The sequence below is a fragment of the Sardina pilchardus genome, chromosome 3 (genome assembly GCF_963854185.1).
Source record: "Sardina pilchardus chromosome 3, fSarPil1.1, whole genome shotgun sequence".
Classification (NCBI taxonomy): domain Eukaryota; kingdom Metazoa; phylum Chordata; class Actinopteri; order Clupeiformes; family Clupeidae; genus Sardina; species Sardina pilchardus.
Window position 1 is genome coordinate 6,764,038 of NC_084996.1, and position 129,437 is coordinate 6,893,474.

General features: G+C 41.9%; 5 protein-coding genes and 1 long non-coding RNA gene across 7 annotated transcripts in view; 3 read left to right on the top strand and 3 right to left on the bottom strand.

Moving 5' to 3' along the window:
• The window catches only part of il2rb (interleukin 2 receptor, beta), a 10,162-nt gene extending 2,125 nt beyond the window's left edge, over nt 1–8,037 (top strand). The window contains exons 4-10 of the mRNA XM_062531583.1: nt 373–448; nt 631–718; nt 838–971; nt 1,984–2,188; nt 2,617–2,719; nt 3,024–3,114; nt 3,854–8,037. Of these exons, the coding sequence (XP_062387567.1) occupies nt 373–448; nt 631–718; nt 838–971; nt 1,984–2,188; nt 2,617–2,719; nt 3,024–3,114; nt 3,854–4,642 (1,486 nt within the window). The 3' untranslated portion in view covers nt 4,643–8,037. The remainder of the gene's footprint in view (nt 1–372; nt 449–630; nt 719–837; nt 972–1,983; nt 2,189–2,616; nt 2,720–3,023; nt 3,115–3,853) is intronic.
• An 11,301-nt stretch (nt 8,038–19,338) lies between these two features.
• c1qtnf6a (C1q and TNF related 6a) lies at nt 19,339–22,498 on the top strand. The gene is made up of 2 exons (XM_062533352.1): nt 19,339–19,504; nt 20,448–22,498. Exons 1-2 carry the CDS (start codon nt 19,339–19,341, stop codon nt 20,993–20,995), a joined length of 714 nt encoding a protein of 237 aa, XP_062389336.1. The 3' UTR covers nt 20,996–22,498.
• Nucleotides 22,499–25,601: 3,103 nt separating this feature from the next.
• Nucleotides 25,602–50,556, bottom strand: mgat3a (beta-1,4-mannosyl-glycoprotein 4-beta-N-acetylglucosaminyltransferase a). Its single transcript, XM_062531584.1, has 3 exons — nt 50,236–50,556; nt 36,403–36,667; nt 25,602–29,210 (listed from the first exon to the last, which is right to left on the bottom strand). The coding sequence occupies exons 1-3, from the start codon at nt 50,262–50,264 to the stop codon at nt 27,918–27,920; spliced, it is 1,587 nt and encodes a 528-aa protein (XP_062387568.1). The 5' UTR covers nt 50,265–50,556; the 3' UTR covers nt 25,602–27,917.
• Nucleotides 50,557–60,753: 10,197 nt separating this feature from the next.
• Nucleotides 60,754–64,485, top strand: LOC134076501 (uncharacterized). Its single transcript, XR_009938613.1, has 5 exons — nt 60,754–60,954; nt 62,171–62,262; nt 62,491–62,734; nt 62,955–63,062; nt 64,350–64,485. It is a non-coding gene; the product is annotated as an uncharacterized LOC134076501 (long non-coding RNA).
• A 35,757-nt stretch (nt 64,486–100,242) lies between these two features.
• On the bottom strand, nt 100,243–121,361 carry syngr1a (synaptogyrin 1a). 2 transcript variants are annotated; one of them, XM_062531587.1, is made up of 4 exons: nt 120,981–121,361; nt 109,545–109,782; nt 106,612–106,757; nt 100,243–102,956 (listed from the first exon to the last, which is right to left on the bottom strand). In XM_062531587.1, exons 1-4 carry the CDS (start codon nt 121,074–121,076, stop codon nt 102,753–102,755), a joined length of 684 nt encoding a protein of 227 aa, XP_062387571.1. In that variant the 5' UTR covers nt 121,077–121,361; the 3' UTR covers nt 100,243–102,752. The 2 variants fall into 2 exon arrangements, with proteins under 2 accessions (XP_062387571.1, XP_062387572.1); XM_062531588.1 differs by lacking the exon at nt 100,243–102,956 and adding an exon at nt 103,492–105,600.
• A 4,158-nt stretch (nt 121,362–125,519) lies between these two features.
• fam171a2a (family with sequence similarity 171 member A2a) overlaps nt 125,520–129,437 on the bottom strand; it is a 55,059-nt gene continuing 51,141 nt past the window's right edge. The window contains exons 6-9 of the mRNA XM_062531586.1: nt 128,594–128,707; nt 128,142–128,268; nt 127,159–127,472; nt 125,520–126,895 (exon numbers count right to left, since the gene is read on the bottom strand). Coding sequence (XP_062387570.1) covers nt 125,538–126,895; nt 127,159–127,472; nt 128,142–128,268; nt 128,594–128,707 — 1,913 coding nt within the window. The 3' untranslated portion in view covers nt 125,520–125,537. The remainder of the gene's footprint in view (nt 126,896–127,158; nt 127,473–128,141; nt 128,269–128,593; nt 128,708–129,437) is intronic.

Consider the following 129,437-nt stretch of genomic DNA (forward strand, 5'->3'; position numbering starts at 1 on the left):
CCCTCGCTCCTCGATGCCTCGATCCTCACTGATCTACATAAAGAATGATGGGGGGAAACAATGGGATAGTCTATCCAGTGTTAGTTATAGATCAGTGGGAACGCCCCTCGAGGATCGAGCATCGAGGATCGAGGAGGCATGTTGAGAGGCACCCTATGAGTAGTAAACATAACAATGTTGATGCATCTACAACAATGAGTGGCTCCGCTTCTTGGCCTCTGTCAAACATGCTCATATATGGCGACACAACGGATGCTATTTCTTACCTCACCACCACAATAAGGTGTGAAAATTCAAGACACTTGAGTGACTTCAGGGTTGTCTCAAATGTTACTTCATTATTTTATTTATTTATTTATTCATTTATTTCAGAAATGCCTTGTGTGAATTGATGTCTCTGGGTCAAGATCATTGCTACAAAGGATGCCATCTTCAATTCGACAACAAGGCAAGCAAGTCTTCTATTCACACTTTCTGTAGTGTCTTCCAATAAAACTAGCTTTAGTAAAATACTTGAATTCTTGTTTCACTTGATTCACTTTAGTACAATTCTTGATTCACTGTGCAAAAATGATCATTTGTTTGAATAATTATTTTAATTGTTCTTTCTTGTGCATAATTCTGGAACAGAGGTACAGTGTTACACACAAAGCATCCCTTGACGTTAAGTGTAAAGGCGAAGTTGTGGAATCTTCCTTGTACCTTTTTTTTAAGCACAGTAAGTACCCCCCCCCCCCCCCTTCTCTCTCTCTCTGTCACTCTCTCACACACAGACACACACACACACGCACCTTTCAATAATAACAAAAAAATCATCTTACCTTTGTTGTCTTGCAGTCAAGCTGCAGCCTCCTGACATGCCGAGTGTTGCCCAGGGGAACTTATCATGGACAGCTGGTGCCGAAAGACCCATGTTAATATACAAATACATCTATGAGCGACAGTTCAAGAGGGAAGACGAGCCATGGGAGGTGGGTGTGTAAATGTGTTTGTGTGCATGTAACTGTAGTCAGCAAGAACTACTACACCACGGTGTCCCCGTTTTTTGAAGATAAAACTTCAAAAAAAGTTCACAAAAAAAAAAGTCAGATTGATAGTCAAACTGAAAATGTCCCGTTTTTTACACATTTTTGGGATTACGTCCCCATTTTTAGTCTCGGACATCTGGTCACCTTATACTACACACAGTGATTAAATGTCTCTCCAGTTCAAAATTTTAACAAGACACTAGCAAGCATGTGTTTTAGCCTCCTTGCTAGCATACCTGCCTCCCAATTCGAGGTGCAACAGGTTCATGGGTTTGAGTCCAGGTGCAGGGCTTAACTGCACAGTCAGCACCAACACAGGTTACATTGGTCTTGTGACCCAGATGGAAGTGAGGTTTGGAGGCTTGAGTGTAACAGTCCCTAGCGGATAGTGTTGTGCAATGAGTGAACCTCTCTTATGACACCTTATAATAACACAGTGGAGCTGATATCTACATATCATGTGTGTATCACCTTCGGCATACATATTCAGCACAATTTAGTGCTGAGAAGGTACCCATTTAGCCAAAAAACGACTAAAAGCGCCATGATCCTACCCAATGATCAACCTTACTCAGTGCAATATCAAGAATTGTGGACGTGCAAGTCAATTTAACATTAGAATAATGTTATATAAGGTATAAGAATAAGTTATTTTAAGGTGAAAGTACTGCTTCGGATTGCTTGAAAGGCTTGTGTCAGTGACGGACAATTAAAGCAGCCATTGGATTTAGCCTCCTTGGCTTGGCTTGGCCTGGCTTGGCTGGAGAACGCAGAATGCATGTGTATGTTGCTCTCTATTTCTATCTTCTATCTCTATCTCTATCATCTTCATTGTCTTCATCATCGTCATCATCTCTCCCCTGTTGTGTTGCTAAGCTCTTTCTCTCCCTTCTCTTTTTCCTCCTCTTGACTCCTCCTCCTCCTCCTCCTCCTCTTCGTCCCTCCTGTCTCCCAGGCTGCCCGGGTCCGGAACCACACGCAGCCAGAGGAGAAGCTGGGGCCCTTGCTGCTCCTGGGGGTGAGCTACCAGGCCAGGGTGAGGGTGAGGCCCATGGCGACTGCCGAAAAGAACTCCTACCAGAGCACATGGAGTGACTGGGGTCCGGTACTCACCTGGACATCTGACGTGGGAGATCCGCCACCAGCCCCACCTCTCCAACGTATAACAGCCACTACTGCACATTTTTACCAGCACTTAATTTATTACTACTGTAATTTCCTGTGTATTAGCCGTATTGTGTATGAGCCACAGGACAGTGTTTTATGCAAGCTAAAAGAAACAAAACCATATTAGTGCCATATTAACTGTGTATTAACCTCATAGTTGAAGAAATTTGGCAAAATCAAGGTATAAGCCATGGCTCATAGTTGGGAAATTACAGTACTGCTACAATTTATATTGTTATTATTATTATTATTATTATTATTATTATTATTATTATTATTAATGATAATTATTGCTATTAATATTATTTATTTGGTATTAGTGTGTATAACAAGGTGTGCAGGTGCTTGACAGATGCTAATAGTAAAACTTTGTGACACTATTTGGTGTGTTTATGTGTGTGTGTGTGTGTGCCCATCTCAGATCTGCCTATCCCGGTCAAGAAAATTAGCCTACTGTGTGGGGGACTCTGTTTGGTTGTAGCGATGACACTGTGTTGCAGCAAAAAAGTCCGCACGTTGAGCCGGTGAGTCTCTCTCCCTATTATTACCCCCTCCCCCGCTCTTGCCCCAGGACCCTAATCACCAACTCAATTAAATTCAATTTAATTCACTTTATTCATCCCCAGGGGGCAATTAAATAGCACAGAGATCAGTATGTTCCACATACAGTGCTTCATCAATAAATAAATAAGTAAATAACTAGTATAGGGGAGGGGGAGGAGAGATGAGTGCATCAGAACCAAATCCATCAAGCGTATTAAAGCTGACCTTGAGCTGAAGACAGTGCCTTGAATAAAAGGCCATGTCTCCCTGATCTCATTCCCACAGCTGCAACAGGTTCAAGATGAAGAGCCAGCACGTCCCAGACCCGTCCAGATACTTCCAGCCACTCCACGCCGTTCACGGAGGGGACTTCCAGGTAGGCCGGCCGACGCCATCTTCAGCAAGTCGCTTGGCTCTCAGAAGCACCTGGGGCTCTAATTTGTATCAGAGTCACACCTGCACAATGCAATGTGTTAATATCAGTCCAAGAGTAACTAATGGTGTGTGTCATTTCAGTGTGTGTGTGTGTGTGTCTGTGTGTGTGTGTATGTGTGTGTGTGTGTGTGCATGCGTGCGTGCGTACGTGTGTGTGCGTGTGTGTGCGTGTGTGTGCGTGCCTGCATGTGTATTTTGTATTTTACCACAGATAGTACTCTGCTCTTGCTAGGAAATGAAAGCTATGTGGTTTGTCTGTACCGTCCAACTTTACCCGTTTACTGATGCCAACACGCGTGCACACACACACACACACACACACACACACACACACACGCATACACCCGTGACAAGCACCCACAAAAACAAATATACCATTCCAAGAAACTCTTGCGGTTGAGGCTTAGGTGGGTCAGGTGCTTGGCGAGACACACTTACACCTCACACCTCGTTCTCGAGTCCATTTTCGAAACCTCTCATCTTTTTTTCTTCTCCCTCTTTTTCTCTCCTCTCCCTCATCTGTTCATCACTGAAAACCGCCCCCATCCTGCTCTCTCTTTCTTTCTCACTCTCTCTGTCTCTCCATATGATTGTGTCTTATTTCCCCCCTTTCTTCACATATTATCGCGTAGTTGTTTTTTTTTTCATTCAAATTTCTTTTATCATCCTGTATTCCGCAGAGGTGGCTGAGCCCCATGTTTGGCCCCGAGTCTTTTGCTGCCACCCAGCCCGCAGACAGCATCTCCCCTGTGGAGGTGGCACCGATGCTGTACACCGAGCCCTACCTGGCCCCGGGCACCTTTATGCCCATGCAGGGCAAGAGTGGCGAGGCCTGGACAGGCAGTGGTCAGTCCTCTTGCTACTCCAACATGGGTTACTTCTACACCGAGTCCCGGCCCGGCCATAGGCAGATCGAGTCCTGCCCGATCTACTTCACGTACCCGCCCGAGGCTGGCGGGAACGCGCCCAAAGCTGACACGTCCGGGACCTCCGGGACCTCCGGGACATCCGGGACCTCGTACGAGCGACTGCAGCAGATTCCGCAGTTCCGTTTCGCGGGAGCTCCAGACCTCCACAATCCCCAGGGGGAACCGCTGAGTCCAGATTCGGGATTTGGGGTGGAGGTGAGTGAGGGAGGGGGGATGAAGGAGGAGGAGGAGGAGGAGGAAGAGGAGGAGGAGGAGGAGTTGAAGAGGCAGAAAGAGGAGCACAGCTTCGCTGTGCGTCTCCAAAGCTTAGGAATTCCCATTCCCATTGAGGCCTCTTTAAGCTTCCCTATAAGACCCCCTGAGCTGATGTCAACCATCATGGAGTGTGAAGATACTGCTCCTGTAACAACGTGCATTTACACCCCTTCACCACTAGAGGCCAGCCTGGCCAGATCAGCCTCTATGATAATCCAGCCTTGTGGCAGTGGGTATCTGACAGTAAAAGAAATGCAAAATACCTGTAGCAACAAGTCCATCTAGGAGCATTACATCACAGGCTTTGAGCCAGCAATGCCATTACATGCGTCGGAACATTGTCTTTAGCTACTTAGTGCTAAGGAATGCTTCCTTGGAGTAATTGATTTGCATTAACATATTAGACCTCTGAGGTCCGTATAAGGAGATCCGGTATCTTATGATTTTTCCTATGGGATAATAGCGTGGGGATTTTTAATTATTAACGCTGTTAAACTGTTGTTAACGCTGTTAAACGAAGAAGTCTGAAATACTGAAGTTTTGCTCTACACACTTTTTTCCGTTTGTCTTGAAGTGGATGCTAACTTGCTGTGCAACTTGCCATAGGCAATTAGCTTCAATTAACACCCGGATCTCCTTATAGGCAAGGATGAGCTTTGGGTACATTTATGTAAGGGAACTTCAGAGGTCTTAGCTTTGTGTACAGTATGTCTTACGAAACACTTACTGTACATGTATCACTTTTGCCGCTATGTACGTACTGGTCTCCTCATTACATGGCACGTCACAATAGAAAGTTATCATCCATGCATTGACAACATACAGTATACTAAATGTTATCTGTAACATTTGCAGTGTTGGGAAGTAACAGAATACACGTAGCCTATTCCGGATTCCGGATTTAAATGCAGTTACAATTTAAATGGGTGTTACTCTGAAAAGTTACATCGATACATTTAAAAGATTATATTTTAAGTCATAACATGTAGGCCAAGGCTTTTCAAACTCAAAGGGAAAATATTTGTTTAACCACACCATGTAGCCATGTTTATGTCTCAAATTGGCTCCTTTGTCTTTCCCTTTCTGTTTATAGCCTATTGATAGCCTACATGAAAAACCTCTCAGGAAATTAAGAATGTAAAATTAGTTTTGTTTTGTCAGCATAGGCTATTATAGATTTGTTTTTGCGAAAAGGCATAACGCCCCTTGTGCTGTTGAAATTAATTTGAACATGTTTGTTTACTTTGTTTGAGATTTGGTAGCCTTTTAGTCAATGTGCAGACAAGCACCTCTGTCGTAGGTTCTTTGACACAAGAATGTTCACAGTGTTAAATATCCTCATTGTAAATCAGATTGTGAGTTGTTGTTGACATTATGGGCCAACTTCACGTAACCTCACATGACTGTTTCATCCACCACTGCTAACACGATATGATGCACTCTTGACGTAATATATTAAGTATTCAAAATACATTACTCGCTTTAAGTAATCTATTGGAAAACAGTGCAAAATACATTTTAGGGCATGTATTCTGTAGTGCAGTGGTTCTCAAACTTTTTTACAATGAGTACCACCTCAGAGAACAATTGACTCTACAAGTGCCACCATCATGACCAGCATTAGAATATACGGTAGCGTAGGAGTACCACAACAGAGAGTCCGCGCACCACCAGTGGTATCCGTACCACAGTTTGAGAACCACTGCTGTAGTGGAATGCATTTGAAAAGTAACCTTCCCGACACTGAACATTTGCGCACATACAGTATCACCAGCAGAATTGTTCAGTTTAGCACACTCTACAAAGGCCTGTTTACATTTCCAGTCAAACATGGCTTACCTCACTAGATATTTACAATATTTACTATAGGCGATGTCAGTTCTCTTACTATCGCTTTTCGCCTTGACTTTTCCCTATAGCTTGTTCACTGACAGGCTGTCACTGTGACAGCCACATGGCCAAGTCATGGCTCTGTTATGTGGCGCTGTTGCACCTAGAGTGAGTTCTATGATTGAGTGACAACTGGTTTTCCAGCCTCTCTTGAGATTTATGGGTGTTTAGATACTAGCTGCAGTTTGCATGCACATGGTATTGAATTAGCACAATGATTATGCTACTAATTAAATAAACTTAAGCCTTAACCTGCTTGTGCCTTCAGCCTTTAAGTATATTGCCTGTTGTGTAGGTCAGTGGTTCCTTACTGGTCTGGCTTTGGGACCCACAATATCCCATGTTCATTAAGTCACAACCCATATATTAGTTTTTAGCAATCAAAGCAATGGATACTGACTACTCTAGTACCATGGGGGTCCCATAGCACAGCTGAGATGGCTACTTCTGTATGTGTGTGTGTGTGTGTGTGTGTGTGTGTGTGCGTATGTGCTCAAAATCCAGGGCTGTGAGGCTCTCACAGCACAAAAAAGGAAGCAACTTTTTTTTTGATGACTTTTTGGGAAATACCAGGGGGTAAATTCACCTGAGAGTCACTCTCTCCGGCAGAATCGAGTTCCTTATGTAGGGATTGGGAGTTTATAGTCATGTCAACGCACTTGAGAGGTTCTCTCTATTCAGAATTGAGCTCCCTTTCTCCTACTTGTGCTTAATGTGGTCGGTTCATAGAGAAAGTTCAGAGCTACATTGCAGAAGTTGGTCTGCCACGATGGTTAAAGAGGGGTTTAAAGTTCCTTTTACGGAGGTTTGTCTGCCAACAGAGGGAAGTTAAAGGTCCTTCTTACAGATATGTTAGGCAAATATTAAGCTCTATTAACGAATTAGGTACAGTTTACTAATACATTTGTATATATATATACAATGTTCCCTATCCTCACTTGTGTGTTTTACAGAAAATGAAGGGGGAAATGTATGCATATTGATAGAAATGGAATGTTGCTCTCCATATAAATTCTGTTTGATTGGAGAACAATATATGGAGACATTTCTAGCTATCACAGCCACCACTCACAACTGTGAGAGGATCACTTTCAAAACATGAGCATACCCAGCAACAAAGAAAAATATAGCCGCAAGCGGCGATGGCGGGCCCGAGCACCTGCGGTGCGGAGACCTGTGAAATTTCGGAATCTAACAAAGCAACATGTGCGTGGTGGTGGGCATGTGCATGAGCAACACACATGCCCACCAAATTTGGTCAATTTTCCTGAATGTATGTGTCAACCACAACAGACAACACGCTAGGTGGCGTTATAGAGTCCCTGAACCACACCCTAGGCCAGAGCTCTATCTGTGACTATCGATAGCAATAACGCACAAGCCCACCAAATTTGGTTCATTTTCGTGAATGAGTGTGTCAAACACAACAGACAATGCGCTAGGTGGCGCTATACAGTCTCTAAGACACACTTGGCCAAAGTGCTGTCTCTGAATAGCTATAGCAATAACACACATGCCCACCAAATTTGGTTCATTTTCCTGAATGTATGCGTCAACAACAACACACAATCTGCTAGGTGGCGCTATAGTCCCTAAGCCACACTCTAGGCCAGAGCTCTGTTTCTGACTAGCAACAGTAATAACAAACAAGCTCACCAAATTTGATTCATTTTCGTGAATGTATGTCAACCACAACAGGTAACACACTAGGTGGCGCTATAGAGTCCCTAAGCCACACCCTCGGCCAGAGCTCTGTCTCTGAATAGCTATAACAAAACACATGCCCACCAAATTTGATTCATTTTTGTGAATGTTTGTGTCAACCACAACAGACAATGTGCTAGGTGGCGCTATAGAGTCCTTAAGCCACACCCTAGTCCAGAGCTCTGTCTCTAACTAGCAAAAACAATAACACACGAGCCCACCAAATTTGGTTAATTTTCGTGAATGTTTGTGTCAACCACAACAGACAATGCGCTAGGTGGCGCTATAGAGTCCTTAAGCCACACCCTAGGCCAAAGCTCTGTCTCTGACTACCGATAGCAATAACACACAAGTCCACCAAATTTGGTTCATTTTCGTGAATGTATGTGTCAACCACAACAGACAACGCACTAGGTGGCGCTATATAGTCCCTATGCCACACCCTAGGCCAAAGCTCTGTCTCTGACTAGCCATAGCAATAAGACACAAGTCCACCAAATTTGGTTCATTTTTGTGAATGTTTGTGTCAACCACAACAGATAACATGCTGCTAGGTGGCGCTATAGAGTCCCGAAGCCACACCTTAGGCCAGAGCTCTGTCTCTGACTAGCAATAGCAATAACACACAAGCACACCAAATTTGGTTCATTTTCATCAATGTATGTGTCAACCACAACAGACTATGTGCTAGGTGGCGCTATAGAGTTCCTTAGCCACACCCTAGGCCAAAGCTCTGTCTCTGACTAGTAGTAGCAATAACACACAAGTCCACCAAATTTGGTTCATTTTCGTGAATGTTTGTGTCAACCACAACAGATAACATGCTGCTAGGTGGCGCTATAGAGTCCCAAAGCCACACCTTAGGCCAGAGCTCTGTCTCTGACTAGCAGAAGCAATTCCACATGTAGCTGCCAAATTACATCCAATTCCTAACCTTTTTTCTGCCTATAACACCAACTTCCTGTTTCTTAATAAAACGCCATAATTCAAACCTTCGCCATTTCAATATACTTCAAAAATTCAAAAATCTGGTCGCAATTCCTATCGGGCAACCCCTCAAGATCATTTTAGTGCTGATATGACATGATTTCGATAAACCGTCTAGGAGAAGTATTTCAAAATACGTGATGTGCAAAAATCATAATCATAATCATAACTCAAATTCCTCTAAGATTCACTATATAGTTTAAATGTAAAACTTGTTCAGAATGATACAACACACATGTCCACCAAATTTGGTTCATTTCCGTGAATGTATGTGTCAACCACAGTAGACGGCGCGCTAGGTGGCGCTATAGAGTCCCTGAGCCACACCCTAGGCCACAGCTCTGTGTCTGAGTATCAAATGCAATTCTACATATGCCAGCTAAATTGCAAGAGTTTTAGAGCATGCCAAGTTGGTGAAAAATGTTACTGGTAAGATAATTATACTATAATAATAATAATAAGAATAATCTGAGCAAAAACAATAGGGCCTTGCACCTCCGGTGCAGCCACTTTCAGTGGCCGCACCTCGGTGCTCGGGCCCTAACTATCAAATAAATACATGAATAAATAAAAACCCCTGAATAATACAGGGTTTGATGTTTGCTTTTAAGGGTTTTGTATTTTGCATCAAAAAACACACAGTAACATCAATATGATGTTTTGATTGTGTTGTATTGTGTTTTTTCCTTGTAAATATTGACTTTGATTTGTAATGTAATGTCATAGCATTATACCATGAGCTGACTTGTACACAAACATGATATTAATAAAGGCTACTGAACTGTTTAACTTGAAATAGTTAGAAATACCTTCGCTGCTGAATTTAAGCAATTTAAGCATTGCAGTCACTGCACAGGCTCTAAATGAGCTCTGCTCAAAGACTGATAACACTGCGCTGTAATCCAATGCTACAGAAGACAAGCGTTTGAGGGAGGAATACTGTATGTTTGTGTACAGTATGTTACGAGAAACAAGAAATGTGGTAGAACGTATTGCTCAAGGGAAAAATGATCTCTGACTTCCTTTGTTATCTTGATGATATTTACCCTGTTGTCCATATTGAAAGTCTGTATTATATTCATGAAAGTTCAATTGTATAACTTCAGTATGACTGTCTAAGGAGTAATCCCTTTGTAATTGTCATATATTTCTATGCTCAGTAAAGCTTTAAAGTGATAAAAACCTTGTTGTCAATATAGTATGTAATTGCGATGGCCTAATAAAATATTGGTAAGAATTAACATTCTTAATGGTACAGTAGGCTAGAACTAGAAGTTATTTTGCACATATACCTGTAGAAAGACAGGAAGGGATTTGACGTGTGTGTGTGTGTGTGTGTGTGTGTGTGTGTGTGTGTGTGTGTGTGTGTGTGTGTGTGTGTGTGTGTGTGTGTGTGTTACATGTTCTTATGGATGTATTTGTGTATTTGTGTGTGCTTTTGTCGGTTGGTGTTACTGTGTGTGTGTGTGTGTGTGTGTGTGTGTGTGTGTGTGTGTTAATGTGCTCTTGTTGGTGTATCTGTGTGTTTTCATCAGTAGGTGTTATTTTTGTGTGTGTATGTGTGTTTGGGACTGTGTGTGTGTGTGTGTGTGTGTTATGTGTTCTCTTGTGTGTGGGCTTTTGTCGGTGGGTGTTGTTGTTGTGTGTCTATGTGTGTGTGTGTGGTCGGTAACATGGGGGGTGGGGGGGAGGGTGAGAGAGCCTGGACCTCTGTGAGTATGTTAGGTGTATTAATGTGTGGTCTGACCTTTATATGTGAGAGTGCCACTGCCAACCAGCTTCCGTTGTTTTTCTTTGTTACCGAGAGATGCCAGAAGAAAGATGTGATAGAAAGAAAGCAAAAAGAAAAGAAAAAAAGCACAGAGACAGAAAAATATTCACACCAATATGAGGATGCCATAAGTCACATTGAATTAACCCTGTGTTTGAAATGTGCTAGTGAAATGAAATGGCCTTGCTTTGAAAATTATTGAACTTTAATAAACTGAGTTTTTAGTCAATACAGAACAAATTTTTGCTCAAAGCTTGCATACAGTGCTCAGCATAATTGAATAAACCAATGCTAAAGTTGACTAAAAAGAGGAATAGAAAATATCTTTTGGAAATTGATCTTAATGCTTTAATAAAAAATCAGGTTTCTGGATCCATGAAATAACTGGCCTTTGGGCGGGGATCACACTAGCCAGCGGCAAGCGTAACGCAACGCTCAGACCATAATAATAAATCTAAACATTCTATCTCGTTACTAAGTTCAATCTTTGTTGCTACGTCCTTAGATGAATCTGATTGGTCAAAATGCCTAAACATTCTAAAACTGATTGTGACGAGCCGAGCGTTGCGCTTCAAAGTTGAACCAAGTTCACTCTCAGTTTGCTCAACGCTAGCGTTACGCCAGCGTTGTCACTGTTCTGCTGCCGAACCATAGAGAACAATAGGAAACCTGCCGCTTGCCGCTGGCTAGTGTGATCCCCGCCTTAAAGATAAAAAATCTGCCTGCTATGAGAATTTAACATAGGGGTGTACTCCCTTATACCCCCTGTATTTTAAGGAAACACATTTATTTGTTTACGATACATAATGCATTCAAGACATTTGGTGTTTTTTATTAAGGTATTATGATCAATTTCCAAAAGATTATTTTTTTTATTCCTCTTTTCAGTCAACTTTAGCATGGGTTGTATCCACTTATGCTGCGCTGCTGTATGTCACAAAGCCCAAATGCCTCCTTTGTATTTCTGCTGGTTGGGCTGACAAGAGGAGCAGATAGCATCTCTCTCACTTAGTCATTGTCTGTGTGACAACATATTGCAACACTAACTGGAACCATCACTGGAAAAATGACTGAGATGCGGGGGTTAAGAACAGATGTGGAGAAAACAAGCACAAACAGCATCTTTTCTTTAAGCCTATGCCAGCAACATGACTGAATTCTGCTCTTCTTGATGTCACAAAGCAGGGCAGTTAATCTAGTTTCCAGATAGTTCAGGTGCATTCTGCTCAGAAGAATATTTCCGTCTACTGTGACAGTGTATTTCACTTAAATGTACTTTGTGTCAGCACCACTTAACATGGACCCCGCTGTTTCAGCCAGATACACAAGACAACAGTGCCCTTTAAAAAAACACACACACACAACACAAAATACTTTGTTCAAAGTCTGTCACAAAGCTCAAGTGTGCTGACACTTGTGCTTGTGCCTTGTCAACATATCTGGTGGTATGATGTACTAGTCTTGAGGCTCACATGTAGATGAAGTGTGTGTGTGTGTGTGTGTGTGTGTGTGTGTGTGTGTGTGTGTGTGTGTGTGTGTGTGTGTGTGTGTGTGTGTGTGTGTGTGTGTGTGTGCGTGCGTGCGTGCGTGCGTGCGTGCGTGCGTGCGTGCGTGCGTGCGTGCGTGCGTGCGTGCGTGCGTGCGTGCGTGCGTGCGTGCGTGCGTGCGTGCGTGCGTGCGTGCGTGCGTGTGTGCGTGTGCTCGCGTGAGATAAGGTAACATTGCAACACTGAGTGGTGAAAAAAAGGACAGCTGTGCGTGTGTGTGTGTGTCTGTGTGCATAGTGTGTGTGTGTGTGTGTCTGTGTGTCTGTGTGCATAGTCAATGGCTGTGCAATCAAATACCTTCCCACAACTTCCATAATGAACTAGGACACCAACAAAAGTAGAAACAGAAACCAACTGTGGTAAAAGCTGGACACGAACATAAACATGTGAAGTTATTCGGGTGAGTTGTTATAACTGTTCTGTGTACTTCCATTTGCACTATATGGTGGTGGTGGTAATGGTAAAAAAAATCACATTTTTAAAAACATTTAGGCTGTTTTTTGTGGTCTGGTTTTATATCATCCATTTTGATGGCAAATTGTCATGTGAAGAACAGATGCTGTTATCACCCTGACTTTTCATTAGTGTACTCCAGAACAGGAAACCTGCAGAATTGAAGGAATAGTTTTGAAATGGTTCTTATCCCGAATAATGACAAAATACATTGGTTAGTGAGATAAGCTGTCATTGTCAGCTATATTGGTGATGTTTGCAAATAAAGTATGTTAACCTCTTGCTGTAACATACAGTGCTCAGCATAAGTGAATACACCCATGCTAAAGTTGACTTAAAAGAAGAATTCAAAAATTGAGGAAAAATCCAACCTTTAAGGACACCAATTTTCTTTGTGAATGAATAATGTGACGTAAATAAATAAATGTTCTTTCTTGATGGTACTACTGTACAGTAGAAGTTATTTTGTATGTATGTTTGTGTTTGTATGTATGTGGAACGGATTTGACACGTGTGTGCGTGTGTGTGTGTGTGTGTGTGTGTGTGTGTGTGTGTGTGTGTGTGTGTGTGTGTGTGTGTGTGTGTGTGTGTGTGTGTGCCCGCGTGCGTGTGTGTGTGTGTGTGTGTGTGTGTGTGTGTGTGTGTGTGTGTGTGTGTGTGTGTGTTAGGGAGTGTGTGTGTTATGTGCTCTCTTGTGTGTGTATCTGTGTGGGAATTTGTCGGTGGGTGTTGTTGTTGTGTCTGTGTGTGTGGTCAGTTGGGGGGGTGGGGGGGGGGGAGGTGAGAACCTGGACCCCAGTGAGCATGTTGGTGTATTTATGTGTGGTCTGACATTTATACATGGACGTAACCATGTGAAGTTACTCAGATGAGTTGTCATACCTGTTCTGTGTACTTCTATATTTATCTTGTTCTATGTTTTTTTTTTTTTTAAGATGTAAGTCCATTTGTTGTGGTCTGGTTTTATATAATCCGTTTTGATGACAAATTGTCATGTAAACAGATGCTGTTATCGCCCTGACTGTTCTTTATTTAGGATCAGGAAACCTGCAGAAATTAAGGAATAGCAATACAGAACTCCGGTCAAGACAAGAGCTATTAGCCTACTAGTTTTAGACAGGAACTGTAAACGGCAAAATATACAGTTCAATAGTTCAATATGGGACATGTTTGTGTCAAATGTGAAAAAAGTCCAGACCAGTCCCCAAGAGTTAAAGAGAGAAAACATTGCCATGGTTGCATAACACCCTATGGTGTATTAACCAGACACACATTAGGAGTAATGTCTACCAGATGTGTCTGGGGCTGCATGCAAACTCAAGCCTTCTGACCCTTTGAATATGCATAGTCTCATGGTCACTTCATTTCCGTGCATTGCCGTGCCTTCAGATGCATGCTCTGCAGTCAAGGAGCTTCACAAGATGAAGCTTCATCTCACAGAGATGTATGGATAAGACATCAGGGAAGTGATAAGGTTTTTGCTCTGAAGTGTTTTGAGTGGATATGGTGGACTAGAATTAGTACAAACCGAAGATTGCAGGGCACACCAGATTTTGTTTTAATAACGTCAATAATGCAATTGTGATTTTCACCGCATGGTGGTATCTAATTACTTGACCTGCATTTCTGTGCATTCCAATGCTCTTGAAATTAGTCACATTTCTAAGGTGCTCTTGCAGCAGTTGGATGCAAGGCAATGTTTCTCAGCTCATATCAGGACATGTTCATTTGCATCTCCACTCCGCTTTATAGAGGAACGTTCAAAGATACCATGTTGAATGCTCTGAAGTTGCCTTATCTGGAAAGCAAGCCCTAAATGTCTGTTGCACTTAGCTTTCTACCAATGTCAGTGTGTTTATTTTTGTTTCTTTAAATGAGAAGCCAAGACTCTGCTCTGTGCCTTCTCTGAGTGAGTTTCGAGAACAAAGTCATGTTTTGCAGGTTTGAAAAGGGCTTAGGTCCAGGAAAGTGGTTTCTGATGAGACCGGAAGTGCTATTGATGGTGGTAAAGTCAAGACAACTTTCATTTGTGGTCCAGTGACAAGGGACATAAAAAGGAAGTGTGTTTCTGCAGGTGTGTGTCTGTGTGGATCTGTGTCTGTGTATCTACGGTATGTATTTGAAAGTGAGAGACAAAGAAAGAAAGATAGAGAAAGAGAGAGTGAGGATATGTATTAAAAAGTCATGATTGTGTGCCCAGCAAGTGCTTACTCCAACTCAGTGACCTGGCCTAGATAGCAGAGAGCCAGAGGACATTCCTCTGTCGGCGAAGAGCTTTCGGAAGACGTGGTCAGGAATGTCGGCCGCACTCACGCACTCCTGATGCCAAGAGCAGAAAATGTCCTGATGACCAAGATGTGAAAATGACCTCAAATGACCAACTCAGCTTTGAGCAGGGCACAGAGGGATACACAAAAAGTGACAGTCAGACACAGGTTAAGGAGGTAGGTATTATTTATTTGTTTCATAAACCAGCTGGTTGCACTAATACACACAGTGGCATTCTCATGCATAACAAAAGTATTGCATAATTCAATTGCAGCCACAGTAAAAAGAACAAAAGTTTTTTTTTTTCCACTCCACTCCAGGAAGAGATCTATTTACACATGATTTAGTTTCATAGCTTGGTTTTTTTAAGCCATAACTGTCATGTCTTATTTATGAAACAGGCTACAACGAAGTCTGAGACTGATTCATATGTACAGTAAAGGCGCGATCCAAAATACACAAAATGCCAGAGCCTTGGACAGACCTCCTAAAACAGTACTCACATGCACGCTTGGATGGGTTAGGGAGAACAGTCTGATGTCTGATTAATGTTTGCTCCTGTCTTGTACAGTGAAGTCACTTTAGGATGTCTGACATCACCTCCCACTGAGTTTATTCAGACCCATGGGAAGAGCATAAGAGCATTGGTTAATACAATAACACTGCAGACAGGAATTTGGGGGCCATGAAATCGTGGTGTGTGTGTGTGTGTGTGTGTGTGTGTGTGTGTGTGCGTGCGTGCGTGCGTGCGTGCGTGTGTGTGTAGGGGGATTCAATGAAAATAAATGACAAAATATCCTATGTAACTGTTTTGCAACACCACTAACACACAGAGAGAGAGAAAAAAGAGAGAGACAAATTAAACGGTTGTGGAATGTTGGGGATGAAAGACAGAAATAGAGAATACTACCATACCAATGAGAGAGGGGGAAGTGAAGGGGGGGGGGGAGAGAAATTAGGGAGACGATGGGACAGATATTGTGTTTGTGGGAAAGTCAAGAGGGGGCAGGGAACCGAGAAGAGAGAGGGGAGTAGGTCAGAAGGAGGGAGGGGGAGAGAGAGAGAGAGAGAGAGAGATGGAGGGGAGGGAGACTTTAGAAAACTTAGCTCCTCTTCTCCCTCCTCTTCTGACGGTCCAGGCGACTACAAGCGGACGGTGCACGCAGCAGGGACTGAGGTTAGTGTGCCGCCGCCAAGCGTGTCAATGTCTGCCTGCCCAACACCGTGGGAATGTCTGCGCACGTAGGACTCAGTATTCTGTCTAAGCAACGAAAGTGCATGCAGGTTTGATTCAGGACAGACACACACACACACACACACACACACACACACACACACACACACACACACACACACGCATTGTACACACACTCTTACACACACACACACACACCAAAATAACCCCTTCACAGGCTGTGAGATTTTCTATGTGACCTCCAGCATCTATTCCAGTTTTTGCATTTGGGCATAAATGATTGCAGCTTTCTGTGCCCCATGCAAGTTCTACTGTATTTCATCTTTTGAATTTTATGTTAATCCTTTTTTCAGTTTTTTTTTAATTGCTTAAACACAAAGAATGACTTAAGCGCAATTTCTAAAACTATTAACAGTTGTTAGCAATCCTTTCACAGAGTTTACCAAACAAATGTATGCATATTCATCTCTTTACTCACAGTTTATTATTTTGAAGCACAAAACCTTTTGCAAAACTGTGTTTAGAGTGTAGGGTTTTGTGAAAATATCCAACATTTGCAAAAAAAATGAGCGCCTTGTAAATTGCAGTGGAATTCCCCACACAAAAGAAACAGTGCACTTACATGTGTTTATGGTTTGAATGCTATTGGAATTTCCTTTAGGAAAAAAATCCCCACTCCCTGTGGAGGAATAACCTTCTGAACTCTGGGATCCCGTATGAAAATATAAAGGAAAGACTTTCTGCAATGCTTTGCCCAGAGTCCTCTTGCACTGTATATGAACTCGCTGGCTTATTACAGACATTCTACACATGTTTTATAAGAACATGTGTCCAAAAAACAGAGACTTAGTCATAAAATGAAATCCAGTGCTTTATGAGGCCAATATCAGGTTGTGGCTTTTAACCCTTCACCTCAAGGTATTGTGACTATAAAACAAGAAGAAATATTGATTCATTTCTTCATATGAAGTTCAATTAGACCATCACCAAGAGGAAGAACTTGTGCTTTGGGAGAGACTCCTAAAAGACTCCAGGACTACATTCACACACACTGAATAGCTGCCAGGCTTTTAGTGCAGCAGCAACTGAAGTTGGCCAGACAAATAGCTTTAGCATGTCTCTGCTTTCTTTCAAACTCGTTGGCTGGCTTGTGCCCTCAGTGGCCTGGAAACAATCAAATGAAACAATCAACCATCAACCAATGAACTCCAATCACGCAAAAGCCTCACACGCTGCAATGGTTTTTGACTGACTAATACCTTCTTCGAATCTCAAATGAAGTCAATTTAATGGGTAGTCTCTCTTGGTTGACTTTTCATTCCATCTGTATCTAGAGCCCCGGTCACCACCCCTGTTTATCTCCCTCAGGTCTGCTGATGTCACTGTATCCATGGTGCGTGTTCATCACAGTCGGTGGGCAGGTGGAATAAAACGGAGCTTTGTCTTTTCTTGTACTTGTATCTCCCAGATTTATTTCCCAAAGAAAAGTGTTCTGGGAAATACATAAACAAATCTTACTAATCTTAAGGGGGTTTTTTTTACATTTTTTGTTTTATTTACAAACCAGTTGGGGAGTTTACATGAAAGAAATGAATAGTGATGTCTTTTTAGCGGAAGCCTCACTGATTATTGTGGGTATGGGTTATGTGAATCAAACCTCAAGTCACCCAAATACAGAGAGTGCTTGCACTGCTTGGAGCTATAAGGGGGCGCAGATGCAGAGGAAGTTGCTCTGTCCAAGTTCAGAGTTGACCTAAAGGCCAGACAGGCACAGAGCCAAGAAAAGCAGCCGTCCATCAGAGTATGGGGAGAGTTAGGTCAGATTCTCTCCGGACCACGCACGCACGCACGCACGCACGCACGCACGCACGCACGCACGCACACACTCATGCATATACGCACGCACGCACGCGCACAAACTCATATGCATACACGATAAATGTGTTCAGACACTTATTCAGAGACAATTACTGTAACATTTGAATGACAAAGGGTGCTATTTTGATGGTGGAGAAAACAAGGAGAGAGAAACAGTTATTTCAGTTCAGATTAACTCAGAAGTTTTGAAAAAAAGGGAGAAAAAAAACTCTTGAGGGAATGATTTTAAAGCACTAAAGAAGCTTAGCTCTCGGGGTCCCCCTATGGTTGAGAAGCACTATAATAAACAAACTAAATTTGCGGTCTGTAGAGAGAGACCTCTGTATTCCTATATAGCAGCTCTTTTCCATTTCAATTTCGGAGGGGGGGGGGCAGGGCAGTGTTCCTAGGCTGGCCCCGCCCACCTAGATCTTCTCTCAGGGAGATCTGGCAACTCGTAGTTCATGACCGTTTCCCTCAGACAAGAAACATGTCCGTTGGCCAATCAGTGACGAGAGGGGAAGACGAAAATGAAACTTATTGTGGTAGACAGCAGCAGCAAAAAATGCAGTTGGAGAAATGTATTTATAGCAAAGGTAAACCACAAACATTGTTCCCTGACTGTTGATGCTGTTTATTGTCAGATAAAACAAATTAGGCAAAGATTAGGCAAAGTAGGAAGTATCATCAAGAATCTCTGATTGGTGGACCAATGATTTCAGAGCTAGTGTCCGTCGCGAAGCAAGTGTTGCAAACGTTCCCCAATCGAGAGTTCCCAGACTCTATTCACATTGTGAAAGAGTCGGGTGGGGCCAGACTACAGTGTTCCCAACCAAACACTAAACTTCCTATGGCTGTTATACAAGTGACAAGATCTGCTCAGAGTGCAGCAGAAGTGCCATTCGCCTTATTAAGAGTTTATGTACCATCGACATGATTTTAGAAACTTTATTTTAAGATAAAAAAAAAATCTCTTTAGGGGGCCTTTAAGACTATACAAGGCTATTTAAGACTATGTTAAAATATCTCAAAAACATAACCATGAGCAGACTTATTTATGAGGGCAGTCTATAACAGTAATGATGAAAGTATGGCTTTCGGTCACCTGGAAGATACATAAATGTTTTAGATTACATGTATGTACAGTAAGTAAGTAAGGATGAGTGAAATAAGGAGAGTAAATCATGGTGTACATATCAGAAAGTTTCCAGATCAACACACAACATGTGTCTTGGCTCATCTATGCGATAGCGCAAGATCTTGACCTCTTACCTCTGCACTTTGTTGTGTTTATCCATCAGGCGCAGTCATGTTTGAGGCCCTTCTGTCAACCCTGCTCTTCTTGCCGTGGGTGACCCCTGTCCCCCCTACCCCCACACCCTGCCAGCGCTGCTGTGACCATCTGGAGCCACCAGAGGGCGACGTGGTGCACATACCCGAGATTCGCACACACATTGACATGACCATCCTGAAAGGTTGGCGTCTTGGTCTTCGGGATTCACCGCTATACTGACCATGGCCTTTGCTTTGCTTAGAGCCTGTCGTTAGCCATTCCTGTAGGAAATCTGAGATGGAAAGATACAGTAGCTGGTTGTCTTATTTCTTTGCTTTTATTATCACATTTTTTGTATTATAAGCAAAAGCTCCCAACTACAGCTCATAGGAAGTGACAAACAAAACCTGACTGACACAGACAAAACCCGACTGATACAGACTATACAGATATTTAGCAAAAATACAGTAGTAAATCAGTTTAAGTTGGACCTCCAGCACTGTGTTCCAAATACAGCAACTGGCAGTACACTATGGAACCTGCAGGAAGAAGAATCTAGGCATGCAGAATCCCATTGCAATACGTACTGTAGCCTAACACCTGCTTAACAGATTTAGAGTCTGAATTGGACTTTCTAATACACAGTTCCCCGTGTCGCAGGATGGGTAATAAGATGCAAATCTCCTCTCTGACCGCTTGTGTGAGGCAATTTATTCATTGGGCATTTGTGTTGGATAATCCAAGGGCAGTCAAAGCAGTGAATCAACACAGTGTGATTTCTGGCATCCTTCAGGCCAGTGGAGTCTGTGGTCCGAATTTATTTGTGCACTTTGGACAGATTGTCAGATAGCTATTTGGAGAATGCGCTGGAACTGTGTTTTGGAGAAATGGTTGGAGAGGTATTTGGAGAACACACTGATTTGATCTCCATACTTTCCCATGCGCTGTTATGCACATCAAAGGCTGTAATGAGACAGTGAACGCATGGTGTCAGAATGTGTGTATGTGTGCTTTACATTATTGCATTTACGCCATTTTGTTTTACATTCGTGCACATGGAGACATTCTTTCGTCTCTCTCTCTCTATCTTTCTTTCTTTCTATCTCTCTCTCTCTCTTTCTCACTCTCCATCTCTCTCATTCCAGGCGATAAGGGTGATCGTGGGGAGAGAGGGACTCCAGGCATACAGGGAGTGGAGGGCCAATCAGGTAGCGCAGGCCCCGAGGGCCCCAAGGGCTCCAAGGGTGGGTCGGGCCCCCCTGGGGCCCCCTGCCAGCGGCAGCACGCGGCCTTCTCCGTGGGCCGGCGCAAGGCCCTGCACAGCGAGGAGCACTACCAGACGCTGCTCTTCGACGTCACCTTCGTCAACCTGGACGCCGACTTCGACATGTTCTCGGGCCGCTTCCGCTGCCGCGTGCCCGGCGTCTACTTCTTCAACGTGAACGTGCACACGTGGAACTTCAAGGAGACGTACCTGCACGTGATGCAGAACGACACGGCGCGCGCCATCGTGTACGCGCAGCCCAGCGAGCGCTCCATCATGCAGAGCCAGAGCGTCCTGCTGCCGCTGGGCCGCGGCGACCAGGTGTGGCTGCGGCTCTTCAAGCGCGAGAGGGAGAACGCCATCTACAGCGACGACACCGACATCTACGTCACCTTCAACGGCCACCTCATCAAAGCCGACGACGAGTGAATGGGCTTGTGTGTGTGTGTGTGTGTGTGTGTATCATGAATCCAGGTGTCAGGAAGGAGTCACCATATGTGTGTGTGTATGTGTGTGTGTGTGTGTGTGTGTGTGTGTGTGTGTGTGTGTGTATCATGAATCCAGGTGTCAGGAAGGAGTCACCATATGTGTGTGTGTGTGTGTGTGTATGCATTGGTTTGCCCTCATGTTGTGAGGACATTTGACCTGTGTACGTACAGACTATGTGAGAACGTACCTGAGCTGTGGGGACGAGAAGTGTAGGAGCACTCATCAAGATGCAACTTAACCCCTTCTGCCTTGTCTCTGTATGTCTTCATAGTGTTGTTACATCTACAGTTGTGTGTGTGTGTGTGTGTGAGTGTGTGTCAGACTCCATCAAAACAATATCAGGAAAGCGTCAGGGGTGCGTTTTTTTTTGTATCATTCCATGTATCAGTTTCATTTTACATCGGATGTTTAGATTTCATTTGTTTTTAAAAAGATGAGTTGGTGCTATTAGTGGATCATCAAAAGCAGCATGCACAGCATGTCTGCTCAGTACTGTGTCTTTGGTGCTATTGCAAGTTTTTTTGATTGACTCCCTGAAATGTATTTATGATCACAAACAAATCAAAGCTTCGCTCTGTAATCTGCATTCATTAAGCAACTATACAGCTGCACCTGTACCACAGATCTCTCACAATCAGCTTCAGCAACGACAACTAATTTAGTCCATTTCTTTTGTCAATGACTTTCACGCTTGCTGTGAGCCATTCCTGTGCCAGATCCTAGCCAGGTCAGGGCCAGCTCTGGGCCAGCAGAACTGGCTCCGTCACCTCCCGCCTGGTTTGCTACCCTTTTGATTCATATCTGAGTCGAGAGAATACGTCGGCCACATCAGTCGAACCACAGAGCCCCGTTCAAACACGGCTTATTATCACAGGGATTAACCCCGACACCTACACATCACAACTTCATGCTGATACAAAAGCAAGATAGCATCAAACCACGGTAATCTCACTTCTGAAGACTGCTCAGCAAAAGCAGAAACCAACTTAGAAACGTAAGGCGCATCAGTGTGTGCACGTGTGCATACACATGCACGCATACACGTAGACACACACACAGAGCGTCACATATTGTTTTTAAGATCTTCTGTCATTATTTGGCTACTTGTAATGTAAGCATGCAATTAATAGAGTGATTCCAATTAAATCTAACTTTAAGTCTCTCAGGGTTTCTAAAAAGTCTTTGCATATAACAGGATAAATTGAATGAGTTTCCTTGGTATTTTCCTTGTATTTTGAGTTTTGTAAAATTGCACCATTGCACCAAATCTACAAGAGAAAATTATGAGATGGCCTGCAGTGTAATTGCAGCTTCAGCTTAAAAGTGGAATTAAATGTTTAATATGATGTCAATACTTTAACCCTTCATCTTGGATGTCACATAAACATTCACATAGGCATTCAGCATAAAACAAAACAGGTGCACTCTTTTTTCCTGATACAAATCAGTTTCATACAGCCATGTTTCTTGCGTAAATTTGTTATCACGTGTAACCCTCATAGAGTTCATAATGTACAGTATGCACATTTGCATTTAAAGTTGGCTGCCACAGGGCTATCTGAGTCTTGATTATAGCCCTGTAACTTTGCATGAATATCTCCCTGAACACACAAGCAAATTATTAATATATATATATATATATATATATATATATGTAGACGGTGACGCTAAAGATACCAAGTGATGACAACTTCGCTGACTGCTGTGACTTACTAAACTTGTTCTACGTGTCTTTGGCTATGTTTAAATGTGTCTATATCTATGCATGTCTATGAGTGGGTGACAAGTGAGTGTATGATTCTATGTGTGTGTGTATTCATATGTGTGAGTATGTGAAAGCCTGTGAGGGATTTTCACACAGGTAGAGAGCTAGTGTCGAGAAGAAAAAAAGCTGTCTACCACAGCCCCAAGACTTCTGCACAGCATGAAAGAGTTCGGGCCCTAGCCTATACGTGTTTTGCACAGATGCAAACCAGCATGTGAGAGAAACTTGTGGATTTCCTCTTATAGTTGCAACAAGCCCCAGCCACATCACTACACACCCAGACACAGAGCAGAGAATGGAGGACAAAGAGCAGAAACACAGAAAATGCTGAGTAACTAGTTAATACACGATATATAAGCTTATCATGCCCATTACTCCATGTTATGGAACCTTGTATATGATTTTTTTTTTTTTTTAGCTGTCTCCGAACACTTTAGGCAGTTAGTCTATTCTGTTTACCTTGTTGTCTGTTATCTGTCTCCGTCGCTACAGAACCGAAAAAATAAGTCTCACGTCACGTCCCATTGGCTTGACTTTGTGTGGTTGAGGAAAGTTCATCCTTAGCAGCTTTACCTTCACGGGCCTATGTTTACAGTGTTGTCAGGACATTACAAAGATATATTATGCTTAGTTGCCAACAAAGGCCTACAGGTCAGTGTGAGTGCTAATTTCCATAAGTGTTGCATTTCCAGCAGAGGGCGGTATTTAGCTATCAGACAATATGTCAAGTGGTACTGTAATCTGTACCACAGCAGTGCTACAAAACAAATAACCTGTTTTATTGATGCCATTTTCTCTTAAACATCAGGGTGTTACAGTGGGATATAGCATCTCAGTATTCATCCAGGACTTACAGTGTCATACAGAAGTCCGTAAAAGAACAATCTGTTTCTGAGGTGACTGATCTAAATTTCAAACACCATATGGTGCTTGTGGAGAGGAACACTGCAGTGTGGCCTTTTATGACCATGATCTTGAAGGCTTAGCCTAAACACTGATATTCAGAAAATCAAAACATTTAGATAGGATAGGAACCTTCGACCTTCCTAAACAAAAATTACAAAAATGAATTAGTACTGTGGTTCCCAACAGTGCCTTCCATGGCCACTTGCCACAATGGTAAAAAGGGCCTAGAAGAGACACAATGGCAGCTGTGAGAATTGACAAAGGATAGAACTCTTCATGTGATTGCATTAATGTTTGATGAGGGAAAGCAAGTCCCATATTTAATAGACACTGTCAACTGCACAGTACATTATTACCTCTGCCAAGGAGGTTATGTTTTCATCTGGGTTTATTGGTTTGTCTACCTGTCTGTTTGTTTGTTTGTTTGTTCGCAAGATAACTCAAAAAGTTATGGATGGATTTCGACAACATTTTCAGGGAAGGTCTGAAATGACCCAAGGAAGAAACAATAAAATGTTGGGAGTGATCCGTATTACCAGATTATCTGGATCCAGGAAGCGGTTTTCGCTTGGTGGAGGCTTGCGCTCTGGGAGTGCTTTTCTAGTTGCTATTGGTTTATTTATCTGAATCTGCAAAGATTTAAACCACAACAACAACAACAACAACAACTCCTACACATTTCGTTTTTAACACGACTTTGAGTTGATGAGTTTTCATTATCACAATGAAATGACCCAGAAATACTTGGTGATGACAACTGTCTGTTTGAACTCTCTACAGGTTCAGGAAAAAGGTGCTTCAAAATGCTTCCTTTCAAAAGTCCTTTAGCCTAGGGCCCACTGAAACATTGTTTGAAAGGAAAGGTGATAGTGATGGCCACAATTCTTTACTCCAGGTAACAACAACCAGTGAACTTAATACATATCAATAACACCCACCTTCAGTGTAAGTAGAGTTGAATTCTCCTAACCTGTGGTTCAATTTCTAGTCTGGTTTTCACCATAAGCTCAATCTTTCAAGATTGAACATTAGTCTGGGGAAGCTGCACTTTGATTCTACTGCAAAAGAGGCGTGATCAATGTGCATCGTTCAAATGACTCTGTACGAGCGGGGCTAGTTGGTAAATTAAACTTTTAGGCTATCAAAGCCGGTTGGTAGAATCGCAAACACGTCCTTCTGCATATATGAACTGTTCCAGGGCAAGTTTTTGTTCTGTTTTCAAAGAAAACTTGCCTTAACCAAAACAGAAGCGACAGCGGCTGCTCCTTTCGTTTCGTTGCTGCTTAAGTTTCGTTATTGTTACATCACCGGCCAATAGCGTGCCAGGACTAGAGTATGGCCGTTTCTGATTGGAGCCAAAGATTCTGGCAGTGAAATAGAGAATATAGATCTGCTGGTATCCAGCCTGAGCTGCCGGGCAAAATTCAAATTCCCCGGAATTTCAGGCAGGGTTCACCCAGCCTATTCAATTTCCCTAAGTCCTTATGAATTCATCTTCATAACTGTCTTTGACCTTGAAACATTTTATATCGAGGTCAATGGGAAGTGGATAGAAAATCCAAATGCAGCCATGGCCTTCTTAAAACTACCCACACAATTAATTTTTATATAGGCATTGGCTATTGTATCTTACAGAAATATGAACAAATAAATGTATGCTCTAATACACATGAAGGCTAAATTACAAATCAAATAATCTAATTTATTTGTTAAAATATTACCCTGCGGTTACAGTACAAGCCCGAAGCCCTAACTACTGTAGTAGGCCCTGGCTGCCCCACCCAGTAGGCCACGCACGGCTGCCCCAACTATGCCATTGGTGTAATGCCACTATCACTTTCAGACTAAAAAATATGTCACTATATATAGAGTGAAACTTTTCAACACAACATTTTATTGTCTGTCAAACATACACACTCTCATACAATCCCACAAACAGTCTCACAGTCACAATACCAACATACATACTGTATATAAACAGTAGTATACACAACAAAACATTTTAAAACCTTTTAAATAGTAGAGATTTTACTACTAGCCCCCAAGTATTCCTTCACACATCCACATACATTAATGATAAATGGTTTTCATTTTGAAAATTCAAGAAGAGTCCCTGTTATAGTGTTTCTTTAATTACATTCTGTGACCATGGCTTATATTCCTATAGTGCAAGGCATCCATGTTTCAATTGCTGTTCTGTGCATTTTACAGTAAACATTCAATATGACTACAAGTGTAGGAAATAGCATGTTTCTTTATAGGAAAACTGCAACATTTTGGGAAAGTTTACTTGCTTATTACCTCCGCCAAGGAGGTTGTTTTCACCAGGGACCGGCGTCTGTCTGTTTGTCTGTCGTTCTGCCTGTCTGTCTGTCTGTTAGCAAGATAACTCAAAAAGTAATGGCTGGCGTTCATGGTTTTTGCTGGTGTAATGGCATGGTATGGCCAGTGGCGCTCTGAATAGTTTAGGTTAAAATGTATGACAACCAAGGAGGAAGTATTCTAAGCTAATAACAAAACAAAGTTTGTGGCCCACATGGATAAAAACATTTGCACGCTTAAGAATGGCAGAAGCCAAACTAAAGGACTATAAAGAGGTAAAGCAGGCTTTTCATGGACATTATATTGGAGCGCATAACGTTATTTATGAGTTGTATCCTGTTAGCTTACTTAGAGGAACAATACAGGCGGAGGTCTGCGCTCTCTGAGTGCTTTTCTAGTTCACCCAAGAGTTCTTCTAACCATTGTTTGCTGTGGAGCCCTTGTATGAGCATTGTTTGCTGTGGGGCACTTGACAAAAAAAGTAGACAAATGCCCCAAAAAGACAGAGGGCTTGAAAGCTGAACTAAGAGCAACTTACTTCCAGTGGATTATGCTAAGCTAGACATGCTACACCGTTTCAGACAAGGCTATTGCATGTTGACAGGTATGCATCCTCTTAACTCTCCTCAAAATGCTGGTGTGTTCTTTTAAATAGGCAGACAGTGTCCTTTTGGTTTTGATCTATATATTGCTTACTCAAATAGAATGCCCTGCCACTGAATGGCCTCAGGTAAACTATTAAAAACATGCCACACCCCTTTCTATTCATCTGTAACCTGTCTTTGTCCCTACAGTACATCTGTCTATCCCTCTCTGTGCTTTGTAGTGCTATAAAACACAGAAATTATTGCTTTTTCCATCACTTGCTCACCTGTACGCATATGCTCACACATTTGCATATGCATTTATCAGGCCAACCCATCTTCCTTCTTTGTTTGCACAATGACAACTAATGTCAGGGCAACCTCAGCTCCTTAAGTCCAGTATTTCTCGTTACCAGAGAAGGTCAGTCCAGCAGTACTTGGCAATAAGATGCTGTATGGGAAATGGGAATAGGTATGTGAGGTGGGGTGAAGATGGGGCTGGAGGGGTGGGGACAGTGTGTGTGTGTGTGTGTGTGTGTGTGTGTGTGTGTGTGTGTGTGTCTGTGGGTATTCCCTGTGTGTGTGTAGGGGGGGGAGACCCTATTCCCTATAGGCTCCTTCTCCTCACTCACTTAGTCCCTGTATTTCCCTGTTTACAGCTCCTGGCCACTGATTGGGTTTCAAAGCCGCTTCTATGAGACTATCTCTGGTATCATAGCACTACAGGAGCACCGTTGTGCTGGGGATTGAGTCAGGGCCAGCATGGCCCTTTGAGTTTGGCTGCTAGCCATGATTCTCAATTGGCTGGCTGAAAAGGACAAAAAAAAATCGGACACAGCTCACCGGTAGCACAGTGGCTAGAGGTGAAAGACCACACTGGTGGATGGGTGCAGCTCAGAAAGCTGCCAATTGATCTCCAGATGCTGGGCCGATCGGTTACTGAGAAACAGGCCTCGGATTCAGGCCTCTTTGATTCAAGCCTGGGCCTCTTGGCCCCGAAATGGACACAGCGTACGGAACAACCCCTTGCTGTTGTTATAGTGTTCCAGCCTCCATTCTGACTGATTTAGAGTTTAAGCCCTTACACAGAAAAATTGCTAATTACTAAACTACTTTCTGGATATGTGGACCAACCTGAGAATCATTTTCATAACAGCATAGCTTAATCCTTCATTGACTAAGCTGCGAATCAATTTAGCAAAATAAAGAATATTGATACAGGCAGTCAAATCATTCCCCAAATTCCAAAGGCACAGTGCATGATTTTGCCTGTCTGCTCAGTCACTCACTTTTCAGGTTCAGTCTTTGTGTAGAGGTTCCTAAGCAAGTACTCATACTGGTCATAATTGTCCAAAAAGTATTTGGGAGCATACATGTGTTCTTTGGGGTCTGTGGGTGGGTAGTGTCCCACTGACCCATCGAACCAGCCCCCAGTTCTTACCAACTCACGGATGTAGCTGAGCTTGCGTTTCTCCGCAAAGTCGCCCCACCGCGGGAAGTCACCATTTTGCGCCGAGACGAGCTTGTAGTAGATGCCCTCGGGCTTGAAGCACCAGGAACAGTGCCAGCCAGCATAGTGAACCGGACTGCCGATCGACCAGGGTACCAAAATATGGCCAGTGTTGTTTTCGTAGGTGCGGAAACCGGGCATGGAGTAGTACTCACGTCGTCGCAAGTACAGCCCGTTGCCTTTATAAACATCGAAGAGCATCCTGACAGTGCAGCCAAACAACACGTCCAAGGTGCCCAGCTGCTTCCAGAAGAACCCATAGATGGACTTGCGCAGGTGCAGCCCGAACGGTTCCGTCCAGCCGTCGAAGAGCTTGAGGAAGACAATGCCCTCCCACACTGGAATCTCGTCTGCGTCGTTGATGATGAAGACGTCGTCCGGCCGCGCACCACGCACGCGGGACAGGCCATTCTTCGAGAGGTACGTGCGCAGGTAGTCGTCAGCGATCCAACCGTTCTGCTTGCCGCCCTTGGGGAAATGGTCAAGGAAGATGTAGAGTATCTTATGCCGCACGTAGTCAAAGGTTCCGTTCATCAGATGCTCAAAGAACAGCAGATTCCGGGGAGTGCCGTATGCAGTGAAGTTGGACTCACAGACCAGGAAGACGTCCACCACATCAACCAGCTCGCGGAAGCGGGCGTGGAGCAGATCGATCTCGTGGTTGATGTTGATGGCGTTGATGATTCGACGTGGCACTTCTCGTGGCACCAATCTGCTCTTTGTGGGCAGGTTCGAATGCTGAACCACAGTTGGGACTCCACAGTGGTCGCCGTGCCAACCTTGAAGACATCTGCACTTCACTAACCTTTTAACAACAGATGAATTCTGTGCAGGATCAGTAGATTGCACACTGAGAAGAGCTCGCTGGTTTGTATTGATTTCCTTGGGTTGGTTCTCTACTAAACTTTCCTTGGTGGATAGTTTTGTTCCTTTCCGGAAGCACATTCCCCCAGATCTGGTCCTCACAAAGTAACTTGTGGTGTCATCTTGGAGTTGGAAAGTGTGAAGGTGAAGATCACCCATGGGCCCAGGTGGTTTTGGAGGCAATGGTTTATACATCGCCAAATCCTGTTAAACGTAAGAGAGATAAGAGTTAATTCACATGAGACCATTTTCAGCTAAACACAGCAATATGTTTGTAGCCTTGTACCGTGTCCGTGTGTTCTACTTGATATGCACACTACTACATGTTGTTCTTGCTTCAGGCCTGGTGTCTATGTAAGACCTATCTATGTGCCACTATGCACACTAGATGGGGCGAGACAACATCCGCTCCTTTCCCAGTTACCAATGGGGTTAGACAAGGTGAAATATTGTCGCCTGTCCACTTTTTACAGCTACAGTAAAGCTAGATAAGATAAGGGTGGCATACAATGACATACACAATCCCAGTGTCCAAGATGGACGTGTGCTAGCCATTTGTTTGTAATGTCCCCCACATTTCATGCTATGCTAAGGAATTTTATGTACTGATTAATAGAGTCTGTAAATAAAGTTATATATGAAGACTTTAGATGCAGAAGCCACACATAGTATACGTTAATCAAATGATTTAGCTTCAAAACCTAAAATACCAGTTAAATACCACTCTTCTTGGTCTGAAAGATCGATTTGTTGGCAAAAACCTACAAGAGCCTGATGAAAAATGCTTTGTCAGTTGTCAGACTGATTTGGAGGGTTTTGCATCTAAATGAATATACTATATGTACATACTGTGGAAATGGACATCACACAGCAATAAACACAGCTTTTATGATTGCTACCATAAAGTTGGCCTTCCTGGACTGTTGGAAATGGAAATGTAGTCACAAAGATACAGTAAGATTATGGGACCACACAGGTTAACCATTTACATCTAGCGACAATTAAATCACTATGCCGACCACACAGTAACTCCTGTATTTCATTTAAACGAACATGCCACAGTTTTATATATATAAAAAATGTCCCTTAGAGTTAGATAAGTGAGCAAAAACATTTTTGTCTCTGTGCATGCATTGTCTTAGGCCGGCAGGGCCCCCACTAGCTTAGCTTAGTTTAGCATAGTGAATGGAATCACAGATTTGAAGTGGCGAGACTATATTGGGGCAAAGCACAGGTGAAGCACTGTGATTCTGTTGTGGCAAGTGAGACGAGGTACTCATGTGTTGTGTGATATCACTGCCTAGGCCCAATAGAGTCCTACTGTAAGTCAATACCTGCCTAGGAAATCGCCTACTTTCTGATATGACTGGCTGTTGTGCTGAAATGTCAAAAATTTTTCACCAGAATCAAATACCTTTCCTCAACACTGACTGAGACAACTACCCATTGTGGCACATAAACAGTATAAAAAAACATTATAAACACATGAATGTGTATCAAGGCTTTTAACAAAATTCTGTCTCAAATAAGAAATCTTAAAGGCCAGTTCAAACACAAGATCCGCGACGAGACGAGCTGCAACATTCTAAAAACCAGCAACTTTCTGCAACAAGGGTTTCTAAAACTGGGGCGTTTAGACCACTGCAACGACATTAAAACGGCAACAATGATACCATAACAACAGTCTAGGCGTGAGGACAAGATAGAAGTTTTTAGCCAACGTCACAATAGCTCAGCGCAAAAGTGTTCTAAAACTCTGCAACTAAGATTCGACGGCTTAAAACTCCTTGCAACTGCTTGCAACTTTTGATTAACACCGCCGCAACTGCTCTCCGCAACCGTCTCAGACCGTCGCGAATCTTCAGTTTGAACTGGCCTTTAAATGATTGAAAAGGGCATGACCCCAAATCATGGACGATCCAGTAGTCACACTTTTTGGGTCCCCAAAAAGAGGACATATCTGGGGGGAAAAGAGGATGTCTGGTCATCCTGACTTCAAGGTCACCAATGGGCTCTCTATATGTGGTAATGCTGTCAATTGAGTATAGCAGAAGAATGTATCTGTTGTGTCCACAGTTGGACCGTATTTGGTTATCAATCTAAAAATGTTGTGTGCAAGCAGATTGAGACATGGTACTTTTGGTATTGTTTTCACTGTCTTCTGTTTTGTGTTCTTATTTTGGAATTTTTGTTCATTACAACTCAACCACATACTGTATTTTAACACTTTCTGGAACTAACGGACCTAGGTTACACTTTACTTGAAGGTATCTACAAAAGAATGACATGGCACTGTAATGAACGTGCCATCGAGTTTGTGACATTACACTTCTGCCATTAAGTGTCAATCAAGTGTTTCATCAAGTGTCAATTAAATGTTTTTATCATGACAAGTTAGGGTTAGGGTTGGGGTTTGAGAGAAAGTGGAAGCATTGTGTCCAGTATTCCAATATGTGGTTTAATGTTCAGTATTTCTCACTAGTACAGTAGGTTACTTTGACATTAAAAGTATGCTCCTGCGTTGTGACCCTGTATGATATCTGTACTGTTCCTAAACATGGAAGGCGATAGGGTTGATATTGTTTATTGTTTATTGTTTATTGTTATTTGTGGATCCCCATTAGTTGACGCAGAAGCGGCCGACTAGTCTTCCTGGGGTCCAATTAAAATCAGAGCATAAAAATAATAGATTATCAATCACATATTGTACATTCAAATACATCCATAGTCACAGTGACATTAGATCACAAAATAAAAACTCAATTCAATACAGTGAGTGGGAGTCTAGAGTTCATAACTAACATGCATAAAAATATGATTTAATTAGCCAGATTGAATTCTTTCTGTCCAGTTACAACACGAGTTTGCAAAGGGAGTGAATTCCATAAAGACAAGGATCTATAGAAGGCTGTTTTCTTCATTGCATTCGATCTACAGTGAGGAAGTAAAACTTGTCCTGCTATTGCAGATCTAGTCCCATATGAATGAGCATCAGAGCAGAAACCTATTTCATTAGATAGAGTTCTAGGAACACGAGTGGAAATCACATTCTTAATAAATATCAAAGACCTAATGGATAACCTATCAAGAACTTTAGGCCACTTCAGATCAGAGTGCATTCTGTCAACATTAGATCTGTAAGGTCTATCAAGAGCAAGTCTCGCAGCCCTGTTTTGTACAATTTGGAGTTTGTTTAAGTCAATCTTCGAGACAGAGGCCCAGATTATAGAGCAGTAGTCAAGATGACATACAGTAAGACTAATGTTTGAACAACCTGTCTCCGTAGATTAGCTGGTAAATACAGATGGCACATTTCTGGACTGTAGCAATGCTTCTACTCATCTTGGCAGCTATCTGCCTAACGTGATGAGTCCAGTTTAGATTGTTACAAATGGTCAGTCCTAGAAGCTTTAACTTACTCTCCTGCTTGACTGGTTGACCAGAAATCTGCAGATCAAGCCTAGGCTCACTGGCCGTGATCCAAAGACAATGCTCAAGGTTTTTGATAAGTTTAAAACAAGTCTATTTGCTGTGACCCACTTAACTACTGCATTCAGATCCTGTGACAGAACAGATTTAAGTTTACAGCATGTGGATGCAGAATGATACAGTGTAGAATCATCAGCATATAAAACCATTGTGGATTCTTGAATAACAAGAGGTAGGTCATTTGAAAAAATTGAAAATAAAAGCGGACCCAAACAACTTCCTTGAGGCAAGCCACAGTGAGTGGTAATGCTATCGGACATAGTACCATTAAAAAAACCCTGTTGAGTTCTGAATGATAAGTAACTCTCAAACCAAGAGATTGCCATAGGTCCAAAACCATAGTGTGTAAGTTTATCAATCAACAACTTATGGTCAATAAGGTCAAAAGCGGCACTGAAGTCCAACATGACAGCACCAGATAACAATGAATTGTCAGTCCCCCTTAACCAATCATCTGTCATTTTTACCAAGGCTGTGCAGGTGGAATGACCCTTTCTGTAGGCATGTTGTGCATTACTTATCAAATCATTTTTAGACATATAATCATGGATTTGGTTATATACAATTCTTTCTAAAATTTTACTCAGAACAGGTAGGATTGTTATAGGTCTACAGTTAGGACCACTGAAAGTAGATTTTAGGTCTTTTGGTATAGGAACAAGTTTTCCTTCCTTCCATCGTTTGGGACAGGTTCCATTTGATAGACAAGAATTAAATATATGACAGACAGGAAGAGCTATATAATCAACAGCTATTCTAAATAATTTACCATCAATATTATCTGTACCAGCAGAGTTGTCTCTATCAATGGACCTTAAGAGTGTTTCAACCTCCTTGATTTCAACCAAGTTGAACTCAAAAGTACAGTACAATGTTTGCCTCTCATTATGATATCATCAATGAGCCTACATGATTCATTGTTTACATTTGTACATAAGCCCCCCCTTAATTTTCCCACAATTTCCACAAAATAATTATTAAGGTAATTCGACATATCCCCAGGCTTAGAAATAAATACACCATTATCAGTTTCAATAAAGGATGCTGACGTATTAGTACTCTTCCCCATAATGTCATTCATCACCTTCCATAATTTCTTGCTATCATGTTGGGCTCTATCAATCCTTTGCCGATAAAAATCTTTCTTTTTTACTCTGTTCACTTTCGTGACTTGATTTCTAATTTTACAATATGCTCTTTTATCATTAACTGAACCAGAGGCAATATAACATCTTTTAACCTCATCTCTTGATGTCATTAATTTCTTTAACTCATTGTCAATCCAGGGAGCTCCATTAGGCTTGACGGTGAATTTCCGAAGTGGTGCATGTTTGTTTACAATAGGTGTAAACAAATCCATGAAAATACTTAAAGATTTTTCAGCATCATGTTCATCACAAACTTTAGACCATTGAGCATACTTAATATCTTCTAAAAAAGCTTCGTCACTGAAATTCTTATAAGACCTAGCACAAATTATCTTTGATTTTGCTTTTGGGATTTTTGACCTTCTGGATACAGCAATCAAGTCATGGTCACTGAAGCCAACTGGCAACAACAATACCTTGGAACATATGTCTGGCACATTTGTATAAATATGATCTATACAGGAGGATGAATGAACTCCGTCTCTATATAGAACATTCCTAGTAGGTACAGAAACTATTTGACTCAGATGACAAGTATTGGTCATAAAAAGCAATCTTTTCTTCATAGAGCAGCCATCTTCAAGCCAGTTCACATTAAAATCACCTAGACAGTACATTTCTCTATTTTCATCTGCAACTCTGTCAAACATGTCACAAATTACATTAAGATATTCTATTCTAGAGTTGGGTGGTTTATAGCAACAACCAATCAGTATTGGGCTGGTTTGGGGTAAATGCACCTGCAACCACAACGCCTCAATGTTGTCGTTCATCAAATCAGATCTTAGTTTTACTGGTATATTATGTTTCACGTAAATTGCCACACCCCCACCAAATCTATTTCTGTCTTTTCTGAACATGGAAAAACCTTCAATTGATACCAATGAATCATCAAATGTGCTATCCAGATGAGTTTCAGTTATAGCCATGACATGAATTCCACTGTCCATTAGAGCTGAAAGTTCATGTGTTTTATTCCTCAAGCTGCAGATGTTTAAATGAGCCAATGCCAGGCCCTTAGGAAGATCCAGCTTGGAGCAAGACCCATTAATGCTTGAACTAGCCATTAAAGTCAAGCATGCCAATACACAGGCTTACTGGAATTATGACATTAAAATAACCAGGGAGTAATGCTGGAGTCTCTGAACAGTTGGTTATTGATGTATAATTTGTCAACTACCAGGGCAACGTGTCTGTTTTGGTTCCGATGTTCTTTCATGATTGGGAACAATACTTTACGCCTGTCATGTATCTCAGGAGGGAATTGGTCATTCATGCCAAAGGTGGTGTTCCTCAGCTCTCTGCCCCTCCTCTTGACAAGCTCCTTATGCTGATAGTATTCGAAATGAGCCAGTATTACACGGGGTCTGTCCTTTGAGGTTCTACCCATTCTGTGCACATGTGAGAATGTAATATCCTGAACCGTTTCACTAGGCATGTTAAGCTGGTATATCACTTATAGTTGTCTGATTTGCGTCAACAGCCATTGATTATGGTAGACTACATGTATGTCTCCTGACTTTGCCACTGTTGATTATCTATCTTTTGCTATAGAATACAGTATACTTAAACCCTAACTATTGTGTCCTTGTCTAGTAAGACCAGCTGATGGATCTTTAGAGTGAAGGCATGCTGTCTTTCCCTTGATGCTCATCATCATTGTAAATAAAACCCTGTTCCTGATTTTTCTTACCATTGGTCTGACTGGGTCTTCATTCATCTGTGGTATCAAAATTACCATCAGGTTAGGGATAGGGATAGGGTTAAGGTTCATGTGACATGGCAGTGAAATGTCACTCTTACTGTAGATACATTCAAGTAAAGTGTTAACACCAACTATTTTTGATATTTTTGGGATGTCAATATATATTTTTTAATGTATATGAACTTATTTGCATGCGTATATTTTCTATGAACTACGTACGGGCTGCTGCAGAATGTCAAATAGCATCAGTGCTTGAACTACTACTCCACTACTGTGTTGGCTCTTAAACAAAGCAATGGTCACGTTTCATGTATTTTCAGTTCTGTGAAATAGGCATGTGGTATAGGCAATAGGCAGTGACGACGAAACAGAGGAAGCCAGCATTGCCACTCAGAGTTTTGCCTCCTGCCACCTGGAAGAAGGTGTATATTTTTTAAAGCAGGCCATCTAACAAATACTTAAAATAATCGAAGGAGGGGCGGGACGGTCAAGCTCTATTGGCATCGTTCAAATCATGACTTCGCACGATCCGGTGCATCTTTTGGATAAGCTAGTTTGTGATTGGAGTCAAAGGTTCTGGCAGGGAACAGAGGAGATAGATGTGCAGGTTTCCAGCCTGAGCTGCTGGGCGAAATCCAAATTCGCCGGCAGGTCAGGCAGGGTTCACCCGGCCTAATGTTTACATTCACTGCATTTCAATGGTTCTGTACCTGCACTCTGCTAAATGACAATACATTTGAATCTAACCAAATCTAATCTAGTTCAGACTCTTTACAATGTTCCATGAGGGTATATGATTTTACAGGTTGTACTGTGGTTTATTTATGTCATGTTTTATGTTGATTGAGTGTGCTTGTGCTGACTTGTACAGACTATCCAATCCAATCCAGTGTGTTTCTCACTTCCTCCTCGATCTGTGTGTGTGTGTGTGTGTGACGTGTGTGTGTGTGTACACACGTGTGTGTACGTGCGTGTGCGCCTGTGTGTGTGTGTGTGTGTGTGTGTGGAAAGGGAACATTGCAGACTATCCAATCCAATCCAGTGTGTTTCTCACCTCCTCCTCTGTGTCATCCTTCTCGGCATTCGGCCTCCACACCATAAAGCTCTGACCTTGACCCCCCAATTTAGAGATGCTCAGTCCTCCAACCAAGTTCTTTTCCCAGATGATGTTGCCCAGAGCAGCCAAGTGCTTTGCCTGGGAGCTGGACAGCTCTTTGAACAGAGAGATGTGGTGAAGGGTCTTGTAGAAGTGCAGGAAGGACACCACGCACAGACCCGCAGAGAGGAGCAGCAGCACCTTGACGCGTCGTACTTTCATCCTGCACATCAAAGGAAAACGAGCCAACAAAGTTGTGATGACCATTAGTTTTGACTCTCACACACCTCTTGACCACCGAGTTGACTTCTAAACATACTATTTAGGGGGGGAAACACAAGGTAACATATAGCAATAAAGTGGTCATTCACAGTAACATGGTAACATCATAAATATTATGATTCTTCCTCCAAGGCCTCCCTTGTTGTGGTAACAAAACACTTTCACACACTCTCTTCTAAAACATTTTATGTTTTTCTGTCCTGCACATGTAGGTGAACAAAACACAGAACTTTGGTGCCAAATTAGGTTTTCTCAAGAAAGCATGTCTGTCTGTTTCAAACAGCACCTTATAGGTGAAATAGCAAACCCAGATAGGGTCCCTATTAACTTTCAATCTTATGACCCAGACATTATATCATTGTATTACATTTGATTTATTAGTATTGTTATCATTACTCATGACATGGTTATGTGCATGGTCACATTTTGGTGTTGCCTTCTTTAGCGTTGAATTTAGCAATGATGGTAATAAAGATGAGTACTTCCTTGACTTCAAATGATACTCTGTGAGGTATCTAATTTACATTTAGAAAATCGTAAAAGAAACAACTGGAAAAGCACCCAGAGAGCGCAAATATCCACCAAGTGAAAACATAACCGCCTCCTGGATCCAGACGGTGATACGGATCACTCCCTAACTTCAATCGTTTCTTCTTTGAGTCATTTCAGACCTTCCCTGAAATCCATCCATAACTTTTTGAATGAACCGGACCGAGAGGAAGGACAACCACGCCAGAACTGACTTGGACACAATGGGACCCCCCCCCTGGTTTTGGACTGAGCTGGCTGACCACCTGAGACAATCGTTTCTTAAAAGCAAGCAAACAAACATACGTACTTCCACGGGCCTGTGGGAAAATACTGCACAACAAAAAAGGGATCGTGTGTAGCATCTCTGTGAGCGGGTACAAGAAGAGGAAGAAACATGAAAAAAAACACAACACAAAAACTCATGAACAACCCTGTAGAAACACAAGACAAAAGCAAAAAAAAAGACCAAAATAAATAAAACCAGATGAAAACATAACCTCCTTGGCAGAGGTAACTAGATACACAAAAACGTTGCGTAGATTGCGTAGATTACGAAAAAATAAGATCTTATACTGTCATCAGATCCGCTCATCATTCCCTGATGTCTGTGATGGCACTACAATGTCAAGTGTCTGTCTATATTACAGTATATAAATGGAAACAACCCATATAAAGGAACTGAGGAAAACAGCACTGTCATCCAGCACTATCTGTTGAAGACTAAAGAACAGTTACAGATCTAACTAGTATGGCTTAAGCTCAATCCATTGGCAGCCTGCCAGACCAATGACCCAAAGGACAATATATCCTACAGAGTTCTCTCTGACGCACACAATGCAGCAAAAACAAAACATCCTGATTGCTCACAGAATACAGAAAGACATTCTGACAGATCACTTTGGAAACTGGCCATCCGGGAACTTTGCTTGAAGCAACCACTATTTTATTGAATGGAAGTGATCCATATACAATGAAAAGGGGTGTGCTGATGTGACTTTGCAACAGTGAATGCTAACATAGATCACACCCACATTGTTAAAGTAAGTAAGTAAGTAAGTAAAATTTATTTATAAAGCACATTTACACACAGCATAAGCTGACCAAAGTGCTGTACAGTGAAAGACTAAAAAGGACACAAAATAATACAAAGTAATATAAAGAACATTTGCTAAAACATATATGAAATAATAACATTCAAGACAGGACAGGGCACACAGCACAGAACATATGGAGAAGAAACAGAAAGTACAGGATTAGGGAACAGGAAAGGCCAGGGAGTACAGGTGGGTTTTTAGCCTGGATTTGAAGGCAGAGATGGAGGGGGCGGATCTAATATCCAGGGGGAGCTGGTTCCACAGACGTGGGGCAGCAACAGCAAAGGCTCTGTCACCCCGCTGTTTGAGCCGTGAGCGCGGCACATGTAAGAGCCCTTTGTTGGTGGATCGAAGGGACCTTTGGGTAGAGTGGAGCTGGACAAGGTTGGTGATGTATGCTGGGGCCAGCCCATTTAGTGCCTTAAAAACAAATAATAAAATTTTAAACTGGACCCTAAAAAGAACTGGGAGCCAGTGTAGGGAGGCTAGAATTGGCATGATGTGCTCACGTCTCCTGGTGCCAGTCAGGAGGCGTGCAGCTGAATTTTGGACCAACTGCAGACGTCTGAGTGAGGATTGGGGGAGACCGAGGTAAAGGGAGTTGCAATAATCCAGCCGTGTTGTTATAAAGGCGTGGATAACTTTCTCAAGGTCTTTGTGACATAGGAAGGATTTGAGGCGGGAGATCATTCTGAGCTGGTAAAAACTATTTTTGACAACAGTGCTGATTTGTTTGTCAAGGCAGAGTTCAGAATCAAGAATGACCCCCAGGTTCCTAGCATGGGATTTGACAGATGGGGTAAGATGACCTAGGTTTTGCTCTACAGTGCATCTTGCCTTGGGAGGACCAAAAATTATGATTTCAGTCTTATCACTGTTCAGCTGGAGGAAGTTGTTGGCCATCCAACTTTTAATGTCTTCAAGACAGACCAAGAGTGATTGTATGGAGTCCCTAGATTTTAGAGGCAAGTACAGCTGAGAGTCATCCGCATAAAGGTGAAAAGAGATGTTGATGTAGATGCTTTCTAATGATGTCACCCAGCGGGAGCATGTACAGGCTGAAGAGCATAGGACCCAAGATGGACCCCTGGGGGACCCCATACGAGACAGGAGCAGATGAGGAGGAGAACTGACCAATGGACACAGAAAATGTCCTATGTGTGAGATAGGAACGGAACCAAAGTAGTGCAGAGTCCCTAATGCCCACCAGATGATCAAGGCGGGTGAGGAGGATGTTGTGATCAACTGTGTCAAAAGCGGCACTATAGATCCAGTAATATCAGAATAGCATTGTCACCTGAATCTAGTGTGAGAAGCAGGTCATTGGTTACCTTAAGCAGGGCTGTTTCAGTGCTATGCAGGGGTCTGAATCCTGACTGGAAAGGTTCTAGTATGTTATGGGTGGCCAGGAAGGGAGTCAGCTGTGACAGAACAGTTTTTTCCAGAACTTTAGAAATAAAGGGAAGCTTAGAGATGGGACGATAATTTTTTAAGCATTTGGCATCAAGGTTGTGTTTTTTAAGCAAGGGTTGGACAACCGCATGCTTAAAACATGCAGGGACAGTGCCAGAGGCAAGGCATGAGTTTAAAATTATCTGAATGGAGGAGCCAATTGTATCAAAGACATCCTTCATAATAGAGGAGGGTATAGCATCATGAGGTGATGTAGTTGGTTTCATGTGGTATAAAGCATTCTAAACTTAATCCTTAACATTGAATATGGTAAGTAAATAAGAGAGTGTTTATTTACAGTGCATTTGTCATGCACACAAGGCGTTTACCACTGATATCATAACACTATCATAACAATTGTCAAATTAGATCATAGGTTGAAAAACTGCTGAAATGTTCACGGGCCATGGTGACTTGTATCAACAGCATATACTGTAGCATGGTGTCATTGAACAGACCAACTTGGTGGTTGTGCTGGTTGACCTATGAATTGATATAATCATTACCTCAAGTAATATCATAAAAACAAGAACAAAAGTCATTCTGATTTGGCTACAACCCAAACAACCCCACTCCTTCCACACACACACACACACACAGAGAGAGAGAGAGAGAGAGAGAGAGAGAGAGAGAGAGAGAGAGAGAGAGAGAGAGAGAGAGAGAGAGAGAGAGAGAGACAGCAACAGAGAGAGACCAACATGGACATACTGTATGTTCTCAATATTCCAACATGGCAGGGAATAGAGGTAGCTGGTATGTGTTAAAGAATTGTGCCTAGACAGCGATTCAGTATGCTGACAATGAAACAGGGAGAGGCAGGAGATATACCGAAAGGTAACAGAAACAGATTTGTCACAGATGTTTGAGTGTGAAGTGGTGTGTGAGGCTGTGTTTTCTGCACGAGGATCAGTCAACCAAAAACACAACGCTGTCTCGTCATCCAGCACTGCCTGTTGCTAAGCCCAAGGGGGCACGAGTGTAGGCTCAGGCTGAGCTGCAGCTGGGCTTATCAGTGTGGAAAATCAGCACACATCTGCAGTCCTCCATGGCCTGCTCTCCGTTCTCTTCCTCTTCCTCTTTCTCTCTCTCTCTTCCTTTCTATCCCCTCTCTATCACTTTATCTCCACCCCGCAACTACAACAAGCTTTAATGGGCGTGAGACTCGTTGTTAAGCTAGAGCGCACAAATGTGTGCTCATAACACATATACCTACAGACAGAACAAATACATACACTTACGAACACATATAATGTGTAGAATGTCGGTGGTAAAGTTTTCCAACTACTGTCGATCAGTTGAACCACAACGCAGACTGTTTCCTGCTGTTATTTTCCACTACACACCCTGCAGTGTACACACCACTGAACAAACCGGTAGCTGAGATCGGGGATGGTAAAAAATAACATTGGTTTTAAATAAAATATCAAATACAGATATTAATTTACAGATACAGATATTAATTTACAAATACAGATATTAATAATCAAAATAAACTAAGATACATTATCCACACCATGAATCAAAATAAAATAGGCTTACTTTGAATATTTAAAGGGAGCATGACATCACTTTGCAAACCTTATATCTGTCTATTTAATCTATCCCTTCATTAGTACACTGACTCTGTTGATCAAGTGGACAGTGTTTTTGAGCAACAGCTTTTTTCTGCGTACAAGAGATGCCATTAGCCTACAAACAGTCAAAAGAACAGCTGCTGACCTACCTTTTAAATTTATCAAAGGCTAGCCTAAGTACTGTGTCAGAGATGCCCTCAAAAAGTCACAACTGAACTTTGAACAAAGTGGAAACAAGTCTCTGACATTGTTCATATGGCCAAATTTCTTGATACTGTATTGTGCAACATTGTTGATCAAGAAGGATCATGACCCTTTTAGTTGTTTTTTTCACTAACTGGGTACAGTGTAAGTGTTAAATTATGTTATATTGACACCAATCATGTTGCTTTATGTGATAGGCTACATGGGGCTTCTTGAGCAATGTTGCAAGGCAACCACACCGGTTCCATGTGTCCTCAAGAAACTGATTATCAAAGTTCTCAAGAAACTTGAGGTTGGTATGAAAGGAAGTGATGTGGTTATGTCAGGAACCTTCACGTTACAAGTTTTGCACTGGATCATCATCCTGAATCTCAATATTCTGATCACAACAACTCTGGACAAATTAGCCAGCTCCAGTCAGCGGCTATATTCATTGTTTAGTTTAGCTTTGTTACGAAAACAACTACAAAATACAAAATACACACCTAAAGTAGGCCTATGTTGATACAAAACATGAAGCCATTTTCTTCAACCCAATAAAATAATAAAATGACAAAATACTATATTTCAAATATATGTATCATCAACAACACTGCCCAAGGCTAGAACACCTCAGAATATTGCATAATATGTAGCCTATAGAATAATGTAAAGAATGCTGGTCATTATCGGGAAAATAAGTACCGACAGGGCGACGCAAAGTGAAGCGGTCTTGTTTCGCCCCGAAGGTACTTATTTTCCATTTAATTACTTTCAAACATTATCCCGCTTATTATGGCTACTAGCCAAAACGAGAAAAGAAACTTAACACAATGTGTCTGTCTTTAGCAATTAGCCTACTTGGCTACCGTTTCGTGGCTTCTGCTAACAAAATAAATAATTTGCCACACAGATAGAACTTGACAGTTTCAGGTGTTGCATGGCAATGTCTTAGGCTACTAGCTGACTTTCACTTTCAATGGAATTCCATTGCAATAAGCGAATGGACTTGTTGTAGAGTGATATGAAAGACCTGTACATTACAAGCACAAACTCCGTTGCCATTGACAGCGGTCATTATTTTTTCAGAGGTCCTCTAGTCGACCAATGACAATGGAGCATTCTACTTGCATTGTGAAGAGCTGTATAATAAGTCTTGATACTGCACTTGAGAATATTGCACATGTGTTGAGATGCAGTAGTACACAGGTACAGGTTGGTAGGACTATGTAAATGAGGCCTTTGAGAAAGGAGCTCGGATCATTCAGCTCTATGACGCCATGCTGAATACACGTTCAGGTCTGGGCCTGACCGTTTTTGAACAGTTCTAGGTCTTAGGTGAGTTTAGCAACTGGGTGTATTTAGCAACAAGTCTGTCTGCCTGGGATGACTGTTAAAGTCAGAGCTGACCTCAAAGAAGACAAAGGAAGAGCATTCAGTACATTCTTTCTGTCTGTGCAGGTGTTTCCTATGTGGTAATAATGCAGAGTGATGTAAACAAATGAGTTCCCATAGCAGCGATACAACTGGGAGTTTGTGAATGATTAAATGTTTGTTCCATGTAAATGCAGATTAATCACTAATCAGTTTATTTAGCGTTCACGCAAACAGATTAGATTTGGGGAGTAGGCGTTGAGACAACTGTCAGTTGCGACCTCACTCGGTGTCGCAATACACTTGTCTCTCACTTCCTCAAGGTATTAGATTCTGCATAGCTTTTTTAATATAAATGCCTGTTCTCTTAATCTGATGCTGTACCTCATAGGGTAAGCGATGATGGATGACATCATGTTTGTTTTATGTTTCCAAAGCAACTTATATTATAATTGAACCAAAGAGTCCTACTTATAACACTTTCAAGCACTTTTAAACACTGGATTTTTTTCTGGTAATGTTTCCTTCTATGTGGGCATAAAGGAATGTGTCCACACCCTCTTGGTGTCATTTATAGAGCCCTGTACAAACATGACTTTGGAAGAACTAGGCTATTTGTGTCCCATTAAAGGTGAAGATCAGGGGTATGATTTGCACAGTGACCAAGTGCAATGGCAAAGACAGCTAAGTTAACTTAACTTAGCTGCTAAATTAACAGCTAAGTTAACTTAACTAGGTGGTGTGACTCTTTTTTTTTTTTTTTTAGCTTATTCCATTTCTTTGAGGCCAGGTGGTATGTTGAGTACCTGAACACACATGGATTAACAAACACTACTGCTCAACCCTGGACGCACTCAATGCGCAAATCAAGTTCCTGCTACTTCCTGGAGCAAGAATACTTCAAGTGTCCGTTTAGTCATGCAACCAGTGTTGCCAGATCTTGTGAGAAAAACAAGCAACCAGGTCTCTGAAAACAAGCCCAAAACGACCCAAACACTAAACAGATGCATTTAGGTGGCGCTCCTGCACAAAAAAAACCTTCAACCTACAACTACAAATATTTTCAAGCGACCCGAAGTTTCTTCTAATAAGCTGACTTGGCAACACTGCATGCAACTTTTTATGACACTAAGAGGCTGTAGACTCATTGCTCTATGTCAACATCTTACAAGGGATAGAAAACAAAGCAGACTAAAGGGATAGTGGCACCAAATATCATGTGATGACCTGGCAAAACGTGTTTGGACAGCCTGGCCGGTTTGACCATGCCTCACTAAAATGCAGGCAAGTGGCAAGGCTAACTGATTGTATCACTATATACCCAGCTGGGCTCAGACAGCTGATGGTCTGTCCTGAGGCAACCTCATACAATCGAGGACCCAAGTCAAAAAATACATGTATGTCTTGATCATACTTATTCCCTAGCTGTTTATGAGAACGGCATCTGCAGTACTGCCTACTTCCACTACAAGGCTTACTATTGCAGCATAATTTAGGATAGTTACTAGCCAAGCATGTACAATTTCAATCTGGACGTAATTTCCCGACTATAAGCCGCGTCTTATACATTGAGTTTTGAAAAAATTCCGCACTGTCCTGCGGCTTATATGCGGGAAATTACTGAACAAGACAGTGCAGGTCACTCTAAAACTTGTCAGGGAGCCCAATATACCTGAAATGTTTTTTATCCTTTTGGATTTTAGACAGTAAATCCTTAGCCTGGAAGCCAGCCCAAATGTAATCCCGGCCACAAATTTTGAGTCTGGGAAATTCGGACTGGCTTTGCACCACTGACAAGCCTCTTTGCCCATCTGAGAATCAGCTGACCAATCAAATCATCCGGGCGGGCTTGATGGACAGATGAGTAATGGTGCCTATTCATTCACATGACCTGCAGAGTGCTTCAGTTGATTTAGTTTACAGCAAAAAGCCTGTTGCTAAAGAAGCTAGATGTTCAGATGGCACTATCATGGCTGCTCTACAAGACATTGACATCGCAATATTTGTCATTTGTCGAGAAGAAGGATGTTTTGAATTGTGTGCAGAGGCATTTTTCCTTCTGTATCGGTTGAAAAACACCACTAATCTCGTCCCAATACTTCAGTTCCAGATTCATTCTCTGACTAAAATCTACATCAGGCCATAAATACAATCCCTCATACTGGCATAGATTCCTCCGTTTGTTTATTGAACCTCTCATTCACTCTTGACAGTTTTTTTTTCTGAATACTTCAACATAACAGTGACTATTGAAGCGAAATTTCTGAAGCTTCAATTTCTGATTTCTGCTTTACACTGAGTTTGAAATTTAATAACACAATTTTAGCAAAACTGTACATTTACACGTTGGTGTCTACTTTTTACATTGTTTTGCCAATTCTCTAGATTTACATTTACTCAGCAATCAGAGCTTGAGCAGTATAAATAAGCCACAGGTAACTAAGCATTAGGCCTGTGCTGGATTCTCTAGTGGTTGTGTTGTTGTTTAGTTCTAATGTCTGAATTGAAGACGGTCAATAAAGCTTGATGGCCAGATCAAGATAGGTGATTAGATTATGATTTATTGTAGATGACAAAATCAATTAATAACAGAACAAAGGCTAAGTCTCGGACAGTAAATCTGCACAGAGTCTAACAGTTGCGATTGCTATTCGAAGCGGTTGCTGATCCGTCTCCGAGTTAATTCCTCATACCAAGCTTGTTATACAAAAACATCAACATAAATCAAGCCAATGTGCAGGTGCCAAACATTGCACAAAACTAACTGACTAGATGGCATGCCCAGACACACAGACCCAACATGCTATCACATTCGGCCCATGTTATCACTGATGTTCCCAAGCTACAAGGCCATGGTGGTAAACAGGCCTGTCCTACTTAATGTCTACATCTAGTCAGGATTTTGGTGTCAGACAAAGTCCTGTACAATGGTGTGCACCTACAAAGCATATTCTACATACAGGAGTGAAATATGAACACACCAGAATACAGTGAGAATACCCCAGAATTCTACAGTCCCTCCTCTTGATCAATTAAAAAACACAGATTTTTGTATAGATATACAACAAACAAACAAACAAACACAGTATTACCATTACTTCTCAAGCACTCTTAAGGAAGAAAAAAGAAAAAAAAACAGTTTGAAAGGAAGAGAACCAGGAGGTGTAAAAGTAGAGGTGGAGAAGGAACAGAACCACGAGGCGAAGAAGTAGAGGTAGAGAATGAATAGAGCCAGGAGGTATAGAAGTGGAGGTAGAGAAGAAGAAGGCATTTGAGGCACCATGAGGCAAGTGCTCCTCTCTAGGCTGTAGTGTAGACTATTACTGTATGTTGTACTGTATGTTACGACGTCCACTCAACCTGATGTCTCAACTTTGTTTCTAGAATTGGGGACATCTTGGAGTTGATTATGTTTTTTTTAAAGAGACCCTATACAACTTTCTGCAGGAGACGATCGCTCCTTGTTTACATCTGGAAGTCTGAGACGAAGAACCACGCTTGGAATTTATATATTCAAATATAGCCTATACATGTATAAATATACACGCTAAAGCTGTCGGGGAAGCTCTGCAGAGAAAATGCAAGTATAAAACGAGCGAAAACGAAAAATGAAACCGAAACCAGAGATGAAATCGCCAATCCTGCATAGTTCCTCTTTAAGGCTCACCTTCTGTTTTTGATTACTTAGTGAATCAATATCTTTCTGTTGTTAAGATATAAAATGCCATCTTCTTCTATTCTCTTATAATATTGTACACTGTGTTATCACTACATTTGCCATGTAAGATGAGCTTTCAGTATGCAAATTGAGATCAGGTGTGCTGTCATGTCATGTGATATGTATTTTAGATGACAGCAACCTTTTTGTATTAGTAAATGCAGTCTGAAGAAGATCAACACGCTTGAAACAATATTAAGCATATCAAATTATTAATGGGAGCAGTATATCTGATGTGAGTCATGCTTTTATATTCTATAAAAATAGCACCTAAGCAATCAGAAGAAATCATGTTTATAAAAATATGCTTGCTAATGTACAAACAGCACTGTTTTATTTGGGCTAGTGCTTTGAGAGGTGCGGAGTTGTCTACCTGTAAGCTTAGCTCCTGGGATTGGATGAAAAGTATTAACAGTGTCCCTTTTTTACAAGACAAAACACACTGATACTGTCAACCCTCACCACACACACATGCACTAACATTCTCTTCTCTCTCTCTCACACACACACACACACACACACACACACACACACACACATACCCAGCCCAGGCCTAAGGCACAACAGGGCTCTTTTCTCTAATTCTCTCCCACTCCCAATTCTCAAATGTCAACTTTTATTCTGATTCCTTGACCATACAATAGCCCTCTTCTGTGAAATAGAGGACACATGCCCTCTCTCTCTCTCTCTCGCCTCTCTCTCTCTCTCTCTCTGTTCGACACACACGCACACAGACTCGAGATATGGCTGTCACCGCACTGCCAACGACAGGAACTTTCTCCTCTCAAAACACACACACACGCACACACACACACGTACACGCACACAAGTTGTTTTACGCTGTTCTCTGATTCCCCTCTCTGTAAGTACAGTATTTCACTGAAAAAGAGGAAGAAAAACCAGCTGACAACAGAGGAGGATTTGTTTTCACCAAGGTTAGTGATGCCTAGACACACATACACACACATGTAGCCATGGGTCGACTGCCTTATCAGGAATTTTCAATTTCATAAAACAGTGATTAGACTATTTAGAACAATTTTCTTGTTTTGTTTTCTTTTTAAGGCCCTGCCATTCAAAATGCAAGATTATGCTGGTTACACTTTACTTGAAGGTATCTACATACAGTAAGAGTGACACTGTCATGAACGTGTCAAAAACATTATAAACAAGTCATAAACGTTTATGACATAGGCCCTAGCACTTCTGTCATTAAGGAACATATACTGTAGTTTATCCTGCAGAGAGGAGTAGAAGGTTAGGAGAAGTATGTAAGTCCAAAGTGGAGAAGATGAAGGACTTAGTGAAGAAGAAGAAGAAGAAGAAGAAGAAGAAGAAGAAGAAGAGGAGGAGGAGAGAGGCGTAGGGGCACACACCCTGTTTGCGTAGTTTATTATGTATTTCAGATATACACAGAAGAGGTGTTAAATTCCGTGTGCTATAAGTAGGGGAATTCCCACAGTGGTCAATTACAACCAAGTGAACACAATAAACAAATCAGTAGAATTTGTGTTTGAAAAAAATATGTTACAATGCATAGAAGTAGTAGTCCTCTAAATTTGTGGTGGGGGGCAGGGGGTGCCATAACAAAATATCACTCCGAGCTGAACACTGATGGATTACTGGTAGCTTGATTTTCAACATCTTAGGGATATAACATGTAAAGAGGACATGAATACCTCTGCTCTAACTGCTATGAACAGTTACATTATGATTTTGTCTGATACAGAGTATCCATTAGCTTAGCTGAAAACAGCTCTCACTGTAAACACTGTAAACAGTGAGCATAGTAAAGAAATACATTTAACCCTCCTGACCCCACCCCTTCCCCACCCAAGGCCTGGGGATTAGATCATCATATAGCACTCTGACACCCATGCAGAAAGATGATAATGACCATCACGACCCCCACAAGGTCTCAATTCCAACAAATCCAGCCCACTGCCTAAAATGAGTTTGACACCGGCTTGAAGCTATATTTAGGCCTATGGAATTTTTATTTCTCTCTGTATCCAGTTGGCTGATTTAAGATAGTGAATTCACATGTCTCTGACCTCTACTAGAGCTACAAAAACTTTAAACATGTCAATATGTATAAATGTGTATGTAGTTATGTATGTGTAAGTCTTGTATGTATGTGAATGGGCTCAAATGTATACACTAACATACATATTGACATGTTTTGAGTTTTGTTAACTAGTAGGTCAAAGCCAGGGGTTACTTGCATATGCTGACATTCTTCACTCTCATTCACCACTAAAACACTAACAGTTTCCTCATAGTGCCAGCTGACATACTCTTAAGCACACAGCTACATTCAAGACGGATATACACAGGTGTTCTGCTCTTGTGAGCAAGTTTCATCCATTTTCATGCACCAAAAACACCCTCTGGACTCACTCACATCACCATCTATGGCCAACCAGTTGAACAGGCCAGTACTTTCAAAAATCTTGGTCTCACCATTGACAATAAGCTTAACTTCAATGAGCATGCCACCATCACACAGAAACGTGCAGAGACTGTATGCCATACGCAAACTAAGATCACTGTCTGTTGCCCCCCATCTCCTTCTGCTACTCTACAAAAGCATCATCCAACCCCTTCTACTCTACTGCTCCCCCTGTTTCTTCACCATACTAAATGTCACCAGCACCAAGAACAAACTCATGAGCACCAAGATAATACAGCTTCAAGCCTCACTGATGCAAATGACACAGCCACCATACGCCTTGCCTGCAACATAGTAAGCAGCTCTGGCTATAGCTGATAAAATATTGTAATGGTGGTTAGAAAGGGAGGGGACTGGTTAGACAAGATAGGAGTTTGTTGGGTGTAGTCACCACTTAACCCCTATATGATTTAAAAAAAAATACATAAACAAATAAAACAACATAAAAATAGTCAACCATGCCGGATCCAAATGGCGTTGCTCTTTTTCAGCGGATCTAAAATTCTGGAATCTGCCCTGTGTGCCAATGAGACGCAGCCGCACCAAGATCTCTGGTGACACGGCCAATGAGACGCAGGCACACCAAGCTCTCAGATGATCTCAAAGTAGGCCTTCACCACAGAGGGTTAAAGCGGAGTTATCAAGGAGCTTTGCTACGCCTACTGCATGCACTCGTCTCCGCCTACTAGTTTGCCAGCGGGCTGTCATTCCAACATTTTACAGGTGCTAAACTTTATAGCTGCAAGGGCACTTTCCAGTCTTGTCACCCGACTGGAGCATATAGTGTTTGAGAGAAGTTCCCTGTAAAAGAGGAATAGACAGGCTACACGCATGTGTATGCGCGCGCGATACACATGCGGATGAAGAGTAGCTGTTGTGTTGTCAAAACTACACTAACTACATTGAATTGTCCCATGAATTAAAAAGTCCGTTTATTTAAACTATGTGTTAGACTAGCCTATAGCCTATGAGCGTTCATGTAGCCTACAATAATTAAACATTATCATGGCTAGCCTATGATTATGGATGTATGTTACTTGTAGTTAAAATTAAAGATGTGCGAGTCAAGTACGGTTTGGATCGATGTTTAAAGCATAAATTAGGGGAAAGCGCAGACAAAAAGTGACCTACCTGCCACATACGTGTAGCCTGACCATCATGACACCAGAGACACATGCCAGAGTGACAACTCCCAGCACTCCTCCGTCGGAACTTTGGTTCAGTGAAATCCCATCCTTGACAACATTTTACACGCTACCATAAATCATAGTAGTCAGTGGCAAGTAGTGGTCCGTTCCTTATTGGTCGTCGACAGTTGCCATAGTGGTCGTTTCTTGGTGTTAAGAGTTGTAGGTACAGTGTATTTCAATGAACACCTTCCACCGACTCCATCATACGCCGCTATGACAGGTAGCCAAAGTCTCATGCCAAAGTCTCATTGTGTCTGTCTGACTCTCCCCCCCCCCCTCTCTCTCTCTCACACACACACGGAAGCATTTGGAGAGCAGCCTATTTTACTGAATTTTCTCTGTCTGCATACACACCAATAGTCTCACCAGACGGAAGGAAACAGATGATGCGTTAAATGAGTCGTTCGGTTATTCGTTGATCATAGATATGACAATGATATGAGAAGAGCTGGAACATGACATTTGAAAAAGCGGCTGCACAGACTAAATAAAAAGTTGTAATCGCTGAATCGAAATTATGTTTAGGCTAATGTGAACATGACATCATCTTGGTGTGATCGATTTTCCTACAAGAAGTGGAAACGGGCTTCGATATTTGTCTGTGTGTGTGCGCGCGTGCATTCGTGCGTGCGTATTGTATGTGAGTGAGCGACGGTGTGTAGCCTACATGTTTGTGGGTCTCTCTGTGTAAGGGAGATTGAGACAAAGATTTTCTTTCCTTTTTTAAATGAATGAAAAAGGAAAGAAAATCTCTCTCTCACACACACACACACACACACGCGCGCACACACACACACACACACACACACACACACACACACACACACACACACACACACACATTCACATAAACTTCCTCAATTAGAGGCTCCATTGCTCCATCCAACTGCACATACACAAACTAAAGTCATTCCACAGTTTTCAGGAATCTAAGGTGAAGTAACCATATAATGTCATCATTACTGACATGGCATTATTTCATTTTACACACAAGATGCTGGCCCAACAATGCACAGCATATCATAATATAAAAGGTGTGCCTTACGCCACAAAAAAGGTGGTTTAGAAACATCTAATGTTTAGACCATACATGAAAAAAACCCAAAGGGTAGGCTATTCTTGACCATATCCATTGTTCAACTTGGATAACTTATGATTCTTTTGCATCCAGTTAGGGAAAGTTGTCATATAATGTGCCCATGTATGGGCCATGTATTCTGCTACGTTCCATAAGCAACGCTTACGCATCCCTAAGACTGACGTAGATGAGAGAGTCAAGTCTACCACTTGCCTGTACATGTTATCTGCATGTTTATTATAAAGTACTTGTTGAAGACTTAATGCTGGTGGACATTCGAATTGTTGACAGGAGTCTGAGAGAGCAGACAGGAGATGCATTTGTCACAGAGGTCTGTGTTTAGGGTGCATGGCACAGAGATGCAACACTGCTGTACACTCTCTTCTTTTTCTTTTTACAGTGCCCTATTTCTTTCCTAAGTCCAGTGAAACATTGGTCTGTGTCGCTAATACCATGAATATTCATCTATGATAAAGTCCAGCAGTGTCTTGCTACAACCAGAGTAAAATAAACCTATGCAATCCATATTCAATCATTTGCAATTTTATATATTCAGACACAGACAATGCATTTCAACACTAAACCGTTGTTTAGACCTTGATGAAGGCCTAGCGGTCAAAACATGTAAAACATACAACAAGAGCTTATCACTCACCGCTTTCCTGAATAATCTCTAAGATCCGTTAATGTTCCTAATTCTTGATGGGATATACTGTATAGGGCCCTATCGTACACCCGGCGCAACGTGACACAAAGCGCAACGCAAGACTTAGGCCTATTCATATCTTACACCCAGTCAGTGACGATTTTTCGCCATGAGCTCCACTAGTGCCCAGGGGAGTGGCAAATAACAACATAAGGTATCTGGCGCAAGAAATAAAAATGGCTGTTTTACATCCTCTAAAGATCATTACGAAAATGACCAAGATGTAAAGCACAGCTGAAGATGCACCGTTATGAGATGTAAGCTGCCCTTAACAACCAGTCCAAAACAACTCCTCTGCAGGAAAAATATCCTCAGGATTTGTATTCAGTCATTCGCACATTATTGGGCTAGTGTTGCTTTTTTCAGGCTACATTTTTGATTGTCTATATTGTCAATCAATAAGGAATGTAAATAACTGAATAGAACTGTTTCCCTTTCCCTTTGAGTTCAAATAATAGGCGGGTGCAGAATGAACATAGTCACAAACAGGCTTTAGTAAGGTTCAGTGGAATCCCTGCGGTTATATTCCTTCCGTCAGATTCCTTCAAACGCGTCACTAAATACCTGTGTGCTGTTTTAAGCTGTGCTGCTCGCTGTTAAAGGTGCACTATGAGTCCCTGCATGCTCAGCGTAATTCCATTTTTGTCTCAAATCATAAGCATCTCTCCTTGATTCGCTAGCTTCCTGCCCCCTGTATACATTTTGAAAAAGCTCTTTTAAACAATCCGCCCGACGTCTGATTACAAAATCACACTGAATAGCCCATTCTTTTGTCAGTATACTGACTGAGCAATGTTGCAGGGCAACCACATAACCAGGTTTGGATTGGATGATTGAAGTTGTCAAGAACTGCTCATCATCAAGTTCTCAAGAATTTGAGGTTGGTACTGTATGAGAGGGAGTGTATTGTGTGTGAGCAACCTACAAGTTACTCACAACAAGTTGGGGCAAATTACTAATTCAGCACCATACAGTAAATTCATAGTTTTACACTTTAATGTCATAAAATATTTTGCAGTATTTTTCACGTTGGAACAGGAAGGGGCTATCCCCGAGCTGGGCTTGGTCCCTTGGTTCCAGTGAAAGGAACTCTGAATGCTTCAGCATTAACCAAGAGACTTTGGACAATTCCATGCTCCCAACTTTGTGGGAAGTTTGGGGATGGCCTCTTCCTGTTCCAACATGACTGTGCACCAGTGTACAAAGCAAGGTCCATAAAGACAAGGACGACAGAGTTTGTGGATGAACTTGACTGGCCTGCATAGAGTCCTGACCTCAACCCAATAGAACGCCTTTGGAATGAATTAGAATGGATACAGAGAGCCAGTCTCCTCGTCCAACATCAGTGTGACCGTACAAATGCGCTCCTGAAAGAATGATAAAAAAATCACATAAACACACTAAACCTTGTGGAAAGTCTTCAGAAGAGTTGAAGCTGTTATAGTTGCAAAGGGTGGACCAACGTCATAATAAACCCAAACCCTATGGATTAAGGATGTGTCAGAAACTCATATGTCAGTCAAGGCAAGTGAGCAAATACTTTTGGCTATATAGTGCACTTAGTACTGCTTGTTTATAAATCAATAAATGGAACAGGACCTAAAAGACACACACACACCTTCTCGTCCTCTAAGGTCTCAGGAGAGGACGATGCATCGTGACGCAGCTTTTAGCTGCTACTGTATGTGGCTCAGCTCTTGAACCAACTTTCATATGACCTCGAAAAGGCCCTGTAGCTGGGTTTAAATCTACACTGAACTAAGACTGAACTGTTCTCAGATGCTTTCTGCTAACTGCTTACAAATTCTGATTCTGAATTTAAAATGATCCTTCATTGTGTCTTTTATTTTGTCTTTTTAATTGATCATTATTTTAAAATGATTTTATGTTGTCTTTTGTATTATGATCTTTACCTTTTAAACTATTCCATTGCCCTTTTATGCTTTTATTTGCTATTACTTTGTCTTTGTTTAAAGCACATTGAATGACGGAAACGCGCTATATAAACAAACTTGACTTAACTGATCAAATAAAACATCCTTACATCCTCATATGCACATCATTCCCAAATATTAGCATACATACACAAGTTACTGTCCTTCTTAGTGAAAGGCACCTAATTAGACTTAGGCCTACACACCAAAAGTGTAAAAAAAAGAAAAAAAACATTTTGGTTGGTTGGTTTGATTGGTTTACGTCAGACACAACTATGCTCTCATTTCATAACTCTATAGCTTCTTACACAAAGGAAGTTCAAGTTACACCCATTGGCTAAGACTGGTATTTGTTTCTTTTTCTGAATAATAATGCTGGTTTAGAGTGTACAGGGCATTGCCATCTCACACCACCTCAAAGACTCTGGACGATTGTCCCATATGTGTAGGATATGTGACACATTGTGAACACTATAGCTGCAGTAGATGACGGGCAGTATAAGTTACATATGGGGTGGGATCTGGGAAAACCCATCACATGGTGAATTTTCACCAACTGAAGATTCTGATTCGGAGGGCCATCTGGGCCAATGGCACTCTGATTGGGCCAATGGCACCCTGCAAAAAGTGGTGAGGGCAGAAGGGGGAGGGTTAGCTCTCCACATCTAGCACAGGGAGTGAAGGCATTGCTGTGCCCTCTTGACGAGGGAGGTGATGTTGGTGGACCATGTCAGGTCCTCTGAGATGTGCACCCCCAGGAACTTGATGCTTTTCACATGATAAGTGAAGTTTTCCCAACTTTTCCCAACTGCAACTAGACTGTTGAACAGCACCACACTATAATCTGTGTATGGATGTGGGTGTATGTGTATGTATGTACAGTATGGATGTGTGTATGTGTGCATATGATATGTATATGGATATGTATGAGTATGTGTGGGTCATCAATATCTGTCATCCTAAAATGCTAGCTATCTTATTTATAATAAATATATTTTTTTTACAACATCATAGATTATTTATTTATTTTAAAACTTGTATTCTTGTATTTCTTCTAGCTGATGGTGTTTCATTGCTGTTTTTATGGTGGTCCTATGCAACGCAATTTCGTTCCATACTGCACTTCTTGAAGTGCTTGTTTGGAATGACAATAAAAACTCTTGAATCTTGAATCTTGAATCTTGAAGTGTGAATTATTTTGTTTTGTTGACGTTTAGTAAGATTATTGTTGCCACACCAGTTGATGTACCTCCTAGGTTATTATCACTGCTGATAAGGCCAACCACTGTTGTGTGATCTGCGAACTTGATGGCCCCCAGACCTTCACAAATTTTCTTCTTTGTGATTTGAGCATCCTAGATTTTTCCTTAGACTTTTTCCAGCCTTCCTCTGTCTGCTATTTTTCTTCATTAACTGATCTTAATCTTTTCTTTTTATTGGCTAGTCTAATGCACAGCTTTTCAAATAGGGCAAGTTTGCTAAATTAATGATCTGAAAACCTGGACATCACTGGTCAATTAAATAATCAAAGGCTATTAAAGAAGGTTTACTCTGCACTCTAGTCTATATAGGTCAACATAATATGTCAACATATCATTTTTTAACTGATTAGATCATTTTGAAACATGCCAACATTTTCTATATATTTCCACAGTGTGCAGTTGAAAATTCATACAGCTCAGATAAGCCACAGAAAGAGAGGTTGCTGCTGCCATCAGTAGACTAATGAGAGCATTTTATAGTCCACAAAGGTGTTTCAAAATCAAGTTATCAAATAGTTTGGGGTTAACGCTGATACAGTAATTTCCCGCATATAAGCCGCATTGTGTATAAGCCGCATGACAGTGTTTTATGCAAGTTAAAAGAAACAAAACCATATTAACACCATATTAACTTGCCCCCTGTATTAACCTCATAGCTGAGGAAATTTAGCAAAATCAATGTATAAGCCGCGGATAATAGTCGGGAAATTACGGTAAAAAACACACCATGTCTAATTCTCATGGAATTCGTGTTTTCACCAGTGACATGTTGCCCATTACAGACTCCTATTGGCGTCTTGTCTTGTTTGTTTGATCATGTGTCTTGTGTTGTTGTTATCCATGTGCTCATGTGTGTGTGTGTGTGTGTGTGAGTGTGTACATGCACATATGTGACCACCCAGGCGAAACCAGTTTATCCGCAGCTTTGGGTTAGAATGTCATGTTTGACTGTTAAACCTTGTGAAGATTCATCACATTAGCAGTCATTCCTGTTGTTCACGTCGCTTAAAAAGGTGATTTTCTCTTCTTCTGGCGTATCGTGACAGGAGAACCATGCCAACTTTGTTGGAAAGCTTAGTTTATGGCCGTTCATGTGAGCACAATAACTTAATTTTGTACATTTTACAGGGTCACATGTGTGTGTGTGTGCCTGGGTGAATGTGTGTTTTGTCTATGCAAAACAGAGAAGTGACTTAAGTGTTTATACATGAATCTATTCATACATTCGAATATCAATGGCTCCTCAGTGGTCCTTAGACAATGTAATACACATGCATGTGTGTGTTTGCTTTCGTGTATGTGTGCTTCTCCATGTGTTCACTTGTGAGTGTGTACGTGCGTGTGTCTGCTTGCCTGCATGTGTGTGTTCTATGTGTATTTTCTTGGGCTGTGTTTTATATGTCTGTGCATGTGTCTTCATGTGTGTGTGTCTACTTGTGTGCGTGTGTGCATATGTGTGCATGTATCTATGTGTGTGTTTGCGTGCATATATGAGTGTGTGCGCGCACTCACTATATGTGTGTGTGTGTGTGTGTGTGTGTGAGCACGCATGTAGTGTACAGTCATATGTTCAGTCCACTTCAGTTCAGATAACTTTATTTTTCTCCAAGGGGCAATTTGGTTTACAGCCAATCCATCCATGAGAGGGTTAAAGAGGTAACCCCTTCAGTAAGTATTATTTGGTTACTCGCTTAATAATCGCGGTTTCCTGCAAGTCATCATTGCCCTTGGACAGTTTCAGCCTATTAGAAATTAGACTGTTTATGTTTAGACTATTTCAATATTTTCATTGGGTATTACACTCAGTATCGGTTCCTCACCGGTTTCTAAAGTCAATGATTAATTCATTGGTTGTAGACACATTTACAGTAGGTCAAGGAAGCTGTCACAAATATCATAACGGCTCTGTTGTGGTCAGATTGGTTGCCCTGGAGAAAAGACAACAGAGCTGAGTCGTCTGAAAACTTCACCAAGTCTACACCTCCAACTTCGTTGTTTTGACCATGACCATGTCAGCCAGATACTGTACCTGCGAACAGAAAGACAAACAAATGTATCCGACTGCTGAAGCCGAGTGCCCAAACTGGGATTTCTAGTTCACTGTACATACACTGCCTGCCAAAAAGATCCCCACCTGGATTTAACTAAGCAAATAGGTAAGAGCCTCCCTGTGGAGAAAATGTTGATCTGGGGTTGCTGCCGTTGGTCAGGTCTAGTAATATAGGTCCGTGTATCGGCATGTGCCCAAAGATTGAGGTCAGTTGACTATCCGAGTATACAGAATAACCAAGTTATTACATCAATGGATTTTTTTCTTCCCTGACGGCACGGGAATATTCCAAGATGACAATGCCAGGATTCACTGGGCTTAAATTGTGAGTGGTTCAGGGAGCACGAGACATCATTTTCACACATGGATTGGCCTGTTTTTAGCAAAGTCAGCGCACACCTGTATTTTTTCTTTTCGAGGTGCTGGTTGCGGGAATAAAGCAGATGAAGATGAAGGAGAGGAGTCCGCACACTCCTATCCGATGCCGATGACAGTTTTTTGTCAAGTTTCGCAAAGGCTTGAGGCCGAAACGTCGCTCAATAATAAAAATACACAAAACTGGCATCGGATAAGAGTGTGTGGTCTCCTCTCCTTGATCGTCATACACATGGATTGGCCACCATAGAGTCCAGACTTTAACCCCATTGAGAATCTTTGGGATGTGCTGGAGAAGACTGCGCATGCTCCAAATCTTGTCCGAAGAAATTGTGATCCACACATTCAGAGACACAACTTCTACCCAGATACTACCTTGTTATGCTAACACAAAGATGACCGCCTCTGAAGTAGAGCTCATAGATTTAGTCATTTTTTTTCCTTCCAGATTTTTTTCTTTTTTAAATTTCCCCTTCAGTCATTTTGTGTGTCAATGATTCCTGTGACATTGAAAGAGTGGAAAGAAGATGAGCGATGAAAGGTCAGAGTCATAAAAATTTCCTTTTTTTTCTCATTTTAGGTCACACCCTCCCTCATTACACAAACAGACAATGCTTAAATCCCATCAGCATTCAAGTTTATAGCTTGGAGTTGGAGAATATGCATGAAAATAAGGTTCAAAACACTCACTTGCTTACATGTAATAATTGTGCATGCAGTGTTGTCTATGAATGACGTCCACTAAAAGAAGGCCACACAGTAGATAATTGGCTGGAAACTATGTTCTCTGCATCTCATCTCTGCCTGTAGTGGGACTCATGTTAAGTGTTCACAATTTCAAACAAACTAATAATGCTTTTAGTGGTATTATGTGGGCCAGTTACAGGAAGAACCACTCTATTTAATAATATATTTGGTGCCATACTTCCGTTACCATATATCCTTCACCAAACCATACAGGCCACAAAAACACACAGCTAGGTAGAAACTAGTTGTTATTCTTTCAGTCCAGATTAGTATCTCTCTGTAAGATAAAGATCTACATGTACTGTAGTCATAACAGACAGATAAAACACACTTGTCATTCCCACCAAAGTATAAACTGCAGCTCTGTAGCAGCTCTGAGGGAGATCTGGACAGGGCTGAATCAATTCTACAACATGGTTCAACCAACCTCTTTCTGTCCACCCACTGCTGAGCTGACCCACACACTACCCCCCCCCCCCCCCCCCACCCCCCCCCCTTCACACACACACACACACACACACACACACACTCAACTCAGGGCAACACTCACTCCCACCATCAAAGGCTGATGCAATATGTGGTGTTTTTTCCTGGTTAATCATCTCAAATTTCAATACTAATGCATTTATTGTAAGTCAGCGGACTTACTGCCAAAGCAAGGGAAATCGGGAAATGATAATGCCAGCTGGTAAGAAAAAAAACGCATTTACTGGAAATAGTTGCAAGGGCAAGCCAACGATGAAAAGTTGGCATGAAAAAATTCATGTGTTGCACGAAGTGAGACAGGTCAATTGTTGGCAACGTTGGTGGAATTGTAGCCTTTTCATTGTCCCTTTTCCTATCCTGCCATAAAAATGTGATGGTGGAAATGTTGCTAGTTTTTTAATGACAGTATCTGATAGTGTAGACATGGGTCACAGAGAGGCACAAGTGAAACATATTTATTTGGTGAACCAGACACTGAATAGGCTTCTTGACTGATGAAGCATATATTCAGCAAGGCCGGCGGCCGTTGGAGTCATGGCCGTTCAGGATGTTCAGAATGTCCAGAATGCCAGTCCGCCCCTGGGGCATGTTGATGGGGAACTCCCAGACAAATGGGACACTTGCTCTTTGGACAATAAAAATATGGGACAGACGCCTGGTAAATAGTCATGAGGCTGTGCAATGCTGCATCAAAGTCCAGTTCTAGTCCAGATACGTATTTTTGATATTGTTACTCAAAACACAGTGTTTACATTTTCACACAAGTAGGGGCTGGGTTGGGTGAGACAAATTTACATGTTCACACAAGTACAAGTTACAGGCAGGGCAGGTGCCAGCCCTAACATACATAGAGGACAGACAGACAGACAGACAGACACAAACACACACACACACACACACACACACACACACACACACACACAGGCAACTGTGTACTTTTTTGGATGTTTTTCCACCAACATTGATCCCGTTCTTGAACCAGTTCTGTTCGGATTTCTTTGAACCAGCCCTCATTTCCGCCCATTTTGAACTGAACCAAGGATGCTTCTTCAACAATGGGTGTTGCATGCAAAACAAAAGTTAATGAGATGCATCAATGGGAGAATTATTTGAACAGTTGTTCAGTGAAAACGGCAGACAGTTAAAATGCTAGTCAATGTTACTTTACTCATGGCAACAGTTCATAGCCTAACAGAGAACTCATGATTTTAGCCTTCACTCATTTGACTCAGGTTGCAGGGGAAAAAAAACTATTTTAAAGGCTACCTTACACCAAACAACTTTGACAAGATTTTGAAAAGATTCTTGAAAGATTGTAGTCTTTGAGTAGGGTAGACCATACAGTTGAGACACGAGTAGTTGAGACACCTTAAATCCCCCCCAGCACACGACGTCATTTCAACGTTGATATTTGGGCTAAATCCCGTCGGTCCGTCATGGCCCTGATTTCAACCAAAATTAGACGTAGAATAATGGTCTTGTTTTGGCCGGCCCATTTTGGTCTAAGGAAAGACGTCTTTAGCACGTCCTTTTTCAGACCACATATCAACTAATTAAATCCTGATGTAAATTATCAGTTATAGTCTACCTAGGACTACATTATCGTTCCTGTCGACCATCTTTCCCCCCCGGGGATTGCCCAAATCCGCCGCGAACTCTACGGGCGCCCGGCGCCGCCATCTTGGCTGCCGTTAACTGCGTGTGTGACTTTTGTTTGTTTACTCATGGCAACAGTTGATATGGACGGACAACTCTGTTTTTAGCCTTCTCCCCACTGAAAAAAAAATCAGAGGAAAAATTCAGATGGAAAAAAATCAGTCATTGAAATAATGAGTAATTAAAATTCTGATAAAAAAAAAAATCACATAAATGTTCACGTAAAGGAGACAGGAGTGAACTCTGCGCATGTACAAGAGGAACGGAGGCGGGAAGCCGTAGCCGAGCCCATTTCGAACTTTGTTTGAAACACACAGTCAGTTGAAGCCGTTGAAGAACAGCGTGAAGATGGAACCTGCTACTGAGGTAAGTGAGTTTATGCCTATGATTTAGGAAGTAGAAATGTAACATTTTGATCGAGAGTCAGTTTTGCCAAAACGAGACGAATGCTCTGAACACCATCAACAGTGCTATCAGAGATGATTATGCGGACAGCGGAGTAATCGAGGATCTGTATGTTACCATGCTAACTTAACCTGTCCTGGGCTAGTTTTACTTGAGTGGAGAAATTCTTCTGTGTTAATTCACTCTACCGCTGATAATGTAGTCGGACTTGAAACCCGTTTGTAATTGCTGTTAGGTCCCGTTATCTCTATGAAAGGAAAGTATTTTCTGTCTGATCTATTCAACACAATTTAGGGCCGTTTGTGGTAACGTAGGAAGTTAGGAACCTGATTGCAACACGCATGATTTCGTGGACCTGCTTAGAACGTTCACAAAGGTAGCGCGAAAATTTGAATTTTTTTCGCGGCTAGATCTACCCGTCCCGAAGAGTCCTTTGTAACCATGGATATCTCTCCACCGTCCTGCTAGATACACTAGACTAGAGTAGACAAGCAGCGCGCTGTTATCCACTTCATTTTTGTTGTAGCATTTTGGTAGCAACAACTTGTACTTGTTGCCAACAGGACTATTTTAAATACCAGAATCGCTATTAGGCCCACTCTCCATTTATTGTTTATGGTTCATAGCAAGCAGTCATCATTACCAGACGTGGAGAACCTGTTGACCAGTTGTGCAGCATGTTAATAGTGTTATTGTTGTTGTTGTTATTATTATTATTATTATTATGAATAATAATGATAGTAATATCTATCTATTTATTGACTGTCATTTGGCACAGAGTAGTAACAGAGTGGTCAACATTGTCGAGGCTCAGATGCCCAGGTTGTGCAATATGTTGGTATTTTAAAGTGAAAGGTAGGGGAAACTAGTTGTGTGTTTATGTGATTGTATTGTAGCGCCGAAGCTATGTACCCCCTTGTTGGACTATCCCCTGTGGTCCCTTGTGTCCCCTGGTTTCCTGGTCTGTGTGTGTGTCTCCCTCTTCCTCCTGTGTTATAGACTGTGTCAATAAGTTCTGATGGGTTTGTGTTTAATGATTATTTTTGGAAATTGGTTATGTAAGAAGTGACACTTCCAGCGTGTTTTTACTAGACGCTGCTTTTGAGGTCTGGGATTCCTGTCATTTTTCTGTGTAACTGTTGCTTTTTCTAAAGCCTTTGCTCATTTGTCTTCTCAGCACATCAACTCTTAAGTGTGTCCCTGGAAGATCTACCATCAACTTCCAGAACTGCAACTGCTAGTACTGTCAGATGGTGAATGCTACTCAGGGTAAAAAAAAAAAACTTTACGTAAAACCATTTTCATCTATTATTTCAAGTTCTGCCTCAAAATGTGTTTGAAGCCATTATTCTAAGCTAAAGTAACTGCTGGATGACTTTGAAGAATCTGAATAGTGTACGGTTCACTATGTACTGAATTTTATTATTTCTAAGTGTTGTAGCAAGCAAAGTTGTTTTATTCTAACTTTGCTTTTTTGTCTTTTTTTTTTTGAAACAGCAAACACCATTGTTACACCACTTTGAAGGAGAGCCTGGTCATTTGGTCCCCTCAGCTTCTCCCTTTCTCAGTGATATGTTCATTGTGGCTGGGATAATTGTGGGGCACTCTTTCCTTCATGGAGGACCCTGCTTGTCTGGACTCTGTGATGTGGTTGTCCATACTGCTTCGTGGGAGCCCAGACACGGCTACAGTAAACCTGGAGGACTGTGCAGACCTGGACATTAGAGAAACAATCAGGCTTGTATGTTTACATAGAAAATACTAATGTTTGATGTTATGTTGTGTTTTTATTTTGTTTTGTTGTTGTTTGTGTGTTGCCCCCAAAAGACTGTGGGTCTTTGATTTTATAATGATTTTAGAAAAACTGAGGAGTCAACTGGTGGACCCACTATTATGATTCTATAAACTTTTAACACACTGTCTAACCATTATGTATCTCTTTCATGCTCTCCATCTTCAAGCTGGAGGTGGAATCAAACCTATCAGCTGAAGAAATGGGAAGGGTACAGAACGTGGCCTCTTCCTGGGACCTCCCTCCGCTAACGACAACCAACAGGGCCCTTAATGCTGTGAGTGAAATACATTTATATTTCCCTATGCTTTAGTGTGCTATACATTTTCCTTTCCCCCCCGCATTTGGTAATTTAGTCAATCAGCAGACGCTTCTATCCAAAACAACCTAAAACTACACTTTGGAGGTGTGTTTTTTTTATGTCGGTCTGGTTTGACTTGATGTAGCCGTTTTAAGACGACTGCAGACGTGATTATTTCTGAGATTCTGATAAGTTTTCAACCATGACGTATGCACAATAAATTCCAGTTTTTAAAACATATCAGAATCTCAGAAATAATCACGTCGTGACGCCTTCTAAATGCGGCCGCGCTGTCAGCTGTTCATTCACGACAGCGGAAGAGACAAGTGCCTGTTAGCATGCTAAATTCGACATCCAAACGTAACGAGGAGACTCGCGCGAGCTAAACTGCTATTAATTCTGCTTAACATGCTGCGCAAATGTGTTCGAAACGGCTGCTGTACGGTCCTAAAATGTACACCGTACTGCTGCATTCAAGTAAACTCTGCTAACGTCTCACAACGTAGCCTACATTAGGGAGACTAAACTAAGTTATGCATTCGAGCTGTATCTCCAAGCGTTAGAATAGTGTCAACGAAGAGACTTTTGTGTGGGGGCGGATCTGTGGGGGAAATCAATGTGAATTGGAATTGTACATTGTAATTGATAACACCTGCGTGTTCAGGGCTGCCCGCGGTGAAGCCAGAGAGGGTTAGGAGACGCTAGCTAAGGCCGGGGATGTAGGAGTGAGGACTGATTGTCGCTTCCCAGTCAGGGGGTTTTCCTCGTAAGCTGCTGTGGAGGCAGCGTTGGATCGGGTACTTCACCGGTCAGCGGGCCGGTCAGCGGTTGAGACCACACAAGAGTCTCTTCGTTACACTATTCTAACGCTTAGAGATACGGCTCGAATGCATAACTTAGTTTAGTCTCCCTAATGTGGGCTACGTTGTGAGACGTCAGCAAAAGTTCACTTGAATGCCGCCGTTTTGAACACATTTGCGCCGCATGTTAAGCAGAATTAATAGCAGTTTAGCTCGCCGTATGAGGCAACAACAATCCTTCAACAATCGTTAATGTTTTGTTAAATGCACATGCAGAGGCAGTGGTTTCATTCGGGCAAAGAAAAAGCTGCGTGCGCGCAGCTCAATGAAAGTGATTCAATTGATAACATGATTTAAAAATAATTTCAATCGTACAACATAGAACATTATTTCGTGGCGGCCCGCCACAGATTACTCAATGTATGGGAAACACTGTTAATGAAAATGTTTCCTGTCATTTCAGCTGCGGTGAAAAATGGAGCAACAAGGCTGACCGTGACATCGGGAGAGCTGAGGCAGATCATCTTAAACATGATGCACCTGGACGGTCCGGTGGCGGAGACTTCAAGAATTAAATAAAATTACAATGAAATGGATAACGTTTGTTTGACTGTTTGTTTACGCCTAGCTTGCTATTGTAATGTAGGCCTATTAGATTATGTATTTATCATCTAGATGGTTAAGTTGGTAAATGAAAATGCTTAATGCACATTTTAAAAGCCTATAATAGGATAATATAGGCTTATTTTAACAGCAATAGTATGGTAATGGTAAAGTTAGTAAGTGCTTAATGCACATTATTTAAAAGCCTATAATAGGATAATATAGGCTTATAAATTAATATATAACAGCAAAATTCTGGTTGAAAATAGGTCCATGGCAGCACCTAAACAAGACGTGGTTTCAACCAAATTTAAACGTTGAAAAGGCGTCTTTCCATAGACGTCTTTTCAACGACCATGAAAAGACGTCATCTAACCTTTCACTTTTAAACCAAACTGGGCCGTTGTTTCGACGACTTGACAAGACGTCTTTTCAACGACTTTTCAACGTGATTTTGCTGGGGGGGATATCTTGCGTGCGCAGTAAGACCAAGTTGTGATTTTTGCTATGCATATTAGTGTCCTGTTCGATCATGGAAAACTTGATTGACACAAGCATCTCCAATCCGAAGTTATCGAAAAGATGTTTTCTCATAAGAATATTTTGACGTCACCGTGTGCCTTCCACAATGAATATCTCATTACCCTTATGAAACTGTTATACATAATTGGTATCATTACAATCATGTGCCCTAAACTGACATATTTTATGACATTATGTCATGTAAGGTCGTTGCAAAATCTAGGGAAATGTGCAAGGTGCTCTGCGGGGGACAGTTGAGACACACATTGTATTGACAGCGTCATTACTCCAACATTAAACTTGTCCGGTGGCCATATCTGTTCCTGCGTCACATGTTTTGTTCATGTTTCGTACCCCATTAGCACAAATGCTAATGTAAATTAAATTAATGAAGTTAACTTAAAAACACTTTGCAAATCATTCAATTTTGCAATGAACGGTTAGTTTAATATATAGCCTACTTCGTTAAAAATGGGTGTCTCAACTCCATGGTACTGTCTCAACTGTAGCCTACTATGGGTAGGCCTACAGTTGAGATGCAGTCGAGACAAAAATGCACCTGATGTTTATGAGCTAATTGTGGAAAATATGATAGGCCTATTATGGGTATTATTGATTGATAATATCTCAGTCTACAAGCTCATAAAACGTCATGTGGAAATTCACTTCTTTTCACTATCTATTTTGTGTGTATAATCAAAACGCAAAAAGTGTCTCAACTCAACTGTAGGCTACTCAGTCTACCCTGGCTTGAATGAGGGCCAACCTTGATGTGTGACAGCTAATTAAGCTGTCATTCATTCGTCATTAGCCTTAGGCTACCTCATTATCTGTTCACTGTTTTTTTTCCCTCACCTCAATGGATTTATATTACAGTTTAATATTTTTTTAAACATGATTGTGTTCTTGTCGTTCTTCATTTCCGTTTTGGATTCGGTTGTGTTGTGCCAGATTGAGTTCCATTAAAGTGAGTTACAGAATGTAGCATTGGATCTAATCTGGTTTATAGCCCGACATACATACCAGCTGAAGTTATTTTATTTCTCGCTGCATAGCGATAAAGTACTGTAGGCTCCAGTGCTAGTTCTAGCTCAGCATCAGAATTCACCGGTAATTACGACGATAACACAGAGGACACTGGGGACGTTGCGCATGACGAACTGGCGTAAGTACCCTACAACTTTTCTCTATGGTTAATTTAGGAGATGCTAGTACAAGTAGACTTAAGGGTTCACGCCTGTTATGCTATACAAGTATGATCGCCCCATGTATATTGATCTTACATTTAACTGGATGTATATGTCCTGTAATTGAGGCTATGTAAAGCGTCTCACATTGCTATTATACCTTTTGCCAATGCTATACCCACCGCTCTGGCTATACCTTTTGAACAAAACCATAGCCTACAATCACGTTTCCCATTTCTGCGCATGACACCGCGGCTAGCCTAATAATAATAACAAATGGAACGATCATCATCACGCCACGATAAGATAGGCTATTAAATGTTTTTTTTTTTTTTTTTTTAAAGAATAGACCTTACTGTTTTTGCCTAGCTGGCTAAGACAAAGACAAAACAATGCATTAGGATCTGCATTGAAGATGTTATAACCACAGCCAAGTAGGCTATCGTAACGTGAATATGAGGTAGCCTAGTCTTTATGACATCATGCACCTTTCCAGCTTTGTGACGTAGTTGAGGCCTAATGTGACCAGCACTGCAGGTGTTCTCTCGATACACAAAGTGTTCTGCAGTGTTACTAAAGGGCATGCATTTCAGTGTAGCTCTTTATTTGTAAGTGATGGCGAATAATCCAGGAAGTTTGAACAGGGGACCTCCAGACCTTGGGGTATGTCTCCATTATGAGAGTGGAAACTTGAAATATTTTAAATTGTTTCTATTCCTACTGATAAACATCTAAACATCTAGATTCTCAGGATAAAAATATTGGATAGGTTCAACTGCTCTGACCAAATGTAATGGCCATTGGCCATGTTAAGTTATGGTTATGGTTATGGTTATTTAGCAGACGCCTTTTAAAGTGATAATGATTTGTACAATGAGACATTGTAATCCCCCCCCCCCCCCCCACCCCCCAGGAGGTTGTCCGTCGACATTTCAACTGGATTCTAGATGTGGACATCTGTGCAATCCGTGTCCCACGTTTCACCCGGCGGTTTTCAGCTGAGTAAGTCATCTGTAGAATGATAGCCAGCCTTTGAAGTCACACATTTATCTGTCACTATCCAGTGTCCATAAGTGTGTTATAAGCTTATTCTCTTTTTATTTCAGGGAATTGCTGATGATCAGAACAGCTTTCACTGTTGACGTATGTCTGTTTCTGTTTACCTTCGAATGTCCGCTTTGAGTGACTTTTTTTTATGATGCTTCTTGTAATGTTTACAAATTTGGGGAAAAGTATATCTTCAAATGCTGCAGTCCTACCAAAATCATGTTCAAATATCTCAGTTCTACATTCTGCATGTATACAGGCATGTGCAAATGTCCAGTGTGTGTGTCAAACAATCTATGATTTTTCTGATCTGGCTCTAGTTCTCTGAGGAGGACCTGAACTGGGTCATGGAGAAGATCATCAGGTACGTGTCCTTCCTCACGCTGGACATCATGACACCTGCCCTGATGGCGTGCAGAGAGATGGAGGAGAAACCCACCCAGAGAGAGTCTGCTCCTCTCTGCCACCCTGTAGTGCTGGTGCAGGCCGCAGCTGGCAGTGGGGACGTCCAAGATGCAGGAGAAGCAGGCACCAATGCCAGGCGTAGGATTATTGTCAACAATGTGGATTGCCCCATGCCCAACGTCAACAATCTTGCTGACCTGAGCAGATTTTTCTCCCAGTCGTTCAGGCAGTCAGTGGAGAGACAGACCATTGCCAAAGTGGGCAAATCTGTTGTTGACATGACAACCTTGCTCCTGGAGTCATTGGTGCCTGAGTATGCCCCTTGGACCAGAGGGTTTTATGGAGGATGCCAGGATGTCAGTGAGTTTCTCAGACGCCACAGGCACCTACCTGTCATGACTGCATCATTCTCAAACGTGATAGAGATCACCTCAGAGATGCTCACTGACATGAGGGAGGTCATCTTGCTCTGGGAAAGCAGCAGGACCCAGAGATGCATTCAGTTTGAGGACTTCAGAGGGTTTGTTTTCAAGCACTTCATTCTAGAGTCTACCAGAGCGCTGCTAGAGAGACTGATGAATGTTTCGAATGGTGTGCGGCTCTTTCATACCTCCACGGCAGGCATGCAAGCGGCGGAGATGCCATTTTCTCCACAGGTACGCCCCCCCCCCCCACAGCCTATACATATCAAATTACTACATCATAAGAAACTTGTTCTGTTTGTATTCATACACCTGACAAAAAACCGTTCTCTTAAAAAGATCTTCCGCTTAATCCCACTACTGTCCAATAAACCTTATGTGTTTCCACAGATGTTTATGCCAGAGAGAGACACTGTCAAGAAGCAGCTCATCAGCGCCATCTCAAAAGATGTGACATCGTTTCTATCTGAAGCTACAGACTTGATGTCCAGAATGACAGGTGTGATTTTGGACTGTTTGTTATATTCATGATGACTATACAATCATGTTATTCTGTGAAACTACATGTTTGTTTAAATGAAAGTGAAAGCCATACAAAATTATATAAATATTAGTAATAGATTAAATAATAACAATTAAGAAAACAGCGTAATGCGAATGAGAATCAATTTGTCAGAGAAGTTAAACAGCTGAGTCTTTAGATATGCTTATTGAAGATCCCAAAACTATCGCTAGAACAAAGAGCACAGCATAGCATATAGCATAATATGAAATAGCATAGGACTGCAGAGGCAGGGCTGGATTGCGAAATTGAAAGGTACACTATGCAAGAGAAACCAGTCATGAAACATCAAGCTCTTTGGAGAGGTTTTGCCTGTTGTTAATTCTTCACCTCCGTAACAAAAGCATATTCATTGTGTACAGGGGGGGATACGTCATGAGAAGTTTGCTATTTACAACAGAAGATTAACAATATTTAGATAAAACATTTGTATATCCTGCTCTTACAGTCTTACCACAGGCCATGCACACTGAAGTAGAAAGGCAGAACACAGACACTAACTCTGAGACTAAGACAGACAAAGACACGTCAGTCTCCTCTCCTCATCTGCCTGAGAACAGCGTCCAGTCTCAGGGGTCTGGTGGACACACTGCTCTGGTGGACAACGGAGTCACTGAAACAGTGGACGCCTGCAGCATCAGTGACAGCAGAAGCAGCAGCAGATCCAGCATCAGTGACAGCACTGGTAGCAGCAGATCCAGCAGCTGCAGCAGTGTAACGACTGATGCAAGCTCCAACGAGGTAAACCTAGGGTCATTCACCTTTGAGAAATAAAAGTAAACCTGGTGGTGTAGACCTGACTGTTGAAGTAAACTAACACCAAACCACATGACATCTACAGTATAAACTCTGAGGATCAACCGGTCAACAGTAGTCAATTTTCTTAGTTATCTGTGTGTGCCAGAGTCAGTCTTGACAAAGGTAGATTATTGCTTGATACATTTTTTCCTTACAAAAGGCTCTGGCCTGTGTGATCATAGTGCTCATTCTATTCACAACAGTTGGATAGATATTGTTAGTAGTAAGAAGGTCTTGAATGTTACATGTTCTGATAACTGATAAAGAATTGTGTCCTTTTGCCGTTGTTCTTTTTTCAGGACTCTGTAGATCTGGAGTCCACAAAAGATGTGACTAAGCAGAGAAGACGAAAGGTTTTCACGATCCAGTGGAGAGTTAAAGTAAGTACTTAATGTCACATTGCATGTTTATATTAACATACTGCATTATTGAGATGTTTATGCGGCTGATTTTTAATAATAAAACCATATGCTTTCAATCTCTTCCATGTATAGAGATCAGTTGCTCCAGCGCCAGGTAAGAAGAGTATATATGATATTATTCAGTATGATAGCTGATTAAGATTTTGACTCATGTATGTCATGTGATGTACTCAGTGCTTACAGGGAAGGAGGAACATTCTGTTGCCGCAGAGAAGACCAGGAGGCCATCATTAAAATCTCGTGTGGCGTCTGCCTTCTCCAGACTCTGCTGCTGCAAAGGTCAAGAGTGACCCCTTGTGGCAGGAGTAGGAGTTGTGCAAGAGTGACCTCTTGTGGTAGGAGTAGGAGCTGGGCAAATGGTGTGCAAATGGCATGCAGCTGGGAGGAGCAGTGGGGCTTTTTTTTGCAGAGACACCTGAATACAGGGAAAGTGAGACCGCATCCTTGCCTTTCATCTTGAAATTAAAAATGAAACTCTGCTAATTATCAGACTGGTTTCCTCTTTTCTATTTACAGACCTGCAAACTCCTCAGAGTAAAAAAGGTGACAGTGTGATGGGGATGGGGGGCATATACAGTGCCTATAGAAAGTCATCATACCCCTTTGAAATAGTTACTTTTTTGTCATACAGCCTGAAATCAAAACCCATTTAAATATATATTTATATTCCAGTTTTATTTACAAATGTAGCTGTACAACATCAAAGTAATGAAAAGCAGACAACAGTTCTGAAAATTATTGGGGGGAAAAAAAACTAGGGTTGGAAAAGTCATCATACCCTTGATTTAATTTTGTAGAGCTTCTTTTGGCTTTCATTACAGCCATCAATCTGTTTGGATATGTCTCTATTTGCTTTGCACAACTAGATTGGGGATTATTTCCCAATCTTCCTTTCAGAATTGTTCAAATTCAGTCAAATTCGGTGGGGAACGACGATGGGCTGCTCTCTTCAAGTCAATCCACAAATTTTCTATCTGGCACATGCTATTTCCTAAAATTTGTTCTACAATTATCACAGCAGTGTGAAATAGCAATAGTGCAAAATCAAATAGTACTTATAGAGCAATAGTGTCTGAACATTGAGGACTGTGTTGGTTAAATGACAATAGCATTTTCACAAATATGTACAGTATGTTTTGGAGAAAAACGGGTTTTGCTGCGAGTAGTCACTGTCGGGGCAAAAGAAACGATTGTTTCAATCGTCCTGCATTTGGTTATGCGGTAAAGCTTGCGGTTAATGCAGCATTATTTTAATAAATTCATTTTAAAAAGTTCACGTGAAAATCATTTTTTGTTGCAGGTGGACAATGGTCCAGGTGCCTGATAAAATTGTCGCACCAAGGGGCAGCGGCAGGTCGGAGCGGTGACCTCTGCCGAGCGAGGGACGCCGGTCACTGTTGCTGTGGCTGGCAACATCCAGGGCGGGTATATCCCACCCTTTTTTGTGTTCCCGAGGAAAAGATTTCAAGATCACTTCCTGCGGGGTGGACCTGTTGGCTGTACAGGGGCTGCCAACGGGTCTGGCTGGATGCAGGACCACTTCATCATTACATTTCTAATTCATTTTGTGAGAAACACCAGAGTAAACCCATCATTGAAGATGCTCCTGCTCCTTGATAATCACCAATCACATTTGTCAATTGGAGCCGTCAACCTCCGGCAGAAAACGGCATCATCTTGCTGTCCTTCCCATCCCACTGCACCCACCGGCTCCATCCAATGGACCGCAGTGTCTTTAGGCCCTTTAAGGGCTACATCAATTCAGCGGCTGACCAGTGGATGAGGAGCCATCCAGGCAGCAACCTGTCCATTTACGATGTGCCATCCCTTGTGGCGGCGGTTTTACCGAAGGCGGCAACACTGGAAAATGTGATGTTCGTGTTTTCAGACGGTGGAATCTGGCCATTCGACCCAACAGTCTTTAAGGAACCAGACTTTGTCCCATCCTTTGTCACTGACCGTCCTCCTCCTCTGGCGCCTTCTCCCCAGGCCCAGGCCCAGGCTGACCAGGCCCCAGACACCAGTGCCACTCCAGGTAGGTGACAATAAATACTTCAATAAATAAATAGATCAAATATATCTAAAAGTTCTGTTTTGCTTTGTAGCAAGGTCTGGCCCTAGGAAGGAGAGTTTAGTTTTTGCTTTGTTTTATCTACATGGTAGGAGTTTCATCATTACTAAAATATGGCTTAATGTTGCAGAACCACTGCAATACTCACCGACACACCATTGAAAGGTGGCTTTAGAAGAGGCGCAGTTGCAGAGTCTTTTCTCTGCCCCCACCACCACTGCCAGCACTGCTGATGTCGCCCCTGCCGCCTCAGTCTCCACTTCCAGGGCGGCAGACACCGATGTGTGAATTGGTTTCAGTGTACATTTTGTTATGGGTGAGCACATGAGGAATGCACAGAGGGTGGGGATTATTATGTATGCCACGATTGTGACAATGAATAAAAGTTGCATGAAAAAAATAATAAGGCTATAGGTAAGTGTTTCTATCCTATATAGCCATGTTCTTGCAGGGAAGAAAATAATCCTTGAGGCTTTATGAAATACAGTTAATGATTTTAGCAATTTGATCTGGTCTCTTTTTTTTATCACTGCCAACATCCACTATTTGAAGAAAGCTATCCTTTTGTCAAGTATTAGCAGTAATTTACCAAATATCATACAGCCTATCTTAGGTATAGGCTACTGGGGTCTCCGTTATCTTTTTCACACTGTTACATTAAATAACTGGATGCTTGCCAACTATTTCTCACCACAAATGGTAGACTACATTTACCATAACACACTTATTCCAGACTATAACTAGTTATCACAGTCTAGGAGTGTATCAACTTAAAGGAACACTTCACCGTTTTTTTTTTCCATATTAAACTATGTTATTCGCTTAATTAAGACAGTTGCGTGCACTCATTGGCTCTGGCGCGCGGCGCAACTTTGATAGCACTTAGCTAGCCCAATGCATTCATTAGGATCCAAACAGAGATTAAGTTAGAAGCGACCAAACACCTCCATGATTTCCCTATTAAAATACAGTTACACAAGTAGTCACACGACCAAGTATGGTGAGACAAAATAAAACGTGGTGCCAGAGCTGCCAACTTTTCAAAAAACCTTGGAGTGAGATTCTGTCAGGGGTGACCAAAAGTTTTTACCGCACTCGTCGCAATACCAAAATTATTGTTTCGATCCCGATACTAAGTCAAGAATTGTGATTTCGATACTTTTTCAATCATCAGTAACCTAATATTGAATATTGTGTGATCATTCACACCAGTGGCCATCTGAGATTCTGCTCAACCCTCCACACACAGAGAAAATGATAGTCATATGTTTCTATATCATATACAGTAATTTCCCGCATATAAGCCGCACTGTGTATAAGCCGCAGGACAGTGTTTTATGCAAGTTTAACGAAACAAAAGCATATTAACACCATATTAACTGCCCCCCTGTATTAACCTCATAGCTGAAGAAATTTTGCAAAATCAATGTATAAGCCGCGGCTAATTGTCGGGAAATTACGGTATTTTGGAATTCATAACTGTACATATTTTGTTGATAATGTTATATTTTACAATCTACATAATTATTAGTAGCTAAAAATGTTTAGTCATTCGTGTACTGATTTCAAGACTATTACACTTACTCAGGCCTATTTTTAAATGGTGTGTAGGCCTACAGTACAGTAGGTCTAATTGAGTGTGCATTAGTGGTGTGTGTAATTGAGTGCCTGTCGCTTTAAGAAATACGTGAATAGCTTTCTATCTCACGGTTTTACGCAAGTGAAATAAAAGATGCATGACAAGGATATGTGGATGCAATTAATTTTGCTTTCTGTGTCATTAGATAAAATACATGTTCAAAACACTAACAAGTCGAAGAAAATCTTTCAGGGATCATATTAGAAATGAGTGTCTTGCAATGTTCCTTTATGATTTTAGTGAGCACTATGATTTAGCTCTCTCCAGAAGTTATTTATCCATACGTTCCAGCAAACAAAACAGTGCAAAAAAAGTGCAACAAGTTAGTCTAAAGTAAACATGTAGGCTATTTTCTCCCGCGGGTGTCTCTTTCTTCTGTCGCAAACTTGGATGTCTATGTAACGAATAGCTAGCCTTCTGTACAGTGGCGCTTCTTAACACCATATACCGTTGGGGATTTTCAAAAGAAACGAACGAGTCTCAGCCCAAAATCAGATTTTGTTTTGCGTGAGAAAATGGATGTATGGCGTGAGTGCTTGTGAAAACAGGCAAAATCGTGTGTCACACGCCTAAAGCGTGAGAGTTGCCAGCTCTGTGGTGCATTTATAAGCAGGTAAAAGGAATAACTATATTGTGTGGCGGAATAATATTGAGAGCACTTAGACTCTGCACAGTAATATTCTCACTCCAAAGTGAAACTGAAAGTGCAAAAGTGAGGATATTACTGTGCCACACAATATAGTGTCTCGTTGCGGGGGAATGAAGCTCTTGCCCGCCAGCTGATCGTTGTGACGTCACGTGGAAAGTATGAATTAGAGGAGCAAGAGAGCGAACAGTGATGTTAGGTACCACACAGCTGTCAGATGGCTCAGCCTGGGCAAAGTGCTAAAAGGTTTTGGGTTATGAAATCAGAGATGAAAGAGGTTTTTGTGAGATGAAAAGCAAAACCATCCCAGAGCTGTCTGATAAGGATTGGATGGCAGATTTGCTGTTGATGTGACTGCAATGATGAATGAACTGAACACACAACTGCAGGGCAAGGGCCTTTTTGCTCATGAAATGCATACCCATGTGAAAGCCTTCATGACAAAGTTGCAATTCATTTCAAGGCAAATCGGCAGCAACAAACTCAAACACATGAAAACCTTGAAAGAAGTCAAAATCTTTTTGTGAAAATCAACTTTTTAACATCAGCGTTTCAGGAGTATGTCAACCACGATTGCACTGTGATGTGGTCTCTTCAAGGCTACTATAGACGCTGAACAGCACGGTAGACTTAGCAAGATAGCACTTAGCAAAGTCGGTATCAGTCTATAGCCATATCCAAATGTAAATGGATCATACCGTTCAAGTGTTTCCCATCCTTGAAGTAAGCATACTTATTCGCTGGATCTCGTGCAAACTAGATCCACTGTGGTCAATCGGTGGTGGTGCTACTGTATTTGCTGTTTGTCTCTGCAGGCAGATACTAATCGTCTATATGGTATCGTCCTAGTGGTTTGGATCGCAAGTACAATCTGTTAACTGAATTTTAGGCCCCATGCACACGTAGCCGGGTATCTGCTTAACCGAAGGTATTGGCCTACGTTTGAACCTGTCATCCACATGACAACGCATATAACCAAATGTTTAAAAAAACTCCGGCCAACGTCAGAATATGCGCCAAAACCACAACAAATCTGCTCTGACGTCAAACGTGCGACCTCTGTTCACTGCAGAAGCATGGATCTGAGTGCCTTGAGACCGCAGATGTTTGGTTATGTGTGGAAGATTTTTCTTCCCCAAAACGAGGTAATGTAGCCTGGAAAACCAGCGCCAACTGCTGGACGGCAAAATGCTTTGCCTGCAATTGGTCGTCTGGCCTCGGACCACTGTACATTTTGAAAACACTGCCCTGAATCTGGCAGATGGCAACTAAACCAATCACAACGCAGAGATGTGTTTTGAATCAACGCGGGCGGGGCAGAGGGCTCTGGGGCGGGGTTTTGAGGGAGTGACGACAGAGCAGTGAGACGCTGGCACAACAAGAAAGATGGCGGCGGCAATGGAACAGCGCTCGTTTGATTCAGCCTTGGCATCAGTTTTGGAAGAATTAGACTTGGGGTTTTCGTTAAAACGTGAGCAAGAGGAGGCTCTACGTTCATTCATTTTTAAGAAGGATGTTTTCGCCGTGTTACCGACAGGCTATGGCAAAAGTCTTAGTCACAGTCAGTTGCGCTGATTGGTCAGAGTGTTGGCCTATAGGCACAGACACGGTTTGAAAGACAACGGGTTGTGCTCATCAACAATGTTCCGTTGTATCCATTCATCGGAGCCAGACTAAATTAGACATCCAATAGAGCTCCACAGTCCCACCCACAGCCTTGTCCGGAAGTAAAAATCCAATACAATTTCTCCATTGACAACTGGAGAATAAGCCATAAAATCGTAACCGTCCATGGTAGACTTAAAACCAGCTACGATGTGACTAAGCGATTATACCGGCTCATATAGATGTCAAAAGTTAACGGGGCATCAACCTTGTTTTTGAGAAAACAACGTTTTATTCACGATTTAACGAGAGAGTACTACACTACCCAACACCCTACCGTGTAAAACTGGTGAAAGCAGAGCCTTTGATTGGTAGAGATCGCCGTTGCCATGGCAATCCCAAACAAACTGTACTCAACTTTTCCCGCGCCTATCGTCCGGCTAGCGTCTCGCTGGAACTTCAAAACTTAAAATGGCTGCAGGGCTGTCAGGACCAAGGGGGCAGCGAACGTTCTGAGAGTGTAGACAGTATGGCGGCCGCCATGCTAACGAGAAGACCGTGGCTAGCTGGCCATTCCATTGAATCCTATGGGGCGTAAGCGCCACTTTGACATCAAATTACGTTAGAGCTGAAGCGTTTTAAGCCTTTATATGAACATTTTCTATTGTCGGGGTACATACTACATTGTGAAATTGACATAATAATCTCGTAACGGTCTTATCGGCTGAGTAATTAACGTTTTTCCGAAGTCAATGCTAAAGTGTTAAAGGCGCATGCGTCCAGCGAGAGTAAAGCGTCGCCATAGGTCAGACTCGGTCAGACTACGTGCCTACGTCACATGTACGACAACTGAGCCTGCGCAGGAGACCTATGACGGCATAAGAAGACCTAAAAAAACCGTTGAAATTTGCTTCCTCGGTCTCTGCTGCCGTCTACGTGATAGCTCTGTCCATATCTTTTACTGTCTATGGTCAGGACCGATGTGTGGTCTTCCGAAAAAGAACAGTTTTCTCATCTTGAAGGTTGAATTTACTCAATGGAAACGGTAGGAAGTAATCATCTTCTTTTCTCAGATTAATATGGAACCATGTTAAACTATCGTTAGGCTGCAAATGTTGGAAATGTGTGTACGTTTGCAAAGCATCTTGGGATTTGAGTTCTCTAACTAGGAATTTAAGATATGTACACAGTCTTGTACCTTTCGCTTTTTTTACATTTTCTGTTCATTTTTTCACTCGAAATTACAAATTATATGCTTATGAGTCACATCGTAGCTGGTTAGCCGAAGGCATGGTCTAAAACTCTTTATATCCGGATTTTTCCAGAAGTCAATGGGAGAAATGAATGAGAAATTTTCTTCCGGACAAGCACCTCTCTCGGAGGAGGGGCGGGACTGTGGAGCTCTATCCATTTAGGCTGGTTTATCAGGCTAGAGGTAATGTGGATACAATTATTTTATAAATGGGGGTGGGGGGGTTCGGTTTTACAAATACCCGGCTACGTGTGTACATAGCCTTAGTGAAGGTCTGCCAGATCGTTCCCAATCTCTCCCATAAGCCCTCCTCGTTGAAAAACGTGTTTGTCGTCTTAAACATCATTGGCAACGTCTATAGACCTCATTGGCAGTGAATTAGTTAACAGGTTCTTGTTTCTGTTTCTCTATTCTGTCTTCTCATTTTGTAGACGAAAACAAAGACAGATTTTATGACAGTTTTTATATCATCCAAAACATTTGTCCCGTCTTTTTTCGTCAAAAGTAATGCATGTTAATATAGTCTTAGTCTGTGTTTCAGGACATTGGTGCAGTCTCGTCATAAGTTTTTTTTTTTATTTATGGGTATTACAATGTAAACTAAAAATCACTCAAGAGAGAACAGACCTCCGCCTGCATTGTTCTTTCTTGGTTGTCATACATTTGAACCCAAACTACTGCATTGTTCTTTCTTGGTTGTCATAAATTTGAACCCAAACTACTCAGATCGCAGATTACACTGCCACATGAAAAACATAACCGCCTCCTGCATCCAGACGGTGATATCACTCCCCAAATTAATCGTTTCTCACTTGGGTCATTTCAGATCTTCAGCAGTCTGCAATTTTTAAATGGCCCGTTACACTTGGTGTGCCATGGAGAAACTTGATAGACAGGTAAATAGCTAAAAATCTATTGACCCTTTTAAAGCCGATGTCATCAAAATAGTTGCACTATTTTTGGCAACGGGAGGCAGCATCCAGTTGTAGGCATTTACTGCATCAACATGTCTATTGCGTATACAGTTGTACAAATCGGTATTCCACCAGCAGACTAAAGTTTTATAGGATTCTGACAGGACCACGACCATTTCAGAGTACCGTAATGAGGTGAGATGAAAACAAAGGGAGGTGTAAATATCCTGGATGCAATAGAGCTCGACAGTCCTGCCCCTCCTCCGAGAGAGCTGCTTGCCCGGAAGTAAATTTCTCATTCATTTCTCCCATTGACTTCTGGAAAGATCCGGATATAAAGAGTTTTAGACCATGCCTTAGGCTAATCAGCTACGATGTGACTCATAAGCATATAACTTATACTTTCGAGTGAAAAAATGATCAGAAAATGTAAAAAAAAGTGAAAGGTACATATCTTAAATTCCGAAATAAAGAACTCAAATCCTGTGATGCTTTGCAAACGTACATTTCCAACATTTGTAGCCTAACGATAGTTTAACATGGTTCCATATTAATCTGAGAAAAGAAGATGATTACTTCCTAGCGTTTCCATTGAGTAAATTCAACCTTCAAGATAAGAAAACCGTTCTTTTTCGGAAGACCACACATCGGTTCTGACAGCCCTGCAGCCATTTTAAGTTTTGAAGTTCCAGCGAGACGATAGCTGGACGATAGGCGCGGGAAAAGTTGAGGCCGTTTGTTTGGGATTGCCATGGCAACGGCGATCTCTACCAATCAAAGGCTCTGCTTTCACCAGTTTCCCAGCAAGCAAATAACGTTCTGCTAACTTTAAGTAACGTTAGCTTTTGGTTCCCCTATGGTTCGTTTTTCAGCAACCTACTAATAACGTTCGAGAATGTTATCTCCAGGTTGTCAAAACAAATAACGTTCCCCTAACGTTTTTACAACTAAAAAAAGAAAAGTTATATTTTGGTTGAATCCCAACAAGCAAATAACGTTAGCCGTTGGTTCTCCTGTGGTTAGTTTATCAGTAACCTTCTAATACCCTGGAGAGAACGTTAGCTCCAGGTTATCAAAGTTCCCCAAACGTTATGACAACAAAAAAAGAAACGTTATATTCTGGTTGCATTTCTCTTTTCACACAACAGTGTTATTTAGTTGTTTTTTGGTATCTTATTTGTATAACCATATCGGTATTTTCTGGTTTTGTGCGTGGGGTTGATTATTGTTGATGAAAATCGCCTCAGAGTTTCTATGAGTTTCCAATTGAACACGGCCAGCAGCCACACTGCAACTTAGTAATAGAAATAAATAGGTACTGTGGTAAATTTCCATCTAAAAGGCCATGTACCACTCTGCAGTAGAAGAACTTGATGACCTGTTCCCTTTTAGAGTTCATACACTCGCCTATACGTCAGAACATGCAAGATTACAACACCTCTCCTCTCGCACGTACATCTCTCTGCTCGCACGCACACCTGGTGTCACATGACGCCCCAAGCATCACCTGGTGTTGCTGACCAGACAGATAACCGACTTCTAGATGTATAAAGAACAACAAAAAGGCACTTAGAGTGAGTTGCAATGACACGGACCGTCAATATCAGCCACGATTAATGATAGGAAAGCTTGGCCAACACCTACACACGATACACCCACGCTCACGCAATCCCAACCGACGCCTGGGAACTGTCAGAAGGCCCCTCGTTAAGAGTGATTAATCGACACCACCTGAAATCAAGAACTAGATGAAGTCACACGTTATTTTTTATGAACATACAAAAAAGGAGATCCACCATTGTAAACTTCCGGGTCAGAACCGATTGGTTCGTCACTGTTGTCAATCAACGGTCGGGGGGCGATCCCCGACTCCTGATTGGACGCGTGACGTAGGGAAACGGGGAGGCCCTGAATCGTAGCTGAATTGTGTAAAAGGGTATCCGCCGTTCATTCCGACATACCAGCATTGTCGTAGTGGAGGCATGTCTCCTTATGGGAAAAAGTCCCACCACTCCGACATATTTTTTTTTCATGGTCGCAGTGGCGGTATTTAACTTTTTTTTTCAAACAACGTGCCATTCCGACATGAGGTAATTAATAGGCTATTAATGTTACAGTTATTATTTTCCTGTCACTTCGTCTGTTTTATGACCTAGAAGGTTGTATTTGGCATCTGTGGATAGCTCTAGCTCTCCTCTTTTATCTGACATGCAAGCCATATATTTTTTACCATGGTTTCACGAGTAGCCTAAATCAAACGAAAGTAGCGGTAGCCGAAGCTATATGACATTCTTATTTGTTTGTCACTTCGTCTGTTTTTATAACACAAAAGGATCGATGAGTTTGGTATCAATGGAAAGCTCTGTTTCTCATCTTTCATTTGATATGCGTGTCTGTTGCCTGCGATGCCTGGTCCCGGAGTAATCTAAGCGAGAGCAGTGGCTGCGTGGAGCAATATAGACTGTAAATATGATAGGCCTATACTTTGATTTAAATTCATGATTTTATTTTATTTTCATACTTGATCGTACAGACACTGTCTAGTCTCGTTAAAGCCCCGGTTCTGCTCTTTCATGCAATATAGGTCTCATCTCGCTATGACTAATAATCGCGGAGCAATGTACAGAGAAAAATGGGTGTGTTTTTTGACGCACTTTGCGTCCGTCGGGCTCATAGGGTCCGTTAAATTGTCTTGGAAAAAAATAGGATTTGTAAATTGTCGGAATGGGGGTACTAAAATGTGTCGGATTGGCAGCATGTCTAAATAGCAGCATGTCGAAATAGAGGCATGTCTAAATGGAAGCATGTCGTAGTGGTGGCATGTCTGAGTGGCAGCATGTAACCGTGTAAAAGGCGACACATCGTAGCTCAGACTTCAGATCGTGCGCACTTTCTCATGGGAACGGGTCATCTTCAGATACTTTGATTCACTCTACTGCTTGGTGGTACTTAGTCAGACTTTGTTCGCTGTTCAGTACTTGTGAATTAAACCATTGTGGTCTACGCCAGCTCTCCAGAGTCTCAGTGTGTTTTATTGGATTCAACTATTGCCAGAGTGCTACTTTGCTCTTTTTACTACCTTTGCTATTTACAACAACATCGGAACCAGAGTGCTAATAGAACCTGATTGGACATCTACCGTGGTTTTCCACGACAGTACCTTTCCGGAAATGTTAATAAAGTGTTGTTAAAGCGTTGCCAGCTGCAGCAGCGACATTTCCGGAAAGGTACTGACTCGATTAAATCAGAGACACTTATGAGGAGACACTGCACTGGAAAAGTCGCCTAATGAAAAGCATGGGGTAACTTCGTAACGCAAAAGATGGCGGTTGTTTACACCGGTTTGCTATGGTTTGCACATGTCCCGCCTCTTCCAGTGCCGTTGCTCCAATCATTTGGCCGATCCTTGGCGGTCACGCTTTTTATTTTTTTATTTTTATTTTTAAAATATTTTTTTGGCTTCTGTGCCTTTAACTTTGACAGGACAGTAGAGAGAGACAGGAAGTGAATGGGTGAGAGAGCCGAGGCGGGATCCGGAAAGGACCAAGGGGCGGGAACCGAACCCGGGTCGCCAGCGTGCGGCGCAGGCGGCCCAGCCAGCCGCGCCACGGCTGGGGCGGCGGTCACGCTTTTTGAAAGTTGCGTCGTGAAGAATAGAGCATGCGCAGTCCAAAATTACCAGTAAGAAAAAGGCTTTTTAAGCGTTAATTTGATACAAAACCACCAAACCTTTTTAGTGATTGTAGTCTGATTTTCATCGTGATTTCAAACATGTGATTTGTATGTCTCTTACACCTCGGAACATGGACATCCAGCTCATCCACCCCATTCATTTAGATAGAGCCTGGTCTTGTTCCGGTCAAAGCATAGACCTAAAAGAAATGGACAAACAGACTCCGTTGTTCTCGATGGAAGGGGGCTGAAACAAAATTCCGTTTACTTTCCGTCGTACTGCGCAGACTCGTACTCACTTCGTGACGTTAACCTGCTGTAACTCGTCTGATAGATCGAAAAACTCTCAAATTGTTAACGTTCGTTTTTTAATATTATTATTATGTGTACTTGCCTCTAGGTAATGCTTTACCATATCAAACAGTAGGCTACCGTAGGCTACACGCATTTTCACTGATCTTGCGAATGACTCTTATGACGAATGGTTTTCGTGCAGGCTCAATCAGCTTCTTATCCAAACATTACGGGCGAACGTTAGCTTCCCTACAACCGACATGCTAAAATACTCCTTTACGGGAAACCAACGTAATATACGGGGAAGAAGTGAATTAATTTTGCCTTCGATACCCTGTATATAGAATACACAGAAGCTATAAGGGAGACAAAGGGCACATGTCACATGAAGTTATGGGATCGCAAAAAAATCTGAAATCTATGGCCGTCCAAGGGAGTTAGCAGAGCGTTGATCACCAGCTCATTTCGTGTTTCTACTTCCGGGAATATGCCTGCCCCCTTGGGTCAAAGTCGCTGCCCGACCCCATGGCCAATATGGCTGCCGAGTGACGTGACTTGCTTTAAAAAGACTTTGATTAAATTCATTCTGTACTCTCTATCCGACCACATAAAGACGTGGGAATACTTCGGTTTGGCTTTAGGGACCCTCTACTCACTACCACGTAAGTGTAGTGTTGTTTGGAACAGTAGAAGAGGTATAAAAATAGCGTTTTGTAGCGGCGAAAGGACGTGCCCCGGTCACTTCCAGGCTAACGAGTTTTGGTGAACTCGAACTTTCTCAAAATACATCCGAATTACATGATTTTGGTGTCAACTCAACGTATGTACTCCCAATAGTCCGAAAAATTTATCTAAAGTGCATTTCACTCCGGATTATCCCTTTAAAGACGCACCTTCGCTCACCCCCCCGCACTACGAACTCCGCCGTCTTCAGCCGAGCTTGCAGTAGGCTTGAATCTATTAGATTGGGCATCACGTAGCCTATGCAGCTAAATCGCTATTTTTAAACCATTAAAACGGTTCCAAGTAACTCTAACTGTATTGGTAGACTTCTGAGGGTCCTGACATTTAAAACGAGATACTTTGGAAGTGCACAGGAAGTTTATTAAAAAATACTGTTTATTCAAGCAGTACCTTCATAGAATCTCTCCGCTGGGCGCCATCTTGTAATCAAGTTGCGATAAACTGACTGACGAGCACAAACGAACAGGAAGGACAGGGGAACATATTACCTTTTTTGCCTAGAGAGCCACTTGTACTAAATCTTTTTTTACATTTCAGAAGAGCCACATAAAGATGGTTACAATAAGAGATTGGATATTTAACTTGTTACTTTCTTTCAACATTTTTTCGTAAATACATATTCTATATTAAAAGTAGGTTAATGTCACAATTAACTTTATATGTAAATGGGAATGACAGGCTAAATACAATAACGTTATCAACACATCTTTGCCATGTAATTTGCGAAACTGAACATCAGGCCCAATCTAGTGCTGCATGGACTTGCTGATGGCCTTGTAGACTGGCTCATATTCAGTGAGGTGACGTTTTATGCGAGCATTGAGGCTTTTATTTAATCTTTTGCTTTGTGAGCGCAAGTTTGTCTTGTTTAATATGTGATAAAGATGTCTGGCATATGTGTTTGCGTTCAAGATCAATCGCACGTCAGCGGGCAAAGCTTTGGAGAGCATTCCAGACAGCATTTAAACTAGTGGGACGTGGGATTTATCCTACCTCCAACTACGAAAGGTGCACTGGATCGCCTGTCGAAGTGGGACCTCCTACCCGCGAACTCGTAGGAGCTCGACCTGCCCCGACCTCAATAAAATTAAGTTGGAGGGTTATGGCGGCGCCCATGGAGACATACTCCTTGAGAGGTAACTTCAAGGAATACGCTATAAACTTCAGGGTGGGGTTGTTTTAGACACGGTCATTAACTTGTTCTTCATATTATGGCTTCAAATTGTGTCAACAAAGAATACAACGTATTGTGAAAGTAGTTATAACGTTATACAGTTAGCCTAGCCTAATATGCTAACGTTACGGCGCTATCCCATGTTTTCTAAACCTCCCACTCCAAAATGCTGGGAACGCTTTGAAGTGGGAGGTAGGATGTTTTAGGTAGGGTACGTCCCACCTCCTACTCGTTTGGATGAGGTCTAGTCTGCGTTGTGTGGAACCACCGCGGTCCAGCCCTGCACACGCCCGGACTCGAACCCGCGAGACAGCAGCACCTCGGATCGGGAGTCGAGCGCGCTAACAATCCAGCTAAAAGCCCAGGCTACTAGCTTTCATGCCAGCAGCGCTCTTGAAGTGTCGGGGAGTGAGGTTTACTAACGTTCCACAGCATAGCTAACCAGCTAGCACCCGTTACATAAGCTCTAGTCCGAACTGAATAGTAGGATTTCTCACATGCATAAGTGGAATCGAACATGGTTAAATTGTTAATGCTATGTTAACACTACCTTGTTTCAGTGTCAGTGTGCCACATGCAGCCTACGTTCCCGACCTGTAGGCTAACACAGACACGACCCTCCAGTAGGCTAACACTGTTATTTCAATGACCGCTCATAACATATTGTTTATCTTGATCCTGATGACCGACGTTACATGAAAATGTAAACAAACCTGGGCAGTAATTAGATGGCGACCACCGGCTCCAAGGACGATGGATCAGTACATCCACTGATGTAGGCATGTAAACCCAGCCTGACACAAAGTACTTGTAGGCATCCAAACTATTGAATGCTTTCAGATCACTACCTGTGTATGGCGATGGATTGTTAATGACATACTGGTAAAGATCATTAGGGGTGAAGTCTGGTAATGATAAGATCGTGATCTTCCGAACATCAGTCAACAATCCTGATGGAAGCAAGTAAACGTCATTTTCTATGCCTGCTAATTTCAATTTTTCCAAATACCTCTCCCTCTGCTCACCCTGTAAATGTCCCACATCGCTGGACAGTGAAGGCGACTTATGCATTTTATTTGACTCCGTTTTCGTTTCTAATTTTAGTTTTCTCATTCATTCAAACAGCAGTAACCATAGGCAGTAACTCAACTTACATGTCCAACATGGCGGCCGCTTGTGCGAAGGTCACGTGAGTGGGAAGGGTCAATACATTTCTGTGTAGTTTGGCTTGCCAGGCTAGCTCTTCTCCATTTCCAGATTAATTCTCTCCTGCTCTCTCATTTTCTATACAATCTCCCTCGTCTGTCGGTTCTTCTCCTTCAGCTTTTTCTCAGCCTCTCCCAAAATGATTTCCCGTTCTCTCGCTTTCTCTTCCATCACTGTGTCTCAATTGGCGCACTTCTGCACTTCAAAATACTTATAGTTTGAGTGTGTGAGGGCGTTCACACTGAAACTTCGAACGACACGAAGGGTACTGCAAGTCCCCGGATGGTGCACTCATAATGGTCAAAAAGTTGAGTGTGGAACGCTGGACACTTCTCGCCCTTAACGGACGCCATCTTGGCTATATAATGGAAGGGGAGGGAGTATTTTCAAACTCGTAGAAATCGCGGTAGAGAAATCTGAATCAGCAGCAGTGGAAAACATAATGTACAGAGGTACAAGTAAAGTTACAACAAACTGTTCATGTTTTGGTCATGGTGGAATTGAGGACAACATCTTTTGTCTTTACCTTCCCTGTATCTTCTACCATGTTTTCTGCCTCAACTTTTTGGAATTCTTTTTCTTCCTCTCCTCCCATCTCCCTTATCCGTCTCTCATTCTCCTTTCCCTTTTCTTTCAACATGTCTTCTTCCTCCATTGTTTTCACCGTCTCCTCTGTCTCCTAATAGATACTGTAGATTTATAAACACGGTTAATGAGTGAACCCATACATTATATATCAACCAACATGCCGGACCATTTCAAATATAACTAGAAATGTTCATGTCCGAGGACCTGCAAGAGTGGCCTTGCAAAAATGCTAACTAAGCTAACAATAATAACCAAAAAAACGGCAAAGAAGCTATGCTAACAATGTTAACCAGGTTGATTAGCTAACTTGCAGCAAGCCCACTAATCATAATTCCTTTTACTGCATGCTATTAACAACTGAAATATGAGTATCTTGCTTGTACATAAGCGTTCAGTATCAGCTTATTAATGTGTATATACTCACTGCTGCTGTCTTGCCCAAATCTCTCGGCGCCTTCTATCCACAATCTCTCTCATGCCCTGCCACCTTTCTCTCCAGCTCCTCCACTCCACCCACTGTTCCAGCTCTCTCGTGCTGGGGGTCAGCCTCCCCTCCTGGAAGTTGGGGTCCAGCTGCCCTTCAGAGGGGACAAGGGGAATCCTATGTGAGCTTTCAGCCATGGTCACATCACCAGGCCTTGTGGTATATACTGGAGTCTTCTGCTGTTTGGCTCTCTTTCCCTGTATTTATAACACTGTTCTGTGGAAGAGATGCATAATTTGGCCAGGGTAAGAGAAAAAAAGAGAACTAGAAATGTGCATGTCCGAGTACCTGCAAGATGGGCTTGCTAAAATGTTAACTATGCTAACCAGGTTGATTAGCTAAATTAGCTGATGATTTCTAGCATTTATGTGAAAAATGCTAACTATGCTAACAATGCCAACCTAGCTAATGACTTCTATTATGTCAACAATGCCTAAAAAACACAGGCTGCAAAAAAATACCAAAAATATAATTCCCCCATTAATTTCAATGGGACCAAAATCCGGCGGAAAACGTGAATACCGGAAAAACGACAACCAGCAGCCATCCGACTCTCTTATCCGTACACGATGACACAAGGACTTGACATTCTGATGCACTGACATGTTCATTGACACAAATATTTAGTTTTGAGAGATGAACTAGTGTTGTTTTAATTGAGCAAAGATAAATCCAATAACAATAACCCAATAACTGTTCCAATAACATTACTTGAAAAACAAAATTAAAAAATGATTTATGGAAATACATTAAACTGGTGGATATAGCATTTTAGAAAATAGCTCTCCAATATATTATATGTAGGTGCTGAAATGAGTGGGAATAGCATTGGAAACCACATACATGTACTCTCGGCACGGAGCACAGCAGTGCTGCAGAACAGTCCCTCTACCACAGGTGTCTGGCTCATTGTAGCTCCACACCCACACATTGTTTTTATTTTTAGGTGGAATGAGCTGCAGTACCTGCTTTCATAAAGCTCTGTTGGAGCGCTTGAGAAGACAACCTGCACAGCACACATACATTAAACATATAGTCTACAATCAATTTGTCTGTAGGAAACAGCTTCTGAAAAGGTACATTTGGGCATACCTCTTCCACTGCAATTTGAAAACAGATTTTGTCTTTGGAGACCACCGCAGCTGCCCTCTCCCTAGTAGTTGACTCCACACCCTGAATGAATTCAAAGACTTCTGGCACCTGACGGAGGTCTTTCAGCTATGACATGGGTGCAGCTGTAGTGACATGAGCAGAAACAACAATACATTCTCCTGTCTCTAGGGTACCTGTCACTACAGTGCAGCCCTGTCTCCCTTTCAATACATATTTTGTGATATCAAATGGGATAGGGATGAGTATATCCGAGGATCCCTGAAAGCACAAAACCACATGTTAAATGCTTCTGATGTAAAGTATGGCTAAAATATGTGTAACCCCTTCTAGGTGTGCATTACCAGGCACGTTACATTAAAATAGTAAACTTTAAATAATGGCACTAACAGGACCCTAAGCTCTCAGTGGTGGTGTGATGAGCTGGCTGAAAATATTCCTGATACCACCAGTAGGGTAGCAGTTTAACAAGAGGATTTAAATAATTAAATATTAGCGCGGTGCCTCCACTGTAAGAATTACTACACTCACCTTATCGCTCGTGTATGACGTAAAGTTACAGAACAAACTATATGAAATGGGAAAGTGTTCATTGAACTAATGGTGAATGCATTAATAAACTAATTGCCAAGTGCACCCAAGAGTAGAGTATGGTATAATGAAGAGTATTTATTTAATAACAATAGTAAGAAATATCAACGGACAATCGACAACAAACTTCCTGACGTGAAGCGGGGGAAAACAATTTTCCCTCACAGGCAAACGCCCAACCGTTGCTATTTTTCTTAGCCAGCTAGCTAGCAGCTAAGTTAAGCTAAACATTTAGCCTACCCCAGTGTGAAAAGACAGTGAACATAGACATATATCATTAAAATCACAAAAACACAGAGATCACAACAGTAGCGATAGTATCGTCATGATATACAATAATCACAATAAAACAAGCGCGCAGTTGGGGCCCGGTGGTGCACAGTGACAGCTCTTTGAGCTGCAGACAGAACAGCAACCGCTGAACTGCCTCTCCAAACTCGCCGGCGATCCGAGCGAGAGACAGAGAGAAAAGTGTGGTGTGTGTCAGTGTAAGTGTGTTACTCACGATCCACCGTTCGAAACACGATCGTCCTCCAGGCAAGCCGGCTGCAGACAAACCCCAGCGGTGGTTCTCTGATGGGCCCAGCACCAGAGAACGGGAGACGGGTGACTGGCAGACCCCGTTGATCACGGTAGTCCTGCAAGCTAGCCTGCTGCGGTTGGTGTCTCTGGTGGGCCCAGCACCAGAGAAACTATGCGTCCCTCCGAGACAGGGTTACTCCGGCCTACTGCTTGGCCCCCACATTGCTGCTTGCAGCTTTATTATTATTCCACAGCTCTGATTGGTCGAACTCAACCGTACTGTAAAAAGTTCTGAAATTTGGCATAGGCCTACTTATTTTACTCACAATTCTAAGAACTTTCACCAACTTACAGACTCTTAACCTCAAACCTCTAGCGCCACCAACAGGTCAAAATTCATCAATTTCTCAACAACATTAATGCAAGAAGTGAAAGTTTTTTTGTTTAAAGCAGCTTTTTGATTGAAGTAATGTTTTTTTTTTGTTTGGGCCATAATATTGTTTTTTATTATTCAATAGAAAAAGATGTTGCTTCAAAGAAAAAAACAAATCAATCAAAACCCCAACTTCAATAGAACTGAAAAAAACTATTTCAGTCATTGAAAAAAGTTTTTGAATGCCAAAACTATTTGAGACCCAAAGAATTGCATTTCAACCCTTTTTCCCTTTTGGAGGTAAAAGTTTTGAAGTGTTTTTTCTTTTGATTGAATCATTTTGAGACAAACGTACCGCAGAGGGCGGATGCTTTTCCATTGGCAGACATATTTGACTGACAAAGGTCTAAACCAATCATGTCTTTCTGACCAACAAGGCAGAGAATTTATGGTTGCCGGAAAGCCAGGGACTAGGCTAAAGAGAGCTGTGGTGGAGTTGTTGGGTCTTTTTCTATTGAATAATAAAGACACAAATGTCCTACCCATATTATGGCCCAAACAAACAAAAAAACATTACTTCAATCAAAAAAGCTGCTTTAAACAAAAAACTTTCACTTCTATCACAAAAAAACATTTTCAATCAAAGGAAAAAGGTTTTCAAAGTCTCAATTTTTTTTGCATTCAAATACTTTTTTTCTTTGAATGTGTTTTCTTTGACAAAGAGAATGTTTTTTTGATTGAGGATATATTTTTTTGATTGAAGCACACTCTTTTATGATTGAATAACAAATCTACCTCCATATATGTTGAACTGTTACAGTTAACGTTAGGCTACAATTTGAACAGTTGAACAGTTTTGACAGCTACAGTCAATGTTGAGGTGGTAAGTAGACTGCAATAAATCAACATTGCATTCGGATGATATTAAATTGAAACTTTACCTCGTTGTTAGTCTATATCAAAAGCGGTTGTTCACTTTGTGTGCAAGACGCTATTTTTCGCGTCTTTTTTATTCCAATTAGGGGAGAAACGAGAATGCGCACACATTCCGAATAACTTACACCTGGCTTGACAGAGTCACTCCTATTCATCCTGGATTGGTGTTAGTGAAACGAGTTGAGCAAGGATGACTAGACAACGCTATGTCAAACCTGGCTTTATCCCTTATCTTGGATGTCTTAATTCTGCTTTCAAATACCCCTCAGGTCAGATTCCTGTGTATTTATCTTGACATTTGTCTTGGTCTTTGTTTGATCAGTTACTGTGAAATAGCCTAGTGGTCACTCATATGTCTTTGTTTGTAATGCTAATCGGACCATACTTGTTATGTATCAAGTTATTCATTATATGTTTGATTTCAAACATTGACATCCTTGTTATCTATCAAGACACGGATGTCATTATCCACCACATGACGTTTCTGCTGCTTAAAGAAATCTGGCAACTTTTCACATAGGTCATACACTTGGTGCTGTCGGTATGAAACAAAACGAGAAAAAATATTGTTTTACCTAGCCTACATTCAGCAACGCCACCAGGCAGCTAACAGTGCTACACTCAGTGGGCATGTACCGATTGTTTTTGTTTTGTTTTCAGCCGACAGTACTTGGTGACCTCGAGAAACGGAGATGTAAAAAACTCAGATTTCTCCTTCAATATGTGCCTTGACAGACAATAACGTCTGCATGTATGCACCACGGTATGTACAGTAGCCTACAGTATATGCACAGCTCTGCCCAAGGGGTGTTTCCTGTGTTTTACTGTAAACTGTCATTTCTCCTTTGCACAATGCTGTAACAATTGTATATCAACTTCTGCATCTGTCAAACTGCTGAAGTTTGCAGACGACACCACTGTAGGCCTCATACGCGATGGGGAGGAATCTTCCTATCGGGGTGAGGTAGAAAAGCTGGTGCAGTGGTGTGCAGACAATAATCTAATCCTCAATACAACCAAAACCAAAGAACTCATAGTTGACTTTAGGAAAAAGGCAGATCAGCACTTTCCCATCTTCATTAATGGCCAGGTAGTGGAGTGGGTCCCCTCCTACCATTTCTTAGGCACCACTATCCATCAGTCCCTATATCATGGCACCCAAACACCAGTCTCATTATGTCCAAAGCCCATCAGAGATTACACTTCCTCCGTCAGCTGAGGAAATTTGGGGTCAGTTAAGCAGGCATGGTACACTTCTATCGGGCTACCATTGAAAGTGTACTCACCTTCTCCATCTTGGTCTGGTACGGTAGTGCCACCAGCCAGGACAAACAACGGCTTGAGAGGTTTGTGCGCAGGGCCTCAAAAATCATTGGCTGTAGTCTGCCTACCATAGCCTCACATTACATCACCAGAATTTCCAGGAAAACCAAAATCATCATTTCTGACCTCTCCCATCCAGCACACCATCTATTCACACCCTAACCATCAGGGAGAAGGTTCAGGAGTATCACATGTAAAACATCACGCTTTAGGGATAGTACCTATCCACAAGCTATTCGCCACCTGAACATGCAAGTACTTCATAACCTGGTTTACCTCTCTTTGCACTTTGCACAACTGAACCTTACTGATGCTTATTCTGTAATCCATGCACTTTTTCTTTGTGTGTTAAGTGTTGTTACCCCTGCTATTTATGTGTGCCTGTTTTGGCCTCAGTCTTGTGATGTTGTGTTGTCATTATGTGTGTTATATGTGAGCATACCAAAACACATTCCTATCAACTGTATTTTTATACAGTTGAAATGGCTATAATAAACTTGAACTAGTAAAAGCCTTTTTTTATATATATCATATACTGTTACACCGACTGTCAACAAATTGCAGTGCAAATGATATAGTCCAGGATAAATGTTAAATATCCAGTCTCTTGCAATCAACCCCATGGGCTCCACACACACACTGGACTCTAATGAAATTGTAGAAGCATATGAGGATCATTGATAGAGGTAGGATGCACCAGAAATCAATTGCAAGCGTCATAACAAAGGGTCTGAATGCTTATGTGAATGGAATAGATTGATGAGAATATATATATATATAATCCCTTTTAAGATGAGTCTGAAACATAACAAAATGTGGAAAACTTGAAAGGGTCTGACTCTGAACATTTCCTAATTGCACTTTACACTGTATACAACACACCTCAATAATGTGACTAAGATTGGAATATTCCACAACCCTTAATTCTCTGCTATAGCGTTTGTTAATTTAGGCATGTACAACTGCTTGCCAGCCTCATCTGTGGTAGCCTACGTAATTCACAATTTACTCAGTAGGCTTAGGCTATGTGTACACTAGTCCCTTATCAACAAAACTACAGAACGAGAGATCTGCTGTTTAACATTTGACCGAAGCAAATGTTTTCAGCAGATTTTCAGTTAGGCCTATAGCCTAACCAGACCGTAAGGGACAGCGACGTTCGTTTACGGTCTTTTGAGTAGGCTATTCTATATGGCAGGATCATTGCCCATGGATGTTCATCTTAGATTTCATCTAATTGATCTTGTAAACTCGGATTGTATAGCCTATATAATGTCTATCTTGTTGTTACAGTACAGGTATGCTATTATGTAAAACGTCTCAAATTGCTCTTCTACCTGGAAATGTAAAGCCTAGCTAACTTGAACTTGAGCGTTGAGTTTCGAGGCACACTGATGCGTACAAAGCCTGTCATCAGATGTTACTCTTTAGGCTATTCGTTTTTTTTTTCGCGCTAATTGTCGCTTTGAACGGCATAACTTTCTATTTTTTTGTTTTGGTCAAAACCGAATGGATATTTCCCATTTCCTCATTACGCATGACATCGGATTGCTGTCATGTCATGTCATGCCAGAGAGAGAAAAAAAGAAAGAAAGAAAGAATAAATGAATTAATTAATTCATTCATTAATTAATAGGCTTCGATATGAAACGTTTATTGTAAAAACATTTCTTATGTTTTCATTTTGTTGCCTAACTATAGGCAATGCCACCCAAAGCAATGCACGAACATAACAGGCTCTGAACGACGGGGTTCTTGCCCACAGCCCATCATAATGTGAATGTGAGGTGGTCTTTATGACATCACCTTTCGAGCTTGGTGACGTAGGCCTAACGTGACGAGCATTGCAGGTGTTCTCTCAGTAGATACACAAAGTGTTCTTCAGTTACTAAAGTGCATGCATTTTAGTGTAGTTCTTTGTTTGTATGATGGCGAATCATTCAGGAAGTTTTAACAGGGGACCTCCAGACCTTGGGGTATGTTGCTATTATGAGAGTGGAAACTTTAAATAGCCTATTTGAAATTGTCTCTATACCTGCTGATCCTAAACGTCCAGATTCAGTAAAATATGTTGCATAGGTTTGAGTGACTGACCAAATGTAACTGCCATTGGTCATAAATGTACAATTAGGTAAAGTAATTGTAATTTCACACAATGAGACAAAGATGATTACTTTTTTTTTTCCCGCAGGAGGTCGTGCGTCGTGCGTTTGACCGGGTTCTAGATGTGGACATCTGCACTATCCATGTCCCACGTCTCACCCAACAGTTTACTCCTGAGTAAGTCATCTGTAGAATGATGGCCAGATCTTGAAATCACTCATTTATCTGTCACCATCAGTGTCCATAAGTGTGTGTGTGCTAAGCTTATTCTCTTTTTATTTCAGCCAATTACAGATGATCAGAGCAGCTTTCACTGTTGACGTACGTCTGCCTCTATGTTTGCCTTTTAACGTCAGATTTGAGTGACTTTGTTGATGACGATTCTTGTGATGTTTGCACATTTGAGAGAAGAAAATCTTGAAAAGCTGTAGTACTACCAAAATCTTGTTCAAATATCTCAGTTCTACATTCTGCATGTATACAGGCATGTGCAAATGTCCAGTGTGTGTGTGTCAAACAATCTATGATTTTTCTGATCTGGCTCTAGTTCTCTGAGGAGGACCTGAACTGGGTCATGGAGAAGATCATCAGGTACGTGTCCTTTCTCACGCTGGACATCATGACACCTGCCCTGATGGCGTGCAGGGTGATGGAGGACAGATTGAGAGGGCCTGCTGCTAAATGCCACTTTGGAGTGCTGGTGAAGGCCAGAGTTGGCAGTGCGGACATCAGTGACTCCCAAGACGCAGGAGAAGCAGGCACCAATGCCAGGCGCAGGAATAGGATCAGCGATGTGGAGAGCCCCGTGCTCTATGTCGACAGTCTTGATGACCTGAGCATATCCCAATTGCTCACGCAGTCAGAAGAGAGACAAATCATTGGCAAAATGGGCAAATCTGTTGTTGCAATCACAACCTTGCTCCTGGATACATTGGTGCCTGAGTATGCCCCTTGGACCAGAGGGTATTATGAAGGATGCCAGGATGTCAGTGAGTTCGTCAGACGCCACAGGCACCTACCTGCCGTGACCGCAACGCCTATAAGCATGATCGAGTACACCTCAAAGTCAGTCACGGACATGAGAAGATCCATCTTACTCAGGCAACGCTGCATCCTGAGTTTCATTCCATTGGAGGACAAATTTATCTTCAAGCACCTCATTCTAGAGTCGACCAGAGCCCTGCTAGAGAGACTGATGAATGTTTCGAATGGTGTGCGGCTCTTTCATACCTCCACGGCAGGGATGGAAGCGGCAGAGATGCCATTTTCTCCACAGGTACCCCCCCCCCCCCCCTCCCCCAACCACCACCACGGCCTATACATAATTACTACATCATAAGAAACTTGTTCTGTTTGTATTCATACACCTAGCAACTTAAATACAGTTCTAAAAGCTTCCACTTCCACTATATTCCACTACAATAAATCTTAACTGTTACCACAGATGTTTATGCCAGAGAGAGACACCGTCAGGAAGCTGCTCATCGGTGCCATCTCAAAAGCAGTGATGAGTTTTGTATCTGAAGCTATATACATGATACCCAGAGGTGTGTTTTGAACTGTTTGTTATATTGATGATTATCATGTTATTTTGAAAATCCAGATGTTTGTTTATGTTTATGATTCTTAAGTGACTTCATCAACGAACATTACATTAAATAAACAAATTAAATGAAAGTGTAGCTTTACAAAAAAAAAATATATATATATATATACAGTATATAGGCCTACAGTATATATACTCTGTGTGTATATATATATATATATATATATATATATAAAATTAATAGTTTAGATAATAATCGTTTAGAAAACAGCATAATGCAAATGAGAATCAATTTTTACAGAGAAGTTAAACAGCTGAGTCTTAGATATGTTTATCGAAGATCCCAAAACTATCGCTAGAACAAAGAGCACGGTGATAGTGGGGTACGAATTGTAATTCCGTAGGATTTTTTTGCTAAAATTGATTTTTTCGTTTTATTTGCTTTATTTGGGGTCCTACTGTTGAAAAATGACGGGGTGCAAATTTTCTGACCCCGTTTTGCCCCCCCTCTGGGGGGCGCTTTCTCACCTTGGCCAGAATACTGACTGCACACATACATCTAGTAATAATGATCACATTTTCACAATCTTGGTGTCATTTTAGGGGCTATTGAGGATGCTGAGTCCATTTATGACAGTTTCATTGTGATCAGAAGTTGTTATGACTCATTTTGTCATAACATTGCAGTAATAAAGGCAAATCCAATGGGGAAAAGTCGGCAAACAGTAAGTGAGCTCATATCTTGGGAACGCTTTGATGTATGTTAACGAAACTTGGTCACATGACAACTGACCCCCTCCCACGGGTACACAACAAATTTGGTGTAATTTGGCCACTGGGGGGCGCTATAATTAGCGAACCTGCGTTTAGAGGTTGTATATCATGATGATGTTGGGTTAGCAAAAAAAATCCAATCGCTAGTCATACTCTTCATACTCATATTGATGATCATTGCAAATTTTACCCACTCATTATAAACAATTGCCCATTTTGGATTTTCCTGAAAGAGAAACTAGATCATCAGCAGTCACAACTTTGTTTGGCCCCCTCATTGCTGCTTGCCAATTTTTGTCAAAGATAACTATTTCAACACAAGATATGTCTTTTAATTCTGTCTAATGACACAAAGCTGAGAATCACATTACTAAGATACAGACAGAAGATACAAGAAGACAAAATTATCAAATGATGCCATTTGTAATGGATGGCTAAAAATCGTTATGTAAAAATGTATGAAAATCAATATCGGATTAAATGAGAAAATTATCTTTTTCTTGTAAACAACTTTTAGTGTGACAAGCAGTATGACACAAAATACCCCAGAAATGTTTCACTATCAGTAAACTGAAGAGTGTGTGTTATATGAAAGTCTCGATTTCAATTTGAAATTTGGAGCAAGAAAATCTAAACCGAGAGATGAGAGAGGAAAAATCACATGTAAAATTCTAGCTCTCTAAATAAGGTGGTTTTTCAAATCCAAAGGATAGGAGAAACCCTATGAGCCCTAGGCTGTTTTAAGGGCATTTCCACTACCTTTAGTTAGAAGCATTTATCCTGGTCATTGTAAGTGCCATTCACACATGCTACATAATACAAGAACCATGGTGGAGGGATACTTTGGAGCTGAGCAATTTACAGAAATATGTGGTGTGTGCCAAATGGCAATTTTGATTTAGTGATGAGAAATGATTTTTTGACACTTTTTGTGCTTCATATTTGTGACACGAGCTGATCTAACCTGACTTGTTTGCGTGGCACACATGATGATTCTCTACAATAACTTTTTACTGCATCGCAATGAACAAAGTAAAGGCAAAAAAGTGTTTATTTGTCAAACAAATTTGGATGCAATATGAGTCTTGAATTGGATACCATACAGGAATTTGCTAGGATCTCAAAACTGGATTATGAACGTGCCTTGCCATAGAGAAACACATGATAATGTTGGATTATGAACATAAGCTATTATGCCACAAAAAACACACAAAAACATGGGGTAAGTGGAGCTAAATGAAGTTATTATTTTGCTGTCACTTCGTCTCTTTCATGACCTAGAAGGTTGTATGGTATCGCTGGATAGCTTTGTGTCTCCTCTTTCATCTGACATGTGTGCCATAGCTTTCTGATCTTTGGTTCAAGAGTAAATCAAACGAGAGTAATGGTAGCCTAAGCTATATGACATTATTATTTGTTTGTCACTTTGTCTATTTTTATAACACAGAAGGATCGATGTATTTGGTATCAATGGAAAGCTCTGTTTCTCCTCTTTCATCTGATATGCGTGCATGTCTGTGCGATCCCGAGTTCGTGAGTAATTTAAGCGAGAGTAATGGATGTGCGGGTGAACGCAGAGAGCAGTATAGACTATAAATATGATATACTTTGATTCAATTTAATGACAAGTGTTTAGTCTCGTTGGAAAGCCCCAGTTCTGCTCTTTCGTGCAATAAAGGCTTCATCTCGCTGCAACTAATAATGGCAGAGCAATGTAACAGAGAAGAATGGGAGTGTTTTTTGACACACTTGGTCAATAGGGCTCATAGGGTTAAAAGGGATCCATTACAAATGGCATCATTTGATAATTTTGTCTTGTATCTTCTGTCTGTATCTTAGCAATGTGATTCTCAGCTTTGTGTCATCAGACAGAATTAAAAGACATATCTTGTGTTGAAATAGTTATCTTTGACAAAAATTGGTAAGCAGCAATGAGGGGGCCAAACAAAGTTGTGACTGCTGATGATCTAGTTTCTCTTTCAGGAAAATCCAAAATGGGCAATTGTTTATAATGAGTGGGTAAAATTTGCAATGATCATCAATATGAGTATGAAGAGTTTGACTAGCCATTGGAATTCTTTTGCTAACCAACGTCATCATGATATACTGTAACCCCTAAACGCAGGTTCGCTAATTATAGCGCCCCCCAGTGGCCAAATTACACCAAATTTGTTGTGTACCCTTGGGAGGGGGTCAGTTGTCATGTGACCAAGTTTCGTTGACATACATCAAAGCGTTCCCAAGATATGAGCTCACTTACTGTTTGGCGACTTTGCCCCATTGGATTTGCCTTTATTACTGCAATGTTATGTAAAAATGAGTCATAACAACTTCTGATCACAATGAAACTGTCATAAATGGACTCCGCATCCTCAATAACCCCTAAATTGACACCAAGATTGTGAAAATGTGATCATTATTAGTAGATGTATGATTGCAGTCAGTATCCTGGCCAAGGTGAGAAAGCGCCCCCCAGAGGAAGGGCAAAACGGGGTCAGAAAATTTGCACCCCGTCATTTTTCAACAGTAGGACCCCAAATAAAGCATATAAAACAAAAAAATCAATTTTAGCAAAAAAATCCTACGGGACCATTATTTCATGACAATTCGTACCCCACTATGATGTCTTCATGTTGATGGAAGGCTGACATAGCACTGTAGTGGGCGAGAGGGGACGTAGGGCTGGATTGTGGAATATGAGGGGAACACTTTGCAAGATGTTCACCTATTGAAACCAGCAACGTCAAGACTGGCGCCGGCCCGACAAATCTCGCAGGAATCTTGTAACATTACCTAGTCAGTAGACACAGCTCTATGGAGATTGTGCCTGTTGTTAAATTATTCACTTCCACAACAGAAGCATTTTTACATTTTACATGTTTACATTACATTGTAGTTTGCTATTTACAACAGTACAATATTTATCTAAAACATTTGCATTGCCTGCTCTTACAGACTTCCCACCATTCATAAGGCAGAACACAGACACTGACTCTGAGACTAAGACAGACGAAGACACGTCAGTCTCCTCTCCTCATCTGCCTGAGAACAGCGTCCAGTCTCGGGGGTCTGGTGGACACACTGCTCTGGTGGACAACGGAGTCACTGAAACAGTGGACGCCTGCAGCATCAGTGACAGCAGAAGCAGCAGCAGATCCAGCATCAGTGACAGCACTGGTAGCAGCAGATCCAGCAGCTGCAGCAGTGTAACGACTGATGCAAGCTCCAACGAGGTAAACCTAGGGTCATTCACCTTTGAGAAATAAAAGTTAGTAAACCTGGTGGTGTATGTTTGATTGTTAAAGTAAACCAATACAAAACCACGTCAACACTACAATACTCAGTATCAACCTGTCAACAGAAGAGTTACTGTACATTTTCTTAGTTATCTATGTGTGCCAGTCATTGTTTACAAAGGTAGATTATTGCTTGATACATCTCTCCTTGCAAAAGGTTCTTGCCTGTGTGATCAGTAGTGCTCATTCTGTTCACAGTAGTTGGGTAGAGACAAGTCATGGAAGAGACCTTTGCTTGGCACAATAAATAGGAAGGTGTTTTTGTCTTGAATTAAACTTGATGTGTTCTGATAACCGTATAGCAATAAAGAATTGTGTGCCCTCCCCGTTGTTCATCTTTCAGGACTCTGCAGATCTGGAGTCCACAAAAGATGTGACTAAGCAGAGGAGAAGACGCAGGATTTTCACAATCCAGTGGAGAGTTAAAGTAAGTACTAATGTCACTTTGTATGTTTAGTTTAACATACTGCATTACTGTGGGCCGGGGTCTATAATGCTGAATTTTCATGATAAAACCATATGCTTCTCTTCCATGTATAGAGATCAGCAGCTGCAGCATCAGGTAAGAAGAGTACAATATTACTCAGTATGGTTGTTGATAAAATTTTGACTTGTGTGTTTCATGTTCAATTTCATGTGAGGTGCTCTGTATTTCAGTGGAGGAGGAAGCTTCTGTTGCCACCGAGAAGATCAGGAGGCCATCATTAAAATCCTGCATAGCGTCTGCCTTCTCCAGACTCTGCTGCTGCTGCAAAGGTCAAGAGTGACCCCTTGTGGCAGGAGTAGGAGTTGTGCAAGAGTGACCTCTTGTGATAGGAGTAGGAGTTGTGCATCATGATGGCAAATGGCATGCAGCTGGGAGGAGCAGTGGAAACCTGAAATACATGTAATGAGACTGCATCCTTGGCTCCCATATTGAAATTAAAAATGAAAGTCTGCTAAATATCACACTGGTTTCCTCTTTTTATATAGGCCTATATAGTTTTTTACATTTTAGAGTCATTTCTCATGCGAATACAGTCAGTCTGAGGTTATACATTGGATTTGGTCTTTAGCAGGAGTCTCAGTAGTCTTATTGTGAATGTGATGGACCTAGACTTTAAACATTTCTGTAATGGGCTGGTCACTTCACTCACCAGAACTATCGAAAACAGACTCAAATAGAGTAACTGTTAACTATAAATGCTTGATCTAAGTGTGGTCTTTGATATTATTGATAGAAAAATACTGGTTGACGGATTGGAAAATTGGCCCAGACTCAGGATGTTTCAGGACCTACCAAGAAGGCAGGTGTGATAATGTCAATTGGCTATTATGAATCAGAGAGCCAGCAAGGATATACTCATAGGCCCAAACCTCTTCAATGATGAACACAAAGATATGTATGCTATTTATTGAGCAATACAAAGATTTGAATGCTATTTACTGACAATATGAGATAAATTGTATGAGTGTAGGCTGTAACAGACAGCACACCAGTCAGAATACACATTGTGAGAAGAGGCTTGATACATGATATACATAATATACATTTTATTATTTATGGTAAAAGAACATGAGATGCAGTTGGAACAATAACTGAAACGATGATTGTGTTGCTGCTGTTCTTATTTCACCTGTTCTAAATTAAATGTTATCATGCTAGTTCTTCTGAGTGAACACCAAAATGAGAACAGATATGCGACTGGGGGTGAAACATACTAAGCTCATTTTATTGACCCTCCAATACAATCCAGATACATCTATCTTAGGTCTCAAACAAGCAACATACAAGAAATGAATAAATACATTTACCCTTAAGTGGTTTAACTGATTAATTTAATCAACATTCATCACATCGAAAGCATTGACAACGTATTTCCCCAACTCCAGTTGCACACACATATCACACAGTCTGAACACTAAAGAGTCTAATAACTTCTCTTGTTTTTTTTCCTGCTCCAAAGTATCCTTTAAAAAACAATAAAGCCAGTGAAGACAACAAAAGGTTTTCCATTCCAGAAAACACATCACATTGTACACACAGCTGGAAAATCCAGCTGACAAAGGAATAGATTTCACTCTGATTTAGCTCAAATCCAGTGGACTTTTTTGCTATTTCATGGCCTGATCCATGCCTTGGCCAGTTGCTTTATGCGATAATTTGCCATAAACACTATTACAATTAAAATACATAGCAACATTGAGACACACACTATCCCATCAATGGGTTTAAATTCACATAGTTCATTTATTTTACATGTGATTGGTCTTCATTTTTAAAAATTCACTTTCTGATATAGTTAGATATAGTTCATAATTAACATATATTCTGCTGCAAAATAATATTGTGCATTTACACTATATGTTTGTATATTTATATTTATATATATTTAAAATATATAGACATTTTTGAACAACAAAAACATGAGTATAATTTAAGGTATTTTTGCACTTATACACAAGCGCTTTAAAAAAATAAAATGCATTGTGATATCCATTTTACAGAAATACAGGGAGAAAAGCATTCACAAGGGTTGGCTGGAGATGATTTGCTGGTATACAAGTTTGATGCTGTAAATCCTAAGAATATGAATATAATAGGGATGCTTGGTTTTGGTGATGGAATGTCGCAAAAGGCCTTTTTGATTACTGGGTTAAATAGAATTCCAGCATTGCTGTGCCTTAAATCTCTCATTACAATGTATTGTTCCTCTTCTGATCTACAATATGGCTGTTGTTACCTAGGTGACTCTAGCTTGACAGAGTGAGTGGACAGAGCAGAGGAAAGGCGTTATTTGAACCAGTTTGTTAAAGGTATAGACCTCTGAGTGGTGCAGCAGTTTTGACTAAGACATCAATGGGTTAGGCTACTATTCATGGCTGTATATCTGACACTGAGATATAGGCTGTATAAAGTTAATTGTGTCGAATCTCACCAGTGTAAGCTGAAAGGAAAAAAATAATCATAAAAAATCACTGTGATAATTTCTCCAGGCCTTAAAAGCCTCTGAAAATGTTATCGGGGTGCTACCTTGACAGTTCCCAAGTGTTTCGAAAAACCAAGAAGAAAATCACGTAGCATATCCCAGTGATCAAGGTGGAGCATTTGGTGTTTGTAAAGGGAGCCTTTGTAAAGTGTGAGGGACAAGCAAAAGAGCCACGGTGGAAGAGAGTTGGAAATGCTCACGAGATGCGCCTTTTGCTTGAAGGCAAATGGTTAATCATCTGATGCTCGGGCAGGTCTGAAAGCTGTAACTGGCTAAAGACTCAGTAGATTATATAAGAAGCCATTAGTGAATAGGTAGGAAATCCACACATTTATATGGTTCTGTAGGAGACCCAAGACACTGTGGTCCTCTGTAGCGCTCAACTGGCCTGGTTACGAACCAGTTAAACACAGAGTCAGGCGATCAGTAATTCATTTTACTGCACACAAACACCAAAGGTCAAGTATCTTAGGGTAAAAATGAAGCATTCTCGCAAGAGCGTGTTTGTGTGTAACATTTCACGAAGGAATCTTGGCTGTGATTCTTCACCCTTTGAAACTGCTCACCAAAGTGTCTTTAAAAAGGTGAGCAGCACACTGTAACATTATCCCCTTCACCCCTGAAGTCAAAGGCAAGCTGGTACAGAAAAACACAAGGCCTACTCGCCTAATCACTCCTGACCAATATCAAGCTCATCAACATACAGATAAACTCCTGAAAACACGTAAGTAAGTCTCCAACCCGCCAACAAAAATAAATAAGCTAGGTCATCAATCCAAATTTAATAACATGACCAGCCCATTTGATCTCATTCACCACAAAGATCTCAAACACCACCTAAAGCCCTGACATTATATTCATACCCAGATCCCCACACCCAGTAGCTAACTGTTAGCCACTCTGAGACAACACAACTCAAGCCCACCCAACAGCTACCATCGCAACACAGCCACAACAAAGTCCCTGATAACCTAGCCCAGAGGTCCCCCAACTCTTCCACACTGAGTGATACACAATAATACAGACGGCATCATGCCGGCCTAGACCTGACATAACACAGCTGCACTCAGTAGTCTTGGTTCTGGTAGCCGCCCGAGCCGTCATAGCCCGCGTCGGCCGGGGCCTCCACGTCAGCAGAGTAGCCGGTGTACTCCGTGCCAGCAGGGGGTGCTGCGTTCGGATCCTGACTAGGGTCGGCGTATTCCTGGTTGAAGAGAGTCGAGTCGGCCCCCTGTTTGTACTTCATGAAAGCCAGGAATGCCTGAATAGCCTTCAGACCGGGAAGAGGAGGATGGAGGGATGTATGATGAAGGATGGGGAGGAGAGGAGAGCAGAACAGAAGAGGAGAAAAGAGGAAAGGAACGGACGTGGGATGGCAAGGATTTGATAGCAATAGGTTGCAATGGAGTAGAGTGAGAGGGCATGGAATCAGCAATAAAGTGGTGCAATGAACCAGTGGCAGGGAGGAGGTGATAGGGAGGGATTGGAATCGGAAGAGTGAGGGAAGGATAAAAAGACAGAAACAGAAAGAGGGAGATAAATTAGTTTGATTAGTGCAGAGGATTAGAGGCTGTTAGTCCGCTTTAAGTTGGAGGTGTCAAGACAAATTAACGCAGACACTGCATACACACACACACACACACACACACACACACACAGAGAGAGAGAGAGAGAGAGAAATACAGAAGCAAACAAACACACACACACACACACAAACACACTCAAAAATTGACATAAAACTCAGGATTAAAATACAACTAATTAGACTTAGTAAAATTCTTTGGGTTGTTTAATACACACTCACACACATAACTTAAACAGACATTGCTAATTGTGCAAAATGTCAAGCACAATTTGACATGATTCAAAGCCAACAAAGTAAATCATAAAATTGGGAATTGTTATGGAGTTTCAGTGTACAGTCTAGATGTATAACAATACACACAAGCTCATAACTAAGGCACTTCCTAGATGGAGCTTAAGACTGAATTCTATACAAGTAAGACCACACTCGCGTGCTATACACTCTGAGGGCAAGTTCATGGATTCTCCTTTAAAGAGAAACTATGCAGGATTGGCGATTTCATCTTAAGTTTCGGTTTCGTTTTTCATTTTCGCTCGTTTTATGCTTGCATATTTCTCTGCAGAGCTTCCCCGACAGCTTTGGCGTGTATATTTAGACAGGCTATATATAAATATATATATTGCAAGCGTGGTTCTTCTTGTTCTTTATGCGTCTCAGCCTTCCAGATGTAAACAGGGAACGATCGTCTCCTGAACAAACTGCAAGGTTGCAATAGCGGATAGGGACACTGGGGGCGGGAGGAAATGTTACTGTTTTCGATAAAACTGGTCAGTCAAGCAAAACAACGATTTCTAAGCGATTTTATGACTATGAAAAAGTTGCATAGGGTCTCTTTAAGGTGAGGACTCTGAACTTAAGATCCTCGCTTTCCTCAGATAATGATCTTTCAGCGCAGACTGGGTGGAGTTGTTAAAGGTCAGTGGTTGCTGTCCCATATGGAGAACACAGAACAACACTGTGGCGCAAGCACTGGTTCATGACAGGATCCGATTCAGGTGTTGCCAGCAAACACACACACTGACATGTTGTCTGGAGTCACAGACGGGAGGGAAACGACGTCACGTGAGACCTGCAAAGCAGCCATCTCTGCCTCATCACCAGCTCTGAGTTGATGGCACGTGGCAAAGTGTCTTATGTGTAACCGTTACAACACAGCAGTACTTAGAGGTATATCAGCAGATTGTCACCATTTCGGTTTTTTTTTTTACTATTCTTCGCAACCATTTATTTCACCCTTACACTTTTAAAGAGGTTTTACAGGAAGAACATCTATGATATCATTAGAGAAAAAAAAACTGACCATTTTCGAAGTGACCATAAATTGTTTTAGATTATGTTCTTTCAGGGGTGATTCAGCATGAACCATGAACACATGAGCACGACTGAGGATTTCTGACATCTGCCCGTTTTTGAGGATGTTTATAGGCACAGATGGGGTGGGGGGTGTTCAGTCCCTAAACACACAATGTGTAGCCTAGTTCAAATTACTGTATGCATTCTGATAGGCCTTCAACCAATCAGACCAACAATCAGGGTGCACCACGTGGATAAGCCAGTTTGTGATTGGTCCCTGCAGATTTGTAACTGAAGCAGGATAGAAAAATGTGGAAGTTTCCAGCCTGACCTGCTGGGCGAAATCAGGCTGGGTTTACCCAGTCTACACAATGTGCTCAGGTGTTTAAGAAATGCTAAAACTGTACAGGCAGACTTATCCATACACATAAAAAATGTATCTAATCAACCTTTCAACATAAAACAAAGGAAAACTTTTGAATAACCCTAGTAAATTGATATTTAAATCATTCACAGTAGTTTATAAACAGGTTGCCTGTTATTGTATGCAAACAAGGAGTAAACATGGTCACTGGTTCTTTGCTGTACACATAACCTCAATATTTGTTTAACAACGCAATCCTGTCCAATGAAATCCAGTGCATTGCTCTCATTAACCAATGAGAGCTCAAATAATCATGTTACCATGGTTTCATACAGACTATGAGTGAGATTAATGACAGTGCTTTCATGAACTGGTATGTCTGAGTGTAGCGTTTTTCGTGAATAATGCTGTTTATGACAACTACTGTGTGCAGACCTTGTTATAAGTGTGTGTGTGTGTGTGTGTGTGTGTGTGTGTGTGTGTGTGTGTGTGTGTGTGTGTGTGTGTGTGTTTATGTGTGCTTATAAATGTGTGTGTGTGCAACTGTGGTGAGTCTAGGCCTACTGTATGCTAGACCAAAGGTGAAGAGGTGTTTGGGGTGAACAGTTTGTTGTACTCCTCTTCAAATGAAACTCTTTTTAGCCTCTCCAGGCCCAGCAGTGATAGTGCCCCCTGCAGAGAAACAGATTGGCCAATGCTTGTGTCAATCAAAGCGTTTCCACAGAGACAGCGATCCACCAGAGCACCCCTGCAACCTCTAATGCAGCTATAACGAGAGGGAAACTGAGGTTTAATGCAGACAGCGTTCAGATTAAGGACCCTGAAGCAGCAGCAGCAGCAGCAACAGCCAGTCAGTCACAGAATGGAAGAAATGGGCTGAATAGGTTGGCTGTGGCACAACCAAGAGTTAGAGAATAATCATTTTAGGCGAGGAGGAAATCAGGAATCACCACCCGGAGACAGAAAGCACATAAAAACAAAAGACAATTAAGCAAATGGTGAGGCAAATGCCGAGGGGCCTCCTTTATGATGCCGATTAGGAAGAAAAACATAGGGCAGTCTAATTTGTGCTCGGAAATTATTGAGTCATACATTATATTTGAGAAATGTGAGATCAATAGAAGCATAGGTGACAGTGAATGCAAAACTCTCAAGATGAAGTCTAGAAGGTTGAGAGACAAGACGCATATACTCAAGGGCAAACTCAATAGCAAACACAGTCAGGGATTGAGTTGACAAAAAATATCACACAGGCTCAATACAGGAGTGAGGTGTAAAAGGAGCAATAACAAGACCCATATTATTATAATCTTTAAAAAGCTTATAGTAATCTCTAATCCCATCTCTATCTATTGGGCTTTGCTCTGTCTAAGCCAAGTGTTTAGCACATGTCTATTATGCATTCCAATGAGTGTTTTTACACCTACTGTACACATAATACACTGAACATGAATAGGCCTTAGGCTCTTTGAAGTGCTTTGTGGTATTGCCTAATTGTGTATTGTGGTGTGTAAATTAACAACATTGAGAAACCTTGAAATAGGCCAACTGGCCGAAACGTTGGTGTCAATAAATTTGAGATCGAGACTGAGTGTGCGGCAACATAATCTTTTTCTATAAATTAACAACATTGAATAAAAATGAATTGAATTTGAGGGTGTAATCTGAGGAGGCTGTACAGACCCAGGTGAAGATGGAGAAGAAGGCGAAGGTGACGGAGGCCCGCGCTGCATCAGCCCCCTCCTTCAGTGGGTTGTCCTCCTCCTTAGACACCTGCCACTGGTTGGCCAGTAAACAGAAGCCAACGAACCACATGAAGGACCAGAATGCTATGGGAAGGAGAAGGAAGAGAGAGGTAGAGAGAGAGAGAGATTTGCCATTTAATGTGCAGTCCTTGAAACACTGAGGTGAAAACACATACAATACAAATAATTCATCAGTACATGAATAGTCATAGCTAGAAAGAGAGACAGAAGGGGAGAGAGAGAGCTCAGAGAGAGAGAAAGAGACAGACAGAGATGCCATTGAACTGATCAAACCAACAAGCTGAAATCTCGCTTTTAAAAGTGTCATGAATAATCAGATTATGTGTGATACTGCATGCTGTTGATAACACTCAATCAGCCCATCCAAATCCCTCTTGTATGCAGATTCAAGTGTTTTTCAGCAGGTGATGTTGGCCTCCAGGGGGTGCAATTGACTATGGGTTTGCCTTGGCTCTGGATACTTGTGGTACTGTGGATCTGTTCATAATCCTTCCACCATATCAATAAAAACCAACAGGAAAGGCCTATTCTGCCTTGTCCTGTCTGTAAGACACCTTTTTTTCAGTGATGACTGTTATTAATCCCACAGGAAGTGCATCAACCGCACAGGATTTTAACAAAATCATATCACTTAGTCCACTTTATATTATTGAGTCCAAAATCGCACCAACTTATTACACAGAGTAGCTACATTAAATCACAAATGCAGAGACACTCTCAAAGACACAACGATTTACTCTTTGGTTTATTCTAAAAGAAGAAACCTGAAAAACATGAAAGTTGTAAGGTTCTAGCACAGACCATTCCTAGAAGCACAAGTTAAGGAACCCCTCGGCCAGTACATTTTGCATTCCTATAGCCAATAACATACTGAATGATACAGGAGAAGATAATATACATATCACCACAATAAAAAAAAAGCAGAGGAAGACAGTGAAACTCTGTTTGAGCCACTGACAGGCATGCAAGACCCCAGTTGGATAAATAATAGCCCAATAACTGCACCACAATGGCACTACAAACATGATAGTCAGTCATCATCCTCATAAACTGGCCACATACACTTTTAATTTACAGAGTAGAGATTAGAGCAATGTTTATAATGTTTGGGTCTACAGGGAGGAGGTCCAGCACCTAACATCAACAACAATAACGACAACCGACAACAACCTGGCTCTCAACACCTAGAAAACCAAAGAGCTCAGGAAGTCAAAAAGCTAGCACATACACCCCCATCCTCATCAACGGGACTGAGGTGAAGTGTGTCACCAGCTTCACGTTTCTGGAAGTCCACATCTCTGAGGACCTCTCTTGGACCCTAAACATCTCTACCCTGATCAAGAAGGCTCACAAGCATCTCTTCTTCCTGAGGAGACTATGAAGGTCCACCTATCCTCTCCGATCCTAGTGAACTTCTACCGCTGTACCATCGAGAGCAATGCTTACGTAAGGCGCACACCATCATCATCTCACCCCAACCACAGACTGTTCACCCCACTGCCCTCCGGGTGGTGTTACAGGTCTCTCCGCACCCGAACCAGCAGGTTCAGAGGAAGCTTCTTCCCTGAGGCTGTGACCCTACTGTGACTTCATACTGAATATCCATATTCATTCTGCTTTTTATAATACTGTAAAGCATAGCACTTTCATAACTGTACACTGTCTTCACTGCACTACCTGTCTATACTGTGTATATCACTTCTCTGATTTTTTGCACTTCTAGATGCAAACTGTATTGTTGTTGTCTCTGTACTTATACTCAAATGACAATGACAATAAACTTGAATCTATATCTATAATCAATTAAAAACTATATACTTCTAGCACTGTTTTATTTGCACTAATATAAACCAGGCTTTTAATAATGTAACTGAAATTAAGAGCTAAATTAAAAACACATTTGAGTGAACACTCTTGGTCAAACCCTGTAGAGTAGTGGTTTATTGATCCAGACTACACTTAAGCCCTGGATCTCTGCCCACCCCCAGCCACAGCCGGAAGGGAATCACAGATGGCTTAGGGATTTGGTTAGACTATAAATTCAACTTAATAGTTATTTTCTGTATGAGTCTTACCAGAGAGTTACAAAGGCACACTGCTTGTTAATTTAACTTTTTTTTATGGGCTTACGTGTTGCGACAAAAAATGTCTTCCTCAGAGCACCAACCTGTAAGGGACCAGAGTTTTCAGGAGTCACAGATGGCTTCACTGCCTTCACTGGAGGCCTACTGTGGGAAGGTAAGCTGCACTCAAAGAGTAAGGACTCCTCAACAAAGAAACACACACCTAACTTCTAAAGTAACAGAATATTTATCAAAGAGGGACAGCGTTTGAAGTATAATTATACAAATCAGTTTTGTCATGCAGTAGGCTATCAAGTACACTTCTGGCTATACACTTCCTGAGACAACTGCTGGGAACTCTTAACAGGGATCTACACAAGGCCCGTAACTGAAGCATTCCGTTCGTGACGCGCACAATTCATTTTAGAAGACTGGTCTATTTGGAATGTAGGCTACGTGTCACTGTCACGTCTGGTGTAGCTGCCCTGTAATTGTTAGATACATTTTGAAGTGAATTTCTAAACCAGTCCACCTCGAATTGTTCAGTTCTGAGAGATACTAGAAGGAGTGCTCACTAAAAACTACGTAGGCCAGTGATAGTCAGATGACCCCAAAGGACCTCAACACAGACCTCTACCCTTTCACATAGTTAGAAATTGACGAGAAATTGATACTGTACTGTAGAACGATGAGGACATCAACATAACACAGATAACCTTTTCTCAATACAATGATCTGTCATTGAACAAGTGCTGTGCTGAGGAATCCTAACGTGTTTCCTTCTCACCTGAGACGCCGATGTCGGCCAGGACGGCCTTCTTGCGGTCCTTGACACTGCTGATCTGGGGGAAGTAGACGTCCAGCGCCAGGAAGCCTGAGCAGCAGAGGAACGTCAGTGTTCCCATGCCAACGCCGTAGTTACAGGCATTCTGGTTGCGGTTGAAGATACAGTATTCCTCGATCTCGTCCGGTCGGTTGACATAGCCCTCGTTGGCAATGCAGCCAAAAATGACTACGGAGAAAAGCTGTGAAGAGTTGAAGACGAAAAGTGAAGATGAAGAGAAAGAGAGAGAATAGAAAGAGAGAAAAAGGAAAAAAAGAAAAACAAAACAACAGAGAAAGGAGAAAGAGAATGGGGGTTTGAGCTGGTAGTAAAGGCACACAGCAGTAGACTATGATTCATTAGCCTAGATACATTCATGAAAGACACATATGAGAAAATGAGCAACACGTATATATACTGTACCATTGGTGTGAGTCTCACTACACACACACGCACGCACACACACACACACACACACACGCAAACGCACACACAACAATACTAAAATATTAAGAATAGCCTACTGGTAGACAGACACATTATATGAACATTCTTAATATCTCAAAGCCTGCCTATTGCTTCACCTTTGCTATCATGATTGAACAGAAATACATAGGGCTTGCTCATGGTGGACTGTAAATCTAGAATATTGTTCCACTATTTTGCCTATTTATTAGAGAACATTGGTGACATTAGAAAAGGGTAGTTGGTTTAGGAGCGGTTGTATTAGAGTATGAATGTCCACAATTGACACATGTAGTCTATGCATGTCTGTACTGTACCTGTGTCTATATCATATACCCAGCAGTTGTTTGGGGGTTAATCATGTGTATGTTTGTGTTTAATGGGGGGACAGTCTATATATAATTTGTGTTATTGGGCATGCGTATCATGCACATGGGTCGGTGTGCATATCGTACAGTATATGCTTGTGCATGTGTCTGTTTGTGCACATGCATATGTGTGTGCATTACCCCTCCCTGTGCCAATCTGACAATATCACACAGTGTGTGTGGGCTTTCCTGGCAAAAACTGCCCTCCTGACATCTGGCCTCAGCAGCTGCCACTTAGCGTGTGTGTGAGTGTGTGTGTGTGTGTGTGTGTGTGTGTGTGTGTGTGTGTGTGTGTGTGTGTGTGTGTGTGTGCAAGAGGCTGTGAACAATCTTCAGTTTTTCAGCTTTTTGATGAGCATACAGAATCCCCTCAGAACCCTCTCATCACACGGGAAGTCATGCTTGTAATGTAGAAATAACACTGACCAAGGTCACACAGTAATTATCAATTAATAATCAGCATCAATAATAACCTGACGACAAAGCTGCATTTATTTGCAAGAGAAATACAGTACAACTAGTTATACAGGGGACCTGACTGATACCACTCGTACTGCCATGCATGGTGAACAGAGCAGACGTTTAAAAGTTAAAATATTACACAGACTCAGTCATGCCTTTCAAAAGACAAAATTAAGAAAACAAATCTAAATATTTTGTATATATCTCCCTATCAGACACTGGTTTGGTCTCACAGTTCCATATTGCAGGTGTTAATCTAAAAGGATGTGTTGGAAATAACACATCAAAGTGTTTAGGTAAGGACAACACAAGTTGTGCTATTTTCAACACAAGTTGTGTTATTTTCAACACATATTGTGCAACAAATAACACAACTTGTTTTGTAAAACAACACAAACTGTGTTGTCCTTACCATAACACATTGATGTGTTATTTCCAACACATCCTTTTCTGGAGAGTGGACCATGGACCCATTACAGTAACTTCCTGTGTATTAGCCGTTTTGTGTATAAGCTGTAGAACAGTGTTAAATGAACAACAAAACCATATTACTGTAATACCATATTAATTGCTCCTGTGTATTAACCTCATAACTGAAGAAATTTAGCAAAATCAATGTGTACCGCGGCTAATCGTTAGGATTGATTCTTGAGAATTTGCCTAAAACAGGTTTTAATTTTGAAAAAAAAAAGTTAGTTAAATTACAAAATCTGAAGGTATGTCATTATAGACCAAGATCTTAGCTATTCAGCAATGTACCGGTGCAACCTCCCCTTTTTGTATTTTTTTCATAAAATAGGCATTTTTCCAGTACTTATACAGCGTTTTTTTAGGCCTAAATAGAAAAAGTATGCTTTTTTAATCCAACAACCATATTTTTGAATTAAAACAGACTATTACTTTAATAACTACACCACTGAAGAAACATATTGTAAGCATATTTATTTAAAACAAATGAAAAATGAATCTGACGGTGTGACACTAATCTGACGGTGTTGACAGTGGTTTCATTACAACATAAAATTCCAAAATGAATACCACTCAAGTCTTGCTTGACAACTTTATTTAACTATTTGGTCCAAAAAGCCTCCGTTGAGGACCATTTAGAGGCTTTTTTCACCACCGTTAAGCAGAAAACCTGACGGAGGGTGACATCTGACGGTGGTGACAAAAATCTACTCTTTCACATGATATGCATGAATTGTTCACATTATCCACCCTGTTTGCATCCTATTGCTGGCTACTTCAAACCTCTTCTTAAAAAGTATACATTTATTTTATAATCTAATCTAATATTTTGTATACAAAAGAGACGGTGTTGACATGTTATGGTTGTGACAGTAGCAGTGTCCAAAAATATGAACAACTTTAAGAGAAAATAGCAAACTAATGGGAGCTTGAGTGATCTTAAAGCATGCAGTACAGCTGAAGGTTTGAAAATGAGGTCCTCAAGAATGTAGTTGACCTTGTAGTTGCCTGATTTTATTGCCTTTTATAAATATCTGACGGTGGTGACGAAAATGTGGGACACATTTTGAACAGCCACAAAATAATAGTAAATATTGCTCAAAACGTACTGTTTGGAGTTTTTAATACATAATACAATGTACTCTTTCATGTGGTAAAGATATCATTAAATTAAATGATTGCTTTTAGTGTTTTTAATCAAGTCAAAATGATTATCTCCTATTCGAGGACAACTGATTTTGTAGGGTATGGGCCAGCATATAATCATTAAATTAATACAAAAATAAAATAAACCTTTAAAAGAACTTCACATTTGTGCAAAGGACCCCCTGATTATAACCTTGATTCTTTTTGTTCATGGAAATGGCATTAATTTCCAACAGAATCAGCACTTTTCTTAGTGAGACATGTTTTAGGCAAATTCTCAAGAATCAGTGAACAGTAACATTTAATAATTCACACCAATATCATCAACACTACTGTACACCTGATTGTGATGGTAGCGAGTTAGTATATCTTTTTATGCTATACTGTCATGACCGCACTTTATATAGTTGAACTGTAAGGTTGAGAACTTAATAGCGATACAACTATTCCTTATGGCCTTGTGTGTCCAAGAGTAATGGTGGAAAAAGCTGCCATGATCAGTGGACCATCTACATAAAGTATCTGGCCAGGGTCCAGAGGCACTTGGAAAAAACTGTCAAAACATCTTTTTTCTGGTGAATGGCCAAAGAGAGGGCTTAGTTTTAGAGAATCTGGGTGACTGAGAGCTGGCTTGCCTCTAATCTCATGTCAACACCCCGTGAAGAACAATATATCCAGCCATAGGTCAATAGTTATAGTTACAACTAGGCCTACCAATTTACCTCTGCTATTGTGTTACAACACTATGTGATTTTATAAGTCAATCTGGATAATTTGCTAAATATGGTAAATCTGTGAGTGAGTGATAATGACTGCATGCATGTGCTTTCGTTAACTATGCCGTGTATTACCACTATACTGTGTGTGTGCAGACCTTGCTATAAGTGTGTGTGTGTGTTTACGTGTAGCCATGGCTATACATTTCCTAAAAACATTCCAATATCATGTGCTGTCTCTTGACATGAACCCATTGTAACTTTACATGGGTCATGTGATGCCTCTTGCCATTAATCCATAGTAACTTTACAAGATCCACACAAAGGACAATTACATAACTATGTTAGGCACTTCAGTTACAAGTCAACAGATTTCAGCAGCTCTAAAATGTTTCAGTGTCCCATGTTATTAGCCCAAGGCACTAAAGGTCAGCTACCGATAACTGATATTCCTGTGAGCTCAGCTGTGGGTCACACCGATTGTAAGAGTGACCCAATAACAAAATGAACTGATTTAATTCATCTAAGATCACTGCTCATTTAACATTTTTGCACAAACACACACACACACACAACGGCAACACAGCGGGCCCTCTGTCCGGATCAGCCTCACTGGTGATCACCCTAACACACAGCTATACGCATACACATATATTAGACAGCCACTTACCCTAATAATTAGCTTAATAAATATATCATTACATTAATATATTATATATTAATAAATTATTACATAATAATAATCAATCTCCTTGAATGATCATGAAGGGTTTCGATACAGATAGCATGAGATGGCAGTGAGACCGCTATGTCCTAGTTGGCACGGGATGTGTGGCACCTACACCTCAGGTCAGTTTGCCCTACATGCCCTCAAAAACACCAACCGTCTGGATCACAAGGCCCCTGCGTCTCGCTGGAGCATGAAAGCGGGCATTGTGGAGGCCACCACGTGGGGTCCTGATCTTGTGATCATCAGCAGGGAGGCCTTTCATGCTCCACATTACAGCCTGATGGGATTTAGTGCATTTACGTGAATGTGTGTGTGTGTGTGTGTGTGTGTGTGTGTGTGTGAGAGAGAGAGAGAGAGAGAGAGAGAGAGAGAGAGAGAGAGAGAGAGAGAGGAGAGAGAGAGATTTAATGAGAAAGAGAACAGGGTGGTGTGAATGAGACTAGTTGAATCTATCTGTGTGTGTGTGTGTAGGCATGTGTCGTGTGTGTGTGTGTGCGTGCGCACACACACATATGTGTGTGTGTGTGTGTGTGTATCAGTGCATGACTCAGGAGCTTGCATTTTTGAGTTTCCAACCCTTGGCTGTGCAGTGGTTCTAATTGGGATGTGCTTGTTTTTATCTCGGTCAATGTGACAAACATTATGTATCACACTCTAGAAGAGCCAACGGCTAGCAGTGTCTGAATAGTCACTGAGCCTCATCTGTGGACAGCTGAGAAGGCCAGTAGCACATAGTTTACAGGACTTAGTCTACTGACTGAGAGTCTATGATAAAAGATGACAATGAGAGGTTGGCTAAGAATGACTCATAGGATGACAACATACTGTATGTGAAGGATAAGGCCTGGGAAACAGCTCTAACTAGCAGTGGTAGCATACTCCATTACAATTTGCTCAACCTAGTCTTGTGTATGAATAGCAGATATCAACTTCAGTACAGTACAACTCTGATATATAGGAATTCTTTAAGCTAATTTATGGTTACATAATTTACTAAACGGAACAACAACAAAACTGTTCTTTACTCTCACTATATGGCACAACCCTTCTGTTTTAATCTCTCTGACCTTGTGTTCATTGGGAGAGAGAGAGAGAGAGAGAGAGAGGGATAGAAACAGTGTGAGAAAGACACAGAGAGACAGAGAGAGTTGGAGTAAGTGGGAAAGGGAAAAGGAAGTGTGTGAGAGCTACACCACATGTAAAAAAAGAGAAAAAAAACAGGGACAGAAAATGATTCAAGGACAAGCAGAAAAGGGAGAGAAAGGAAGAGGAAGAGAAAGGGTGATGAAAAATGGTAACAAGGGAATAAGAAGGAAAGTTTAAAAAGCGGGATTGCACAAGAGGAGAGAGAGAGTGAGAAGGCAAGAAGGAGAGAGGGTCAGATTATCTGAGTCACAAGACTAAAGGCCCACTCCCTCCATCGCTTCCTCCCTCTATCCATTCCTCCCCCTCTCTCTCCATCCCATCCTCCCTGTCTCTCCCCTCTCTCTCTCTCTCTCTCTCCCAGCACAGTCATAACTGCACTGACATTCATGGCTGGTACATGCGCAGTTACACTTCCAGACACACACACACACACACACACACACACACACACACACACACACACACACACACACACACACACAGAGGGAGGGAGGGAGGGGGAGAGAGAGAAAAAAAAAGAGAAAGAGAGAGAGAGATAGATACATATAATCTATGCAATCAATCTTACACTGATTTAAACCTCAAAAGTTCAATAGTTTTCAGGTAACTCAATGTGGCTCTTTTACCTTAAATGGCTTCAAGTTGATTTTGATACAGACATACTGTAAGAAGAATGCAGTCCCTGACACTGTCAATGTGTGGTATTGTACTATGTAATGGAGCTGTCGTGTGTGTGTGTGTGTGTGTGTGGGGGGGGGGGGGGTATGCACTAAATGGGTACCCAGAAAACCGAACATTTATGAAAAAGGGGAATTTGTACATCATGTTACTTTAAAGTCTGAGAAACAGTGTGCTGGACACCATTACTCATATACTGAGAATCATATATCTCTAAAATGTCTTTAAAAACAGTCCAATATTCTGGAAAAAGTTGTTGATGGTGGTTGGTTGCAACCAACCAACCAACCAACCATATTTAAGACACTCAAATGACACATTTCTCTTCCATGGTTCTTGAGTTACACATTGATTGGCTGGAGTAATCTATGGCTCAGTGCAAGCTATTCACACAAAACCAGGACAGTATATGAGTGATGTTTTGAGCATAAAAACTCAAAGGACAGCTTGGATGATGGCTGAAGAGAATCAAACATCCTAATACAATCGTTATTGGGATTGCGTATTGGATTTGAATCAGACCGCATCATTAATATTGGGTACTTAACAGTTGCAAAATACTGGCACACTGTTGGACCACGCAGATTGCTGTACAACACTGTGTAGGGCTCTAAAATCTTGTTATTCTGTCAGATACAACAGCCAGTAGGACAGGTCGAAGCTCTGAAATGCTCTATTGACTGCACAGTCTCAGAAAAGACTTGGCGTCAGCAGAATGAGTGTGTTGCTCAGTCTGACACACTTGCCTTGGTCTCTGACTCTGCCAGAAATCAATAACCCCCTACCTCTCCAACCTGTGTTTAGGTGTTGTTCAATGTCTTCACCAGCGTTCTGTTGACGTACTGTATTTTATTCATCGGAACACCTTTTCCAGAATCGACAACCTCAGTCTTTTGGATCTTCACAAGACTGAGCAAAGCCATATTTCCAGAGGGGTTTCCCCTGCTGCATGTAATGTAAAACTGCTGTTGCTGTTGTAGCTCGATTAGTGTGGAGCAAGAAGCCAACTATTCTTGGGAGGCTGAACATGCAATAATACAAATAGCCTATACAATACAGAGAGTCAGTCAGGGTCAAAGTGCCAGGTGAATAGATTGAAATGGGAACTCAGCAACTATTTTATACTGTAGGTTTTTAAATACTTCTTTATATACTTAGTGTTTTTCATCACTGGTGACCATCATATATGCACCAATCTATATAAAAGCCAACCATTAGAAAGGATTTAAACCCTACACAATATGATAACCCTTAATCCTATAGATACTCCCCTGGAATTCCAGCAATTCAATTTCCATATTCAGTCAACCAAATGTTATGTCATGAGGATAATCAGACAATCACACATCACAATCTGCATTCTTTCGGTGGTTTGTATAATATAACTGTGTTCAAACTATAATATCTATAGTCACAAAGGTATGTGAAAACACAGATGTTATGTGATAGCCTTTAGCATGGTCATTTTGAAGACCTGAACATCGATGCAAATGTTTAAAAAGTGGCAGGGCTTACTGTTATAAAGCTCAGTATATTCAGTCAAGGTAAATTATCTTGAGGATTTAAAAACAGGAATATTTCCAGTCAAAAAGTAAGTTGCTTCACCTTAAAGCAACACTATGTAAGAATGTGCTCATCTTGACATACTGTAGTTATTGGCAGTAATAACTATTGCTAGTTATTACTACTTTTATCATTTACCACTCATCATAATGGTACCAGCTATGGTCAAGTGAAAAACAGATACACACACCAGTTCTTGAGGCTATTCACTATTCAATGCTGTGTTCCAAGAGCACTCCATTAAAAAGCAAGAAAAGCTGCCACACCAATTGACATCGGGAACTGTATCATCTAAAGACACCTGTTACCATCATGCCTGTAGACTCTGATCAGCGCCAACTGGACTGTTGACAGTGTGTTTAGCATATGCGTTCTACGTATATAAGCATGCTAGTTTAACAACAAATTCCATAATGCTACTTTAATGTTGAGTTGATGCCGTGCTTTGTGATTCCACAGTTTCATGACAGTCTAAGACAGTCTAAGATTACCACACATTTGAACATCTCATACCCCTCTCACTCATTTTATCTAAACGAGAAGGGAAAGTAACAGGTCAGGAAAATGAGGCTTCTAGGTGGCTGTAAAAAATGCCTGTCTAAAACAATGTGACTTGTGACAAATCAAATCATAATTAGCCAAGCATCTGTGATTATACAGAATGTACCCAGTCTTAAAGGTGCAGTCAGTGATTGTGCAGGGAGTCATGTTTGTTACATTTTTATCCAAAAATAACGTACATCCTATGTTAAACAAGGACAAAACGAAACACACCAGAGAGGTAGCTCACCCCTCCCATCATACTCCACACAGGGTTTTGTTTTCGTTGTGGGGGACAGGCTATTCCCCACTTGTTTGTTTACAGTTTTCGGTGCCTGGGGTGTCTACAGAGACTGATGGGTTTTTTTTACACTATACTCAGAGAGTGCGTAACTAGCGGATTGTGGAGAGATGATTGCTGAATGTGGCAAAAAAAATAATATAATGGGCTTGAAACCTGGTACAATCGCTGACCCCACCTTTAACATGACAAACATGACCAACCATGATCAACATGATGGAGGTAAGAAAAGGATAAAATGTGCATTATTAATGTGGACTAATGTAGAGACTGCCCGAATAATCATGACGAATGGAATACACTACCCAAGACAAGTGAACTTTAAAAAGGAACACTACTCTGACCAGGGTCAGGACTTCCTGGCCTGTCCGCAGGCAAATAATACGCTGTGGTGGTCGGCCTACTGTCTTACCCTCACTCAAGATAACTTACGTTGATAATTCTCAAGGTCTACCTACCTACCTACAGTGTGTACAGTCAGAAAAATAAAGAGAGAGAGAGAAAGAAAGAAAGAGAGAGAGAGAGAGAGAGAGAGAGAGAGAGAGAGAGAGAGAGAGAGAGAGAGAGAGAGAGAGAGAGAGAGAGAGAGAGAGAGAGAGAGAGAGAGAGAGAGAGAGAGAGGCATGATAACAGGGAGCGTAAGGACTTGGCTGCATTCAGCAAGGCACAGTGTCTATGTGATACCAGCCAAGGCAGAGGAAACCACACATTGATCAGTGACAACAGCACCCCCTCCACACTTGCGCATGCACACACACACACACACACACACACACACACACATCCCACAAATCACCAACCAATATCCCCTGACAGATTTCCACTGCCATGACATCATCATGAGAGAAGGAGAGAGGAGGCTAGAAAGGAAATGGGAGATTGACTGAAGTGCATTCAGCAGTAAGTACTATGTAAGGGATAATACACTAAAATGCACTAATTCACAAAAGCGCATGGGGACTTTCAGTCACAGGAAAGCCTGCGATTTTAATATGGACAATGTACCTGCCTGGAATCACAATCGCCATGATTAAAGTATTAAAGTGAAAGAGAGACCAATAGAGTCGTGTGGTAACAGATGCACAAGATCAGCTGAATGAAGAGAAAGGACAAAACGTGACTGGAGTGACCACTCCCTGGGATGAGAGATGCTCAGGCCTGCTCTCTGTCTGCATCCATCTCTGTCTCATTCTGTTCGGATCCCACCCCCACCCCCCTTCAGGAGCATGTTCTATCTTCCTGGTGAACTCAGATGGTTGTCATGCCAACACAGCAGCTCCCAATCAGCCAATCAGTGGCCAGATCAAGGGGGCCACCTCCCTCTCTCTTCCTGTCGCGTGGCGATCCGGCAGATTTCCTCTCTTTGGGACGTCACACCTTAGAACAGTGGTAGAACCTACACAGAAGACTTTCCCTGTTGTTCTCTCTTTCTCTCTCTCTCTTTCTTTACAGCCACATAAGGCCTCGGTCCCCTTCATCATCTTTTCTGTTTGAACTTTCTGTTATGCTACAAAATGTGCTCAATGAAGTTCTATCGTAGTAGATTGCATAAGTCAAATAAAATGAATTTTCTTCAGCTAAACTGGAGTAGAAATCTAATATTCTGCACCGAATGCTTTCTGAGCATGCACTCTCTTTCATGTGCTTCAAACTGTAGCTGGCAGAGCAAAAGGAATCACAGCACAAGCCAATCAATAGAAGGTTTCAGACAGAACCATTTAAAGGTTCCTCTGAGGGGTATTAGGGGAACATGTTCTAAGAATGCAAAGCAGCCCAGTGTAAAACCTGACAGATGGCTAAACACTACATGGACATTAAGAGACACAGTAACTTAAGCTATTTTTCTTCTTCTCTCATTTGCCCTATTTAATAGACAATTTGTTGAGAGTAGCCATCTAATTGGACGCATCAGCTACCTCGCCTACCTTGCTGGACAGAGCAACATAGGGCAACATATGGCTAAGAGGTATGTCATTCAGCACAAGCTCGTCCAAGCCTTCTGTGTTGGACGGCGGATACATACTGCCTTCCTGAAAACGTCTTGGCCTTACTAACCTTTTAAATCTAAAGCGGGTCTTTCATTGGCTGAATTAAGCCCGCCCGAGCCTGCAAGCGGACAACGCCTTACCCGTTAGCAACAGGATGGTTGTGAAAGGAGAAGAGCACTCATACATATCGCCACATTACAGGTGCACGGATCAGAGCGGCGTAGGCTGCTCGCCTGTGTGTATGATTACCGGTAACAGATTGGGTAGAGTAAGGTGCGGCGCCACCAAATGGCTCACGTGAGCGTGCCAAAAATAGATAGCCTAATCTCCGTTTTCTCTACTCTACTCTGTATCTCTTCCCAGCCGTTGTCTAGCACAGAACAGAGAAAAGTGAGCGATTATTTCAACTATCAGAAACCAAAACAAACCAAGCACTAGCAACGTCCCAAACAACGAATAAAATAGATCCTTCTCTCAGATGCTGGACGATAAAGCGTCCAGGGAGAGTAAAAGCGGTCACTTGGAAGCTTGATTTATATATTCTATAATACAGGGTAAATTATGCTCTTCTGCCTAATTTACAAACATCTTATTGTCCGATATTAGCCTGGTCCTAAGTACAAACACGAACGGATAAAAATCATTCTAGTTGTCCGGACGCATCATGGTAAAAATAATTAAATTATGCCACTATATGACTTTCTGACGCACAACTAGTGCAGAAGTGAGTAGATTGTGTCATAGGCCTAAGGGTTATATGACCGAGTGCAGATTGATCACAGGTTACTTTATCGCCGTATCTTGATATGTACAAGCAATGAAAACTCACCCAACATACTAGTCGGACAATTGTTTGGGGCTGCTGAAAGAACGTCAAAGGGTCAAAAGCTCCGCCAGCCTTTCCTGCTCCGTACGCCTGCTCCATCCTCACCGGCGGTTTGTGGTCTCCACGCCACCTAGTTTCTTAAGACGAGTACCGAAGCGGACCTTTGCCAGCGAACTGACCTTGATGATACTTCAACTTCGACCGCTGCAGTGAAGATGAAGGTTGAACACTTTCCTTTACCAGACAAGCTAACTCTGATAATCCTCCGTCCCACGACCAGTTGCCGTTGTCCTTCTACTCTGATATTTCCACTTCCCTTCGCTCTTCTATTTCTCGCTGTTGGTCCCCCTCTACCAATTCAAGGGAGGCGAGGAAAGTAAACACGTATCCTTGTGAGCACGAGAACGCGCATTATGCTGTCAAGCTTTTGACGCGCACGCCTGAGTACGACCAAATGCGCGCAGCCGATACACAACTATAAACGCGCTCCCGTTGCGCTCTAGTGCGCGCCACTGATTGCCGCAGTAGCAGTTTGTGAACATCGTCGATAAACAACATTTATACAGTTCAAAACAAAACTGGCGGCTTCCACATTTTCAAGAATGTGAATTAGTCAACAATCAATTTAGGCAACCGATGTACAGGGTAAAAAAATGAAAGAAACTATCTGGTTTTGTTATTTCTTTACAAACAACCAGAATAGCACTACCTAAGCAGAACCACTACCCAACATAGGGCCTCGGTAGATGGTCGATTCAACGTAACTTATGCCCACAGCATTTTAAACTGATCGACACTCTTTCGTTGTCTTATTCTGATGTTTTGTGTTAAGCGCGCCATCTAGCGGAGTAACATGTCCTCTGAAGACGTGGTAGTAGTTTAGTTTAGTATAATTTAAGCATACAAACAGACACGGATTGCCTTTTAGAAATTACAAGTAGGCTATAGACTATCAATTTAAAATCTGTGTGAAAAGTTCAAGGAGGCAGTTATGTTAAGTAGCTATTACATCCTCTGCCATTTTACAAGCATCATATATATCACTGTCTTCCGTTAAAACATTCTTTTACACTTCACAAGTTAATCAGAAGACAAGCATGTTTTAAAAATACATAATAGTGCTGGTCAATTCCTAAACTCATGGCTCAAAAGGGCTATCTACTGGTAATGCAGCATAGTAACAAAGAGTATAGAAGTGATAGTAATGGGCAGGAGTGTTATTCACGGGCTCTTTTTGTACCACTGCAACGATTAGCTGGTTGGGCATGTGACATGAATCAGCACCTGCTGGTGGGCCCGGCAATAATAAACCTCAAAGATGATTCAGGCATGAAACATGGAGACGTTTATTTAAAAAGGTTAAAAATGGATCACAGTGCTCATTTTCACTACAACCAACATCAGCTCAGAAAAAAGAAGCAAACATCCGTCCATTTCTGCCCATCACAACTCATTGCAGCTTAGAACAGCACCAAACAATGTAGCAAAGTTTAGCAACTGTTTCACTCTAAAATGATTATAGAACAAATGCAAATCAAAGATAATGCATGAGGAATTTGATCTAAACATAAATGGGAATTTTATGGCCAACATGTTAATGCTGAGAACCCTTCCACAGACAGACATTTTCATTTCAAGAGACCAGATAAGGTAGCAGTTGAACTATCGTGCCATAAACTTCATTTGAGCTCTAATATCTGACAGTAGAATCCTCTGTATTACACGGATAGTCTCCAAAGAATTTAGAGATCAGAGTTTTGACTGGGACCCCTGTCTTCACTTTACAGCCTGTGATGTCTAAAGCAGCAGGTCAGAATATTGAGTAACTGTCTCTTGATTGTCAACATGTGATGAATGGCAACCTTTTTTATTCTCATCCATACTCCTGCTGTGTGAGTGATCACCTTCATATACCCCACTAGAGGACCAGACCCTTCCAAACCAGACTGTCCAATCAGGAGTGAGAGACACACGCAGTGCTCTTGTGGGGAAACATTCAGTGATTCATTTTAGTCCAGCGAAAATATTGATGCATGCCTGCTGTCCTTCTCTCTGTCTGACACACACACACACACACACACACACACACACACACACACACACACACACACACACACACACACACACACACAGTATAATGTTTAGCCTTGTCCAAGGAAAACAGAACCATAATGGTGTGGATCCCTGTTTAACTGTTGTTTAATAGTCTGAGAGTACTACCCTGCAATATGGCTATAAAGACATTTACAATTTACTACTTGTTCCAAAAGCCGTGTGTGTGTGTGTGTGTGTGTGTGTGTGTGTGTGTGTGTGTGTGTGTGTGTGTGTGTGTGTGTGTGTATGTGTATGTACAGTACAAGGCAACAAATAGGCGTTCAAAACTCTCGAACTTTACACTGGTGGTAAAGATGTTTTCAGATGGAATAGTGATGAAATAAGTAAGAAAGAGAGATGGAGACAGAGAGAGGGAGAGAAAAATATTGTGTGTGTGTGCGCCCCCCTGTTTGTGTGTGTGTGTGCGTGTGTGTGACAGAGGGAAAGAGAGAGGCATAATTCATTTTTTATTGAAATTGAGCTGGCCATAGCTGGTATTATTAAACTCCTATCTGCAGATCCTTATTTCATGCATTGGTGTTGGTGAACCATCTCTGCTCAAAACATTTGACAAACAATAGTTCAACTTCACACAAATCCAAATGAAGCAACTAACATGGTAGCTTATGGGGTAAGGCCTGTGTCTAGGAAGGGAAATGTAAGAAACCTTCCGAATGTCATTTTGACAAAGTAAAATGATCCCCTGATTCAAATAAAAATAGAGGCAATGGTTGCAATTTCATAAATGAAACTGGCTAAGAGACTTTGCTTTGCCACACGGCATCTTGATGGCAGAACTGTGTCCGTGTCTTTACATGTTTGTGTAAAAGCATTTGAGAAAGCTGAAGTCCCAAAATAACTCTCTGAATGATGTGCCCAGACACTGAACTCTGATGGTTTCTGATGGCTCCACCTACGTCACTGTAGTAGATCAAAACCACCGGCTTTAGCGTTATGCTAAAAAAAAAAAAAAACAACTTCAATTAATTTTGCATAATGATCATTCGGAATATCTGCCAAAAGGTGTTTAATAACTTACAGTATTTCATTAATGAAAACAAATGGAGTAACTTGCATCGTAGAATCAAAGATGATTTCTTTCATGATGAAAACTCATAAACCAGTCTTATGAGTGCTGCAAATGTGCCTAGGCTAATAACTAGGTGTTGAGTGGAAGCAAATACACATTTTATTACTGTTTTAATAACACACATAAAATGCTTCTGATGGTTCTGTTCATCATGCAAGACACAGCAAACAATTCCTCCTGTAACACCTTCGACAAAATGTTAATTATGCAATTATAGTTATCCACAGGTTAGAAAACAAAACGAAAACACATTTTGTCAAAAAAAAAAAAAAGAAAGAAATTAGTCAGCAAAAACACACGTTTCCCTTTGCGATATCGACCAAGCTTTAGTGAACTATCCCAAAGATATTCTAAGGCCATCGGATAAAAACAGCCCTAGTGAAATGTCAAGACGCAGTGTCACTATTCATCGTTCCCAGACACCTGTGGTCATGCCTGATGTCAGCTAGTGCCTCCGTGCACATTCTATAGGGAAATGGTCAATAAGTCCAGACCTACTTCACATCCAACGAAACCCCAAGGGTATTTCATTTAGTCATATATTGTGCAAGTAAAAACATATTCAAAGGGACCCATTTCTTTAAAAAAACAAACACAAATCTACTCATAAAAAACAATTAAACAAATAAAAACGATCATTTCCTTTGATATCAACACATTGGGTCATAAGTCTACGGGAGCCCACAGAGGACAAAAAAAAGGATTGCTCGCCATTGGTACCCACAGGTTTCTGTAAGGCCATTGGTTCTCTTCCTGAACGCGCAACAGAAGAAAATGGCTCCTCATCTGAACAGGCATCTCTTGAAACAGAGAAGTCTTAAGGAAAGTGAGAGGAAAGAGGTTTCCAAGGTTACCACAGCAAAGACTTGAAGGAGAGAAAAGTATAAAGAGACCCCAGCATTGATGGTTGAGTTAGCCAGCTGAACACTGTAGATCGGATTTAGCTTGATAACTCACTCGCTACCCTGGGAATGTCTGACCAGTCAAATGGTTCCTCCACCAGGAAAAGAAATCTCTCCTATCTGAGGACCTTTCGAAGTGGGTTTGAGCTCCAGCCAGCAGCTCACGGGGTAATGGCTTACAACACCAAATAATACAGACAGACTTGGCCGAAAGTCACCAACGCGGTGATGGCTAACTGCTAACTAGGCTCAGCAGCAAACCAGACTTTTCTTGGTGATTCTAGTCACAGTTGTGCTTGTTGTTTTTTCTAAAAAAAAATGTGTGGCTTTAGCTTTTTTGTCCTGTCATGCTTCACAGTTTTTCTGTCTCACAGTGCGACTGTCTTTGTTTGTGGGGGCCACATTGTGATTGTGAGGTGCAAGTCCGGTCCAGGGCATCCCACCCCCCCCCCCCATCTGCCCCGTCCTTCCCTTCTATTTGAACACCATGAGTGGCCTCTCCTCGCGCTTCTGCCACGGGCTCTTCTTGTTCTCGCCGTCGTCGTCTTTGTCGTCGGCGTAGTGCTCTCCGTCGTCGTCGGGGCTGGTCGCCGAGTCCCTGCGGACGTCGGCGCTGGTGCTGGTGCTGCTCCGGGCGCTGTTGTCGCGGCTGCGGTTGCGGCGCGGGAAGGTGTCGCCCCGGGCGGCCGGTGTCGCCGCATCCTCGCCTAGCAGCGGCGCCGCGGAGCCGTCCTCGGGAGAGTAGACCGCCCCCTGGTGGCTCTCGCCGCCGCCGTCGTCGCTGCCGTCCGGCGGCTCGGGCAGCTCGATCACGGGGAGCTTCGAGTACGACTTGCCGTGCAGCTTGCGCTGCTCCGGGACGACGGCGACGGCGTCCTTGGTCTTCCGCTCGCCCGCTCCGTGCCTCAGCTGCGGGATGCCCGAGGCCCGGGAGCTGGGCGGCCGGCGGGTGGGCTCGTGCTCCATGCCCGTGGTGGTGATGATGGGCAGGCGCCCGCCCCCCGCCGTGCTCTCGGCGCCCAGCCCCTCGATGTACGAGTGGCGCACCAGCGAGTTGGCGCGGCCGTCCAGCGAGACGAACCAGGCGCGCGGGTGCGGCTTGACGCCCAGCTCCAGCAGCTTCTTCTCGGTCAGCGACTGCAGCTCGCCGTTCATCTGCGCCATGGTGGAGTCGTTGAACAGCACCGGGATGCGGACGGGACCCGAGGACGGGTCCGGCGTCCAGTCCTTGCGGCCGTCGTCGTGGCCCTCGCCCGGTACCGGCCGCTCCCCGGCACCGCCGTCCTCCTCTCGCCTCGGCTGCGACGGCTGGCTCTGGCCGTCCTGCTGCTGCTGCGGCGGCTTCTGACCCTGTCCAGGCCGCGGGAGGGTCATGCTGACCTGGATGCCCTCCATGTCGTGCTGCAGCTGCTGCTGGCGCTCCATGGCCTGCTCGATGGCCGACAGGTCGGAGGACAGCTGCACGTAGTGGGCCGGGATGACCAGCGTGGGCACAACGCTCCGGTACATGCTCTCCGTCATCTGCTCCATGGAGTGGCAGAACACCAGCTGGCCCTGGGTGTTGCCCACGGGGGGCTGGGAGGCCGAGTACTCCGGGGGCTTGCCCTCCTGGTAGTGGCCCGCGAAGGGGGGCAGGAGAGGGGGAGGCGAGGGCGGGTCCGAGGTGTAGCCCTGGTTGTCCTTGGCGTTGTGGTGGTGGTGGTGGTGGTGGTGGCTGCCGTCGTCCCCTGAGCTGTAGCGGCCGCTGCAGTCGTCGCGGAGCAGCAGTGGGTCCAGGTTACTGGTGGTGTTGGTGGAGCAGCTCACCTTCAGCTGGAAGCTCTCCCTATCACCTACAAAACCACCACAAATGAGTTAGGCCTCAGAGCTTTATTGTGTTTCAACTTGTTGATGATAGTGTTCAGACATGTTATTTATGTATTTATTTATCTATCTATCTATCTATCTACTGTATCTATCTATTATCTATCTATATATCTATCTTTCTACTGTATCTATCTATTTATCCATCTATATATCTATCTATCTATCTATTTATATAGGAAATATTTTTCTACACTTGTAAATAAAGAATATCAATCAAACAGTCAATCACCTCCTCCTCCTCCACCACCACCACGGCGTGTGAGCGTGTCCGAGTTCACCTTCGAGTGGCGCAGCTTCTGTGCGGCGGAGGCGGACGTCGGAGCGTTCCGGAAGAACTCCTCGCGCGAGCTGTGCAGGTCGCGCGTGGACGAGATATCGGACTTGACGCCGTCGCCGTCGCCCATGCAGGAGGCGGTCTCCAGGTGACCGCTGCTGATGAGGTGCAGCTGGGACGTGGAGGTGCACTGGTCCCGCTTGGAGCTGTCCAGCGCGGACGACAGGTGCCGTTTACGGAGCGGAGCACGCGGCTTCAGGCACCTCCTCCTGCAGCACGGGAACCAGTCAGTATTAATACAATATCACTATTTCTTCATTGCTTCTAACTATTAAAACACTTTTATTATTATTACGACTACTATTACTATTATTATTAATATTATTATTATTATTACTATTATTATTATTATCGTCATTAACATTATGATTATGATTATTATTATTATTATTATTGATATTAGTAGTAGTAGTATTACTGTTGTTGTTGTTACTATTACTACTATTATTATTATTATCATGTCCATTTTCTATTAAAACGCCTTTCTCTCTGATGCAGACAAAAACACGATCTGAAGGCGGCCCCAGGCCGAAATGTTATCAATTTAATAAAACATTATTTCAAGCCCGAGCATGAGTGTGCGGTGCTTCTTTGCCTTTTCACAGACAAAAACAGGATCATCATTACACATCATAATAATGTGTTAATTGGTAATCCCTCACACAGCTCTTGTGAGCAGTTCACCCTAGAGAAATTGGCAAAGATTTAAAAAGCCCACTGACACGGAAACAGGCCTTGTGGACAACTAGAGAAAGCGTGATGATAGTCATGCAATCCATTTTTCACAACGCTGCACTCAACGAGGCAAAACCATATCTTATAAAGACAGAATGGTCATTAAAACGGTCGTCTCCGTGAGCTGCGAGGTGTGGGCCCACCTGCAGTAGTAGAGGAGGACACACAGGAGGATGAGGACCAGTAGGGCCATGGAGCCCAGGATAGCCAGCAGGAAGATGGTGTGGTAGGTGGTGATGTCACGCAGGCCATAGGGGTTCAGAGCGGTGCCTGACCAAAAAGAGAAACACACTTGCAGTATGCACTAGTTTGGCTCTCAGTTTCAGTATTCCTCAGTTTCCTATTGGTTAGAATATAACTCATATTATTATTTTAATGTATATCAATATTATATATATATATATCATTTTTAATGCATATGTAATAATTACCAAAGCTTAAATTAACCTACAACTGTCATGTCAATTTAAATGCTCAGCTTGTAGCTAACATGACTTGCTGTACGTATTACTTATTACGCATTTGACTGGGACATGATTGGGGCTGAGGGCTGTGTCTGAGGTGCTATTGACCATTTAAGGCCCCCACAACATACCTGTAGAGGATGGGAATGCTGCCAGCCAATATCCCAGCTGAGGTGCCACAAAGCTCCAGATCATGAGGGAGCCATCTTTCCTAATGTAGCCTGCTCCACTCCGCATCCAGAGGCCTGTGGGAAGAAAGGACGTGAGACCGGAGGAAAGACAGCACCACTGGAGATCAACACGTTAGTGTTTCACAAATACGTGAAGCCTACAGAAATGAGCAAATTAGGGGACATGGTGCTACTCTGAAGGTAATGATTCTGGTCGAACACACACAAAGATAGATAGGCTTCCACGCATGTCATTCCGATGGTGTTCAGAGTGCCCGTTTTAGGCAGAGGCATATGAGGCCAGACTAGGGGGAGGGGGATGTTTGGTTCTGGCCCTGAAGGACAGAGATGATGGTCTCAGCCTCATGTGCTCTGACAGGGTGACCCCTACCAAGCACATTCCAGTACCATCCAAATCCGACTGCAAACAGCAAACCCTGTTGCTCTATACATATGTCAGTATGCCCTTTAAACACATACGCACGTAGGCTCAGAGGAACTGATCAGTCATATACATGATATACTAGCAGGTGGTTATATGGCTGAAATCAAATTATTTCCATTTATAGATGGATCTGTAATGGATGATCATTGGATGTCCAAAAATCTTTATGAGCCACGGCTCATTCCCTGCATTACTGTTTAGTAAGATGTAGTGAGAAGCCTATGCTTAACTATGCTGAACTGACACCCTTTACCACCTGAGGATGCACTAAACTAAAGCCACATCTCTGAATTCTTCCACGTGTGTCTGCGTGTCTTCCATCTGTTTGAGTGTCTGATTTATGTCTACACGCCACGCTCG

Coding starts and splice junctions, on each gene's coding strand:
- c1qtnf6a (XM_062533352.1), top strand. CDS start 19,339: ATGTTTGAGGCCCTTCTGTCAACCCTGCTCTTCTTGCCGTGGGTGACC. Junction 19,505..20,447: donor TGACATGACCATCCTGAAAG/GTTGGCGTCTTG, acceptor CTCTCATTCCAG/GCGATAAGGGTGATCGTGGG.
- mgat3a (XM_062531584.1), bottom strand. CDS start 50,264: ATGATGGTCAGGCTACACGTATGTGGCAG. Junction 36,668..50,235: donor AGGCTACACGTATGTGGCAG/GTAGGTCACTTT, acceptor TTTGATGTGCAG/GATGAAAGTACGACGCGTCA. Junction 29,211..36,402: donor AGGATGACACAGAGGAGGAG/GTGAGAAACACA, acceptor TACGTTTAACAG/GATTTGGCGATGTATAAACC.
- syngr1a (XM_062531587.1), bottom strand. CDS start 121,076: ATGGAGCAGGCGTACGGAGCAGGAAAGGCTGGCGGAGCTTTTGACCCT. Junction 109,783..120,980: donor TTGTCCGACTAGTATGTTGG/GTGAGTTTTCAT, acceptor AACTCTTCACAG/CTTTTCTCCGTAGTCATTTT. Junction 106,758..109,544: donor GGCCGACATCGGCGTCTCAG/GTGAGAAGGAAA, acceptor TCCTTCCCATAG/CATTCTGGTCCTTCATGTGG.